The sequence below is a fragment of the Pinus tabuliformis genome, chromosome 7, assembly GCF_031772625.1.
Source record: "Pinus tabuliformis cultivar Carrire ecotype Pingquan chromosome 7, CPIR1, whole genome shotgun sequence".
Taxonomy (NCBI): domain Eukaryota; kingdom Viridiplantae; phylum Streptophyta; class Pinopsida; order Pinales; family Pinaceae; genus Pinus; species Pinus tabuliformis.
This window is the reverse complement of record NC_142293.1, coordinates 325,281,419-325,425,597: the sequence shown is the minus strand read 5'-3', so window position 1 is coordinate 325,425,597 and position 144,179 is coordinate 325,281,419.

Here is a 144,179-nt window from a genome sequence, read left to right as displayed (position 1 = left end):
TTTCGAAGCCATTGTGCAACAAGTAAGCATATATCCTGTTATAGCATGCACGCAGTGCTTGCTTCATCACATAAAGAGCTTTCCTTGTTGATAAATGGCAACAAGAAATTCCAGTTTAATTTGTCCTTGAATTAAACTGAGAATTAAAATCGAATTCTATTCTCATAGAAACTTGTAAATATTTAATTAAGTTTATTTAACTTAATTAGCTTAGGAATTTTGAGTTGGAAGTATTTCTGAAGTCTTGTATATGTTCTCCCTAAGTTTTAGGGGTCCAATGTGAGTTTAATTGTGAGTTGTAATTAGATAACTTAGTTTACTGAGTTAATTTTAGTTAAATTAGTTCCAAACTATTGTTGGAACTAATAGAAAGTTAACAGTCAATTGGTGCACTAAATCATCCACTCGTGTTACTCTAGTTAATTGAAGATTCCCTCATCATAAACTCATGAATGTCGATTCTGAGAAAGACCCAGTTGAGACTAGAGTGCAAGGACAATGTACTATCAATTGTATGATTTACTGAGTTGTATAAATCATGCATGCAATCAAAAATTGAACCTAGTGTGAATTGTATAGTTTTGGATGCACTGGATTCCCATTAATATGGGCTAGTCAACCATAGGAATTACGTAAGGAAATAGGGGCTTGGAGAGCTGCAGAATTGGCTAAGTGTTGGCCAAGAGCTTTCTTGTGAGCTGAGGATTGATTATAATGAGTGCTAGGATTGTTCTTGTGAGAACAAGAATTGTATTATCATCTTGGATTTCTGATATATATGCAATACAAATAATGGGGTTTTGAGCAGTGGCTTTCCCCAGATAAATATTGTGTTGTGCCTTTGATTATCTTCCTCTTGTCAATTATTGTTTTCATCGATCTGTTGGCTTCCGCTAGTTGAAAGTAGAAGATGATTCTTGTATTTTTCTTTAGTACATTGCATGAGATTGTGAATCTATGGGATTTTCTACATGGTATCAGAGCTCAGAAAAATATACTAGAGGAGATTTCGAAGTTTAGAATTTTGGGTTACAGGTGAAAATTGAATTTCCAATACATACTTCAGGAACATTAGATGGTGTTCTACGGTTTGTGGATCTAGTATGCCTTGGAAGGCAACTTGAATTTTATATCCTATAGGGACAGAATGGAGGCTGCGCTAGAGGATAATGGCTTGAAGGAATTCATTGATCAAGAAATTCCTAATCCAGTAGCATTGGATGCACAGAATTTGGCCGAATGGAAGAAGTGTGTGGTGAAGGTGTTACACAGTAATTTGTCACGCTCCTGTCAATCCTCGTTCCTGACCCTGAAGAACCCTAGTAGTGACTATTGTGTTATACTTTCACCATGAAACATATGCTCTTGCATACCTTGAATTTTGAAGAAAATAGTCCCCACTCCCTTCAGGACATTTTCAGAGAATCCTTCTTAAAACCTAGTTTTCAAGATCAACACTCTTTCCCAGTGTCTCACCCATGCCAATTTGCAGAGTTTAACACTGTGACTCACACTAATCAGTGCTACTGCTACCCAATACCCGTGCTGATCTACTTCTGGAATTTTTTTATAAAAGGAAATAAAGTTTCATGTCTAGAAACTAGTAGTAGCGATGTGTTGGATATTCGTTTGGTTGGATAAGGGCCGAGAACTCCATATAAGGTTCTTTCCCCCTTAAAAGTGGACCTTCCCAAGGAGATAAGACCTTCTTCCCCCTTGAGTGGATCTCATTCTTATCCTCCTCTCCCTATATAAACCACTTCCTCTTACCCTTTTTGGTTACACACAATACAACACATAGTGAAGCTGCAAAATTCTGAAATATTTAGCTTTTGATAGAAGAAGATTAGTCTTAGATGACAAAAGACTAGTCTTTGGTAGCTAAAGTATGAGGAAAGAGAGTTAGAGCTTGGAATCCATTTCATGTCAAGCTAGAGGAGGAAAAGAGTGTTGAAAATGCATGTAGCAGGACTTGGATACCGCAAAGGAGATCTCCAATGTCAAGGCTTCGGTTGTATTTCTCTTTGAAGTTTATTTTAATACAACTAATGGTTTATTTCCTATATTGGGTGTAATATTACATTTGATAGGCTAGAACTGCTTGACCTTTTGAGTAGATTGGATTCGGTTTTATGCTATCATGTTTGTTGTTGTTTCTTTCATGTTTGTTTCAGGTACTTGAACGAAAGGAACGAAAGGAAGTTGGAGCAAGGAAGCAAGATCACCATCAAGTGGATTGGTGTCATGAGAGGTAGGCCCTCTTATTCACTTCTAATCTAAGGAAATTTACATTACATTATTTTGTTTATGGCTAGACCCACTCTCTTGGGCTAGAGGAATCATCTCTGTCTGCAGAGAGGATACTCCTACTCAACAAATTGGTGACTTCGTTGGGGAAATACATCTGCTTTTCATCACTCTGTTTTTTCTACTTGTGTGCCTAGTTTGTTTATTTATGGCCTTATGGATCTGTATTGACCTATTTGAAGGCATACAGACACTAGACCACCCTCTGATGTGTTAAGTTTGGCCCTGTGTGAAGTTATTTTTTACTTTTTTCTTTGAATCCCTCGATTAGCTCTATTTTTGGCCAAACATTCACGTTGATCAAGCCAATCAGTGCTAGTTTTAGCTTAAGAGTCGTGTCGGTCATGACGATCAATGCTAGTTTCAGCCCAAAAGTCGTGTCGGTCTCAAAGTTAAGAAAAAATTAGGGTTTTTTCCCATTCCAGTGCCGGCGTGTCTTGACCCTCATACTCTCTTCTTCTACTAGAAGTGACTAGGATGCTTTGTTTCCTAGGTTTGATTGATTGATTGGCTTGAAGTCTCATTGCTTGATTTTTTGAGTTTTTTGGATTGTTTCTATGACCCTAGGACATCTAGGTCAATTTTCGTTCATTTGTTAATTCACTCATTGTTTCAAGTTTCTGATTTGTTGCTTCGTTTAGCCCATCTTTCAGTCCTAGCCTCTGCATTGCTTCAGTTTCGATCGAATGAGTGAAAGAGTCTTGTTTTCTCTCTTGTTTCGAGCGTCCCTTTTCTCTTTCTGAGCATAGATTACATTTCTTGGTTTGTCGATTGAAGCATTTGTGTGTTTGCTTTGTTCGATTCAGGGAAGAAGTTGCTTTTAGTTTCATTTATCATGCTTTGGATTTGACTGATGCTTGTTTGTTCGGAATTGTGAAAATTTTCATTTAAGTGCTTTATGTGAAAGATTAATTCTTCATTTTATGAAAAGAAGAACATCATTCTAGTTTACTTAAGTGAAAACATTGCATTAGTAGCATTATTGAGAAGCTAGAATTTCATCATCATAGGCATGAGAAATGAAATAAACTTTCTGTTGTTAAAGGAAGATTAAGTGCATTTAGGACATGTATTAGTGAACATTTCATTCTTTGATTGTTGCATTGATTGTGTGCTCTCTATCCCTCAAAAAATGTTAAATTTCTTCGAAGAAAGATTTATTTTCTCATACAGCTGCATATAGGAGTTTTCAGATGACAACGGTAGGGCCTTGGAATTGAAACCTAATTCAAGATCAACCATTAAAATTTATTGAATTAACCTAAGGAAACATTGAAACTTAATGCTCACATTTAGTGGTCTAGGCTAGAGACGTGTTTCGGCATCTTTAAACCTAGCAGTTTTCATTCACTTCGGCATTAGACAATGCTAGTATAGACTTGTGATCCTAGTACCATCATGTATATAAAGGGAGACCCCACTAGGTTTGAAATCTTTTATCTGTAGGAAGCCGAGTCTGTCACCTTGTAAATGTGATACACCGAACACAACATTCGGGGAGATTGTCTGCCCGTACTTCTTGGTTTGCTGAGAGGTATTCTGCAGTTCACGGTTATCTGGTAATCCCTTTTGCCTAGATTACCCTGAACAATCATTTTGGTCTTTTTGACTCTTTAAATTTAAAAGATCATCGAGAACTTGTCCTTTCGACTCGTTAAATCCAAAAGTGACTAGAGTCACCTTTCGCTCTTTTCTCGACTCTTAAATTCATGAAAAGGCAAAGTTTTGTTTTAGTGTCTTAAAATTAACTACCCACGAAATATTCCTGGTTAAGTTTATCTTCCTTAGTGATTCTTTAGGGTCGTTTCTAATGGCAACACTTCTAGAGTTTACCAGTCAAGGATTTCCCTCAGATGAGAATCCTAGTCCTTTTCCTTCTTTTGGAAATGTTGGTGCTCCTTATATGGCAACGTTGTCCCTCCTTGGGTTAACCATTGTTTTACTTATCTGGTTATTTTCGACCTCGGTGGTCTCGAGTGTCCCAACTCCTGCCCAACCATCTCCTTCATTTGAACCACATCACATTGATTCTAAGGTTGACCTCTCACCTTCTTCCCCTATTTCTTCACCCCCCTCTTCTACTTCGCTTGGTGAAAGTTTGAAATCCAGTACCCAGGAGGCTAAGAAGAAGAAGAATAAGTTAGATACGCGAGAATTCAACCATGTGGTTGTTACTCCAAATGCACCTCTTGTAGACAAAACTTTCGATCCTCCACGGAAGGTCAGACTCCCTTATAAGCTGTGTAAGGGTGACCATCTCCTTCAAGACTGTCCTGGCATTCCCAGAGTCTTATAGGTATGGTCTCAAGGCCTGAATCGAACATCCCCATCGACCTCTAGAGATCATGTCGATGCTACAACTTTAGATAATGATGGTAAGAAGAAGGGAAATATTAGATTCCCCTGTAGGTTATGTGAATGGAAGCATCATCTTCACCTTTTCCCTCCTATGGATAGAGCTTCCAACATTTTGGAAAACCTTATAGCTCCTCAACCCCAACTTCCTGTTGGTTATCAGAGGCTTTCTTCTAACCCTCTCATAGTTGGTAAAGAGATTGACTTGGATTCATCTCTTTCCCATCCTGCTCTTCCTGAGCATGACTCTCTTGTGTCTATTCCCGACCAACCATTGGTCGAAAAGAGTGTCGACTTGGCTCCGCCTTCAGTTGTTCACTCTGTTCCTGAAGAAAGTAGTGATCATACTACTCATGTTCTTCTCATCTCCTCAGATTCTCATGAATCGAAGAGTGACCCTCCCATCCCGGTTTTCCAGGAGAGTCCTTCTCCTATTCCTGCAGAGCATGGGGGGAATCATATGATACCCCCACCAAGTAGTTATGTTGTTTCTTTTGATTGGAGTCAATTGATTGCTTTCCACCTTCCATCTTATGTGCCTTTCCAGATCACAGTACAAGCCTATAATATGGTAGTACATGGAACTATATTAGATGAAGGCGCATCTGTTAGCATCATGTCTTCTACTACTTAGAAAGCTTTGGGTTCCCCACAACTTGTGCCTATCACCTAGAATCTGTTGGCTTTCAATGAAGGAACCAATCAACCCTTAGGGATCCTTCCGAAGTTCCCTATTACTTTGGGAGGAAAGATCATCTATATAGACGTGATGGTAGTCCAAGGTCCCTTAGATTTCAATCTTCTCCTTGGACGCGACCATGTTTATGTCATGGGAGCTCTTGTTTCTTCATTTTTCCATGTGTTTTGTTTTTCACACGAAGGAAGAATAGTGACCATTGATCAATTGTCCTTCATTGGTCACCAGGGGCCTCCTATGCAACCATCATCCCCTATTGGTTCTTGTTTACAAGAAGTACCCTCCCTGCCACGGGTCAATTATGTGGCTACCCGTTCCATCTCCATATCTATTGATGATCACACATATGGTATAGTGCATTATGTACTGGGGTCATTAGAACCTGATCTCTCATTAGTACCAGTTGACATGTATTCCTCCCAGAGCGTGGTTTTCTCGTCTAGTGAGGACATTTTAGGAGCCATGTTCTTGTATCATCCATGAACAGGGGTCGGAGCCTAGTTCCTTGTCTTGTGTCAAGCTTGTTAAAAAATGAATCAAGGAGTCCGAGGATAGTTTCTTCTTATAACTATCTCATTAAGAAATGAAACAGATGTCCGAGGATAGTTCTTTTACTATGTCAACCTCATTAAAAAATGAAACAACTCCCTTTTCCAAATCGAGTCTTTGATTAAAGATCTCATAAAATCCCAGTCGAGTCTTTCCCGGATCTCGAAAGTGAACCTTCATTCCATCCACCTAGGTGAATGAAATGAATCTTGGGGGGCATGTACCTCAAATTGAGTCGTTATGCTGGGGGCATGTAAACTTAACTCAAGCATAGTTTGTCTTTGTTTCAAGCTTGTAGAAAAATGAAACCAAACTCAAGCATAGTTTTTCATTTCAAGCTTGTGTAAACATGAAACCAAATTCAAGCAAAGTTTCCCATGGTTCAAGCTTGTGTAAAAATGAACCCATGTCCAATTTACATCTCATGATTGCTGGTTTTATCAACTAATTTCTGCTAGATGAGCCTTGGTTGTTTCATTCCATGGCCACCATCTCTTTGGATCATATGCTTTCACTTGGTTGTTTTTCCTTTCCTAAGGAACTACAGCAATGAGTGGCTTTCCTAGCTAGCCTCTTGACCTTTTAGTGTTTTGAGCAGTTTCCCCTTAACTGGAACCTGTTGCTACCCTTTTTACCACTCGTTCCTCTGGGACGAGTCACCTTTAAGCTCTTTTCTGACTCGTAAAAAAAGAAAAGATTGCCGAGTATTTTTCCTTTTTAGATTTGTTAAAGTAAATAAAAATGGGGAGTCTGCTTTAAGCCCTTTTCCAACTCTCAAAACACGAAAATATTGCCAAGCTCTTATCATTTTGAACTCATTAAATGTTGTGAAATGTCGTTTACCCAGTATACGTTTACCCCTTTTCGGGCTGGGATAAAACTATTTACGAAAAAGGTATACCATAGTCAAACATGACTAGGAGGTTCTCTTGAATATTGTTTTCTACCTTTTTGGGTTTGAGAGACAAACTTATGAAAAGGGACCCTTGGAGTTTTCTTTTCCATGTCTTTTTCAAACTCTCTAGACATGAAAAATATTCTGAGTTTCACCTTTGTCAGAATCGTTAAAAGATTAAACGATAAGACTTGTCATTATGATGAGACTAAGCTACTCCTTCTAAGGGCTCTTAAAACTTACTAGGATGGATCCATCCGAAGGATGGACGTATATTACAAGCATATGATATCCTCGTCAAGCTTGAGTAAAAATAATTGGGGTACTCACCAAAAATGGTGGGGGGAAATTGGAAGTATTCATCAGTTGTATTCTTCACTTGAGGCAACATGTTGCTCTTGAAAATTGACACTCATTTGTTGTTTGTGTCAAGTTTTGGGACATCCTCACTCTGTCACATTCCTTCCTGGGTTTGGGTTATCCATTTTAATCTATCATCTGATCTCTGCCACATCACCATCACCTTTGATCCTATGATGTAAAATGTTGCCAAACTCTGGAGTCGTGTCATCCACATGTTCAAGAGAAGTCTTCTTGCCTGTACATTGTCTGATCATCTATCACATTCTTGGATTACTCTCATTCATTGTGTTTCCCGTTTCATGCCGATGATGAAGGATCCATTATGACCTTCCTTCGACGAATTGCTTCCTTTTTACTTTAGCTCATTATCCAAGAAGTTGATCTAGAAACTCCTTTCCAGTACCTTAGAGCTTGCATGCCTCAATGGCAAGTTCTTCACACTCGACGATAGGTTCTCATCATTGGCCCTCGATCGAGTGATTTCATAGGTGTTCGACTTCAGTTCCTTATTCACACTTCGTGAATTGTACTGATAGTACCTTGAGAGCCATTGAAATTATGGGTGGTTTCTCTCACACTTGTTAATGGTTCACATCATTGGCCATTAATCAAGTGATTTTCTAGCATGTTTGACTTCAACACGTCTATTCACATGTTAGAATTTGTATTTTGATCGGGTCGTGTTGGAGTGCAAGACCCTAGGCATAGATCACAAAAGTCCAGGTTGTGAGGAGTGATGAATTCATGATTATATACATGATTCTTTAGATGGATGCCTGTGACCATGCCATGGGTATCATTTTTATCCTGCTCAGTTGGATAGCTGCGCCCATGACGTGGATCTATTTCATATGATCCTTTCAGTCGAATGGCTAAATCCATGCCAAGGATCCATGCACATGATCCTTTTCTTGATGGATAGCTACGTCTATACCATGGATTCATGTACTGTTATATGCCTCTCATGTTTATCAGGCATGACTATCATATTTCATATATGTACATGTATGTTTGCATTGTAGGTCTTTCGATGCTGGTATTCCAAGTCCTCGCTCCGTCTTAAATCATTTCAGCTATCACTCTCAGCTATGACGTCATGCTTTAGGGGGCATCTGTTATACATTAATTTGTCACTCTCTTGTCACTCCCCGTTCTTGATCCCGGAGAACCCTAGTAGTGACTACTGTGTTATACTTTCACCATGAAACCTATGCTCTTTCATCCCTTGAATTTTGAAGAAATTAATCCCCACTCCCTTCAGAACATTTCTAGAGAATCCTTCTTAAAACCCAATTTTAAGGATCAACACTTTTCCCCAGTGTCTCACCCGCGATGATTTGCAGAGTTTAACATTGTGACCCACACTACTGTTAGCCCAATACCTGTACCGGTCTACTTCTGGAAAGTTTTTATAAAAGGAAACAAAGTTTCATGTCTAGAAACTTCTAGTGGTGATGTGTTGGATGTTCGTTTGGTTGGATAAGGGCCGATAACTCCATCTAAGGTTCTCCCCCCCTTAAAAGTGGACCTTCCCAAGGAGATAAGACCTTCTTCCCCCTTGAGTGGTTCTCATTCTTATCCTCCTCTCCATATATAAACCACTTCCACTTACCCTTTTTGGTTAAACATAATATAACACATAGTGAAGCTGCAAAATTATGAAATATTTAGCTTTTGATAGAAGAAGATTAGTCTTAGATGACAAAAGACTAGTCTTTGGTAGCTAAAGTATGAGAAAAGAGAGTTAGAGCTTGGAATCCATTTCATCTCAAGCTAGAGGAGGAAAAGAGTGCTGAAAAGGCATGTAGCAGGACTTGGATACCGCAAAGGATATCTCCAACGTCAAGGCTTCGGTTGTATTTCTCTTTAAAGTTTATTTTAATACAACTAATGGTTTATTTCCTATATCAAGTGTAATATTACATTTGAAAGCTTAGAACTCCTTGACATTTTAAGTGGATTGGGTTTGATTTAATGCTATCATGTTTGTTTTTGTTTCTTACATGTTTGTTTCAAGTACTTGAATGAAAGGAACGAAAGGAAGCTGGAGCAAGGAAGCAAGATCACCATCAAGTGGATTAGCGTTATAAGAGGTAGGTTGTCTTATTCGATTCTAATCTAAGGAAATTTACATTATATTGTTTTGTTCATGGATAGACTAACTCTCTTGGGCTAGAGGGATCGTCTCTATCCATAGAGAGGATACTCCTACTCCACAGAAGGCAAGGCAAATAATTCTTGAGGGAGTTCGATACCACATTGTCTTGAGTCTCCATGGAAAGGAAACTCCATATGCTATGTGGAAAACATTCAAAGACTTGTATCAGAAAAATAGTGACCAAAGAAAATTGGCACTGAAGGAAAAACTTCGAGAATAAAAATGGAGAAAGGTGAGACTATTCCAAAATACTTGACCACGTTCACTCAATGTCATGATGAACTTGGAAATGTTGGAATCATGGTTGTTAAGGATGATATGGTGAGTCTTTCTCTTCTAGGATTCCTAAAGAGTTGGAATAGTTATTGGGACTCTGTCAATGGTTGGGAGAAGCTTCCAGATTGGGAAAGATTGTGGTCAGATCTGATGCAGGAGGAACACTAGGGATGGCTCTTCATCAAAGACTAATGGTGAAGAGAATTGTGCCTTAGCGATTAAGGTTAAGAAGGGGAAAGGGAAAGCTTCTCATTCCAAATTGTATTCTTATCATAGAGGTAAGAAGAAAGACATGACAAAAGTTAAGTGGTTTCATTGTCATGAGTTGGGCCATTTTGCTACAAATTTCCCACTCAAGAAGTCCAAGAAGAAGTCCTTAGGAGGAGTGGCAGGTGAGGCTTTGGCCTCTCAATTAGAATTGGAATTTTCCTTCATTGAATGCATGGTGTCATCAATGATGGGAAGTGTATGGTACTTAGACAATGGAGCTTCATTCCATATGATTAGTGACAAAGAGTTATTCAGTGACCTGGAGGAGAAATATCTCCAGATGCATATCGAGATGGGTGACGATGGGAAGTACAGTGTTACTGGATTGGGTACGATTACTTTTCAGATGGAGCATGGGGCTCCACACACCTTGAAGAATGTTATGTATTTTCCCAGGTTGAAGAAGGACTTGGTATCTTTTTCCATGCTTAAGGATAGAGGATATAATGTGATATTCTCGAAAGGAAAGGCATTCCTTCGACACATAGCCATAGGTTAGGTAAAGAAGATATGGATTCAGGTGAGGAATTTCTATAAGTTGGAGGTAGAGGAATGTGCTTCTTTGAGTACAAAAGAAGAAAGGGTGTAGAGCCAAGATGTTGGTGAGTTGTGGCACAGGTGGTTGGGTCACTTACATCATGGAGTTTTGAAGATATTGCAGAAAATCTCTACCGGTCTTCCCAAAGGTACGCTTGAGCAATTTGATACATGAAAGGTGTTTACTTTGGGAAAATACACCAAGTATTCCTTTCACGATAGAGATAGTCGATTTGGGGTTATTCTAGAGATATTCCATTCAGATGTGTGTGGACAATTCTTGGCAGCATCCACAACCAAACATAGGTATTATGTTATATTTTTTGATGATTATTCTCATAAATGTTTGATATTTTTCATCCAGAAAAAGGATCAACTTTCACAAAGTTTTGTGAGTTTAAATCATTGGTGGAGAAAGAGTCGATCAAGAAGGTTAAATCTCTACAGAGTGATAATAGTGTTTAGTATGTCTCAAATGATTTTAAGAACTTATGTTCAGCAAAAGGGATTAAACAGGAGTTGACATCACCCCATAACCCTCAGCATAATGGGGCAGCTGAGAGGAAGAACATAAGCATAGTAGGGGCAACAAGGGCAATGTTTCATGATCAAGGCTTACCACTACACTTGTGGGTTGAGGCATGCAAAACAATGGTTTATGTTCAGAACCGTAGCCCACATAGAATACTTGAGATGAAGACACCAAAGGAGGCTTATTCTGGTAAGAGACCAAATGATGGTTAGTTCAATATTGTTGGGTCATCGGTATATTTCCATGTGACCAAAGATGCATGGAAGAAGCTTGAGCCGACAACAGAGTTGGGGATATTTTTGGGGTACATTGATACACCTCAAAACTATCAGGTGTACTTTCCGACTAGCAGGATGACTGTGGTTCAAAGGGATGTCAGATTCGATGAGGAGAAGGCCATGCAAGTTTCCCTTCAGAGGTAGCTTGAGTTACATGCGGATGAGGAGATTTTAGCTCCTAAGGTTGAGGAGCTTTAGATTGATGTGGAGAAACCACATGCAGAGGATTTGGGAGTGGAGACATCCACTCAAGTAGAGTCTTCCAAAGAGGGAAGAAAGCGCACCAGAGAGGTTGACGGATTGTTGGATGATGCACAGGAGAATGTGGGAGCCAACGGGGATTCACTCAGTGAACCTCTGACATATCACATGTGTTCGTGGCATATTAAACAATACCCTTAATTTGACTACATATTGGTAAATCCCTCTAAAAATCACAATATTTAAACCCCCTACCAATATGAACCCAATACAACTTCCCAAATTAAAAAATTCCTAATTTCACTAGATATTGTAGGTATCCATTTTTTCATTAACATTTTTTATACCCCTTTATATTTTTCATTAACTTTAAGCTCCATTTTTTATATTTGCCAATATAAAACCCTTTACCCCCTATATATCCTCAAATATATTATGCCATTTTTTCCTCAATATATATCCCCCAATATGAACCCACATGGTATGATATTGCTCCCCTAGTGAAGTCCCCATGGCGGAAGCACCCACTTCTCTGTGAAAATTTCTAAACATAAATTCTATTACTTTAACAACTGATTTATTTCACCTACTTATTATTCGCAATAAGTTATTTATGAAATCCCTTCAATAAATATTAAAATAAATTCTACTACAGATATCACACCATTATACATAAACAAATATATGCACAAGAATCAATCACATCAACACAATTATTTTTGGACAATTGTCCCTGGAAAAACCCGATGCAGGAAAACCGGTGCAGCAGAGGAGGGTTTTACTAATCTTCAGCAACAATTTCTTTTACATAGAAATTTACATAGACACTGGGAGAAAACACCTGAGACTTTTCTCCGAGACTTTCTAACACTGTGGAGAGATTCCTTTCTCTACTGCATCAGGCTTGTATCATTTTTCATGGCTCTACACAACTCTGGTCCCTCTCTGCGTCATCCCTGCGTCTCTCTGATCCGCGTCTCCCTTTGTGTTGTCTCTCTGAGTCCCTACGTCACTTCTTCTGAGCTCTCTGACTGCTGTTAATCCCCTCTCTTCCTCCACCCTGCAACTCTCCCTCTAAAATCAATCTCCTTCTCTTTGAGAATCAATTTTCCTTGAGATATTGAGTATCTGCTGGTATATCCCCAACTGATCCTCAAGCCTCCTCTTATACATTTCCCATTGAGTATTCAATGGCCGAGGTTAAGTCCCTAATCAATGGCTAAGATTATATTTTGCTTGATCCTCATCATTTAGAACCTTCTCACCTAGTTTTATATTAATACCCATTAATATTTTAATTTTCCTAAGTTTAGACTTAGGAACTCCATTAAAAATATTAATTATTTTAATATCTCTCCAACCAGATGAAATTTCCCAAAAATGATTTCTTGGTTTTAGAGATCTCACGTGCCTTAGCTCCTCCACCAATTTTGAATTCTAGAGCACATCTGATGCTACCAAAAGTCAACACTCCCTCTTAGAGAGGAATGTACTCTAGTAATGCTCCATCACTAGAACACCACACTGATCCTTCCACACTGGTACCTGTGTTGATGCTTGGCCTGATGCCTCACTCCATATGCACTAATGCTTTCTGTAATTCTGTCGATAACACTACCACTGCCACTGCTACATCTTGACTGCAACTCCATCTCCATATATTTCCCATGCTTCCCATAGCATGACTAACTATTGCACTGCAACACCTGACACTTATCGATTTCTGCTACTGAAATGAATTCTTTACCATCTCCATCTTCTCCCTGAAATAAACGAAATTTTTTCTTCCTAGGGCCTTGGTGAGGATGTTCGCCACCTGTTCTCCTGTAAGAGTGTAGCTCAACTGTATTTCTCCTCGTTGGACAAAGTCTCTGACAAAGTGACACCTGATATCAATGTGCTTTGACCTATCATGAAATATTGGATTCTCAGAGAGATTGATGCAACTCTAATTATCACACATGATCCTGGTCGCATCCATCCTTCTACTGAATAGGTTCACAAGAAATTTTCTAATCCATATGACTTTGCACGAAGTTGTGCTAGTTGCCATGTATTTTGCTTCAGCTGAGCTTAGAGCTATGGATTTCTATTCCCTACTACACCAAGAAGTCATCCTCGATCCAACGTTGAAGTAGTACTGAGTGGTACTTTTCCGATCTACTGAACTTCCATCCCAATCTACGTCAGTGAACCCACTCAACCTGATGTCATTGCCCTTGGTGTACAATAGTCCATGCTCGATTGTTCCTTATATATACCTGAGAACATGTTTGGTTGCTGCCCAATGTGCCCTCTTAGGTTCCATCATGAACTGGCTGAGGGTGTTGACAACGTAACATAAGTTTGGCCTGGTATTGACCAGATACATCAGGGATCCTATGAGATGTCTGTATAAGGTAGGATCAACATCTTTATCTTTTGATGCATCAATTTTCTTCTAGTTGGTGATCATTGGAGTAGTTATAGGCCTACAGTCCTACATCCTGAATATCTTCAAGATTTATGTATCATATCTCCCATGTCCAAGGAAGATCTCACCCTTCTGCTGCCAAAATTCCAACCCTAGGAAATAATGCATCTATCCCAAATCCTTCATGTTGAATTCTGTGGCTAAATTCTTCTTGCAGTCCTTGATGAGCCTAGATGATCCTGTCAGGAAGACATCATCCACATATAATACTAGGACTAGAGGCTCATTCTCTACAACCAGATAGTAGAGATTAGGATCTGCATCACTCTTGATGGACCCCATCTTCTGCAAGTAGCCATCAATTCGACCATACCATGCTCTAGGTTCCTGTTTGAGCCTATAAAAGGCTTTCTTTAATCTGCATGCATGAGATTTCTTCTCATGTGTCTCAAATCCTTTTGGCTGTTTGATGTATAATTCCTCTTCTATTACCTCGTTCAAGAATGTCATCTTGACATCCATCTGATGAATCTCCCACTCCATCTATGCTGCAAGAGATATCACAGTTCTAATAGATGTAAACCTGGCTACTAGTGTGAAGGTCTCTTCGTAGTCTATTCCTTCCTTCTGAGCTTACCCCTTTGCCACAAACCTAGCTTTTTATTTCTCCACGCTGCCGTCTGCAGCATATTTTATCTTGTAGATCCATCTCGAACCTACCACTGATCTGTCCTGAGGCCTAGGCACCACTTCCCAGACATAATTCACCAATATAGAGTTGTATTTCTCCACCATCGCATCTACCCATGCTTGATGTTGAATGGCCTCCTGAAAACTAGAGGGTTCCCCAACTCGAGCTACTAAGGCCTGGTATCTGTCTAGTTGTCTTCACTCCCTTTTACTGTTCTTGGGTGCACCAATGAATTCTTCGGTATCTTGTAGAATCCGTCGTAGTTCCTGGCTCATTCTTCCTATGGTAATAGGTGCATTTGGTAGTAGGGTAATTTTTGGTACTAGCTTCCACTGGTTGAAGTGGTTTGACCAATGGCTCATCTTTTGATTGCTCCTCGGAAGGCATTTCTCGAGGTTTTATGAAAGCTCTATCCTCCATGAACTTTACATCTCTCCGAACTACTACCTTCCTTCTTCCTAGAATATAGACTCCATATACCTTAGCATTATTGCTATATCCCACAAGATATCCTTTCTCTGTAGTTTGATCTAACTTCTTCCTTTTCTCCTCGGGTGTATGGCAATAAGCGAGACTCCTAAATATCCTGAAATGACTAACTTCAGGTGTCTTCTCAGTGAAGACCTTCTCTGGAGTAATCTTACCCAACTCCCTATGAGGAGGTCTATTCTAGACATAGACTGTCGTGTTGCATGCTTCTGCCCACAGGAATTTTGGCATATCCTGATCATACATCATAGCCCTAGCTGCTTCCACAATAGTCTTGTTCTTCCTTTCTGTTACTCCATTCTGCTCCAGATTATAGGGAGTTGTCCAATCTCTTCTGATGCCCTCCCTAACGCAAAAATCGATGAAGTTCTTGTCAACATACTCTCCACCATTGTCTGAGTGAAACACTTTTATCTTCTTTCCTGTCAGATTCTCCATTAGAGCCTTGAACTCTTTGAATCGACCGAAAACCTTGTCTTTGGTTTTTAGAAATTAGATCGAAGTCTTCGTGGAATGGTCATCGATGAAGGTGACAAAGTATTCGGCACCACTAAGAGCTTTTGTGGACATTGGTCCGCGGATGTATGAGTGTATCAATCCTAGTACACTCTTGGCCATATTGTTACTTCTTGGAAACATTGCTTTGGCATACTTGCCCAGAGAACACCCTCTGCATACATCATCACGTTCAGTACTAAGATCTAGAACTCCTGTTACAGTTTTTCCGAGAATTCTCAGAGCCCCATGGTGAAAATGTTACATACTTCTATGCCATAGTTCATTCAAATCCTTGTCTCCATTACTGCCTATCAATGCCATTGGTGATTCTAGCTGCAATCTGTACAACCTATTACTTCTGATTCTGATCTAGACCTTCTTTTTCCAACTCAGGTGTTTCATGTATACTTTCTCCTTAATGAAGAAAATGTCATAGCCCTTGTTTTGAAGTTGAGATACAAAAGTAAGTCCGTCCCTAGTCCTGGCACATGCAACAAATTGGTAGCTCGGAACTGCTCTCCTCCCAGGTGCAGGCAGAGAAGGACACCTGAGAGGTACACTAGATACATGGCTCTTATGGGTGAATGTGTTGTGACAGAGCCATCTTCCTTTAAGGAAGAAATGCAGTAGCCGGTTTGGGTTGATGCCATGGTGGAGGAGTATGACTCCATAGTTCGTAATAGTGTTTGGAATGTGGTCCTGAGACTGGAGGACAAGTCAATGGTGAGCTCTTGTTGGCTTTACAAGGTAAAAGCAAGCTGTAGATGGTAGTGTGGAGATGCATAAGGCTATATTTGTGGCTCGTGGATTTTCACAAGTAGAGGTGATTGACGATGATGAGACCTTTGCTCCTGTTGTAAGGTACTCGTCAATCAGATCTATATTGGCACTATCAGCACATATGGGTTGGAAGATACATCAGATAGATGTGAAAACATCCTTCCTTAATGGCATGATTGAGGAAGAGGTGTACATAGATCAACCTAAAGGTTTTGAAACCTTTGACCGTGAGTCGCATGTGCATTGGCTCAAGAGAGTGTTGTATGTGCTGAAGCAAGCACCTCGTTCTTGGTACACTAGGATAGATAGCTACTTCACCAGGTTGGGCTTCACAAAGAGTGAAGAGAATGTGAACCTGTACCACATAGTGGTGGAAGGTGAGTTGTTGATCATTGTACTTTATGTTGATGATCTCATATTTACAGGTGATGATCAATTGATCAAATATTGCAAGGAGTACCTTGCAAGAGAGTTTGAGATGAAGGGCATGGGGCTCATGCATTACTTTCTTGGCATGGAGGTATGGTTGGGAGATGGGGATTTGTTTGTGTCTTAAGGAAAGTATACCAATGAGATACTCAGGAGATTCCACATGGAGAGAAGAAAACCCATGGAGGTCACTCCTCTAGCAGGTAACTAGAGGAAGGAGGATGCTACTTTAGGGGAAGTAGCAGAAGCTACTATTTACAGGCATCTTGTGGGTTCACTCATGTACTTGGTGAACACATGATCAGATATGTGCTATGCATTTAACCAACTTAGTCAAGCGATGGTTAGGCCTGTATTGGAAGGCAGAAAATAATGTGTTGAGATACCTCAGGGGCACTTCTCAGTATGGATTATGGTATAGACAGACAGAGGGAGTGAAGCTTCAAGGCTTCACTGATGCAGATTGGGTAGGGAGTCCATCCGAAAGGTAGAGCACATCAAGAGGGATCTTCAATATTGGGTCAACGACAGTTTCTTGGTACAACAGGAAACATAGATCGGTTGCACTTAGTTCGGTAGAGGCAGAGTACATGGTTGTGAGTCATACAACATGTGAGGTTATCTGGATGAGGAAGATCTTGGTTGGTTTGTTTGGTCAGTAGATAGATCCAAATGTGATTTACTATGATAACCAGAGTTGTATCAAACTCTCTAAAAATCCAGTTTTTCATGATCGGTCCAAGCATATTGATATCTGATATCATCATCTCATAGATTGTGTATATAGGCGGATTATGTTGTTAGAGTACATTCCTACAGAGGAGGAAGATGTTGACATTTTGACAAAGGTATTGTCAATATGTAAATTTGAGTTTCACGGAGACAAGATCGAGGTAGCTGATAATCCATTTCTTATTGAGAGGGAGTGTTGAGAAATGGCAACAAGAAATTCCAATTTAATTTGTCCTTGAATTAAAATGAGAATTAAAATCGAATTCTATTCTCATGGCAACCTGTAAATATTTAATTAAGTTTAATTAACTTAATTAGCTTAGGAATTTTGAGTTGGAAGTCTTTCTGAAGTCATGTATATGTTCTCCCTAAGTTTTAAGTGTTGAGTATGACTTTAATTGTGAGTTGTAATTAGATAACTCAATTTACTGAGTTAAGTTTAGTTAAATTAGTTCCAAATTGTTTGTGGAACTAATAGAGAGTTAACAGTCAGTTGGTGCACTAATGCACCCACTAGTGCTACTCCAGTTAATTGAAGATTCCGTCATTAGAAACTCATGCATGTCAATTATGAGAAATACCCATTTGAGACTAGAGTGCAGGGACAATGTACTATTAGTTGTATTATTTATTGAGTTGTATAGATCATGCATGCAATCAGGAACTGAACCTAGTGTGGATTGCGTAGTTTTGGATGCACTGGCTTCCCATTAATATGGGCTATTTAGCCATAGGAATTTCGCAAGGAAATAGGGGCTTGGAGAGCTGCAGAATTGGCTAAGTGTTGGCCAAGAGCTTGTTTGTGAGTTGAGGATTGATTATACTAAGTGCTCAGGTTGTTCTTGTGAGAACAAGCATTGTATTATCATCTTGGATTTCTGATATATGCAATACAGATAGTAGGGTTTTGAGTAGTGGCTTTTGCCAAATAAATATTGTGCTATGTGTCTTTGATTATATTCCTCTTGTCAATTATTATTTTCATTGATCTATTGGCTTCCGCTAGTTGAAAGTAGAAGTAGATTATTGTCATTTTCTTTAGTACATTTCATGAGCTTGTGAATATACATGATTTTCTACATTCTCGACCTATACACCTTGTCTTCTTGGCCCTCTACCTCATAACCAGGTGGTTGCGCAGCATGTACTTCCTCTTTCAACACTCCATTCAAGAACATTGATTTTACGTCCATTTGATACACTTTCCATTTGTGTTGCGCGGCAATCGACACCACTATACACACTGTCTCCATCCTCACAACTGGTGTAAAATTCTCTGCATAATCTATTCCATGTTGCTGCTTGTATCCTTTGACAACTAGCCTTTCTTTATGCCTTCCAAACTTCCCCTCAATGTTGCTCTTGGTCTTATAGACCCACTTGACTCCAATGACATATTTTCCTTGCGGAAGGTCCACTAACTCCCATGTGTCATTCTTTCTTATTGCTTCTATTTCTTCCTCCATTTCTGCAACCCATTTTTCTTCTTTGACTACATCCTCAAAATGGATTGGGTCATCTACATGACAAAACAATGCAAATAAGGAATTCAAACCAGTGCTACTATCAACTTCTTCTTGATCATAAATTTCATTTAAATTTATGAATTTTGGTCTTCTTATTCGTGCGGAAGATGGGCTTGACATGTCACTTGTGTTGCACTTTCTTACTTGCTTGGAGAAGCACTTGCTTGACTGTGCGACGATATCCTATTATTTATTGACGGTGTTACTTGATGCCTTCTTTGTTGTGCTTTGATAGGAGTAGAGGGAGTCACGGTTGAGGAATTGCTTGTTGTTGTCAATTCCTCTTTGTCCTCATGTGGTATAAATGTTTTCACATTGACTGTCTTCTCTAAATTTCCATCCCATGCTTCCTCTTCTATGAACTCCACATCTCTGCTGATTATGACCTTGTTGGTTCATGGATTGTAGACCGTGTATGCCTTCGATTCATCACTATATCTAACAAATATGCATTTCTCCCCCTTGTTGTCCAAATTCTTCCTCAACTCACCTAGGACATGTGCATAAGCCACACATCTAAACACTCTCATGTGAGTGACACCATGCTTTCTTCCACTCCATGCCTCTTCAAGAACCATGTTCTTGACACTTTTGGTTGGACACCTATTCATGATATATGATGCACAAGTGACAGCTTTAGCACAGTAATCATTTGGCAAATGCTTTGCCTTCAACATACTCCTTGCCATTTCCATAATGGTCATATTCTTCCTTTCCACGACACCATTTTGCTGAGGTGTATACCTTGTTGTAAATTGCTTGTGAATTCCATGCTCCCCGCAAAATCGAACAAAGTCATTTGAGATGTATTCGCCACCTCTGTCAGTCCTCAAGAATTTGAGGTAGCAAAAAATCACCCAATTTTGAAAAGTGGTGATTTAGAATACACCTTTTTTTAGCATATTTTTGGCACTTTAAATATGAACATTTTTTTTAAATGTTAGCTATTTTCATACTGATTTTGAAAAGTGTTGACGTCAACCCCTTTTTCTAGAGGTCTTATTTTTGACACTTGAAATTTTCTAATATATTGAGTGTGGATAATTTTTTTAAATGTTTGTGATTTTCATGTGAATTTTGAAAATCATCATTCTTTTTTTAAGGCATGTTTTTTACACTTAAAATTTTCTGATGTCCTAAGTATGCACAATTTTTTTTTTAATGTTGATTATTTAACAATTGTTCAAGTTATCTTATTTATTTTCTTGTTTTTCATTCTAAGATGTTTGTTTTTTTTAAGTGATTTCAAAATATATGTTTTTGGTTTTTTATCGCAATGATTTTTTATAATGAAATTTTTAATTATTTTTGAAAAATTTAAAAACATAATGACATTAATATTTTGAAGTTAAGATTTTTCATAAATTTAGATATAGTTAATAAATACTTTAATACATAAAAATAATAAAAAATTAACTCAAAAAGATAAAAATTCTAGATGATGATGATGGTTAACGTCCACTGAGACCAAAATTTGGTCTATCGGACCTAAAGAAACGAATTATTTAGTTTGATTTAAGATTTTATTCCTATGCTCAAAAAACTTGGAGAGAAGCCTCCCGAGCTCACTGTAATTTTGACAACGTAAAAGACTAGGAAGGTCAGTGCTATCAGGAAAACTAGTGTCTACTCAGAGCTGCTAGTCCCACTAAGACGGGTAGCTATCTTAGAAACAAACAATTTAAAGTCACTTGTGTTTTCCTTTATGAGAGATAGATAAGGGAGAAGCAGAGAGTACCAACCTCAGTCTTTCGCTAGTCTCCTTGCTGGTTTCCTCTCTCTCTTGATAGAGCTTTTGCCACTCCTTTCTCACTTTTCCCACTTCATAGAACACCTATAGAGTCAAAGTAGTAAAATACCATCAAAGCATAGAGATCTATAACCATAAACAATATAGGATCGGATGTATATTAACCATACAAATGCATACACAAATACAAGATTCAGAGATATACAAGTATATGGAGGAAAACTCAAATAGCTTTATTGATAGAAGTAGTAGAAGAGAGGATTACAACCAAGCTGTTTGATCCAGTGCCATCCTCCCAGCATGAAAGCCCTCTTCACCTCTTGAAAAGCTTAGATCACCCAACAATACAATGTTTCACAGAGAAACCAACAACACTTCCTTACAAAATACAAAATTCCAGCCTCTAGATCTCTAAGATGAGGGATCCATATATAGATATTTGCAGGTGGGTGAGTCAGCTTCTGGGATTTTGATTAATGTCATTTCACTGATAGTTCTTGGTTCCACTTGGAGATTTCATGATCTCTTGCTCATTCTTGGGCGAATTCAGAAAGGCAAGTGTCAAATGAGCAGTTTCTAGAAGATTCTCTGGGTTTCCACCTAGCAAACTGCCTCTGCCATTTGTCTGCTCTCGCTCATTGCACCCTAAAGAAGGGCTTTTCAGTATCCATCTCACCTTCTATGTGTAACAGGTGATATGCATCGCACCCTCAACATGGAGTAGTCTGTATGGTCCAGTTTTGACCAGTTCTGAGCAGTTTTTCAGGGAGAACTTCTGGGAAATGATGTAATCATCTGACCTTGTTCCTTTAGGGTATGAAACAAAACTTTTAGGGGTTTAGAAGCCCTTGATTTATGGAAATATATGATTGGGGTTGCAGTGCCCAAATATGTCTATAACAGTTTCCCCCTAAATCATGAGGTCGTAAATCTTCTGATGTTGGGTGAAATGCTTTATCATGAGGATCCGAGGTTTTTCGAATTGGAAGGTGACCTATAATAAGATACAATACAATACATTATCTTCTTAATATTTTCATGATCTAGCTGAGGCAGGAATTCCCATGCTCAACTTTATAAATTCGTTTTCATGTACATAGGATAGACAACTGTCTCTGTGGCAGACTGATGATTCTGGTAGAACCATCATCCCTTAGCTTGGATGATTATTTGTGCAGCTATGATGTACATTTGATGTCTTTATTTTCCTGAATATATCGCAGCCCAGATGGATGAAACTAGATCCGGGGTCTTCAAACTCATTCAATCTTCGACCAAAGTATGAGTCGATCCATGTGAAAAGATGTTTTGATGTCGAACATGGAAAGACATCGCCTGATTACCAGCCAATGATGTAAGCTATTAACAGGCGCGAGAGGAATCATCAATAATGATAATGACCCTCAAGGTATTGTAGTACAATTCATGTGGTGTGAATACATGATTCGATGTCAAACACCACGCAAAATCTTTCGGTCAAAGGCCATTGATGTAAACCTGTCGCCGGAAGTGAGAAACTTGCCATTGAGGCATGCAAGCTTCAAAGTACTAAAAGGGTTGTTCCTAAGTCAACTTCTTGGATAATGAGCTGATGTCGACAAGAAGTGACCCATCATAGGAGGGCCTTAATGAATCCCACATCTACGACACGAAACGGAGAAAATTATTTTGTGGAGGTGAAAACGATCTGATGATATAAGGTTCAGGGTGGTGGTCATGAAAGAATGAAGCGTGAAGGTATTGCAGCAGATGAGATGTTAGCTAGGTTGGTGAATTCTTTGAGCGACTTCTCTTGAACATATCGGTGACATTGAAATGGATTGGTAGCGTTAACCCCAAAAATGGATGGTACGGAGGACCAATGGTGATATGACCGGTGAACGGAATAACCCAACCCGACTCAATCATGGTGATGGAGTGAAAGTGTCATGTACAAGAGCGACCTGCTACCAATGAATTTATTCAAGTTTTCTTCCCAATTTTTCCCCAGTCATTGCTGACCAGTACCTCTTTATTTTTGTCAAGATTGAGGAGGATAACATATGCTTGTTCTATAATTTTCCCTTCGGGAAAACCTGTCGCTATGTTTTAGCGAGCCTAGCGATAGTGAAACTCGCTCTTTTCTGTAATGGACAAGTTTGTCGCTATTGTTTTAACGAGTTTAATTACAAGGACAGCTAGGTCCTTTTCAGTTTTAGAGAGTCTGAAAAGAGACGAAAAGGAAACTCCAATAGTCCTTTTTCGTAGTATAATCCCTTAAGTCCGAAAAACTATAAAATAATACAAAAGGGATGACTTTTCTGATCACTTTAGCGAGCCGAAAAAGACAAGCACTCGATCTTTTCATGTAATGATCCCTCAGGTCCAAAAAGATTAAAATACAAGAGGGATGGCACTTCCAATCACTTTAACGAGCTGGAGAGGCCAATTGCTCGGCAATATTTTTATATTTTACGAGTCTAAAAAGAGCTTAAAAGAGGCTCATTTTTTAGGAATGAGTGATAAATTCGGGTAGCAACTGGTCCCAGGTGAGGTTTGGAACTTTCAATCACCGCAGTGTAAAGAAAGTGGCTAACAGAATCACTCGTCATAGTTGTTCCTCAAAAAGGGGTAAACGATCAAGTGGAGGTAGATGATTGGCTAAAAAGTGGAGGTGATAGTAAGAACACAACCAAGGCTCAAAAGCTGATAGCAATGTGATCACAAAGTTTATTTACCGAAAGGTGGGTTCATTTTTTTAATGAGATTAAACTCTGGGGGAATAGATGCTCATTGCCAGGTTTATTTTTTAATGAGCTTGAAGTTCGTGTAAACCTGCTCGTGATAATAGTCAGAGATGTTCAATTTCACCATTAACACTATGTTCTCTTGACGGTCGTACTACCTGTTTAATTACTCCATCAAACTAATTAGAAATGTAAAAAAATGAGTTAAAAAACTAATACCTTACTTGAATTACGTGAACAATAACATAAAAGTAGTTTTTACCTCTCATTTTTACCATTTCATTCAAATTTGGGATTTTTGGAGCTTTAGAGGTGTTTTCCCCCTCGATTTTCATCAGCTGATTCTAGGAGATTCTGTGGACTATTCTTAGCGTTATTTGGACTAGGTAGGAGCTAACCCTAAGCTCTTTAATTGCATTCTTTCCTTTTCTGATTCTAAGCATGTTTTCCTGTTTTTCTGGGCCTCTCAGGTTTGAACAATTTTTTCTCTCCCAATTGTACCTTGTACACATCGAAAGGTGTGATGCATACTAAGCTGGCCATTGGCCAGTCAGTATGCATCCCACCTAGTACATAGCTAGGGTGCGATGGGTGCAAGGAGGAAAGTTTATGCACTGATTTTTCATGGAAATTTTGCCTTTTTTTTTGCCAAATCAGGATCCTAATTCTTCTCTTGTTTGTTTTTCAGAGATTCATCAGAGCAATATGGTCATTACATGGCGTGAACACAAGCATGAAGAAGAGGATATGATTGCCTTACATGATCTGGGTATGGTGACTGCATTGCGGAACTGTGGCCTGCTCAAATTCTTCCGCATATCCAGCATGAGGCAACAAATCAATTTGTTGCAATATCTTCTTGATGCATGGGATCCTACCAACCAAGTGTTCCAGATTAGAGGTAAATCCATCCCTTTGACTGTTGAGTATATCTACTTCTTGACTGGTTTATCGAGGTGTGGTGCCCCTCTCTCACTATCAGGATCTGCCTGTGGTGGTGAATCCGTGAGGGATTATATTCGCTGATTCTGTAGAGATGGATCTCAACCGAGCAGGGATGGCAAGATCAGTATTCGAGATGTCACTGACTGGTCCTTGAGGACTATCTTATTCACCTTTGCTAGATTGGCTAGTAGCGTGGCTCTTCACTTAGCTAACAGGTCCTATATGCAGTATGCCTTGGAATGCCTTGAACCAAAGGTATTCAACTGGTGTGATGCAGTACTTCCTGTGATAAAATAACAGCTTACCAAGGTGAAGAAAAAAAGATCTAAGAACATTGGTTATGGTTCTATTTTGACCACTTTCGCCTTGGAGAAGATCCCACTGATGCAGCCACAGTACATTTCACTCAGAGTGCCAGCGCCAACAGAACCACGGATGCAGAGATGGGTCGATCTTATGGCCAGACATGTTGGTCAGTCACAGATTTCATTCTCTGATGCCTTCTTTGAGTGGTTCAACCATCATTAGATGGTCTTTGCCGAGTATCCATATGCTGGGATGGATTTTCGGGGTGACCTAGATTTGGTGCTGCCGGTTAGCGAGCAGTGGGGCGTTATAGGTAAAAGATCTGACCATATCTTTGTTTATTGCTTTTATAATGTTCTTGTGTTTTTTAAATGTTATCAAGACTAATCAAACCCATATATTCGTGCAGATATTGGACCAGTGCGACCAACAGTGCGCCCAAGGGTAGTAGCTGTCGTTCCAGCAGGAGAGGCTGTAGGGAGGGCTGTCCTTCGTGACCTGAACGTAGCCGAGACCCTTGCAATATTGCAAGATCAGATTGATGGTCTCACCCTTGGTATTCAAGATGTGAGGACTGAGGAGTTACCTCTGAGATTACAGCGCCATACTACTGGCGTGCCGAGTCGATGGACTAGGCTCTTACGTATGATCGCCCAGGCAGTGACTTGTTATCACTTGCACCATTAGTCTAGGGTGCTTTCCTGCATTTTTGAGTTTTTGGGCCGTATGACCAATTTTGTTCTGGACACAGAACATTTTGAAATAACTATAAACAGTTATATATATTTTTGATTTTCGGAGCTTTATTTTGGTTAAGTTATGTGATCCTGATGTAAACGTTGATTGAAATGCTTCCTTTTATAAATGCTGCAAATGTCTATCTAACACATAATTTTCTAATGAATCAATTAATGTGTTTAAGTTTCTAGAAATGTGTTGATATTGAATAGAATCAAATTGCCTTTCCAAAATCCCGACCCTTAGGAACATACGATAGATAGTTGGATTCTGAACGGAATAGATGCCGGTAAGCTATAGGATAATGAGTTGTGAGTCTAGCCTGACAACAAGTCAGCGTATGCAATGTGCGATGGCATCAGAGAGAAGTTCCATCAACGCGCTATATTCAGCGATGTTGTTCGTTGATCGACCAATACACACCCCTCTGAAACTCACCAACTCATTGCTTGGATCAAAAATGGCCCGGGCTATAAAAGATAGGTTCTGCGTACTATGACTAGCTCCGTTGGCGTATCCAAAAAATGATTTCAATACGTTCGACATCTGCAAAAAATGCAAAAGTGGATTACCTAACCAAAATGATCACTCTTGACGAAAAGAAAAATGTAACAAAAGCATATAAAGAGATTACTACACTTAGTCAAGCATAGTAATTCTTAAGGTACAACCTGTTTTGGGGTTGCGATTGTGGAATCTCATCGTAATCTACTAGCTCATAGGCTCCTTTTGCTAAGACTTGCTTAACAATGTAGGGAGCCATCCACAATTATTGGAACTTACCTGCTCCCAATTTATCGGATTCCTGATGGTAAAGTAAGACTAGGTCGCCTTCTGAGAAGACACGAGGTTTGATATTCTTGTCAAACTACACCTTGACTTGTTTCTTATGAGCTTCGTTAGCCAAGGCGGCATCACGACAGGTTTCATCCAATTAGATTAGTTACAAGAAACGAGCCTCTTCCTCTAAAGTTCCGGGGAGAAGGTCGACTGCGAGCTTGAGAGATGAAATCTCACACTGAATTGGTAAGACCGCTTCCAGGCCATACACTAGCTGAAAGGGTGTAAATCCAGTTGCATTTCTCACCGATGTCCTATATGCCCACAAGGCTGAGTACAGGATTAGGTGCCAACTCCATTTGTGGACTCCAATCATCCTTTGCAGCATGTGCTTCAGGACTTTGTTGATGGCCTCAACTTGTCTGTTAGCTTGCAAATAATACGGAGTAGAACTGTCATGGGACAGTCCTAATTTGGCAGCCAATTCGACCATCATGTGATTGTGGAAATGCGATCCATGATCTATGACTATAGCTTTTGGAACACCGAATCTAGAGACTACATGATTGAAAAAGAAAAGAATAGTCGTTTCGCTGCTGTTGTTTAATGTAGGCATCACCTCAGCCCATTTCGTAAAATAGTCAACTGCGACTATGATATACCCATGGCCCCTGGCCGAGGTGGGGTTACATGTCATGAGATCTATGCCCCATTTAGCGAATGGCGCAACAACAATTACTGGATGTAGAGGTGCAGGTGGTATTCTGGTTTTGCGATTGAAGATTTGACAAGCACAGCAACCTCTGACTGCGGTTATGCAATCTTTGAACATTGTTGGCCAGAAGTAACCTACTCGTAAAATCTTTTGTGCCATACCATAATTCCATATGCACCTGAATGATAATCATTCAGGACTTTTTCGGCCTCCTCATGGATGAGGCACCTTCGCAGAACTTTATCGATACCACGACGGTAAAGTGTATCACTGATGATCATCTAGTCTTTTGCTTGGTATCGAGTACATTGTTGTTCTGAGTGAGAGGTATTAGGCCTATATGCTTGGGTTTCGAGATAGATGATTATATCTCCATACCACGGATTGCTTGATGATATCAGAAACAAAGATTCATCCACGATTGATGCTCTGGATATTGAATCGTTGGACGACAATGGGAAGTCGCATAGTAACTCTGTAAAAACTAGAGATTTCTTTGATTTGGATTTTACGAATTCTAGATCAAACTCTTGCAAAATAGCTATCCGTTTTGAATATTTGCCCCCAAGTAACTGACGCGACAAAATGTAAGTCATAGGGTTGTGTTGTGGTCACCAACAACCCCCCCTCTTTGCTTGATATTAGCAATAACGTCGAGCAAAGGGGGGACCCTGAACAAAAAATCCCAAAAAGTATTTTGTTAAATTTTTGTATTTTTCTCCCTAAGGCTTAAATCGCATCGCAAAGAAAGGTCGAAGAATTGCTTAAAGCGCGAAAAGTAAAAATGCGAGAGAGCGACGCGAAGTTCATCGCGTCGCATACATCTCAAACGCGCTCTAAAAGGAGGACCTCCAAGAAGCACCGATCGCCGATATGCGACATCGCACATCGCAAACGTCACGCTATGGCACCATGAACCATTGAATAAAATCCACGATCTGCGATCACTGCGATCTGCGATATCTGCGATCTGCGATATCAGTAAACTGCGAACTGCGATCTGCGATCTGAAAAGACTCATCACACGATAAACCCAAAGACCAAGCGCGCGCCTTAAAGGAAATTAATGACCGCATGCTTGAGTATCAAGGAATGATTGCATTGCATTTATCGAAGAGTCAAGTCATGATGCATGTCAGGATTATGCATTCATTAGAGTTTAATGCTTTTATGTCAATCTTTTCATTTCCCTTCTTCTTTGCGTAGACTGCAAGACACGCAAATGATATAAATCTATATGCAAGAAACATCTGAGAGAAAGGGGAAAGTGCCAATCAAATAGCAGAGAGAAGATGCCTCCGCAAACGAACGCCGCATTCAGCAGGACCGCGGATTTCAGACTATCAGACAACCGGCACTGATGAAATTAGACTATCTAGGACTCAGAGTCAAAGGCGCACAAAAGCAGCGTGTTCACAAAAGATCTTAAAGCTTAGACTGGGTAAAGCAAAAAGAGAAACGTAAGAGAAGGAGGACGCTCCAGAAAAGCCTGGAACAAAGAGTGGAAACAATTCTCGAAACAGGGGATTGTCCATACAGCGCGACTCCTAACCCACTCAGTCATTCGCACGACCGGAAACCAAAACAGCAACAACAAAATCAGTTCGAGAAGAACCTGGGTTGTGCTAAGTGTACACGCGGCGAATACACCCAGCTAGAGAAAGGTTTTCGAAAATATCTTCTGGTCTATCAGAAGGAGGTGCCAGCTCTTGTCATTTCCACTTTTATCTCCCGAGTAAAAGAAGAAGGCAGCCAGCCGACTCTTCCCAGGAAAGCGTTGCGCAGTTGACAGCACTAAAGAGAATATACAGAAATGGTCAGAAATTAGATTTAAAGTTTTAGAAATAAATTTGCTTTTAGTGAAGGGCGGTCATTTGAAGCCGATTCCCTAGATTCGTGTAATTAATATCAATTAGCTAGTAGTATTTAACCCTTCTCATGGCATTTGGAGAGGGGTTCAGAAATCTGTCAAAAAACTTATCCTCAGAACATGCACTTCTGCACCCTCAGAGGAGGTTTTTGATGAATGGATGGATCGAGATTTATTTATGTTTGCATTTTAATGTCTGTTATTGATGTTGCACTTCTGTACTCTTAGCAGATATTAGAAACAAGTAGAAGTAAATCATTATTGCTTGAAGTTTATTAGTGAAATCAGTCATAAATGGTACTTTTATCTCTTGACTAAATTCTGCTAGTATCCCCAAAGTGATATACAACTGAGTTCTTTATATGTTACTGTATGAATGTCTGTATTACCATTTGGCACTTTTGTACGGTGGAGTCATTTATTTATGCTTGACATATAGAAAACTGATTATGCGATATGTTGTTCACAACTACTCTGCCTAACTTCTTATGCAGAATGGTTTATCTTTATCGATTTATATTTTGATAACAGTTGAATGATCTTTATTACCAGCTGTTGTTAGAAATCTTTCTAGATCGCATAACAAAAAAGAACACCCCGGGTTAGCGTAGATTAGATGTATTGTTTTCTCTTTCATTAGATCACATTAGTATAGAAGTAGTTTAGCTGTTAGAATTAAGACTAGTTCAGAGAAACCTTTTAGATTAATATCATCAAACTCTACACACACACGCACACCCTTCACATTGGGAAACTGGTCCCATTATCCCCAGTCAGACCCGCTACTCCAAACGGGCAAGGAGCCGCCAACCAGGTTCCGGACCGGGTGGGTATCCCCCTTGTTGTTGACCCGACTTTGGGGCCCTCAACATTTCTGGCGCTAGAAGGAGGGCACGAGCTATGAATGGCGCATAATTCAAAATCCAAATACCATTCTGAGAGCAAATCACCCTCACCAACTTCCCCGACTTCTCCAGTACGACTAAACTCGGAACTAGAAGTTGCTCGGACATCCACCGCTGCTATACACCCCGATACATCAGACCGTCCTATTATCGATCCCCCTGAAGTTCAAACTTTGATCCGTAAACTCCAGGGATTCTCTATCTTCACCCACAAGTCTGATAAATCTAAAGGCAGCTTGACTTCGCAATACAACCCTGCTCATCCCCTGACCCGATTGAAGAGTGAAAAGTTTGGCATCCAGCCAACTGAAACCCCTCTCCCTACTAGGAAAAGAGCAAGGAAAACACTTCCAGAGTTTGACAGAGAGACTCTTTCATCCACTTCGTCCATCTCAACTCCCTCTCTGCGAAGTCTACCACCCACGTCGTCACCTCAAAACACTCATCCATCTCCTACAACCCTTCCTCTGCAATCGTCGAAGGTCGTAACATCTCCATCTTCTCAACATCAAAGATCATCTTCTGCACTTTTGTTAACTAGTCACTCAGCGATGGCCCAATATCCATGGAACAATCCTGGGGCGGTTTTAATGCCTCCACCCCTAAGTCCAATACCTGCCCATCCTAAGAAATGGCTGTCGAAATTCAATCCGGAAACAGGAATGCTAGCTGAAGAACATATCAATAATTTCATGCTTTCTGTTAATCTCAACGGAGTTACCAACGAAGATGCCGTGGTCCGACTTTTCCCCTATACAATGCAAGGGACAGCCGGGTCATGGTACTTTTCGCTGCCCTCCGGATTTATCACCAGCTGGGACATTTTTCAAAATCAATTTCTCACCAAATTCAGCGATGATAGATCGACAGCGACACTAATCAACGATTTATCCAATCTCAAAGCTGAGGCTAGAGAACCCATTAAAGATTTTAACTTACGGTTCAACAAGATCCTCAACAAAATCCCCGCTGCTTCTCAACCCAGCGAGGAAGTAAGATGCAAATGGTACATCACGGCCTTACCTTCAAACTTGGCCATCTTCGTAGATAGGGCGAGCAAGACAACCTTAGTCAAAAATTTGGCTGAGGCGTTGGCAGTTGAAAGACGCGTAGTAGCCCTAGAAAAGAGATCTACAATCGAAGAGCGTAAATCTAAGAAAATCTCTTTCAAAGAAGACACCAAGAAGAAGCAAACGAAAGATCCTTTCGACATGGAAGGATTACAAAAGGTATTAAAGGCCATGTCCAATGAGATGATTGATATAAGGAAACAAGTAGCAGAATCGTCCCCAAGAAAGCCTTTTAGGAGTTTTAAGAGAAATCCTCCTATGAGGACGAAGCCACCCAACGTGGTCTCAAACGTGGAATCTGAAGAAGAAGAAGAAGAAGAGAGCACCATCGAAACGCAAACCGACGATGAAGAAGTGGTGGAACTGCAAGGAATGTGGGATTTCATCCTCCCACAAGAGGAAGATCAAGAAGCACTTCCGGTCAGCACACGAAGCAGTAATCAGCTTGATCCTCCCCAGAATATCCCAAAACAGAAGGGCGCAAGCCCTGCAGCAAAAGAAAGGGTCGCACCAAAGAAAACAACTGCTAAAGCGACCTCTTTTAGCCTAGTCCAATCAGAGCAAACGCCTCCATCAAAGACACTAATAGTGTTGGATGAAATGGAGTATAACATCATCGATGACATGAAAAAGACTAGGGCTAATATCACCCTGTACGAGTTGAGCAAATTGAAACACCAACAGAAAATCATGATGAAAGAGTTACACGCCGTACTTACTACGCCTTTACCTACGGCCGTAGCTTCCCATAATATAGGAAGACCTCCAATCAACACGATCAATAAAATCGATCCAAATGACATTGCTTTGATTGGAGGGAGATCTAGATCTCATACTCCTCCTTTCCTCCTCACTTATGAAATCTTTAACAGAAAGGTGCACAACTGCTTGGTTAATTCTGGTGCTTCAACCAATATTCTACCCAAGTCAATATGTGCCAAACTCAACGTTCAACCGCAAAAATCCGCAGTGCGCATAGTTCAACTTGATCGATCACAAGTCGAAGTGATAGGCGAACTGAATCAAGTGACCATAAGACTGTCGTCTAACCCCAAGGTATGCCAAGTTATCGACATCCTAGTGGCTGACATCCCTGAATTTTATGGCCTGATTCTTAGCAGGGACTGGTCCGAGAAACTCCATGGATACTTTTCGACCGACTGGTCGCACATGTGGTTACCCTTCAACGGGAAACCAAATCAAATAAAGGTTGAACGAGAATTGCACCAAAAATACATAGTGACGGATTTGGAAGGAGAGAATGAAGCCATAGCATACAACAGCAGCATCATAGGCAACTACTCGGTAGACTCTTTCCTCGGAAACTTCAATGCTCACATATCACCATATTTAGAAAATTCAGTTTTGTCCCAAGTAGAAAACTTTTCCCAGATTGATGATTCAAAATGTGTTAGTTTCTTAGATAACCCTGTAAATACTTCTTTATTTTGGAAATTATATTTTGATGGCTCTAAATCCAACGAGGGAGCGGGAGCAGGATGCGTTTTGATTAGCCCGGACAAAAATAAGACCATGCTCACATGCAGACTGGAGTTCGATTGCACGAACAACACAGCGGAATACGAAGCCTTGGTGCAAGGCCTATACAAAGCAATCGGCTGCAACGTCAAATATCTTCAAGTCTTTGGAGATTCCAAGATCGTCGTCAAACAGGTACGTAACACCATACACTTCCTGTCTAGTCATTTAAAGCACTATCAATCTTTAGTAAAAGATCTCACTGCACATTTTACAGCATTCAATATTTCGTCAATCCCGAGACTTCACAACGCAAGCGCAGACTTGTTAGCTAACGTAGCCTCCAGACTCATTCCCTCCGAAGACTTTAGTCCAGATAGGTTTTCGATAGAATTGATTTTTAAACTGTCTATCCCTGACAACATCACTAACTGGAGAGTATTCAACGACAACCCAGACATCGTAAGTTTCCTCACCTCCGAAGGATCCTACTCAAACCAGATAATCGACGAAGACTGTCATGACCACCAGATACAACAGAATAGCACTGATAATGCTATACCCAAATTGGTGGTCAAACTAGAAGATTTATACGACTTGAAAAGTCGGTTCAAAAGGTCAGCTAATGCCAAACTTTACAGTTCGACTCTGAACTATGAATCAGTGAACCTAGGAACCGATGAGAAGCCGCAAAACGTTAATCTAGGCCAAGGCCTGGCTCCTGAAGAAAAATCAGCATATATCCGTCTTCTACGACAGTACAAAAACGTCTTTGCCTGGAATTACGATGAGCTAAAGACCTACAACACTTCTATCATTCAACACACTATCCCCATGATTGACAACGAGAAACCTGTCCAGCAGAAGCTCAGGAAAATCCACCCCAACTTGGAAAGTCAGATAAAAACTAAGCTGAATAAATTGTTGAGAGCCAGAATAATCTTCCCGGTCAGACATTCCAAATGGGTATCTAATATGGTACCCGTTAGGAAGAAAAACGGAGATATTAGAATCTGCATCGACTTCCGGAACCTCAACAAAGCCTGTCAGAAAGACAATTTTCCCCTCCCACCGATGGAGCAAATATTACAGGCAGTCGCAGGCTCAGAGTTAATGTCTTTCCTAGACGGATTTTCAGGATATAACCAAGTGTTGGTACACCCAGATGATCAGTTAAAAACCACCTTCCGAACTAAATGGGGTACCTACGCGTATCGGAAAATGCCGTTCGGTCTGATCAACGCCGGCGCTACTTTTCAAAGGGCTATGGACATCGCTTTTAAAGGTTTAGTCAAAAAATCGGTAGTAATTTACCTGGATGATATAACTGTGTACTCCAAGAACCGAAACGACCACCTCAAAGATTTGAAGCAAATCTTTCAAAGATGTTTAAGGTATGGGATCTCGCTTAACCCGAAGAAATCTTTTTTCGCGTTGAGTGAAGGAAAATTGCTAGGATTCATAGTGTCCAAATCTGGCATTCACATTGAACCTGACAGAATCAAAGAAATTTCCGAGATATCCATGCCCCATAACAAAAAGACCATGCAATCTTTCCTAGGACAGATCAATTTTGTCAAAAGATTTGTCCCAGATTTTTCACGTATTATTTCTCCTTTACAAAAAATGATAAAAAAGAATTCAAACTTTAAATGGGGTCTAGACGAGCACGAAGCGTTTAACTTAATCAAACAAGCCATCATCAACGCTCCATCTCTAGCAACCCCAAACTTTTCAGAGCCTTTCGTCTTATACACGTTTGCCTCAGAGAATTCTTATGCTGCAATCTTGACTCAAGCGAATCAAGAAAAGGTAGAAGCTCCGATCGCATTCTTTAGCTCAAACTTACAAGGTGCTGAGCTGAAATATTCGGACGTAGAAAAACAGGCATATGCCGTTTTTAAAGCGATTAAATATTTCAGACCATTCTTGCTAAAGGCCCACACCAAGGTCATAGTACCGTTCCCAGCGGTAAGAAATCTCCTGATACAGAAGGATGTGGGCGAAAAAAGAGCGAATTGGATCACCGCCTTGCAAGAATACGACCTGGAGATCAAGCCGGCACACATCGTTCAGGGCCAAGGCTTCTGCAAGATGTTAGCTGGAGCATCGAAAATCCCCGAAAAATCGTCTGAAGAGGTACACGCGTATGAGGTAAGCCTAAACGACGCAGAATCATTATATGCTGACATCATTTATTTCCTGAAGAACGGGCATGCTCCATTTCACCTGGATCACATCAAGAAGAGAGCCCTGAGATTCAAAGCCAAACAATACCAACTCGTGAATGATGTCCTGTTTAAAAGAAATTATGATTCTGTGCTTCTTAGATGTCTTGAGAAAACTGAAGCCGAAAAGGTTTTGCAGGAACTCCACGATGGACCAGCAGGGGGACACTATGCTAGAGAAGCCACCGCACACAAAATCTTACGTGCAGGATACTACTGGCCCACGTTGTTCAAAGACTTGTACAATCACGTAAAAAAATGCCAAGTCTTCCAGACTGCTACAGGAAAACAAAAGAAGTCATCCATGCCACTGCAGCCGGTTAACATCGAACAACCATTCAGCCAATGGGGCCTGGACATAATAGGTGAGATCGTTCCTCACTCCTCTAAACAGCATAGGTATATCCTCACGGAAACTGACTATTTTACTAAATGGGTAGAGGCGGTTCCTCTCAAGACAGCTAATTCTGAAAATATTATTGAATTCATAGATCAGTTTATCATTACTAGGTTTGGATTGCCAACGGCCTTAATATTCGATAATGCTTCATATTTTTCTGGAAATACCATGACTGAGTTCGCGCTCAAAAGAGGGTTCAAACTGAAGTATTCTGCCAACTACTATCCGCAAGGTAATGGGTTGGATGAATCAACGAACAAGAACCTAATCAGGATTATCAAAAAGACAGTCGACCAAAGCCAAAAGAATTGGCATAAAGCGCTAGTAAACGCCCTATGGGCAGACAGAATTACAAAGAAAGCCTCTATCGGCACTTCTCCCTTTAATTTAGTTTATGGGAGAGAAGCAGTTCTTCCTAGTCACTTAGTCATTCCCTCCTTGTCCTTGGTACAATACATTGATGAAGTATCCACTTCTCCCTTACAACTAAGGCAAACGTAAATAATCAAGCTAGAAGAACAACGAGAACAGGCCAAGAAAACCCATGCTCACCACCAAGCGCTGATAAAATCCTCTTTTGATTCGAACATAATGACCAGAAAAAACTTTCAGATGGGAGATTTAGTTTTGAAGTGGGATAAGGCACATGAAGAAAAGGGCAAGCATACGAAATTCCAAAAGCTATGGCTTGGTCCTTTTCAGATTGTAGAGGTCATAGGCTCGTCGACTTTTGTGTTGCAGGACTTGACAGGCAGAAGAGATTCTCTGCCTGTAAATGGACAAATCCTCAAAATGTATTTTCCATAGAAGGTTATCCTTCTAATTTTTGTAGGATAATTTTAGTTTTATTTTAGTTTTATTTTTCATAAATAAGGTTGGTTGTGAGTGATCATAAATTGTATTTATGAAGAATATGCCATTTCTCTATCAGATTTTGATTTCACTTGTATAAATAGTAAAACTTTTCGAAAAATCTGACTTTTATTATTGACAGATAGAGTTAACTTTAGCCTGAATATGATGTTAGTTTCAACTTCACAAAGAAATCTGGGATGAAAGTAGCTTTTGGCAAAAAATTGTTTTATGCCAACGCAATGAAAAGTATCATCAATAGCAAAATAAATATTCTCTGCAAAACTGCTGTTCTTAAACTCTATTATTGTCGTCCAGAGCTTTCTTAAGGAAAAACAATGACTTCCTCCCTGTTAAGGAAAATCGCAGCATCCAGAGAAACAATCCAAGAAAACACTATATCTCAAAGAATAAGAGGTCTCATCACGAGCCGGCTTATCATGATCACAGATATTATAACTTGCTGACTTTGCCACTACTGTCTATCAAAACAGGGCAACGACTCAAGATTGTTGCAATCAAAAGACAAGGGGTCTCATCGCGAGCCAGCTTGTTCAGCAAAAGTGTAAATCAAGTGAATGACTGTGTCATAATTTGGCCACCAAACCAAGACATTGTTCTTTAGAGAATAAAAAAAAAAAAATCAAAAAAGAAAGAAAAGTGTCGAAAGGATTTTTCTCTGGAATGTTGTAGATAACCTCAAGCAGGAAAAAGGATCATTGCTGGATAATATGGTAACCCTGTCGAGGCTATGGACGCTTGCGGGCAGCAGAGGCTCTACCTACGACAAATGAGCATACTTTACAAAGTCAGTACGCAGAGAAGACCTTATTTTGTCTTTGAAAAAACTGAGTAATGTCTAGGTGTGAATACAAGAAATAACCCAGAGGAAGCAAACGATCGGAATGAAATAAAAAGTTGTGAACGAAACATCATTGACAGGATAAGGGGTAATACTCTATCCGTCCATAACAAAATTTAGACATAAGAAATTTTTTTCTGTTTTGGAAGTGAAAATGCAATAGAACAAGCAGAGATAATTGGTTCTTCACAGTGAATCGCCATTGTTGTGGTCACCAACAACCCCCCCTCTTTGCTTGATATTAGCAATAACGTCGAGCAAAGGGGGGACCCTGAACAAAAAATCCCAAAAAGTATTTTGTTAAATTTTTGTATTTTTCTCCCTAAGGCTTAAATCGCATCGCAAAGAAAGGTCGAAGCATTGCTTAAAGCGCGAAAAGTAAAACTGCGAGAGAGCGACGCGAAGTTCATCGCGTCGCATACATCTCAAACGCGCTCTAAAAGGAGGACCTCCAAGAAGCGCCGATCGCCGATATGCGACATCGCACATCGCAAACGTCACGCTATGGCACCATGAACCATTGAATAAAATCCGCGATCTGCGATCACTGCGATCTGCGATATCTGCGATCTGCGATATTAGTAAACTGCGAACTGCGATCTGCGATCTGCGATCTGAAAAGACTCATCACACGATAAACCCAAAGACTGAGCGCACGCCTTAAAGGAAATTAATGACCGCATGCTTGAGTATCAAGGAATGATTGCATCGCATTTATCGAAGAGTCAAGTCATGATGCATGTTAGGATTATGCATTCATTAGAGTTTAATGCTTTTATGTCAATCTTTTCATTTCCCTTCTTCTTTGTGTAGACTGCAAGACACGCAACTGATATAAATCTATATGCAGGAAACATCTGAGAGAAAGGGGAAAGCGCCAATCAAATAGCAGAGAGAAGATGCCTCCGCAAACGAACGCCGCATGCAGCAGGACCGCGGATTCCAGACTATCAGACAACCGGCACTGATGAAATTAGACTATCTAGGACTCAGAGTCAAAGGCGCACAAAAACAGCGTGTTCACAAAAGATCTTAAAGCTCAGACTGGGTAAAGCAAAAAGAGAAACGCAAGAGAAGGAGGACGCTCCAGAAAAGCCTCGAACAAAGAGTGGAAACAATTCTCGAAACAGGGGATTGTCCATACAGCGTGACACCTAACCCACTCAGTCATTCGCACGACCGGAAACCAAAACAGCAATAGCAAAATCAGTTCGAGAAGAACCTGGGTTGTGCTAAGTGTACACGCGGCGAATACACCCAGCTAGAGAAAGGTTTTTGAAAATATCTTCTGGTCTGTCAGAAGGAGGTGCCAGCTCTTGTCATTTCCACTTTTATCTCCCGAGTAAAAGAAGAAGGCAGCCAGCTGACTCTTCCCAGGAAAGCGTTGCGCAGTTGACAGCACTAAAGAGAATATATAGAAACGGTCAGAAATTAGATTTAAAGTTTTAGAAATAAATTTGCTTTTAGTGAAGGGCGATCATTTGAAGCCGATTCCCTAGATTCGTGTAATTAATATCAATTAGCTAGTAGTATTTAACCCTTCTCATGGCATTTGGAGAGGGGTCCGGAAATCTGTCAAAAAACTTATCCTCAGAACATGCACTTCTGCACCCTCAGAGGAGGTTTTTGATGAATGGATGGATCGAGATTTATTTATGTTTGCATTTTAATGTCTGTTACTGATGTTGCACTTCTGTACTCTTAGCAGATATTAGAAACAAGTAGAAGTAAATCATTATTGCTTGAAGTTTATTAGTGAAATCAGTCATAAATGGTACTTTTATCTCTTGACTAAATTCTGCTAGTATCCCCAAAGTGATATACAGCTGAGTTCTTTATATGTTACTGTATGAATGTCTGTGTTACCATTTGGCACTTCTGTATGGTGGAGTCATTTATTTATGCTTGACATATAGAAAACTGATTATGCGATATGCTGTTCACAACTACTCTACCTAACTTCTTATGCAGAATGGTTTATCTTTATCGATTTATATTCTGATAACAGTTGAATGATCTTTATTACCAGCTGTTGTTAGAAATCTTTCTAGATCGCATAACAAAAAAGAACACCCCGGGTTAGCGTAGATTAGATGTATTGTTTTCTCTTTCATTAGATCACATTAGTATAGAAGTAGTTTAACTGTTAGAATTAAGACTAGTTCAGAGAAACCTTTTAGATTAATATCATCAAACTCTACACACACGCGCACACCCTTCACATTGGGAAACTGGTCCCATTATCCCCAGTCGGACCCGCTACTCCAAACGGGCAAGGAGCCGCCAACCAGGTTCCGGACCGGGTGGGTATCCCCCTTGTTGTTGACCCGACTTCGGGGCCCTCAACAGGTTGCAATCTGAAAAAATGGTAGTTTTGCAAAAGAGGATATAGTGTCGAAATCTTTGTACTACTTAAACAGCTGCAAGAGCCAACTTTTCAACATAAGAGTACTTGATTTCTGTATCATTTAATTTTTGACTTAAATAATAGACAAGATGTTTGATTCCGTTGTCTTCTTGAACTAAAACCATTACCATGGTCGTATCTGCTGTAGCTAGATATAGTTTAAAGTCTTTTTGATAGTCAAGAGCGTACATTAATGATGCTTTTATTAGGGATTCCTTTAGAGCATTAAAGGAATCTTGCGCAACCTGATCCCAATTGAAGGGCACTTCTTTTTTCAAAAGACGTGTATAACCTTTAGCAAGTTCGGCGTAATTTGGAATGAACCTCCTTAGAAAGTTTGCTTTCCCTTCGAGTCTCTGAATCTGAAGCAAATTTGAAGGTGGAGGCATATCGATGATTGCCTGAACCTTACATGGGTTGAGAAGAATCCCATCCTTAGAAACCACGAAACCAAGTAAGCGGCTAGAACCGACACAAAACACACACTTGTGCGGATTGAGTTGTATCTTGTAGTGTCAGCAATGTAGAAATATAGCTCTCAAATGTTGCGGATGATCAGTCCACTTTTGCAAATGAGCCGGTAAATCATTGAGATATGGTTGAACGATGTTCTTGATGTCATGGAAGGCATAATTCATAGCCCTCTAAAAAGTTGCCCCTGCGTTCTTTAAACCTAAAGGTAACTTGCGGTACACGAATGTGCCCCACGAACATATAAATGCAGTCTTTGACTGGTCTTGTGGGCAGATATTAATTTGATTGTACCTTGGAAATCCATCCATGAATGAAAATATTTCGCATCTGGTGCATTCATCAATTATCTAGTCGATGAAGCGTGTAGGGTAGTTGTCCTTTGGACAAGCTCGATTTACATCCCTATAATCAACACACACTCTAATCATTCCTTGTTTTTTCATCACAGAAACAATATTCGATACCCAATTAGTTAGAGGAACTGGGTAAATGAAACTAGCATGTAAAATTTTTTCAACTTCTGCCTTGATGGCAGCGGCTTTCTTTGGGTGCACCTGCCGAAGCCATTGTCGTACCGGTTTGACATTTAGATACATCTTGATTTCGTGTTCAACTATGCTCGAGTCAATGCCTGGAATTTCTTCATATGACCATGCAAAGACATCTCTGAACTCACGAAAGAGAGTGCAATATATTTCCAGTTCTAAAGAAGAGCAAGATTTGCCGACATGAATATTCTCTACAACTTATGGTTTGGTCGAGATATTTATGGAGATAGTTTCTTCAATATTGGATAGATTTCACTTGGAATCCACCATATTTACAGTATTTGATAGAAAATCAAAAGCTGAAGGATGATTAAGGTCGCTAGAACAATCTTCGTGGTAATCCGGAAGATGGGAAAGATGGTGGTAATCTTCCCATGGTGCCTCTCCTATCATCATTGACTGAAAAATTCCTTCATCTGTAGAATGTACATGAGACCAAGGATCTGAAGAGGTACCATATTCTTTAGACCTATCCAAACACTCAATGAGCGTTGATTTTGGTTTGTCGCCCAGGCCAAGAAAATTGATTGCTACAATATTTCTATTAGGCTTGGAGGCAATACCTGGCGATGATCCATGCTAACATCATGTTCAGAAATCTTTTGAATCTTTTTAGATATAGAAGATACCATATTGCAGGTTTCCACCATGGCTACTTCTGCCAGATTACTCGGAGGCGGTAGAGCAAAATTACCCATCAAGGTAGGGTCTTTTAGGAGGCCTACTCTGATATTTTGAAGCGATTGAGAGCTTCCATGGATCATCGGGATGCTTCCCATAACTTGTGAACTATTGGGGAGGAAAGTTTGTTGGTCAACGATTGTAATTCCTCCTTGAAAAGGAATTGCTATCTTTCTAAAGTATGTTGACACAACAGTGGCCATAGAATAAATCCAGGGCCTTCCCAGTAGGATGTTGTAGTCGAGGTTTCCATTGATAACTTCGACATCAATTTCTATTGTTTTGCCCCCCAGTTCAACTTGCAAGTTACTTAAAATCCCGTATGGGGTGTATGTTCATCCATTGAATGCTTTTAATGTCATTGATGATTGCAACAAGGGTGGTGAGCCTCAAGTTTTCCAGCAACTCATTGACATGATGCATGTAGATGCCCCCTCATCAATAATTGTTCGATGAACAGTTTTGTTGAGGGCTTTCAATTGTATGAGGAAAGCGAGTTGAGCCAGTAACTAAGGTTCATATCCTTTATGATTAAAGGCCACAAGATTGGAATCCTCTGGGTCAATCCCACCTATTGCTCATAATAGAGCCTGCTTTTGGGAGGGGGAATTTTACAGTACTTCAAGTGTCGACATAGCGGACAACGATTGGGCCAGATCCTCTACTATATTATAATTCTGTGCTACTCGAGCACGAGGATTAAATGTCAATTTGTGTACTACTCCCTTTGGCGGCTTTATCATTAGCTCAGGAATGATGGGTGGCACAACTTCGGTTGAAGTTGTTGTCGAACTACTAGGTTGATCTGCAGCCTTGTTGTTCGACAGCTGTGGATTCCCGTAATCTTTATTCCTTGTCGATATCAAGGAATCATTTTTCTGCTTCGAAATGGACAACATAAGCACTTGGGATGGGGAAGAATTTTTGCTAGCAACCAGATTGGTTTCTAGGTTTGGAAATGGATCAGTCAATACCACTGAGGTTTTTGAACTTTTAAAGAACTTCTTAATCTAAGCTTTATGTGGACAATCTCTCGTCCAATGGTCGTCATCGCATATAAAACATGGATGACTAGGTTTCTTTTGCCTAGAAGGGTTTTCAGAAGATTTCTCAGTAGACAAATCATCCCGTTTCTTCTTTTTTCTTTTCCCTTTCTTCTTGCCCCCCGGTTGCTTCGGTTCTTTGCCTTTGCTAGTTGACACGACATTAACCTTTGAAGCAGGAAGTTTTTCATTTTCCTTTTTACTAGAAACTACAAGGGCTCCAAAAGGGGCCTTCGCGGTTTGTGTACTTGAGGTGCCAATCACACCATCGCCGGCATGAGAGTCCCTGTTCGATTTAGGAGGAGGAGGAACGGAAAACTCAGGTCTAGGAGCATCAGGAATTTTGTCATAGAGCGTGCTAGACTGAGTATAGATCAAGTCTAGATATTGCGCATGAGCAATGACTTGCTCTTCAGTGACAACTCCTCCCTTGGCCACATGTTCTGTGATAGAAGGTAACAATGACTTAATAAACTAGTCAGCTAAAAGTTGATCAGGAACATATGTCTTTACCATTCGACGATGATGCTGCCACTCATGAATATGATCAGATATTTGAGTGGCTTTCGTCTGCTTAAAATTGGTGAGAAGATCCATTCCTATTTCGTACTTTATGGGTAACTGAAAATGGGTTAAAAAGGTGGTGGCAAGGGCGCTGAAGTTATCAAATGAATCTCTAGGCAATTCGATGTACCATTTTGCTGCCGGACCAGTTAACGTTTGCTGAAAAAGGCGAAGCCTAATCGAATCATCATTGAGGGTGTTGGACGAACACCAGAGATGAAATGTCATCACATGATTCGATGGATCTTCACCTGGATTTCCATTGAATTTAGGAATATCTAACGAAAGTTTATGAGGAATTGTTGGCCACAAAGGGGCATAGGCAATTGGATCATTTGTTAGCTGATTCAGATTTGGTAATTATAAAGTTGCTACGAAAGGCAACTGTTGATTCAGGTTTGATGAAGCATACCCAGGATAAGATGGGATCGCCTGAGCCATGGGTCTTTGCATACCAAAATAATGTATTTAATGCTGACAACTTTGATAAGGTTGATGGGCGTAACCATTATAATATGATTATTGGTAGCCGTTTTGAATAGTGCAAAGCTTTGTTACTCATGTCCTTGGTAAGCTTTCTAGAATTGCGGTTGTTGATATTGCACCAACCATGGTTGTGAGACCATTTGCTGTTGCCCAATACTGGATGTTTGACCAAGATGAGGGGTTATAGTACTCATTTGAGCCTAAGTCGCTTCAGTTAAGGAGCCACTAATCGACGGTTGTGATTGAGTCGCGGAGACAAGAGGCTGTTGTATTACGACTTGAGAGACTGGACGTTGACATACAACAGGCAACGCTTGTACTTGCGACGCCATCACAATAGCTGGTGTAGTGGGAATGTTCGACACAGGTTGATTTTGTTGCATTGAATATACAACTCTCGGCTGTTGAGGTAGTATTGGTACCCAACCACTGGATGTGATTCCAGCTTGACCCGAATTCTGTTGTGAACTCTCATATGGTTGTTCTCCCGGAGGGAACAATAAAAAGGCATACTTCCCCCCATATGGCGGCAATCTAGTGTTCAAAGGGAAAATTGGTCATTGGAGGCTGGACTGCCCAAATTGATACTGTTACGAAGGATCAATTTGCTGAGACTCAACATAAGAAATTCCAGATAAGGTTCCGGACGAACAAATAGGAACGGACCATACTGTCGAAACAGTCCTTGGGTAGACTCCATCTAGCTATTGAGAGCAAGTTGGGATAGACAGTACACCAATGAACATTGTCGGAGTAGCAGCAAGAGGTTCTGCTGCTACTTTATTAGATGACACAGTCCTAGATGTCGATGGTTGTTCAGACATATCGAGTCTATCCAAAAGACTTCCTAGCGATTCTATAAGGACTTGCGATGAAGGATAACTAACTTCTGTAGTAGAAGGATATAGGTGGATTCCAGTTCCAAAATGCAATGGGGTACTGGATGGAATATCCTCCACAATCTCTTATATAGCAATTAGTCAAGGTGGAAGAGGTAGACCGTTAGGTCCGTAAAATGTTTATGGTGCCGAAGAAGGTACAAAATCTACAACGAAAAATATTGGAGGGGTGACACCTTCCGAATCAGCCCTATATGGAGGTGGTTCAGGAATGGAAGTGTTTACCATTACACTAGGATTAGTTCTAATGTCCTCTTGTAACTGCGGAACTTCTTCTGTAGAGGCAGGGATACCAGAAATAGTTGGAGTAACTAGAGTCTCCGAGGATGTTAAAACACAAGTTTCAAATAAACCAGGAGACTTTGACCCAGTTAAATGAGGTCGCTTGGCCCGGAATGGTTTCATTTCCGGAGTCAAAGACGGTTGACTCGTTAGTCTCCACGAATGACAAGGTTTTGATTGACTTTCTTCCACGATTGCGGATTACTTGATCAACTCAAAATAAGAAGGGGAAAATGTTATTCCAAATTAAATGAATTTTATGACGATTTGACACAACTTGCTTTTTCAATTTTAAAGAGTCGAGAAAAAGCTAAAGATGACTCTAGTCGCCTTCGATTTTTAATGAGCCTGAAGTGACAAGTGCTTAGATGGACCTTTTATTTTAAGGAGTCTGAAAAGGAATGAAAATGACTAATCTGGAAATCTATATAGAGGGATTACCAAGCCAATTGCAAAACTGCAGAATACTTTTTACGTATGGAAATCAATCTTCCCGAATGTTGTGTTCATTGCATTACGATCAATAGGGCGGCAGACTCAGCTTCCTAAGGATAAAGGATATAGCCTATCGTGGTCTCCCAATATATACTCGACAGTACGTGGGAGCACAAGTACGTACTGGCACTTGTCGTATCAAAGAGGAGGAATCTCCCAACCTACGATGAAAACTATAGTTACCAGGCTTTACGACGTCGGAATACGTCTCTAGCCTAGACTTCTATATGTTGTGCGTTAGGTTCCAAAGCATTTTTATGTTCATTGAGGTTTATTTTATAGTTGATATTTCTTAAGAAGTTTGCCTTTAAGGTTCACCATGTGATGTAGATATACAATTCCTAAATATGCAATATAAGATGATAAATAGTCATTTACTTTCTTTTAGCAATGAAAATCCTAGCTACTAAGGAAAGAGAAGTAAAATTCTTTCAACATAGAGTAGAGAGCACACACTAAGATGCACTGTCCTAAATCAATTTCCACATGTAGTCTAAATGCAAATGCACATGCATGTATTTGTTTTTTAGTTTCCTTAATGTGTGAATGACAAAAAAGAAAACTAAGTACAAATCTGAGTTACTTTTCTTCAAAGCGATACTCTAGCAATTTCTTTTCAAAAACAAAAGGAAGATTAAGACGACACTTTCAATTTCGACTTGAAAACTGCTTTCGACACTTCAAAGAATTGATGATTCAAATAAAATACAATGGCAAAAGTGTAATCGACTATCTAAAAGAGGAAGACTTTGTGACATTCTATTCTTTGACTGAAAACGACAATTGCGACACTTTCAAATCAAAAGACGACAGTTCGATTAAGCTACTTTTTGCAAAGGAAGACTATAAGTGATGAAGAATACATAAAAAAATCACAATTCCTTATTAATGGAGGATGAATAATGGAAAGGAAGAGAGTTTCAACAGTGATATACTGATCATAGACAGCAAAACTACTGAATAGAGCTGAAAACAATGAAGGAAAAACCAAAATCTAGAGGCAGAAATAGTCTCACTCAATCATCGCACCTGTAGCACAGGGAAACAGGGATGCATCTCACCTACAACACACAGGAGGTGTGATGCAACCAGGTTGCCAATGAGAGATAGTGCAATTGTCTAGGGACGAGGCTGAGCTTGGTTTTCACTCATAGTTTGTAGCTAACTTCAGGGATTTAAGCTGAGCTAATGATAGATACTAAACACACAGTATAGGGGCTGATCTAATGAGGTTATTCGAGCTACCACCAGGGCACTTAGGATGTTTGCAAGTCAGTTGTTCAGTTCATAAACAAACCTGTAGATTGACTGAAGCAGGGTTGATCTACTTTTCACTTGCATAACAAATGCAGTTCGAAGGCTAGCTAGCTTAACTTCAGGCTCCGTCTATAGTTTATAAATCAAACAAATAGAAACAAACAAACAAACTATTCAGTCCCCAGTGGAGTTGCCATTTTGTTATCAGGAAAACTAGTGTCTACTCAGAGCTGCTAGTCCCACTAAGACGGGTAGCTATCTTAGAAACAAACAATTTAAAGTCACTTGTGTTTTCCTTTATGAGAGATAGATGAGAGAGAAGCAGAGAGTACCAACCTCAGTCTTTCACTAGTCTCCTTGCTTGTTTCCTCTCTCTCTTGATAGAGCTTTCGCCACTCCTTTCTCACTTGTCCTACTTCAAAGAACACCTATAGAGTCAAAGTAGAAAAATACCATCAAAGCATAGAGATATATAACCATAAACAATATAGGATCAGATGTATCTTAACCATACAAATGCGTACACAAATACAAGATTCAGAGATATACAAGTAAATGAAGGAAAACTCAAATAGCTTTATTGATAGAAGTAGTAGAAGAGAGGATTAGAACCAAATTGTCTGATCCAACACCATCCTTTCAGCATGAAAGCCCTCTTCACCTCTTGAAAAGCTTAGGTCACCCAACAATACAATGTTTCACAGAGAAACCAGCAACACTTCCTTACAAAATACAAAATTCCAGCCTCTGGATCTCTAGGATGAGGGATCCATATATAGATATTTGTAGGTGGGTGAGTTAGCTTCTGGGATTTTGATTAGTGTCATTTCATTGATAGTTCTTGGTTCCACTTGGAGATTTCATGATCTCTTACTCATCCCTAGGCGAATTCAGAGAGGCAAGTGTCAAATGAGTAGTTTCTAGAAGATTCTCTGGGTTTCCACCTAGAAAACTGCCTCTGCCATTTGTCTGCTCTTGCTCATCGCACCCTATAGAAGGGCTTTTCAATATGCATCGCACCTTCTATGTGTAACAAGTGATATGCATCGCACCCTCAGAATGGAGCAGTCTATATGGTCCAGTTTTGATCAGTTCTGAGCAGTTTTTTAGGGAGAAATTATGGGAAATGATGTAATCAGCGGACCTTGTTCCTTTAGGGTATGAAACAACACTTTTAGGGGTTTAGAAGCCTTTGGTTTATGGACATATATGATTGGGGTTGCAATGACCAAATATGTCTATAACAGTCAGTATTGCAACAAAGATTTTGAAACTGAGATCTAATGTGGTTGTACGTGAGGCACTCTAAGAGGAATTGATTTTCATCCTCGACGTTCGTATTCTCACAGAGATGGAAGAACCTTTCCATCGATGGTCTTTTAGGAACTTCCCAACGACCAATTTCACTATGGAGCTCATGAGAGTTCGTTCTAATCTTGGCTATATTAATTTTCTTCATTGAGCTAGTTAAAACAGAGAGATACTTTTGATCTTCTAGGGTGGGGTTGATGACCTCCTTATAATATCTTAATTTTCTTTTAGTTGCTAAATCTTTCTCACACCACATTTTTTCTTTGAACTTAGAAGTAACAATATTTTTAATGTTATTAATGTTTTGCAATGCAACATTCTCGTCGATCTCCTAATGGTTTAACCAGGCCCCGGTGTCTTTATACCAACCTCGTTTGAGCCTTATGTGGTTTTGGCTGGAATTTAAAGCTTGCTTAGGAAGTCTATGGTCTCCTGTGTTATTAAGTTTGTGCTTGTACAACAGAAGCCCAGTCATAGCTAGGCTCTTGATAGGGGAATACCCACTTCTACAAGGAGAAAAAGATAGGGTGTGTTGCTTTTAATTTTGAGGTTATATGTTATAAAATGCTTCTGGATTTGCTCAATCTTTCTCCAAGATTCTCTAGAGATGCTACAACCCCAAACCTCACATCCATATAAGATAACCGGAGTGACTAAAGTTTCAAATAAGAACTTATTTCTATCCCACATTACAAGGTTTTTCGTTTTACAATTATTTTCAAGACCAAAATAAGCTTTCCATCCCCCATTAATCATTTTCTCAATGCTATAGTTCCAGTTGAGCTTGTGATGAATATCAATTCCTAGGTACTTGTAGGAAGACACTTCCTCCAAGTTACTATTGTCATCCATAAAATTAGCGTAAGTTTCCTTCTTGGATTTGATAATCATAACTTTTGTTTTGTCAGTGTTAAAAATCATACCCATGGTAGAGCAGAAATCCTTAAGAAGTATAAGTTGCTTATCAAGATCAGATGGGCACCTTGGGAGAAGAACAATATCGTCACCGTAGAGAAGAAGGATGATGACTATCCCAGGTAAGATCGTGCCAACACATCACGCTTCCTCTAAACAATCTTCTAGCTTATCGATGTAAATGCCAAATAGGGTAGGGGAGAGGGGGCAACCTTGTTTAACTCCGATACTACACTTAATATCTTTCAACCACCCCTCATTGCTCTTTAACTTGGCAATTACATTCTTGTATAACCTTATAGCGGCAGCTCTCAACTTAAAAGGAAACTTTAGCTCTTCTAATTTGTTCTGAAGGTTGTTTCTAGGAACCGTATCGAAAGCCTTTCTGAAGTCCATAAAGCAACAAGGAGATTGGATTTATCATTGCAACATTCCTCCACAATGATCCTAAGCGTAACAAGGTGTTATGTTGTTAAGTGTTGCTTTCTAAAATCCGCTTGGCCTTTAGCCCGCTTACCTTCACTTTCAAGCCATATGCTCAAATTCCTTTCCAAAATTAATACCATATAACTTGGCTAGGAGAGGGCTAATCATAATTGTTCAATAATTAGAAGGGTTATTTGTATCCCCACTTTTAAAAATAGGGATAATGAGGCTTTGAGTCCATTGTTTAGGGAACCCTTTCTTGACCACTTGATTGAAAAGCTTGTGAATGTGGAAGATGAGGATAGGACCTCCAATTTTTAAGATTTCTGCCTGGTAACCTTCAATGTCCTTAGCTTTCCCATTAGCCAAGCGATTAACCCCAAAATCAATGTCTTCTAGTGAGAAAATTTCTCTTTTTGTGAGCAGGGTTTCAAAGTTATCCATGACATTTGGAGATTCATAAAGCTTTTTAAGATGGGAATTCCAGTCATGTAAAGCAATTTTATTATTATCTTTAGTTTTCCTAGTTAGGATCAGCCTCCATAATTTCTTAGAAGCTACCTTAGAGAGGTGTAAGAGATTCTCTTGTCTTTTACAAATATACTGCCTTCTTTTCCTTTTAGTTAGGGCTTTGTATATTTTTATCTTGCCAATTTTAAGAGATTCATCAACAACTTCCTTAATTGCTCTCCTCGCACTTTTACAATCTTTTTCGTACCATGGGTTGGTTTTGCTATTTCTTTTATTACTTGAAACTTCAATTGAGAACTTGTTAATAGAATATGAGAGGGTTGTAGTAAAATTATGATAGAGATCTTCTATGTTGTCTATACTAGATAAAGGAAGCAAATTAGTTTTTAATTCATTTAGAAAGAGAACTTTTTTATTTCTATCAAAGATTAACTTCTTTTGGCTATAAGGATTATCTTCTATGGGATACATGACAAAATTGAGAGTTATAAGTAAAGGCCTATGATTAGAGTCAGGCTCGTGGTCGTTTAAGATGTAAAAATTTGTTATTTCGTTGTATAGAGAGAGATCGGAGATAACATAGTCTACCATGCTGTTACCAAACCCATGGATGCAAGTCATCTGGCTAAAATTGGGCCACTTCTTTAGACTGTTGCAAATTATGAGATCCTGAGCACTACAGAGCTTGACTAGCTCTGACCCAAACAAATTCTCCCCGAGGTCTTTAGAGCTCCTTTTGTACCAGCTAGCCAATGGAAACTCTTTGTCTAACCAAAGAGGATTAGGGTTGGAATGACTTCTTAGAAGAATAGCTTGGTTGCTTGAAGTTCGAGCATTAAGGTCACCCAAATATATATATATATATATATATATGAAAAAATTTAAAAATTTAATTAAAAAAAATAATTAAAAGGGAATTAAATAATTAAAAAATAAGTGAATAAAAAAAATTAAATACAAACTATTTTTTTAAATAAATAAATAAAAATTAAAAAATATATTAAAAAAACATTTAAAAGATCAAAAATTCAAAACAATTAAAAAACTAAAACTTGAAAAAAAACTAGTTTAAAAAAATAAAAATTAAAAACATTGTAAAAAATATAAATAAATTAAAACTAATAAATTAATAAAAAAAATTTAAACCGTTCAAATATTTAAATAAAATAAAATTGAAAATAAAATATTTAAGATTAAAATTTTCAAATAAATGAAACAAATTAAAAATTTTAAATAAATTAATTAACATTTTATTATCTAAAATTATTTTTAAAAATATTAAAAAAATAAAAATAAAAAATGTATATTTTGTAATTTATAATTTATAATTTAGAATTAAAAATTTATATTGTTGAATTGAGGCTTCTGTGATCCATATCAAGTTTATGAGAGATTTTTCGACGTAAGTCACATGATATTTCATTTGTCGACGCGTTTCGAACCAACCAATGTGGTTCATCGTGAGGACAAGTTGAATGAACAGATCACGCTTTGCATGTTAAATAGATAGAGCAGAACCTCCAACGGCTAGATTTGACCGGTTAGTTAGGACAGGATTATAACCAATATTTAATTAAATAAGTTACCCCGATTAGTTGTATTCTTATTAAAATAAAAGTAAATGGACCCTTTTTATACACTTACAATTATAAATATATATTAAAAATTAAAATTATAACTTAAATTAATTTAAGTTAATAGCTAGTTATCAAAGTTAGTTATAAAAGTTATTAATAGCTACTTGATGATGATGATGATGATGATGGTTAACGTCCGCTGAGACCAAACATTGGTCTATCGGACCTAAAGAAACAAATTATTTATTTTGATTTAAGATTTTATTCCTATGCTCAAAAAGCTTGGAGAGAAGCCTCCCAAGCTCACTATAATTTTGACATTGTAAAAGGCTAGGAAGGTCAGTATTGCAACAAAGATTGTGAAACTAAGATCTAATGTGGTTGTACGTGGGGCACTCTAAGAGGAAGTGGTTTTCATCCTTAATGTTTCTATTCTCACATATATTGCAGATCCTTTCCATCCATGGCGTTTTAGGAACTACCCAACGACTTGTTTCACTATGGAGCTCTTGAGAATTCGTTCTAATCTTTGCTATATTAAATTTCTTCTTTGAGCTAGTTAAAATAGAGAGATACTTTTTATCTTCTAGGGTGGGGTTGTTGACCTTCTTATAATAACTTAATTTTCTTTTAGCCGCTAAATCTTTCTCACACCATATTTTTTCTTTGAACTTAGAAGTAATAATATCTTTAATGTTATTTATGTTTTGCAATGCATCATTCTCGTTGATCTCCCAATAGTTTAACCAGGCCCTTGTGTCTTTATGCCACCCCCAATTGAGCCTTAGGTGGTTTTGGCTGGAATTTAAAGCTCGCTTAGGAAGTATATGATCGTCTATGTTATTGAGTTTGTGCTTGTACAGCAAAAATCTAATCATAGCTAGGCTCTCAATATGGGAAATACCTGCTTCTATAAGGAGAATAGGATAGGGTGTATTACTTTTAATTTTCAGGTTATAAGTTATAAAACGCTTCTGGCTTTGCTCAATCTTTCTCCATGATTCTTTGGAGATGCTGCAGCCCCAAACCTCACAGCCATATAAGATAACAGGAGTGACTAAAGTTTCAAATAGGAACTTCTTTTTATCCCACATCACGAGGTTTGCTGTTTTACAATTATTTTCAAGACCAAAATAAGTTTTCCAGCCCCCATTAATCCTTTTCTCAATGCTATGGTTCTAGTTGAGCTTGTGATGAATATCAATTCCTAGGTACTTGTAAGAATACACTTCCTCCAAGTTATTATTGTCATACATAAAATTAGCGTAAGTGTCCTTCTTGGATTTGATAATCATAACTTTTGTTTTGTCAATGTTAATAGTCATACCCATGGTAGAGCAGAAATCCTTAAGAAGCTTTAGTTTCTTATCAAGATCAGATGGGCACCTTGCCAAAAGAACAATATCGTCAGCATAGAGAAGAAGGATCCCGACTATCCCAGCTAGGATCGTGACATCACATCCTGCTTCCTCTAAATAGCCTTCGAGCTTATCGATGTAGATGCCAAATAGCGTAGGGGAGAGGGGGCAACCTTTTTTAACTCCGATGTTACACTTAATATCTTTCGACCACCCCTCATTGCTCTTTAGCTTGGCAATTACATTCTTGTATAACCTTATAGCGGCAAATCTCAACTCGAGAGGAACCTTTAGCTCTTCTAATCTATTCCAAAGGTTGTATCTAGGAACCGTATCGAAAGCCTTTCTAAAGTCCACAAAGCAACAAAATAAATTGGATTTATCATTACGACATTCCTTCTCAATGATCCTAAGCGTAACGAGGTGGTCTATTGTTGAGTGATGCGTTCTGAAACCTGCTTGGCCTTTAGCCTGCTTACCGTCACTTTCAAGCCATATGCTTAACTTCTTTTCCAAAATACTACCATATAACTTGGCTAAGAGAGGGCTGATCATAATTGTCCAATAATTAGAGGGGTTATTTGTATCCCCACTTTTAAAAATAGGGATAATGAGGCTCTCAGTCCAAGGTTTAGGGAACCCTTGCTTGACTGCTTGATTGAAAAGCTTGTGGATGTGGGGGATGAGGACAGGACCTCCAATTTTTAAGATTTCTGCTTGGTAACCTTCAATGTCCTTAGCTTTCCCATTAGCTAGGCGATTAACCCCAATCTTAATGTCTTCTAAAGAGAAAACTTCTTTCGTTGTGAGCAGGGTTTCCAAATTATCCATGACATTTGGAGATTCATAAAGCTTTTTAAGATAGGAATTCCAATCGTGAAGAGCAATTTTATTATTATCTTTAGTCTTCCTAGTCAGAATCTGCCTCCAAAATTTCATAGAAGCTACCTTAGAGAGGTGTAAGAGATTCTACTGTCTTCGACGAATGTACTATCTCTTTTTCCTTTTAGTTAGGGCTTTGTATATTTTTATCTTGTCCATTTTATGAGATTCATCAACAGCTTCCTTAATTGCTCTCCTCGCACTTTTACAATCTTTGTCATACCATGGATTGGTTTTGCTATTTCTTTTATTATTTGAAACTTCAATTGAGAACTTGTTAATAGAATATGAGAGGGTTGTAGTAAAATTATGATAGAGGTCTTCTATGTTGTCTATATTAGATAAAGGAAGCAAATTAGTTTTTAATTCATTTAGAAAGAGATCATTTTTATTTCTATCAAATATTAAGTTCTTTTGGCTTTAAGTATTATTTTCTGTGGGAACTCTATGTATGACAAAATTGAGAGTTATAAGTAAAGGCCTATGATCAAAGTCAGGTTCGTGGTCGTTTAAGATGTCAAAATTTATTATTTCGTTGTATAATGGGAGATCGGAAATAACGTAGTTTACCACGTTGCTACCAAGTCCATGTATGCAAGTCATCTTGCTGGAATTGGGCCACTTCTGTAGACTGTTGCAAATTATGAGATCCTGAACACTACAGAGCTTGACTAGCTCCTACCCAAACAAATTTTCCCCAAGGTCTTTAGAGCTCCTTTTGTACCTACTAGCCAGAGTAGGGTCTTCGTCTAACCAAAGAGGATTAGGGTTGGAATGATTGCTTAGAATAATAGCTTGGTTGTTTGAAGTTCGAGCATTAAATTCACCTATTAAAAGGATATTACCGTCATTCCTTGGGCTAGAAATATCATTCTCTAAACCATTATAAGGGTTAGTTTTATCTAGATTCTTCTTCTTATAGAAGTTAGAATTGATGGGGGGAAAATAACATATTGCTATGTAGGACTTTTTATTATTAATGTCTTTGATCTCTATCCAACTATATTGGTTATGAGGGTCGTTTTTATAAATCCTAGCATGTGGGGAGATGTTCTTCTTAATGTAACAAGCTATTCCCCCAATGCCTCTACGGGAGGATCGCTTGTTCCAGGAAGACCATAACATAAAGCCATATATGTTAGGGACCTTAGATTCTTCGTGCCCCCAAGTTTCAACAAGCAAAATAATATCAACATCATTTGAAATCCAACTTAGCTTGGGGCCTTTGTTCCATGGGAAGCATCGACAGTTCCAAGAAAGGCTTTTCTCGAATAAAGGCTTTTCTATTTCTGATTATTGCCCATTTTCCTTCCTTTCTAGCTTCTTTTACCTTTTGAACCTCCTTTCTTAATTCTGCTTGATCTTCTGGAATGAGATCTTCATTTATGAATATTCCCGTTCCTTTTAGACTTGAGGTTTTACTAAGTATGTCATACTTATGATCAGTGGAGGTCACCTTTATGCAGATTAGTCTTCCTTTATTCTCAGTTAGTTTCCCCAACCTTATTTCTTCTGTGAGACACACTGTTTCACTTTGTAATCTATTATGTAATTCTGTCTGGGCTAAGGCTAAAGTATCCTCATCTACTTCCTCTTTTAAACCGAAGATTATAAGGTTCAAGGCCCTTTTGTTACGTTCGTGGTCTAATTCTATTAATTTTTTCATTTCATCTTTAATTGGTTTGATATATAACTTATCTGACTTATATTCTTATTAAAATATAAGTCAAAGGACCGTTTCATACACTTATTTATAAATAAATATTAAAATAAATCAATTATAAACTAGATTAATTTTAAATTAATAGTTATTTATAAAAGTTAAATAAATATTGAGTAATTTAAGGGTATGATATTAGAGTAATTTAAATTATAATAAAAATAAATTAATTTAAATTAATGGTAAGTGATCCAAGTTATTATATCTAAATATTAGAGTAGTTAGTTATAAAAATTAAAAATATTAGAGTAAAATATAAATATTTAGTTATATTTTTATTGAATTAAATATATAAATATTAAAGTAATTTAAGGGAAGAATATTTTAATATTTACAATTTAAAATTAATGGTTAATTTAAGGGTTAAAATTATCATAGATTAATTTCAAGATTATTTTCTTTATTAGCATAAATATCGCCAACTAAATCAATCTTAAAGAACAAAGGCCACAAGAAACAGTAAACCAGGGGAATTTTTTTTTAAAAACAACAAGAAAAAGCTATACAAAGGGAGGGGAAGATAGGAAGACAACGACTAGGAGGAGAGGGCTGGGACCCAACAACTACTGATCTTCCAGCCATCCTCTCTATTGAGATTTTTCGGTCTTTTTTCAATCTCAAGCGCTTCGCTAAATTTCCGATGATGGAATTGGGACACTCTAGCAATAACACTAGCCTCCTCGATATAGACATGATGATTGGTTTTCTCCACATGCTTTGCTAAAGCAGAAGACTTGGCTCTCCTAAATTTTATTATCTAAAATTATTTTAAGAAAATATTCAAAAATTTGTTAAAAAAAATATTAAAAAAATATTTAAAAATTTAAATGATTTTAAAAATGTTTTAAAAAAATAACCATTTAAAAATAAAAAAAATTAATTAATTAAAAAAATTGTTAAATTAAAAAAAATTATAAATTAAAAAAATTAATTTGAATTTATGAGAGATTTTTCGGTGTAAATCACATGATATTTCATTTGTCGACGCATTTCAAACCAACCAGTGTGGTTCATCATCAGGACAACGATGAACCACACTGGTTGGTTCAAAATGCATCGACAAATGAAATATCATGTGATTTATGCCGAAAAATCTCTCATAAACTTGATATGGATCATAGAAGCCTCAATTCAATAAATTAATTTGAAACTTTTAAAATGTTATATCTATCTATCTATATATATATATATATATATATATATATATATATATATATATATATATATATATATATATATTAAAAATTATTATTTTTTATTAAAATTAAAAAAATAAAAAATAAATAAATAAATTTGATCCCCTGCCTATGTTGTAAGAATTTCATGAGTTGTGGTTTTGTTTCATTTTAATTGAAATAGGTAACTAGATGCATGTTTTAGAAAGGGTTTCAGGATATGTTGTCAAGTGTTTGGAAAAATCCCTGAATGAGTAATATTATCAATTTATATATTTATGCATGGATAAGTGCTAACTTGTAGCTTACAAGAGAAGTAATAAAATAGACATGTACCCAAAATAATTCTGGAGGAATTACAAAATCAACCCTTTAAAGAAAATACAAAAAGAATGGTAGCTAAATATGGTTTGCAGGATCAAAGGCTTGAGGTATGTTTGAGGTAATTTTTAGTTACGGCTTATGTCTCAATCTTATTAATAATTCAATGTTTTGTGATTCAATTTTTTTGTATAGTATTGTTAGAATTTTGATAGAAAGCCTTGATGGATGTAGCACTCAGGGTTGCCATGTGTTTGTCAAATTGTAATAGTGGTTGCAATAAGCATGTCAAAGGAAGTAGATTGCGGGACTGTAAAATGTTTCAAGAACTCATATGGTTGATTTAGAAATGTGTAAATTCAATGAAAAACTCTTAGTAGCATAATTATTGGTTGTCTTTCCTCATGTATACCTGTAGGTGAAAGTTTGCATTCCATGTGTTTGGAAAAAGTGGTAAATGAAATATTATGGATACATCTTTTTTGTTGTTTTAAAGAATTTCATCCTTGGGTATATTGGATGTGATTCAACCCAAAATCAGGGGGTATCTGTGTCACTTGGACCTGTAACCCTGTTAGGTCCCCATATTACTAGTGTAACCTCTTATTGTTATTAGTACAACCCCCTTATTCTATTGTTGTGCCCATATAGTCCCCATATTGTTATTATTGTGCCCCATAGAAGCCCACTATTGTTTTTATTGTGCCCTTACATTATTACTGTTATGTCGGCTCTGATTATATTATGACCCCTTAGACTCCTATATATAGAAAGGAGTTCTTGTCATTTGTATCATCTAAGAATTGTTTATTTGTGTAATGTAAAGGAGGTTTCCCCCTCAAAGAGGCTTATATCTAAGGTGTCCATCTATCTTTTCTATATTTCTGTGAGTTGGTTTCATAACATTTGGTATCAGAGCTGTGGATTCTAGGGTTTCGTTGCTCCAAATAGATCATCGTGTAATTTTTGCTATAACTTTCTCGCTACAAAGTTTCAGAAGCTAAAAAAAACCCATTTGAGACGAAATTGGTCTAAACCTCGTGTCTGAATTTCAAATCTTATCTCACTATATTTTCGGAGATATGATCTGATGAAGTGAGGGTTTTTGTAAGCTCCAGAATTTCATCTAAAACATGTCATCGTGGAATTTTCGCTATAACTTTTTTTTTGCGATGTTTCAGAAGCTAAAAAAGAAACCCATTTGAGCCGAAATCGTTCTAAACTTCAGGTCCAAATTTCAGATCTTGTCTCGCTATATTTTTGGAGATATGATCTGAGGAAGTTAGGTTGTTTGCAGACTCCCGAATTACATTCCAAACAGGTGACCTGGGGAAAATCGTCATAAGTTTGGTTCTAAGCATCAAATTTAAATTTCGTAAGAAGTTTCAAAATTAGGACAGACTGTAGTTTTCTATATATCAGTTTTAGATACTAAGGTCAAAACAATCACACGTGGCACTTTTTACAAGTTTGCTTTAATGAACTAGTCGATAATCAGGTCACCATGGGAGATTTGGCATAACTCTTCCTTGGAGAATCCAATTGGGATCAGACTTGCAGAGTTGGAAAGAGAACTTAGAGGGCTATTACAGGCTAAAATTGCAGAACCTAAAGATTCGAAATTATATATTTACAGTCATTTCAAGATCGAGCTCCTAAAATCAAGAAAAAGCAAGATGAGGAAGCTTTATGGCAAGGATCCAGTAAATTGGATACTACAGATGGAGAAATATTTTGATCTACATGGTGTACCACTATTAAAAAGGTAGGTATTGCATCTTCATATTTAGAAACAGATCAATTTTTATGGTATAAAGGAATTTTTTCTCATAAACCACTTGTTACGTGGTCAATTTTCATGGAGGAAAGGTAGCACATTATGAGGATACAAAGAGAAACACCTTCTTTAGCCAATTGATAAATCTAAGGAAAAAGTTTTCAATGGAAGAGCACATTGAGGACTTTCAAAAATTGAATATGAGGGAAAATGATATTCCAAAGAAGCAGAGGATTGATGTCTCCATAGGGACTTTAAAGGATAACATTCAACATGAGGTTCATCTTTGGGAACTTGATTCAGTGGAGAGGGCATTCAGGTTGGCAAGAAAAGTGGAAAGCAAAGTTATGGCAACAAAGAAGTATACCCCTCACAACTATAAATATGGAAGTGTTGTTTCTCCTAGCCTTCCACAACCTACAAGGTTGACACCACAACAATTGGAAGAAAAAAAAAAGCAAAAGGGCTTTGTTACAATTGTGATAACAAATACACTAAAGGTCATAAGTGTGCTGAGAAGAAATTATTTTACATAGATTATGAAGAGGAGGAAGAAAAGGATCAAGAAACATCAAAAGAAGAGGATATACACCAGGAACCAACCCCAAAGAAAGAAGAAATGAATCCGACCATATCTTGTAAAGCATTGGAAAGAATTACCACTCCTCAAACTCTCAAGATAGAAGGACATATTAGAAGAAAAAGGTTCAAGAAGTGAAAGATCACATCAAGAAAGAAGAAATGAATCTGACCATATCTTGTAATGCATTGGCTGGAATTACCACTCCTCAAACTATCAATATAGAAGGACATATCAAGAAGAAAAATGTTCAAGAATTGAAAGATCACATCGAGCATCAAGAAATGAATCCGACCATATCTTGTAATGCTTTGGAAGAAATTACCACTCCTCAAACTATCAAGATAGAAGGACATATCAAGAAGAAAAAGGTAATAGTGTTGATTGATTCGGGCAGTACCCATAATTTTATTCATTGTAAGATAGCCAAGGAATTGAATTGCTTCCTATATCCAGCACCGGAGTGTCAAGTGATGGTTGCAAGTGGAGGAACCATAAATTGCTCTGGAAAGTGCCATAATATCAAGCTATCCATGGGAGAATATGTATTGAATAGCCCAATGCTTTCCATTCCAATGGGTGGTGCTGATGTTTTACTAGAAGTCTAATGGCTACAGCCTTCGGTATGATAGCTTTTAATTTTCAAGAACTTTTCTTGAAATTTTTTTGGGAAGGAAAGGAATTTGAATTGAGGGGTATCGAAGGGAAACCTGGAAAGATAATAAACTCTAACAGCATGAAAAATCTTCTAAATAAAGAACAACGGGGCGTAATTGCACAATTATGTTCACTAGATGATCCCGCATTGGAATCATGTATTTCTCCAGATCTCCAAAAAGTTTTGGACAATCATTCGAAGGTATTTGAGACTCCCAAAGGCCTCCCACCTATTCATGATCATGATCATGCTATTCATTTGATTCTAGGAAGTGTTCCTCCAAACATCAGGCCTTACACATATCCATATGCCCAAAGCAGTGGGAACTCATTCAAAAGTTGCAGAAGATCCCAGTTCAAATAGTATTGCGAGAACTTGACAAGGAAGGAAAAATTATATTGGAACCTGAAGCAATCACAGAACCAAGAAATCGACAACTACAAAATAGATCAGTTTCAGAGTATCTAATCAAGTGGAAGAACTTACCCGCTGAAGATTCCACATGGGAGAACAAGAATTTATACATAAGAATCAAGAACTACTCAAGCGTTGAGGACAACACTTTTTGAAGGAAGGTCCCTATACTACTAGTGTAACCCCTTATTATTATTAGTACAACCCCCTTATTATATTGTTGTGCCCATGTAGTCCCTGTATTGTTATTATTGTGCCCCATAGAAGCCCACTATTGTTATTACTATGCCCTTACATTATTATTGTTATGTCAGCTCTGATTATATTATGACCCCTTAGACTCCTATATATAGAAAGGAGGTCTTGTCATTTGTATCATCTAAGAATTGTTCATTTGTGTAACGTAAAGGAGGTTGCCCCCTCAAAGAGGCTTATTTCTAAGGGATCCATCTATCTTTTCTTTCTTTTTGTGAGCTGGTTTCATAACAAACCCTGCATTTGATTCCAAAAAAACACTTTTCAATTACCAGATCGTAAATCTGGGCGAGTTTGCAGATTGTTGTTACCAACTTTGTGTCTCTATTGTGAAATTTTTGGTGAAAGATTAAGATGAATTAATCCATGTTTTAATATGCCAACAATTGAAGTATTAATTTATTAATGAGTTAAATAGGTTGAGTAAGAATCTTAGATTGCATGCTTGCAAAGTGTTTGTCAAAAGGCCTCAATGATTATAGATTGCAAAGTGTTTGTCAAAAGGCCTCAATGGTTGTAGCTTTTGTGCATATAAATTGTTAGAGTAAATTTCTTACTTACTGTAGCTTTTATGTACTAGAAATTTATGAATAATTTTTTTTTTTTAATAGATGTAGCTTCTTATGTTTGCAATTTTTTTAATATGAAAATTAATTTAGTAATTTTTTAAAGTGTGAATAGCAAATAGGAAAATTTGTTACTTTTATTATCTAAAGTTATCCTTAAAAAAAGGGGATTGTTGTTGGAAACAATTTTACAGTGACTAATTCTGTAGGATTTTGTGCAAGTGAGCATAATAAGTTTCGTCTAAGTTGCATGTATTCATGGGTGCATTCTTGTGCTTTAATGACTATAGCAAACAACTATTGTGCCCAATTTTGGCAAGTCCATTGTTTTATTTGGCACTTTTTGAAGAATAATATGCTTCTGAATTTGTAATAGTGGTTTCTCTTGCTGCAACATTCATTATATGAGTCTCATGATTGAAGAAATGGCATTGGGAATTTTTTATTGATGAGACAATAAACATACCATATTTATTAGATTTAATGATGAAGAGAGGCATATTCCTCTTTCAAGTAACTTGTTACAAGTTAATATTCATACCCTTTTATGTTATTTTTGTGATAGAAGTGTAATATTTTAGGTTCTTGTGGCGTGTTTTTGTGGTTATGATGTCAAGAGCCAATAAGTGGAACTTATTTAGCATAGCCTAGGAGATCAAATAGGTTGATCTAGCTCATGGCAGTATGGTGGCACTTATTTCCAGTCTTATTTAGAGCTCACGTATAATCATGAAAAGAGCACATGCTTCTCTTGAACTTGAGGAGAAATGAGTTTTGGAATTAGTTTTAAGGGAAAGTTATCCCCGACTTCTTATGTTATATCCTTATATTGAAATAGATGAAGGAACATGATCACATGATAACTAGGTTAGTCATATTATGAGTAAAAAAAAGAGTAATAATGTTCAATGTGACCTTTACTTCTCTATGTTATTGATGGTTGGTAAGGTGGGACCTTACATATGGTGTTAGAGCCCGCTACAACATTAGGGCCTAATGGACCAACATACTTTTTTGTAGGTTGATGATGTATGAATGTTGATTTTACATGCATGTTGAAATGTTGTGTATGTTGACTTGGAAGCATATTGGTTACATAGGGGATATTATTATTATTGTCATTTAGAAACTCATGAAATAAAAAGAATGTTTTCTTATATTCCTTTATATTTTTCTTAAGGTAAATTATTAGAAATGTGTTAAAGGACTTAAAGACATGTTGGGAAAGGATGTGCTTGAGAAGTTGGGGTTAAACCTAAGCATGTGAATGGCTTGATTTTCAATGGGTGAGTGAGATATATGGAGTGCATGCATGGTTGCATATATGTTTAATGCATCATTATCAATGTGATATGGGCTTACTAGCCATCTTTACTAGCTGAAATTGTATCTACTAAGAAAAATATTGGCCTAATATTAACCTTCGTGTGAATGCTTTGGGAATGTGTAACAAGTGTATGGTTGGGATTCAATTAACATGATGATTGAATTCATCATGCTAATTTTGACTCTTTTATTATATACACTAATGGAAACTTAACAAAAGTTACCTTGAAGGATGTCACTTTTAACTGTGAATGTAGATTCGCCAGTAAGGTATGTGCATTAATTTGATCTGTTGAAATATGATTTGGGAATACATTATTAACAAGTAATAATAAAATTTCTATGATTTTTTTACATGATTTTGTGTAGTTTGGGTTGACATTATGCATCAAATAACTTTAAATTACTCAAATACTAGGTTGTGGTATGACCTTCCTAATAAATAAGAGGCTTAAATGACTTATGCATGAATGGTTGTGGAAGCCATTTTAAGAAGGTTATGTTTTCCTTAAGTTATGTATGGGTGTGGAATCCATACTATCATATATCTTTGAGCTATGTAATGAGGTGAGGTATGGGTGTGGAATCCATACTAACATATATCTATGAGATAAGTAATTCTTCTTGTTAGAATGAACAAATTATTTTGATGGAATCTCATAGACATGATTAAGTGGGATTTATTATGCGTAATTAAATTTAAATGGATAGAGATTTGTAACATGAATTTGCTTGAGATTTAAATCCATTATTTTTTTTAATTACAAATAAAGATACTAAGATTGGTATAGTGAACACCATTAGGTGGTTTAGAATGTTTGGAATAACTGATTTTGATATATGGAGTCAAGTGTAAACTAAGTATCTATCCTCTAGTATTGTAATTCTTTTGTATGTGTTGGAATTAAGTAGAATTAAATTGATTTTCAAATTCTTGAAATGTAGAAAATGATTATTGTGATAATTTGATGAAATATCTTTTCTATTGGCTTAAGACATATTAAGTCTAGGAAATCCATAATAGTCTTCTTAATGATTTTATCAATTGCATACTGGTTGAATTTTATTTAACTAAATTAATTAGAGAAATTATGACGATTGAACTCATGAAATTATTTAAACTATCGTTATTTAGGCGATTAAGTCAAAATTAATATTGTTTATGAACTTGATGAACTGCTTTCTCAAAATTTGATTAACTTGTAAATTTTAAGAGAATAACATGTTTAGAAGATAAGCATGTTCTGTGGTGAGAACTTTGTTTTCTTTGAACTTAAAGGAAGAAAGGTTTGTAATTAATGAAAAGCTTGTTTGATTTCTTGTTTTACAAGAATGTATGCTTGTGATATTTTTTTGAGGGAGAAATTGAAGGAGAGTGAGATCACATTTTGATGCATTGGAATTGTTGCATGATTTAGATACCTAAGATTATTGTATTGTATGTGGAATGGAAGAGATTGTTGGATTTAGGAATTTTGTGCTTGGATTTATAGTTGTATGAGAAGTCCTACAATAATTTTTAGCCTTTTGAGATGGTGGTAATTCTCCTTTAGGAAAAGCAAAAACAAAAAACAAAAAAAACTTAACATTAGGCTAGAAATGCCCTTGTGATAGTCTAAATCTTATTCTTCATCTTTTGAGAAGTGTAATGTTTCCATAGTTTGTTTTTGTGTATGCATTAATAGTAATGAATAAGACCTTAAACCAAATGAATTGATTAATTATTGAATAAAAATCATGACCAATTTTATAGTTGGAAAACAGGTTGACTTGCAGTTATCAAGATAGATTCAATAATATAGATATTGTATTTGCATAATTATGAAAGTTATTCTTGATTACAATCTTCTTTCGAAAATATATCATTAATTTTCTTTTGGAATGAATATCTTCTAACAAAGTCATTCATAATTGATTCTCAAGTAAGAGAACTGAATAATAATGAAGATTATGGGAATTCAAGGAATGGTCTATAATACAAAATTGGGTCAATGAGGACTATATGGAACCTTAGATTGTTAGTTTAAAAAAAAAATGGTGTCTTGAACCTCAAATTGTGATTTTTCCTAAAGAGTAAACATTTAGTAAAATCTGTAGGTAGATCTCAAAGATTTTGATTGTAGGGATGTTTTATGGAATGAATAGGGGAAACTCGGATTGAGAAGACATAAATCAAATGGGATGTAAGATTGGGTTTTATAGATGACACCATGTTTTGTTGCGTAGTTTCCTTGGAAATTGTATGTGGAGGATTTGATGTTTCTTGTATGCAAATTTGAATGTGAGATGGGATGGACCATCATTGTTGTTTATACAACCAATGTGTGAGCTATTTATAGCTTGGCAAGCTCAACATACTATAGAACCAAGAAGATGACACATGTAGGATTCATGCAGACTATGAGAAAGAAAAACATGTAGAATATCAATTTATTATAGATAACTTAAGTAGATGTCATATCAATTACATAAAATAGTATTTTGATATGGTACTATAAATTGTATGGTTGGTTTTGATATAGAAATATTTGGCATTTTATATCAAAACATGTCTAATATGGCATGGATATATTTTCTACTTGATTAAGAATGGTATGTTTTGGTTTTCATGGAGTTTCTTCCAATTTAGAAAACATTAAACTATGAATTGGCATGAAGAAAAAGATATCAAATACATATACATAAGGTTAACACCTTATTGATAGGAGAATTAAAAAGAACTAAGTATCTTATGACTATAGGAAAACTTCGGGCCAAGTTTAGCCCAAGAGGGGGAGTATGTAGTGTCCCTTCTTGGTGAGATAGCTTTGATGACACTTGGAGAGGGTGATTTTGATGTAGTGATATAAATATTATGCATGTCAAACTTATGTATATGCTTGTATACTATAGACTTGATTTAGGTCACATGGTTGCTACATGCTTATGATAAAGACTGATTTTGGTAAGATTGATTTTGGATAAGTGCATATTATCGATGTTTTCTCTTTTGGTATCTTAGTTTGGATATAGGCGTATGACATGGATGTTGATCCAGGATTGAAACACATATATCCATGGATGATCATGGTTATGTGGAACATACGGTTAATTATGATTTATGGATGATACATGATTTGTATGATTATACATGTTTAATCTTCTATTGAGTAAGATGTGGCAAGGGGCCCGGTTATTTGCAAACAAGGATTATCAAATTATAAATGACTATGGAAGTTATGTGGAAGTCATGATACATGATTTGTATGATTATATATGCTTAATATTGTACTGAGCAGGATATGGCAGGGGACGTGGTTATTGGCAAACAAGGATGTTCAAATTATAAATGATTGTGGAAGTCATTTCTTTAAAACCAAAATGACTGCGGAAGTCATTCACAATTCTTGGTCTTGGAACAATAACTTACAAACAAACCATCATATGGGTATGAGCTAACAATCAATACCTTAAGGTGAAGCGTGGAGTTTCAAAGAAGAGTAGATGAGAAGTCTTGGAAATTATGGCATGAAATCCTAAATCCACAAAAGATAAATATGTGGAGTCTTGAATATATAATACAAGCATTAGCGCATGGATTCCCGAATATTTGAAAGATCAATATGTGGAATCTTGGATCCTTGGAGTAGATCAGGATGCAGAGTCCTCAATCTACTAAGGCATAGAGATGCAGGTGATAGGGATGTGGAATCCCTATTCACTGGAAGAAAAATACCACTCATGGGTAGCTCATGGATGAATTTACTTAATAAAATCTCATTTATGACAATTCTGGAGTGACATTCTAAAAATAGAAATTCATGTCTAGCATCTCAAGTATAAATTTCCAAAAATAGTAAATCACATTGCATCGATTGGTAATCAGGTAACTTATCACTAATCAATCCTAATAGTTCAATCTTGATGTAATCATAAACACTATTATTATTATTATTATTATTATTATTATTATTATTATTATTATTGTATCTCTTATGAGACTATGATATTATTATTAAAAGGAATTACAAGTCACCTTCATCACCTCATTCACTTTGCACCTCTCTCCTTGACGACTCTCATGCCTCTAAATAAATCTCTCACTTAATGATACATTGCACTCTTTCTTACATACTAGTCAAAGACATGGCATATTCCTCTTACACTCATTAAAATCATGTCATAAAATATTCCTCTTACACTCTCTTTGATGCATATGTTACACTCTCCTTAAATAAGACATGCATGCCTCCCCTTAATGGCATGAGTTACACTCCTCTAAATGGAATATGTTATTTTTTCTCAAGGCATGCATATTGCTCCCCCTTTATGATAACAATTTGTTGTTCCTCCTATATATGTGTCTGATGTCTTCTCACTAGGGGGAGAGAGTTGCATTGTGATACCAAGAGTTGAAGATATTTGAAGAATATTGTGAGAGGGAGAGACCTTGAGAGTATCCAAAAGCTAATCTAAATTACTAAGTAGCTCTACCCAATGGAGTTGAACATGAGTGGTATTTATAGGAAGTGAAACTCATCTTCCTCAACTTACCTTGTATATATCTCTACTGTTATATTTTGGTATTGTTTGTGAGTTTATACGGTGTGGGGGTTCCAGGGGGAGAAGTTCTTCCTGGATATATTTGGGAGGAAAACTAGATGATTCAAATGAGTTGGTTAAGGAATCAGAGATGGATCATATTCTAGTGATTGGAGTTGAATATATCATCAGGTATAATTTTGGTTTAAGCATCTAATTTTGGTTGAAGCTTATGTTATCTAGAATGTTATTGGCTAGTTGAAAATGAAGACTAAGAGAGGTCTATATGTATGGATGTTTAAATCTCGGGATTGGAATTATTATTGGTGTAGTTTATGGTACTAACCTTGGTATTGTTGCATTTGATAAAGGAATGCCAAATATTTTTGAAGGTAATTGCAATAAATAATTTCCAAAGGACTTGGGTAAGAGTTTCATAAGTTATGGTTTTGTTTCATTTTAATTGAAATAGGTAATTAGAGGCATGCTTTAGAAATGGTTTCAGGATATGTTGTTTGGAAAATTCCCTGAATGAGTAATTTTGTGTGTGTGTGTGAATTAGTGCTAACTTTCAGCTTACAATAGAAGTAAGAAAATAGACATGTACCTAAGATATACCTGGAGGTATTATAGAATCATCCCTTAAATAAAAATGCAAAAATAACGGCAGTTAAAATATGGTTTGCAAGATCCAAGTCTTGAGGTATGTTTGAGGTAATTTATAGTTATGGCTTATGTCTCTTTCTTATTAGTAATTCAATGTTTTTTTATTCAAGTTTTTGGTATATTATTGTTAAATTTTGACAGAAATCCTTAATGGTTGTAGCAGTCAAGGTTGCCATGTGTTTATCAAATTGTAGTAGTGATTGCAATAATCTTGTCAAATTATGTCAAGGGAAGTAGTTTGCGGATTGTAAATTGTTTCAAGAACTCATATGGTGGATTTAGAAATGTGTAAATTCATTGGAAAGATCTTATTAGCATAATTATGGGTTATATTTCCTCATGTAGACCTGTAGATACAATTTTGCATTCCATGTGTTTGGAAAAAGTGGTAAATGAGATATTATGGATTAAATTTTTTGTTGTTTTAAAGAATTGAATCCCTGGATATATTGGATGTGATTCATGTTAATTTTTCATAGGGATACATTGTTCTTTTCTTTGATAATTTCATTTCTTCATTAATACATCAAGTTCACCCCATATCATCATTACATTTTTCAGCTCTACACCATTATTCATCAGCATATGCAATTATATAGAAATAACATCCTCATCATCATCAATGCAGCAGAACATAAAGGAACAATAGAAGAAAATCATGCACACATATAAAGACACCAGGATTGGTCCGAGATAAGGGGAAACCCCACTATAGGGAAAACCCTTGCAAATCTTCTTCTTCTTAGATCGTCATCAAATGATTTATAAAATTAGAGTACAATGGTCCACATCTTTATCTATGCAAAAAAACAACTATGATATCCATGAAAAAGATCTAATCATGCTTATAATCACAACCCTGATTCAGAGGACTGTAGTGTGTTGTCATTGACTATATTCAACTATTGGATATTGTTATCACTGTGTTGAACATTGCTGACACTGAGCGGAATATTCAGAATATTGAAATCTCATCTTTGAGTCCCAGATGCAGGGAGGAGGGGTTGTGTGAATGTCTATAACAATTTTGGACGCTCTCTGCAAAATTGGAAGACTGCATTTGGAATAGATCTTGACACTCCCAGGTGAACTGGATGAGGATGTCTAGGGTCAAACATATTCCTCTCTACTTCAAACCCTGGACACTCTCATAACGCTTTTGTGCAAGTGTCTATGGCATCCCAAACGCTCTCAGGACCATATGTATGTGCATCCGTGGACCAAACTAAGCAACAGAAACCCTAGGCTCCCAGACGCTCCCATAAACATTTTGTGCCAGCGTCGAAGGCTCCTCGACACCATCAGGACCATAATGTGCTAGCGTCCAAGGACAAAAATACTCAGTTATATACCAGCATCTGAGGTCTAGAAAACCCCAGATCAGTGTGAGCTTCAACCTTGTAGATTCAAACCCTTTGCGTGATCTTTCCTCCGTCGGACCTATGCGAACCAAGATAATAAGATAAGAGAAGGTGGCTTGATAAAATATGTCCAAATGGGCTCGAGGTATCTTCTATTTATAGGCTTTCATGAGGGTCCATTTGGGGTTGAGTCTGACCTGTCCAATTTAACATGTGCTTAGGGTCGACCTGACCCAATATACATGAGTGAATAAATAAATTCGAAAACCAACTTTTGCTTGTCCAAATAAGGTGATATTTAGGTCAATTTTGGTCCAATCGAAAAGAGGAATATAATGCAATCATCATCTCAGTCATCTAAGTTGTCTAAGGTGGAATTTGACCACAATTGCAAAAATTAACACTCCCTCTCAACTAAGGAGAATTCCATCTGCTAATGTTTGTCCATTGATCAATATACCATTCTTATGTATTCAAGTGTCATAATGTATCATACCTAATCATCTCTATCATTTAGTCATCATGCCATGACCACCTCAAGTATCTTATCATCACAAATCATCAATGTACATCTCGATCTATCCCTTACTTATTCCAGCTTATCTTTTTATTGTTCTTGTTCGTATGTTGAGAATTCTTGAATATAGAATAAGAATAATTTGTTGTCAGATGGGAGCTTAAGATAACCCTCAGAGGGGCTACTACATGGAATATCATCATCAGAGAGCATATCATCAAGGAGCACATCTCAGCCTGGAACCACATCGGAGAACACATCTCGACTCGGAATCTCATGTGGGAGCTATACATCTACAACCCCACATCAAGAAATAGCATATCAAAATACACAGGGGAACACATCTCGACCCTAGGATCTCATCAGGGATCTCAATCTCAACCTAGCATCACATAGGGTTATCTCAACCCATCCTATTGCCTACATATATTCCCATCGATGACCCTAAATAGTCATGTGGTAGAACACCTACATCATAATCGACTTGGGTTGTACACCCAAAGTACACTCTCAACTCATTGGCCAAATGAGGAGCGATATTTCCGACAAGCCTAGCCTGTGGGTATGATGCCAACTGGGGTATAGTCTACAAAGACCAGACAGGGGAGCAGCATTCTCTGACCCTATGAAGATAGGGGAGAATCATATTCAACCCTATGGGTAACAAATAGTGGTCATACCCTATTTTCTAGAGTTCCCTCAATCCCAGGAGCCCTCTATCTCAATTCCTAACCCTGCGAGCTTAGACAAGGAGGAAGAGTTTACTTAATGTCCTCGATCAGTGTTGCTCTCATTATACTCAAATCTGGTATCAGCTTGTCTCAATAGCAATTGTTTCCTTTTCATACAAGACATCAAATCATATATCATGTTAGAACATAAATAATCATGTAAATCTCAAAAGGATACCATAATCATCCTCCCTCTCAAGGAGGTGCCAACCACAAGCCTGAGCTTGTTTCAAATAGCTCCACTGTCTCAATATATGAGAGTATATCGGTCCCAAATATAAATATGGGACTTTCTTCTAATCGGATATCACTCTCTATCATCGCAATGTATCTATGTCATATCCAAATCATGCTCAAACATCTCTCTAAGTAACTTCTTCATCCTACTCACAGCTAACCATTCTAGCAACATCGTACTCATCCTCAATCATACTATGGACCTCTCATCCAAGATATCATGCTAGATCTCATGCTAAAGCAACATCCAAATGTGTTTAACAATAATCTCTATCAATAACAATACATCCATGCAGTCACATATCATAGGAGAAATATCTCAGCCTCAAAAATAGAATATCTCATGCACATATTTCAAAGGATGCTTGGTGGAAACTCTATGTGAATGAAGCGGCTCACTTATGAATTTATTCAATTTCTATGCACATCATATCTATATATATGTGTATATATATATATGTGTGTGTGTGTGTGTGTGTGTGTGTGTGTGTGTGTGTTCAAAAAGGAACATCAATGCTTCAATCAATAGTCAGATTCCATGTCAATTTCAACAACATCTTTGAACTTCAAATCGGAGTATCCAAGGATTTCCATTTTCATTATTCAAAAAAAAAAATTCAATAGCTTTGCAGTATATAATTTATTTTCCATATTCCAGAAATAGATTCATCATGCCATGATACAACATTTCGAGCTTCAGAAGTTATATCCCTCTAATTTAGATCATCGGAGGCTCATCAGTATGTAAAACCAAAAACATAATCAAAATCAAAGTCATACCTTGGATCTCATCATCCTAACTTCATCAGATAATTGTCAAATATAGACACATTTGGATCGGGGAGCTTGCTTCATGCAATGCTCTAAGAATAATTCCTTGCTAAGCCATCATAATTAGCCTCATCAAAGTTTAGAAGCCAAATCACAACCATTATGATATTCATTATTATCACAGTATCAATACTTTCAACCAGGTGACAGGGAGAGCTCATATCAAGTCGTGAATTCATTTATTATTATGCCAACAAGTTATCATTAACCATGAATTATCAATCTGAACTTTATCAAGTCATTCTCATAATCATAATACAAGTCATTTTTGTCACTAGGTGCAAATGCACACACCAAGGATGAGTCATGCAGGTTCCATGTTCATGCTGAATCACAATTATCAATACTTCAACCATTATGCTAGGAACAAGGAATCCAATTTTTGAATACCCACATAGCATTGACATCAGGGAAAATCAACAATGATCAAATCAAATCATTAGACATCAAGTACAGTCAAAATTTGTTATCATAGATAGATATATAGTCAAATCATATCTCAATCATCAATTCAAAGTTATTCTCAAGCATCATGACAACACACTATTCATCTATATCAATCTGCCAAATCATGCCAACCTCTTGTAGCACAAACATAGTTACATATCTATATGTATGTCCCGGTCACCTGCAAACACAAGTTCAGTCTACATCTTCATGTTATGGAAAACATTCAAGTTTTTCCTACTTCTAGATATTTTTCTCTTCAACATATTTGTGGAACTGGCATCTTCCAGGTGACCATCTAATTTCATGCATAATACTTCATTTTTATGTGATTATCAATTTAACCCAACAACTTCAGAAATCATATTACAATGGCAGAATATGTAGAGACACCTTGGTTAGGAGTTCAGACAACTTCATAAAGCTTCAGATGATGGTCAACTGTAGTCATATCCCTGGACGCTCCCTTTAGGTTACCATGGTAGCATCTTTAGTTTCCTAGATGCTACGTGGGCATTAGCATCTATGCATCTAGGGATGAGATTTCCTAGTTCTATGATTGCATCCGGAACAGAAATCCTAGTTTATGTACAAACTTCATATATAAGAATTTTCTGTAGTTCAATAATGTCAGATATGTTATACTTCAATAATACATAAAGCAGGCAGTAATGTGAGTAAGAATATTGAGAAGAGATTCTGCCTCTGACTGGAAATCTACTTCATTCATCTTCATTCATGTCATCAACTTGTCTCTACTAGAGTTAAGCAACAACAGATCTCTTAGTTCATAAACATATATCTATCATCACTATGAAATCAATCTTTCATCAAAGGCTAGACTCAAAGCATATAAATGAAACATCATATCTCAAATATTATGAGCACTTTCTATCAAGTCACTTCTTCAAGTTAGGACATTCAGTTTAACCATATGCCATTAAGACAAAAACATAGGTAGTAAGAGATATAGAATATCAATCTCATAGTTAAACCTCTAACATCAAGGTTACCATGCTTATCATGATCAATGAGATCAAGTTAGGTCATTCAATAAAACTACCAAAAACAAAAAGTGTCAATCTCTCTTTCCATATGATTTCATCAGGCTTATCACAAGCATTACTAGTAGTACCATGTATAAGAGTCAATGAGATATCCTTCTATATGAAATCCATCATCACATGTATCAAGAGTATAATGTACTAGATTCAAGGTGCTACCCTTCATTATAGGATCAAGATGTCCAATGAATGGACGTTAGAGAAACATCAAGTGTATCAATCTATCAATATTAGATAGCCTCATAGAATTCAAGAAGATCAAAATGTTCAACACAAGGTGCATCATTTCATCATAGGAAACATAGATCTAAGTCGCTTACATATGCATGTATGAGCCATCAAAGAAAGAGACATTCTCATCATGTCTTAGGTCTTACCTAGCCATCAATGTTAATTTTGAAATAAAACATACCATGCATACCTTGTGGTATTCAAATACTTGTGCACCTTCTCATAGGAAAATTGTAGTGTTTGTCAATTTTCATCAAGTACCTCTTTACCTCTTTCCAAATCTAGCTTTTCTTTCCTGCATATCAAATGATCCTCAAGAAGGATCTACTCATCACATCTCATCAAGGAGGTTAGAAACATCCATATATTCAAATGCATATGGAGGAAGTATAAGCATTAAACATAATCATCAAATTCATAGGTCTAAACAAAAGTAAGAGTCATCATAAGTCAAGAAATACTTATCTTCAATGAGAGGTGATCCTCTCCCTCTTGAACTATTCTTCAAGAGCTATCAATGTCCATGGTCTATATACCAATTTTTCCTTTAATTATCCAACCAGGTCTGCAAGGGTTTATCCCATCTAGGGCTTCATCAAATATTTGTCAAGTGCTTGAGCATCTTCACCTTGACTAGCTAGGTTTCATATCTCATATTGTTTCCATAAAGCAAGGTTTTCTCTCCAACCCTAACTTCATAGAATCCATCAAACCTGATAATCAAGCTGACTAGGGTTTTCTTCAAACCATAGAATTCTTTTAGGTCTCCACCATCCTTTTCTTGCTTCCATCAAAGGTGTCATCATTGGGGTGATCTCCATGGATTTTCTTCAGTCTAGCTCTGATTCCATGTTAATTTTTCATAGAGCTACATTGTTCTTTTCTTTGATAATTGTATTTATTCATTAATACATTAAGTTCACCCCATATCATCCTTACATTATTCAAATCTACACCATTATTCATCAACATATGCAATTATATAGAAATAACAACATCATCTTCATTAATGCAGTGGAACATAAAGGAACAATAGAAGAAAAGCATGCACACACATAAAGACACTAGGATTGGTCTGAGACCAGGGAAAAACCCAATATGGGGAAAATCCCTGCAAATGTTCTTATTCTTAGATCGTCATCAAAAGATAGTACAACGATCCATAACTTTATCTATGCAACAAAACAACTATGCTATCCATGAAACAAATATAATCATGTTTATTATCACAACCCTGATACTGAGGACTGTAGTATGCTATCATTGACAGTAGTCAATTACTGGATACTACTGTCACTGTGCTGAACATTGTTTTCACTGAGAGAAATCTTCGAAATACTGAAATCTCATCTTTGAGTCCCAGACGCAAGGAGGAGGGGTTTTGAGAGCGTCTATAGCAATTTTGGATTCTCTCTGTAAAACTAGAAGACTGCGCCTGGAACAAATCTAGATGCTCCCAGGTGAACTAGATGAGGGCGTATGGAGTCAAACATACTCAGATCTCCCTCAAACCCTGTGTTAGGGTCATAGGATTTTTTACGTAAAATGTATTTTCCTTATTCATTCATTTTTTGTTTGTTTTTTTAGCAACAGTTTAGCCTATGACTACTAATGTTGTAATAGCCTCAAAGTCATTGTCCGACATAATTGGAGTTGTGAAAAGTCTCTGTAAGTGGGAGTTATGAGGTCACATGTTTATAAATTAAATCAAGGTTAAATGGTAATATATGTTAATCTTCATTGATCAGAACCATTCGAAATGAATTTGTGTCAATTTAAGGTTCCGTTAGTTATGAGGTCTGGTCATTAAAATATTCCGCCAATTATGATCTATAATTTTATTCTTATTTTATTTACCCCCTTACTTTCCCATCCCATACCCTATTTCCCTTCCCTTCATACATACACCCCTTCATTCCCATCCCATATACATTTACATACCCCTCCCCCCTTTCATTCCAAACCTATCCTCTAAACATTACTATCCACATTCTCATATTCACTCTTACCATCACTACGCACCCTCATGCCTAATCATTATTTATGTATCATACCCCTAAACTTAATCATTTCCCATAACCCCTACATTCATGAAAAGTCAAGCAAGAGCCAAAGTTAAATCAATCAAGTGACAAGGTGACCAGATTAATGATTACACAAAAAGACATAATTCAAAGGCGCAATTCAAATTTTCCTACCGCCCTCATCTCATCTCACTATTCACTCATGCAAATTGTGCTTATTCAGAGAACACAACATCAATACACAAGTTCAAGGATCAAACCTAGTAAGCACACTGTTAACAAATTGAGTGGATCATCATTGTAGAAGGTCGTTGTGCAAGCGCTACCCAGTCTGGAAATCGCACAGTGTTGCACAACAGCTGTGCAGCATTCCCCGGCACCCTGTAGAGCATACACGCAGTCAAAAATTGGTTCTCATCAAGGTCTGAGGTAGGATACATTACCCTTAATCATAGTCTATTTTTAAAATCTTAACCTGGGTCAATTAAATTTTGGTGAGTTCACTGCTACCTAATTGCTACATAAGCCCCTATTTCATTCTGGTTCAAACTTAAGGATCGAACCATAGACCTAGGGTTTGTGTAAGTGTTGAAGAAGTTGAGTGGGTTAGGTGAAAAGTATGTAAAGATATTTTAATGAAATAGTCCTTACACCTACCTCAATATGCCCTTTCCATGTTATTGCGCAGCGTGTTGTAAACAAGACTGTTGAGTCCTAGTTATTTTCATTTTTGTTGTCCACATAGGTATAGTATTGTCCTAACATCATCCAACCAGCATGCCATGAGTTCCACTAAGATATTTTTAGGGACACATGACTACCATTGTTGGCAAAAAAAAAGCCACGGGAGGGGATCCAATGCGCTTTGAGCTTAGAAACCTAGACCTTGTGAATTTTGACCCAGCTATTAAAGTGGCCTTTGAAAACACTGGTTGCATTTATTTCCATAAGAAGATACAGTCTCATGAACAAAATGCATAGATTGCAAGAATGTTTTATTTAAATTTCAAGGAGGACGGAGTCAACTTGTGTAATTTGGAGTTTTTTATAACAGAGAAGATTGTTTCAGATGCTATAGACATTCCTTTGCAAGGGGAAAACTGGTTTAAGGGGCATTGATTTAGGGTAGCATCGGATGTCCTCTAGCCACGAATATTGGTGGAGAGGCTAAAGAACATGAGATCTCCAATACCTAGAAATGGTTTTGGTAGAATCTAACCATTTTGTGAGATATAAAAATAATTAATATTTTTAATGGAGTCCCTAAGTCTAAACTTAGGGAAAATAAAATATTACTGTGAATTAATATAAAACTGAGTTAGAATGGTCCAAAAGTCATGGATCAAGCCAGATCTAATCTTAGCCATTGATTAGGTACTTAATCTCAGTTGTTTAATTTTTAATGAGAAAAGTATAAAAGGAGAATTGATGGTCACTTGGAGAACACACTGAGTTGATCAAGAATTCGATTTTCTGGGGCAGGGCTTGTTGAGGAAATCGAAGGAGTGATCAGAGTTGTAGCTGAGGGGCAGTGACTGCAGTAATAGAGAGGTAGAGATAGTACTGGGATAAGAAGTCGGGATAGGGTTGACGCAGATCTACCTAGAGGCCATGCAGAAGCTGTCAGAGGCCACGCAAAGGTAGCCAGGAGCTGCGTAGAGCATCCAGAGGCTGACGTAGAGCCCCGAGAGGCTCAAACTAGGATAGAAAGGTTGATGCTAGGATAGAGAGGCTGATGCAGACCCTAGAGGCTAACACTGGGAGATTTCGTGGGGCAGATTGGGGCTGACATCTGTCTCCAACTTAGAGGTACTACTGTCGAGGGAATTCTTTGTTGGGTGAGCCATTTTTGGAACCCATACTGTATTCTGAAACTACTTGATAATTAAACCATTAGATAGTTGCATCGGTTTCCCGCATTGGGTTTTTCCGGGGACATTAGTCCAAAAATAATGGTGTCACTTGTGTGTTTATTTTTCCTTCAGTTGATGATTTGTATGTGTTGAGCATGTACTTGTATTTATTTTCAGTATTTACATGGATAACTTGTTAAGTAATAGAACAAGTAGGAAGAAATAATTCAGAAAGTACATGATGTATTTCTAACGGATATACTTAGAAATTCCAACATGGTTTCAGAGTGTGGTTGCAGATCATAGGAAAACTGAGGGCATCAGCCAAGAAGGGTAGTAGCAGCAGAAACAACTGTCTCGAGTGACAAAAGATGTTCCTAGTGGAAAAGCAGCAAGGAAGGGGTGACACAGTGCCTGCATCATCAAGTTTGAGCTGGGAGAAGGATTAGTGCAGTGGAAGAAATGAGAAGACCTAACCTACGCACTGCTCGATTATCTTTCTTAGTCAAGAATGATTGACGCTTGTGGCCAAGAGGTGCATATTTTGTTGGTGTCAGGTTTGTGTAGAGTCTAAAGGCTCTAATCTTCAGTTGGCTGGGGCATAGGAGGTTGTGGAGAAGATGCGGAGTGAAGCTGGTGGGGTACTGCGGTTAGAATAGTACCTAACAGGGCAAGACCAAGGAGGAGGGAGTTGCTACCAAGGATTTTTGGCCAAGAAATCCGAATGAGAGGTGTAGTTGCATTAATGATCAGAGTGGGGGAATCTCGACATTGGTAGAGGGGTTTCCAGGTGGGAAATCGAGCCTCAGAGGGAGTCACACTGAGAACTTCCAGGAGGGAAGTAGAGATACTCGAAAGAGTCGAAAGAGGAGTAGCGAGATGGCAGTGAATAGGGTACGAGATCAGGACAGATTGGATGAAACCTCAAAGTTCATAGTCTGGAAGGCTAGGATCATGTCTGTTCTAGACAAGAATCATCTCAAGGACTTTGCCTTGAAAACGATAGCGATCCCAGTTGACCCGACTGAGAACGATAAGTACGAGGAGGCAATGGCGAGGTCCAAGAGCATCATTCTTGACGAGGTCAGGGACCATGTAGTACCACATATTTCCGAACAGGACATGGCAAATGCGATGTGGGAGGCCCTGACGAAATTGCATTAGCATACTTTCGTGCAGAGGAAGATGCTACTATAAAATCAGCTGCAGTCATATCAAATGCAAAAAGGAGAATAGATCGAAATATTCCTCGATCGATTGAAGGAGATCCGAGATCATATGACTTCCATAGGGGCCATGTTGGATCAAGAATTAATGGTGAGGATTGCATTGAACACAGTCTTAGAGGGCTGGGAGGTATTTGTCTAGAGCATACTAGGCAGATCGACCCATCTAGATTGGGAAGAAATGTGGGTGGCTCTTTGTCAAGAAGAGATCATAAGGCTAACCATGGCAGGAAGCGGCGGAAAGGGGGTTAGAATCAAGAAGGAGGAAGAGGAGGATTTTGCCCTAGCATCTGAGGGAAAGCAGGAGAAATGAAAGAAGAAAGACCTCTCCAAGGTCAAATGCTTCCACTGTGGGGAACTAGGTCGTTATGTGAGCCAGTGTCCGAGGAAGAAGAGCAAGGGAGAGACTTCTGGGACCAAGGCTATGCCAGAAGGGTGGAGAAAGAAGTGGAGACAGATGATGATTGTGCCATGAGTGCTCATGCACCTCGTGAGAGGAAGTGGGGAGACATCGAGCTATAGTCATATGGACTACAGGCAATGAGCGGCAGGATCCTCGAGGTACCCAACATATTGGATTATACCTTGCTACGAGAGCCCTGAAGAGGAGTAGCAGAAACTGACAGTGATGTTAGAGTTGGGATATCAGTTACTTACTTCTCAGTAATTGAGTTGTAGTGCAGTAGTTAGAAGTGGCAATGTTATGGGAAGAACAATGCAACATGATGAGAGGGATTATTGTGCAGATACAACAGTGGCAGTGGTAGGGCCATATACAATAGCACGGATGTAGAGGGAGCTGTTGTACAGATGCAACAGTGGTAGTGACAGGACCATGGGTAGCAGTACATGATGGAGTAGTGCAGAGGATGTTGGGTAGCAGGCCTAGCATCAGCACAAGGACCAATACTAGCTGATCAGGGTGATGCTTAGTGAGGAGTATTACTAAAGCACAGTCCTCGCTAAGAGGGGTGTTGATTTTGGGTAGCATCGGATGTGCTCTAGCTACGAAAATTGGTGGAGAGGCTAAAGCGCATGAGATCTCCAATACCCAGAAATGGTTTGGGCAGAATCTAACCAATTTGGGAGATATTAAAATAATTAATATTTTTAATAGAGTCCCTAAGTCTAAACTTTGCGAAAATAAAATATGAATGTGAATTAATATAAAACTAAGTTAGAATGGTCCAAAAGTCATGGATCAAGCCAGATCTAATCTTAGTCATTGATTAGGGACTTAATCTTGGTTGTTGAATTGTCAACGAGAAAAGTATAAAAGGAGGCTTGAGGGTCACTTGGAGAACACACCGAGTTGATCAAGAATTTGATTTTCTGGGGCAGGGCCTGCTGAGGAAATCGAAGGAGTGATAAGAGTTGCAGCTGAGGGGTAGTGAATGCAGTGGCATAGAGGTAGAGATAATACTGGGATAATCAGTGCAGAAGTTGGGAGAGGGTTGACGCAGATCCATCTAGAGGCCACGCAGAGCTTGAGGAGGGCCAGCGTGGGAGATGCAAAGCCTCCAGAGGCTGACGTAGAGCCATGAGAGGCTGACATTGGGCTAGAAAGGTTGACGCTAGGCCAGAGAAGCTGATGCTGGGCCAGAGAGGCTAACGTAGACCCTAGAGGTTGACACTGGGAGATTTCATGGGGTAGATTGGGGCTGATATATGTCTCCGACTGAGAGGTACTACTGCCGAGGGAATTCTTTGTTGAGTGAGCCACTTTTGGCACCCAGATTGTATTCTGAAACTGCTTAATAATAAAACCCTCAGATAATTGCATCGGTTTTCCTACATTGGGTTTTTCCAGGGACATTAGTCCAAAAATAATGGTGTCACTTGTGTGCTTGTTTTTCCTTCAGTTGATGATCTGTATGTGTTGAGCATGTACTTGTATTTATTTTCAGTATTTACATGGTAAATAACTTATTAATTAACAGAACAAGCAGGAAGTAATAAATCAGAAAGTACATGAAGGATTTCTAACAGATAGACTTAGAAATTCCAACAAGGGGCAGGAGTTAGATGCAACCTATTTCAAGGAGTTTGTTAAGCCTCAATTTAAAGATAAATATGATACAACATTTCCTAGAACTTACCTACTAAACCATTACAGTCAACTGCTCAAAGTCATCCAGAGGTATTTTACTTGTGAGGGTAGGTTTAGTAAGGTATACCAATATCATATCAGAATTCTCATGCACTTTACTGCCAAGAAGAGTCTTAATTTTCCATATTATTTGTTTAAAAGTTTGGGTAAAATGGCTGAGAGAGTGCAGGCAAAGAGAGACAGACATATGCCCAGTTTGTTTCATTTTTCCTTAATTAAGTTGTTAGTGTTGCATGAACTAGAGAAGAGGAAGATTCTTGTCAAGTGTGGGTCTTCTACCTCATGTAGGCATCTCCTCAATGGATACCTAAAGAAGAAGAATAACCCAAGAATGAAGCAACAATGAAAGAGATAATGAAAACATTGATTACGGATATGAAGGCAACGAGAGAAGGGAAAGAAAAGGTGTCAGCAATAGAGGAAACACAATTTGGGTTTAGACCAAGAACTAGATTAGAAACCAAATAAGTCATTAAGGAGCCAACTCCTCAACAAATTGTTACTATTCTAGAAGACAGGTTAGAGAAAGACACAGGTGAGGCATAGAATGTTCAAATGGAATAAAACAAAGACAATGAGGTTACCAAATTACAAGATGATCTTACCAAGGCATACATCAAAATTACCTACTTGCATAGGGATAATAGGGAACTCAAGAATACAACCTCATAGGTAGCTCAGAAAGTAGAGGGTGACACATCTAAAGGGCCTTCTAAACCTACTTCACAAGAGAAAGGAAAGCCGCTGATAAATGATGAAGACATGAAAGAAACTAAAATAAAACCAAGAAAACCTGTGACTAGAGCAGAAAAGGCTACAGTTGTGTGGAAAGAACAGATGAAGGAGGTATCTCAATCAACAGAGAAACCTGAGTTTGACCAATGGAGAGAATACCATAGAATATTATGGGATATTGAAGAATGTCAGCTACAAGATATGCAGATAGCCCAGGATAATGAAGATTTCAAAAAATACGTTAAATCATTTAGTTTTGGAAGATGATAAAGGTATAATAGAAGCTACTAAGGCACTTCACAGAGAATAAGTGCTGCTAAAGTGGGCCCTCCCTACAAGAAGACAACTAAAACAATATTACATTAGAAATTTGATCATGAGGAGGAGATTGAGACTCATGAAACAAAAACTGTCAAAAGTTAGGAGACTGTTGAAAAAGTATAAACAAGCATCTAGAGCATATGGAAGTGTGTCAAATCCACAGTCAAAGACACAACCCCAGTTACAATTAATCAAAGAAACTGAGACCCCTTGCAAGGATACCAAAGCACATCTAGTAAGCCCTTAGCTAGTAAGAAAAGAAGGAGGTGATGTTTTTGAAACATATCTTGTTAGCTACGAGAGGTTTCCTTTTGTTTTTGCAGGAGTTTCTTTATCATTGCACAACAAGACTCTTTTTGCAATTTTGTGGAGACGTCATAGACACATTTTGAAATTTTGTATTTTGTTTGGTTAACATAGAGGTTTAGGTGATTGGTTGTTGATTTTGGTTTGTTTGGAGGAGGAAAACATGGCTCAACCACAGGTTTAAATCTTGCTGTGCATGTGCTGCACAAAAGTGGAATTGAGCGGTTTGGAGCCTACACGTGCAAAGAGACACAATGGATTGGTCCTTCTCCACCTCAGCCACCTAATCATCATAGTTCATCATCCAGCTATCCCTCAGTGATACAGGTGTGCGTGCTAAGATGGAGTTGCTATGCAACTCAAGTTGTTTGTTGTTTCTATTTTTTGTTTTGGATCTGAACTATGATGTCATGATCAAGGTCGGGGATAACTTTGAAACTGAATGGATAAATTCATTAGATGGATAGGATAAAGTGATTAATGTTTTTTATGTTGTAGTTTTTATGGTTAGCTTTTTTTAGTCTTTTTGATTCAAAAAACAACATGTTATTAAACTTATTTTGATTTAATCCACTTAATGGATAAGACAAGAAATGTATCTGATCAATGGGCATGTTATGTAAAAAAATGTATTTAAGGCGATAAGAACTATGAATAAAGGGTTGGTTGGAATCAATAAATAGACCCTGTGTGTGTGAACTTCTAATATTGAATAAAGCCTTAAGTGTCAATTTTGTCACTAGTTGCAGAGATTCATGTGGTATGTCCCTTTCAAGTGATTGTGTTTCTTTTGTGTAAATTTTTAATTTAAATGTATTATTGATACCTCATAATAATGTTATTTTTGTCTCATTCGAAAGTGTATTGCTGAAGTAGTTTCAAAATTCACCTTTCAGTGCTCTGGTTGACTATTGGTCCTCATACATGATGGAATTCAGTCTCGCTCTTTTAACCTTGTTCTTCTAAATATTTGATCAAAAAGTATGTGATAGAATCCAGAGTTTTATTGGTTACATTTGATTGGATGTTGTTATGTGATTCTTTATCCTTTTCATTTTACTACAATTGAAGTCTAATTGAAGCGCGTACCTACCTTGCCTCTGTCTTCACAAGTGACTCATGTATCAACTCATGTTATAGGTTTGAGAATTTGAAATATGCTAATGGTCTCATTCCTCCACGGCCTTTTCTTAAATATCCTAATAATTTTCAACAATTCTAAGATTCTTCCAGATCTAGTCTTTGTAGTCATTGAGCTTCATGGTAATTATATTTAGATATGTACTAGTGAGGGATCCCCCTCCAATTAGAAAGGAATAGTTTCTAACCCAAAGAGGTTTGTGGTTACCCATGTAAATCTTTCTAAGCCTACAGGTAATCATAGGGTGCTAACATAGTGGCATCGTTGCTAGGGACCGAAAGTCAATTTTTCCCTGGAAAGATGTATTGTTTTGAGAGCTATATCCTAGCCCTGTGGGTGACAGATTGTTAGGAATTCATAGGCTAAAAATCACCTTTTCATGTGTTGGAATCAGTTGTATGTAAAGTTGTGTGATAAAATTTGGCTTCCAAGAGGCATATCAGGAAAAATCCTGATCCAAATCCATCCAATATCATAAACAATCTTGAAAGGAGAGTCAACGAAAAAAACAGCATCCAAGGAGAGTCAAGGGAGTATTATCCCTCTTGAAAGTTCATGCTCTTTGTTATGAAACCAGCTCACAAAAAGATAGAAAAGAGAGATCCACGCCTTAGAATTCAGCCTCTTCGAGGGGGCAACCTCCTTTGCATTACATAAATGAGCAATTCTTAGATGATTCAAATGACAAAACCTCCTTTCTATATATAGGAGTCTAAGGAGTCACAATATAACCTAGCCGACCTAACAATAATAATATAAAGCCACAAAAATAACAATAGAGGGATTCTATGGGGCACAGTAATAACAATATGGGGGCAATAGGGGCAGAATAATATTAATAAGGGATACGACTACAATATTAATGGGGTAATCACTAGTATTATAGGGACCCAACATGCTCCTCTCCTTAAAAAAAGTGTTTTCCTCAACACTTCAATAATTCTGGATGCTTTTGTATAAAATTCTCATCCTCCCATGTGGAATATTCAATGGATAAGTTCTTCCACTTGATAAGATACTCTGAAATTGATCGATTTTGTAACTGTCGAGTTCTTGTTTCTGTGACTGCTTCTAGTTCCAATATAATTTTTCCTTCCTCGTCAAGTTCTGGAAATATTGTTTGAACTGGGAGCTTGTCGCCTATAACCTTCTTTAAACATGAAACATGGAAAACTGGGTGCAATCGAGAAGCTGCAGGAAGCTCCAATTTGTATGCCATAGTACCAATATTTTGCAACACCTTGTATGAACCATAATACTTTGGTGATAGTTTATTATCCTTCTTAGCTTGATTGAGGGACATTTGCTTATATGGTTGTAGCCGTAGGAATACCCAATCACCTACATCAAAACTTCTTTCACTGCGATGTTGATCTGCCTGTTGTTTCATTCTATTTTGTGCCAACACGAGGTTATCCTTTAAGAGTTGGAGGACATGTTGTTGATGTTCGATGTGATGTTCCACTGCTTGAACCTTAGAATTTTCTCTTAAATATGATGTGATGGATGGTGCCTAATATCCATAAAGTGCCATAAATGGGGTCATTTTTGTTGCTATATGGAAGAAAGTGTTATACCACCATTCAGCCAAAGGCAACCATTTGACCCATTGTTTCTGTTTATCAGATACAAAGCAACGAAGATATCCTTCCAAACATTTGTTTACTATCTCAGTTTGCCCATCAGATTGAGGATGATAAGATGAGCTATGAGCTAACTGAGTACCAAGACAAGAAAATAATTCTGTCCAAAATTTTCCAGTGAAAATGGGATCTCTATCACTTACAATAATCTTTGGGTTTCCATGTAGCTTTTGAATTGTTTCCATAAATGCAGTAGAAACTGTACTGGCTTTAAATGGATGTGATAATGCACAAAAGTGTGCATACTTGGTAAGTCTATCAACTATCACCAGGATGACACTCTTTCCCTCAGACTTGGGTAAACCTGTGATAAAATCCATTGAAACCTCCTCCCAACATTGGCTTGGAATGGATAAAGGTTGTAATAGACTCGGTGTCTTAATTTTTTCAACTATATTTTGTTGGCAAACCAAACATTCCGCCACAAACTTTTGAATATCTGATTTAAGGCCCTCCCAAAAAAATTCCTTCTTAACCCTGTGGTAAGATTTTAAAAATCCTGAGTGCCCTCTTGAGGGAGAAGTGTGCAATTCCATAAGAATCTTTTGTTTTAGTTGGGAATTCTTACAGAGGTATAAGCAATCTTTGTACCATAACGAATCATTTTGCTAGCTAAATGTATCAGACATATTGGAGTCTTGTTGTAACTTTTGAATAAGTGCCCACACTTCTTCGTCATTCTTCCATTCCTCCCTTGCTTCATTTATCCAATCTGGTTGGATAATAGAAATGGCGCACAACAATGCTTCCACATCCTCATCCTTTCTTGAGAGTGCATCTGCCACCACATTTTGCTTCCCTTTTCTGTAGATGATTTCAAAGTCATAACCCAACATCTTTGTGACCCACTTTTGTTGCTCTTTAGAGGATAATCTTTGTTCTAAAAAGTATTTAAGGCTATCATGATCCATTTTTACCTTGAAGTGTCTTCCCATTAGGTAGGGTCGCCATTTCTTAAGTGCATGGAGTATTGCCAACATTTCCTTCTCATAAATAGCTTTGTGTAAAAACTTTCCCTTGATTGGACGACTTTCGAAAGCAATGGGTCTTTCATCTTGCATTAAAACAGCACCAATTCCATTTCCTGAAGCATCACATTCCACAATAAAGGTTTTTGTGAAGTCTGGTGTAGCTAATACCAGTGCTTGGCACATTGCCTCTTTAAGATGCTCGAAGGCCTTTGTTGCTTCTAGAGTCCATGAAAATGCATCTTTCTTCAATAATGTTGTTAGAGGTGCTACTATTCTCCCATAATTCTTAACAAACTTGCGATAATACTCTGTCAACCCGAGAAATCCTCGTAGATGCTTTATGGATGTGGGGATTTTCCATTCTTTAATGGCTTTAATTTTGGTAGGTTCTACCTTAACTCCTTCATGAGATACAATATGACCCAGATATTCCACCTCTTGTACTGCAAAGAAACATTTGGATCTTTTTGCATATCATCGTTTCTCCTCCAATAATTGTAGCACCCTCTCAACATGTTCAACATGATCCTTCCAAGACTTTCTATAGATTAGTATATCATCAAAAAAATACTAACACAAATTTTCTAAGGAATGGTTTGAAAATGGAATTCATCAAACCTTGAAATGTTGAAGGTGCATTGCTAAGGCCAAAAGGCATGACCAAAAATTCATAATGACCCTCATGAGTTCTAAATGTTGTTTTCGGAATGTCTTTAGTCTTCATTCTGATTTGATGATATCCTGAACGAAGATCCAACTTGGTGAAGTAAATTGATCCATGCAATTCATCCAGTAATTCATTAATGACTGGAATGGGAAACTTATCATTAATAGTGAGCTTGTTGAGCTCCCTATAATCCAGACACATGTGCCATGATCCATCCTTCTTGTGCACCAATACTACTGGAGCAGAGAAAGAACTTTGACTCGGTTGAATTATACCAGTCTCTAGCATTTCTGCAACAATACGTTCAATTTCACTCTTTTGGGCATAGGGATATCTGTACGGCCTGATGTTTGGAGGAACACTTCCTAGAATCAGATGAATAGCATGATCATGATCACGAATAGGTGGGAGACCTTTGGGAGTCTCAAATACCTTGGAATGATTGTCCAAGACTTTTTGGAGAGCTAGAGAAATAGATGATTCCAATGTGGAAACATCTAGCGAACATAATTGTGCAATTACACCTCTTTGTTCCTTTTTTAGAAGCTTTATCATACCGTTAGAGCTGATTATCTTTCCCGGTTTCCCTGCAATACCCCTTAATTCAACTTCCTTTCCTTACACAGAAAATTTCATGAAAAGTTCTTGAAAATTAAAAGCTATTGTACCCAAGGATTGTAGCCATTGGACTCCTAGTACAACATCAGCACCTCCCATTGGAATGAAAAGCATTGGGCTAGTCAATACATATTCTCCCATGGATATCTTGATATTATGGCATTTTCCAGAGCAATTTATTGTTCCTCCATTTGCAACCATCACTTGACACTCTGGTGCTGGATACAAGAAGCAATTCAATTCTTTTTCTACCTTACAATGAATAAAATTGTGGGTACTTCCTGAATCAATCAACACTATTACCTTTTTCTTCTTGATTTGTCCTTCTATCTTGATGGTTTGAGGAGTGGTAATTCCTGCCAATGCATTACAAGATATGGTCGGATTCATTTCTTCTTTATCTGGGCTTTGTTCCTAGAGTATATCCTCTTCTTTTGACCTTTCTTGCTCCTTTTATTCTTCCTCTTCACAATCTATGTAGAATAATTTCTTCTCAACACACTTATGACCTTTAGTGTATTTGCTATCACAACTGTAACAAAGCCCTTTTGCTCTTTTTTCTTCCAATTTTTGTGGTGTCAAACTTATAGGTTGTGGAAGACTAGGGGTAACAACACTTCCATCTTTATAGTTGTGAGTGGTATGCTTCCCGGTTGCCATAATTTTTCTTTCCCTTTTTCTTGCTAACCTGAATGCCTTCTCTAATAAATCAGGTTCCCAAAGGCGAACATCATGTTGGATATTATCCTTTAAAGTCCCTATGAACACATCAATCCTATGCTCCTATGGAATCTTTTTTACCCTTATGTTCAATTTTTGGAACTCCTCAATGTGATCCATTATTGAACCCTTTTGTTTGACACTTATCAATTGGCTAAAAAAAGTGTTGCTTTTTGTATCCTCATAATGTGCTGTCAATTCTTCTGTAAAAATTGCCCAAGTGATAATTTGTTTACGAGAGCAAAGCCATTGATACCATACAAGCTTATTTGGTTCCAAATATAAAGTTTCAATACGTACCTTTTGTGTGTTTTGCACATTATTGAGATCGAAAAATTGCTCCATCTGTAATATCCATGTTGCGGGATCCTTGCCATCAAACTTCCTCATATCGATTTTTGGAATATGGTGGGTCTTCGATCCAACATTAGAGTCTATGGAATCATGAATAGAATTTCTTTTGTTCTCATCATGAGTTTCCTTTACTACCCTTTCACCATTAGTGACCATTTCTTGTAGCAACTTATTCATATTTATCTTCAATTCTTTCATCTTATCATCCATGCCATCAATTTTAGCGTCCATGCCATTCATCTTAGCTTCCATGCGATCCATCTTAGCTTCTACACCTTTCTTTAAACAATCCATCTTAGCTTCTACACCTTTCTTTAAACCATCCATCTTAGCTTCTACATCTTTCCTTAAACCATCCATCTTAGATTCTGTTACTTTTTGCGCAAGTGACACTTGTTGCACTTGGTCTCGTAACTTTGATATATCATGTTGCATTTCTTCCTCTTCTTCATAAGTCATGCTAGAGCTTTTAGGTTGCTTACTAGGTGTTTGCATTTTCTTTCCTCAGGGCATCAATTACCGATTCAAACTAATTTTTCAAACCAAGATTATGCAAAAATTTAAAAAAACTACACACCTTTTTTCACTTTGTAGAAGCTTGATATTGAATCTGATGTATCTTTGTAATTTCAGATCATCTAGTTCTGAAATTGCGATCTGTAGTAGCCCTCTCTGTCCTCTTTCCAATGCCACCAGTCTGATCCAAGTTGGATTCTCCAAGGAAGAGTTATGCACAATCTCCCAAGATGACCTAATTATAGACTAGTTCAGTAGAGCGAACTTGTACGACGTGCCACGAGTCACCGTGTCGACCTTTGGATCTAAATAATATGTGCAAGAAACTACAGTCTGTCCTCTTTCTATACCTTCTTACGAAATTTCAATTTGATGCTCAGAGAGAAAGTTATGATGATTTTCCCCAGGTCACCTGTTTGGAATGTAATTCAGGAGTCTACAAAAAAGACCAAATTCCTCAGATCATATCTATGCAAATATAGAGCAAAAATCTTTGAAATTCGGATCTGAGATTTAGCGTGATTTCTTCTCAAATGGGTTTTTTTTTAGCTTCTGAAACGACGCAGAAAAAAAGTTATAGTGAAAATTTCACGATGACCTGTTTGGAGCAGCAAAACCCTAGAATCCAAAGCTCTGATACCAAATGTTATGAAACCAGCTTACAAAAAGATAGAAAAGAGAGATCCACGCCTTAGAATTCAGCCTCTTCGAGGGGGCAACCTCCTTTGCATTACATAAATGAGCAATTCTTGGATGATTCAAATGTCAAAACCTCCTTTCTATATATAGGAGTCTAAGGAGTCACAATATAACCCAGCCGACCTAACAATAATAATATAAAGCCACAAAATAACAATAGAGGGATTCTATCGGGCACAGTAATAATAATATGGGGGCAATAGGGGCAGAAAAATATTAATAAGGGATACAACTAAAATAGTAATGGGGTAATCACTAGTATTATAGGGACCCAACACTCTTTGCTTGAAATTTCGAGCATAGTTGATAAATCCCATTTATCTTTTGAGCACCCTCTGTCCAGAACTAGATCCGAGTCTTCCATTTTTGGAGTTGTTGTGGATCAATCCACTAGTAGTCCTTACATCCCACTTCCAAAGACCGAGTTTTGAAGAAATATATTACAACAGTTCAGAAAACTTAGAGGTCTACTTAGTAAAGTACAACAGACTACTAAGAAAGTAGTTCTTCTCCAAAAAAAAAAACATTTCATTCACCAACTGCATCTCCTACTTCATTTCTTTTCCCTACATCTATTGTTTCTTATTTTATAGTTCCTCCAAGTCTATCTTTCAATGCAGTCCCTACATTGTCTATTGTTCCTGCATCATCTACGATAGCCACCACTCAACAAATTGTTTTTCTTCCTTCCTTTTCATCCACACCAATTTCCACCACAAAAATATCATCAATTATTCAAATAGTAGCCATGGAAATAGGGCATGCCCCTTTGGCTTTACCTTCTCAGTTACATGATTTACCATAAAATTATGGCCAAAGACTCCCTCAGTATGATGGCACTGGTGAAACTACTACCAAACAACATGTAGATAAATTCAATGACTTTGTGGACCTTGAAGAAGTAGATCATGAGGATGTAAAGATGATATTGTTTGCATAGAGCTTCTCCGGAGAGGTTAAAAAGTGGTTTAGAAGTGTTAGAGTCAAAACTTTTGCTACCTATCAAGAACTAGAGGATGCCTTCATTGCAAGATGGGGTGAGAAAAAGAACCCTTTATAGATCCTTGCTGAATATGATAACTTGAAAAGACAACCTAGTGAAACAATGCAATATTTTTCAACACGGTTCAACAAAGTGTACAACTCCATCCCAACAGATATAAAACCCCCTCTCGGACTAGATTTACTTCATTACCCCAATGGTTTTGATCCTGAGATGGCATACCAACTCAGGGAAAGAAATCTGACAACACTTGAAGATATGCAGAGTAATGCAGTCAACGTGGAGGAAAATTTGTTGGTGAAGAAATCTAAAATGAAATCAAAAAGAAGAGTAACCATAAAAGAAGAACCTGCCACTTCCTCTAATGCAAAGTTAGATACCCTGATCAAGACTATGGAGAAAATGGTGGAGAAAATGGCATTGATTGATCAGGTTACTCCTAGAGAACCTCAAACAGGTCCACAGATCCAAAACACCAATTTTAGAAGGCAGCCACAAGTCCAAATTAAACAAAGAGAGAAGAAAGGTCCAGAACAACCACAACAACAAGTGAGACCACCATTCTAGTAGAATTATGCACAAGACCAAGATGAGGAAGATGAGCAGGCGCCTGAGGATAAAATTCACTTTTTCGATGATAGGCAGCAAATTGTGTATTTGACCAAAGAAGACCAAGAGCAAGAACAGTTCAAAATTTTTGTGATAGAGGAAGAAGATTTGTTGTTTTCTCAGTCCCAATATGATATCTTAATGGCTGAGTCTGAAGAGTACAAAAAGGGTTATCAAAATGATATCATGTAGGTCCAAAGGTAGTATAATTTAAGGAGGAGAAATGTGGGAAACAATTCAGAAAAGAATGCAGCAGCTAGCAATGCAAAGAAAGATGTGCCAGGTAGTAGCGGTCAAAATAAATATCCACCAATTAGTGTTTTGAAGAGGAAAAATGATTCCTCTAATGATACTGCAGATAAGGAAGATTCAATCCCTAAGGAGGCAGATAGGACATAAAATCCTTTTAATTTCGACACTGAACTTGCTAAGCTCAAAATTTCTATTCCTCTAGGTGAATTGCTCAAGAATGATCAGTATAGGACTCAAATTTTAAAGGCTCATCCTACTATCAGTTTCAGGCCAAAAATTGATGACAGGGGTCAAGATGGTGAAGTGCCCCCTTTCTATGTGAGTTTAAATGTGCATGATCAAATTCTTCACAATGTTATGCTAGATTTTGGGGCTTCCCATAACCTGATGCCAAAGGTAATCATGGAGAGGCTTGGGCTTGATATCACCAGACCATACAAGGACTTGTACTCATTCAATTCTAGCAAGGTGAAGTGCTTGGGGTTGATAAAGGATCTAGTAGTCTCCTTAACCCATATTCCCTCCAAGAGCATGTCCATGGATATTTTTGTAGCAAACATACCTCCCAAGTTTGAAATGCTTCTATCCAATCATGGATAGAAAAATTTCAAGGTGTAATGCAGACCGACATGTCTTACATCATTGTTTCAGTTTTTGGTGGCCAAACTAGGAGGTTGTATCAGGAACCATTAATGCAATACATGATCAGCAACAAGGAAAAGCCCACAAATCATCCTGTGTATGTAGTTCACTATGATATAAAATCCTTTTTTTTATTTAATGTTGGTTGTCTCGAAGAAGAAAAAACAAGTTCAGTACTTATAACAGAATTAAAGGAAGGAGAAAATACAAAAAAGGTAGCAAGGAAAGTGAGGAACAGGATAGAAAAATAGTCAATGAGAAATCTGAAAATTTGAAGGCTAAAGCGGGTGAAGAAGAAGGGGAAAAACAACACCTTTGGATTATGCATTTTGATAGTGCGGCAAGTAAACAATTTGTTGGTGCAGGTCTATGGATAATCAGTTCTGAAGTCAGAAAGACCAAACTATGCTCATATAAACTAGCTTTTGATTGCACCAACAATGTGGCGGAGTATGAGGCACTCCTCTTGGGTTTGCAAGTTTTGAAGAAGTCGGGAGCTAAAAGGATAGTTGTCTATGGAGACTCAGAATTATTCATCAAACAGATTAAAGGTGAGTACCAAACAAAACATCCCTGGATGTGTGCTTACCAGAATGTTGTCCTAGATTGTTTGTAGAATTTTTCCGAGTATAATTTTTCAGTGGTTCCTAGAAGACAAAATGTTGTTGTTGATGCCTTAGCTACATCAGCTTGTGATTTTGAAATTCCTAGCAGCACTAAAGGAAAATACACAGTTGAGGTCAAATATAGGCCCGTTGTCCTAGATAACATGAAGTATTGGCAGGTTTTTGAAAATGACAAGCAGTTGGAAAATTTTCTGTTGATGAAAGAAGAATTTGCCAAGATGAGGTTTGAGAATGATTGCAGATGGGAAGAAGATGAAAAGGAGAACTTTATAAATTAGATCAAAGAAGAATTGGATAGGCATGGGACATAATTGAAGGTGTTGCAATTGAAAGATAATGTCATTCCGAGAGGGTTGGTACCATTGGAGGAATTGTTTGATCAAAATGACGTGGCTAAAAGGCCAAAGTTGATGCCTACTGAGGTCGGGGTAGAGGAGTGTAATATAGGTACAACAAATAAGCCCAAGATGGTCAAACTGTCCAAGACCCTAAGTCTGGAAATGAAGCAGAAGTATTTATATTTTCTGAAGGAATTTTTTGATATTTTTTCCTGGGGATACGAGGATCTAAAGGTATATGACAAGAGCATCATTTAACACACGATACCGATCAAAGAGGGCCAAAAGTCATTCAAACAAAAGCTAAGGAGGACAAATCATTTTTTGTTTCCTTTGATCAAAAAGGAGGTAAGGAAATTATTTGATGTTGGCATCATAGTACCTCTTAGATTTTCTAAATGGTTATCTAACTTAGTTCCAGTTAGGAAGAAGACAAGAGAAATCAGATTATGTGTGGATTTCAGGAATTTGAATAGGGTGTCTCTCAAGGACAACTACCCATTGCCCAAAATGGATCATATCCTTCAGAAAGTGGTGGGTGCAAGGAGAATGTCATTCCTAGATGGATTTTTGGGATATAACTAGATTTTGGTTCACTCGGAAGAATAGGACAACACTGCATTTACTACATCATGGGGTACCTTCAAGTATGGTAAAATGCCTTTTGGTTTGATCATTGCGGGTGATGAGCCCCAAAAATGGGTAACTTATTCGGCTCATTTTGCCTATTATTCTCGATTAATCCACCATTCTTCATAGTTTTATGCATGTTTTTGAATATATTTATGTTAATTGAATGAATGAGAATAGTCACTTGACCACAAAGTATAATACGTGCTTATTGCATATTTTTGGACATCTTTTGGACCAAGTTCAAGCATTTATGAGCAATTTGACAGCCAAATACGAAGGAAAAAGGCTGAGGATTTGTAGGAAGGGTGTCTCCTGCACTAAATGACCCCTTCCTCAATTTCTCCACCATTATCTCGGAGTTCAACAACCCACCAAAGATGATTTCCAGGGGCAGCTGAGCAGGTTTTGTGAAGTGGCTGATTAACTGCAGTTTTGAACAGCCAAACTCCTAAAGATAAGGAGGACTGTTGGGAGTCCTCATGTTGCATAAGTAGAAAGGCTTCAAACCTTGGTATTTAGCTATTGAACAATTATTTTTCGCACTTTGGTGCAGCTCTGCAATTCAGCTCATTTTCGAGCTCTTGCTGTAAACAGTTTTGTGACATGATTATTTTTTGAGTAATGGAGATAAATTTCACTTTGCACCAGCTTTGAGCTTTCTTGGGAAGCTGTAGCTCTTGGGGTTGGGCCCAACCCAAGTGCCAATACCTCCTTTGTGTACTTTTATGTGTTTTTCTTACATTCTTAGAATAATTTCTGTTATTTAAGTTGAAATCTTGCTTTGTTACTTAGGTTGTTTTTTATGATTAAAATAGCTTTTCCTGATTCAGGTTGATTTTATAGTTTGGTAACAGAGAAGATATGCAAAAAGGCCATCAAGCAATCCTTGATCTCATCTCTCCCTCCTTGGGACCATGAGCTGAGACCAAGGCATACTTGCTGCCACAAAAACATTGTTTTTGCCTTCCATGCAATTGCTAGTGTTAGGTTTTTAGTTGGAAAAGTTGACACCAGTTGTACTTGCATGTTTAGATATTTTCTTGCTTAGTTTTCATAGTTCTATTACATGATTTCCTGACTATAAAATTTTATTCATCATGTTTCTGGTTTTTAGGTCAAATTAGATCAAAACAGATAGATCTCTGGTTTTTCTAGTCTTTATTCGATCAGATTTGGAAAATAGTGTGCAAAGCACCTATGATACATCCCTACCTATCCTTCCTCCATCATAAAACTTGCTCCAACCCCTAATCCAAGATTCCTTCCCTTCATTTGCCACACTTTTCTAATTTGCCCTAATTTCTCCATTCTTGTGCAACATTGCTCCCTCCATCCTCAAACAAATCCAACCACCTTCATCACTCCTTAGCTTCATTTACCAGGTCCTATACCCCTTAACATCCTTATCCATCCTTCATTTCCACTTTCCCATTGTTTTTCCACCATCAACCCTCTGAAATCCTCTTTCGACTCTTCCTGTAGAACATCTTGTAGAACCCCTACAAACTTCCTGTAGAAGTTCACATGAGCAGTTTTTCGAGATCTGATCACTGTGAAACTCTCTGGAAGGGTGTTAGGGACCCCTTAGGCCCTCTTCTCACCTTCCCAGCCTCCTGTAAGCACCCATTCCATTTCCTTTCTCCAATCAACCTCTGCACAATCAAAAATCATTAAAGCACATGCATAATAATTCTGTAAGATTACTCAAAAATACAAAAAGATGCTTTTTCCAGATTTTACTTTAGAAGTAGCTTAGTCACATGCATTTTACCTTTCCAAGAGTCAATGGCATCCATTTTAGCAACTTTCGTCTCTTTTCTTGCACCAATAGGGTTAGTCAGTGAAACTAGGGTTTGCTAGGGTTTGTATTGCCTTCAACTTTTCGCTTATTTCTGCAAGTTGACTAGCCTCTTTTGAGTTAGCTTTCCTCCATCATAGTTAAAAGCTTCTTCTAAGAGCTCATAGAAGCTGGCTTAAGCTCCTAGCGAACTTGTGCCAGCTGACCAAGTGACAGCCTGCAGCAAGAGCTAGTACTTGTGCATACAGCACCGTCGCTTCCAAGTTTGTTACAAACCACTGGGTTGATAAAAGTAAAGAAGGGAGTCCCAGGATTTGCAGCATCATTGCTGCAATACTGGAGCCCACCATATTTTTGGTGCCGTTGCCGGGGAAGTGTCAGAGTATTTGATTGCTGATTTTCTTCTATTTTCTACTGCAACATTATGCTAAGTAGTTCATTTCAGCAAAAGTAGAGTAGTTGTTTCGTTTCCATTCTGCAATTTTATTTCCGCAAAAGTAGATTAGACATTTCCTGCTTTCCTAGACTAGCATTTCAATTCTGCAAGCGTAGATTAGCATTTCAATTCCTCAATCTGAATTCTGCAAGCGTAGATTAGCATTTCAATTCCGCAATTTCAATTCTGCATGCGTAGCTTAGCATTTCATTTCTTCAATTTCATTTCGGCAGCATAGATTAGTCATTTCCTGCTTTCAATTCAATTCTGCAATTTTCATTCTAGCAAGGTTTACTTTAGTTAGTTGCAACTTGTTGTTCAATCAATTTCAATTTTGCAGGTACAAGCAGAGAAAAACACAAAAATCAACCAAAAATATTTCATTTCATGCCTCGTAGGAACAGAGACAATTCAGGAAAATTCTTACCCAACACCCCCACCACATCACTGAGTCACCCTTCTCTCTTCTTCGGTGGCAATGATCCAGAATAACCTATAAGTGAACCTCCAGAGATATACAAAGATCCTATAACAGAAGAAGAGCAAGAAAACATTCCTCCTGAGACTATGGTTGAACACATAAACGGTATAGGACATGAGAAGAGAATAGAAGGTGCCTTTCCCATCCGAGAGACCAATGGGGACACAAAAATGAAAAACATAAGTCCCTCAACCTTACCTCACTTCCATGGATTGACCACTGAAGACCCTGATACCTTCTTGTTTGAGTTTGTTGTCCTTTGTCAAACTTATGACTATGCAGAAGACGAGCAAAAGTTAAAACTCTTTCCCTCTACCCTCAAGGATGTAGCTCTACGCTGGTTCATGGGGTTACTTGGAAATAGTATCACAACTTGGGCTCAGATGTAGCAAGCCTTTAACAACAAATACCGAGATTACTGTAGGTCAAAGGAAATGAAGGGAGAAATCTTTCGGATGACCATGGGAAGTGATGAATCTTTAGAAGACTATGAAGAAAGGTTCCAACTCAGTTATAAAAGGGTCAGGTGCACACTTGACCCCGAATCTCTGAAGCTGGTTCTGCTCCGAGGAATCCCTGAAGACCTTCTAGATACCCTCCATTTGCTGGCTAGAGGAGACATCTACCAACTACCTTATGATGACATAAAGACTGTGTTTAGAAACCATTCTATGGCAGCCCGGAAAAGAGGTAGGGGGAGTCAACTTTCAGCTAGTGCCACATTCTCCAAACATGAGTTTGCAAATCAGATGGAAGACCTTAAAAGTGAGATGAGACAGACCATTTCCATGCAACTGGATACTTTCTGAATCCAACAGAAGAAAGAGGAAGCTAAGAGGGCTTTGGCCATCTTTTGTCACAGATGTACAAGGAAGCATCCTCGGGACGAGTGTCCATTGCACTCAGTAGAGATATGTTTTGTTTGTGAGGCAGACCACCCTACAAACCAATGCCCAACCTTACCTGGACTTAAAGCTATGTACCAAGGGGTTGAAGGAGCCACTGAACCACTCTACTTCCTAAACCAAAGGAGGCCACATGGATCCAGACCTTACTAGAAGGGGATGCAAGGGACATCCCAGACTTATTACAACCCCAACCAATCCACTAAAATACCTTCTTAGGGTTCCCCTGCTCATCCTTCTTGGTCCGCACCCCCTCTTTGGTCATATCCATCTCAATACTAGACTCAACCTGCTGCTCATTCATTTCATTCTCATGTTCAGCCACAACCTCAGTGGAATGCACCTCAACAGGGGTGGAGGCCCCAGTACAACTCTCCTCCCACTATTTTGCCTCCACCACCTGCTCAACACAACCATTACCTCCTACTCCTCCGAGACAACCCCAGATGCCTACTCAACCGAACCCGAACCCTAATAACAGACAGGCCTTGCATGTATATACTGGAGAGACAACATGCCCTACCTATGCTGTGGAGATTTAGGAGATCAATCTACGATCTGGGAAGGTCCTCCCAGATAGCCAACCTCCTCCTAAGGAGGATGAGGAAGAGAAACAGGAAAGTGAACCCAAAGCTATTCCACCCTTTCTTGAGAGACTAACTGGAACCACGCAACCAAACCCAGAAGAGACTGAACTTCTGGGAGAGCTTAAACAGCTATGTGTGAAAATACCACTTCTCCAGGCCATCAAAGATGTACCAATATAAAGCAAATTGATCAAAGAGAAGTATTTCAGGCACCCAGGCAGGCGCAAGAGAGATGCCCCAACTATCAATGTCGTAGGACAACTGTCTGACCTGATGTTGGGACAAGTAATCTGTCCAAAATATCTGGACACTAGGAGTCCTGTAGTCGATGTCCACATCAATGGCACCATAATCCCCCACACCCTGATCGATCTAGGGGCTGCCATTAATGTGATGACCAAGGACAATACGCTCAAACTCAACCTTCAGAGTTCCCTAAGGAAGACCTCGATAGTACTGCAATTAGTAGACCGCTCCACTGTGACCCCCGAAGGGATTGTGGAAGATGTCATGGTCTTCGTTGATTCTTGGGAGTACCCTGCGGACTTCTTGGTCCTTCAACTAAAGGCAAAACTCATTGGATACCCCCTCATTTTGGGAAGGCCTTGGTTAGCTACTGCAGATGCTTACATCAGTTGTTGAGCTGGGAGCATGACCATTAAGAATGGGCTAATGTCCAAACAACTAGTCCTATATCCTCCTGCCCAACCTCTGCTAGAACATGACTTACCTCTCTGGTTGGAGGAGGAAGATGAGGATGAAGTCTACTCTGCACCATTGTGCACAGTGGAAGCTATTAGCACCTAAATCTGCCCTAGGCTGAAGGAAGGAAAAAATTAGGGTAACCACAAACCACGCTCAGTCTCGTAGCTAGCCCTACGAGAGTAGGAGAGGGCTATCTCCGAGTCACACTCAGCAAATGGATATGCAAAATGGTCTGAGATGACTTACAATACTATGTTTACCTTAGGATAGTAAGTGAAAAAGGATTTTGGAAAAGATTTTTGAAAGTGACTGAACTTCTGAGATGTATATGGGACTGGCACTTAGCAAAGAACAGAGAATTGAGAATGAAGGCACAGATTATTCCGTGAGGCAAGGTAGGCGGGAATTGCAGCAATTTTAACTTAAGGTGGCGCGGAATGGAAAGATCATCGAAGATAGTGAAAGGGGCATGGTCGTGTGAATCCTTTTCAACAGAAGAATAACACTGCACATCAAATTTTCCCACAGGCATAGCAATATAAATTGAATTCTACCTAATCTCAATTAGAAAATTTCACTAAAATGAAACATGAAATGAATTATGAAACATAACAAGATACATATGGAACATAAGAACACATTTTCTACACTCACAACCAAAAGAATCTCATGAAACAGAGCCGTTGCCTTTCATTAAACTCTCTGTCAAAAATACACAGTGCAGAAACAGAGTTTCTTTCCCATAGTCTCTTAGAAGTTACAAGCTAGCCAACCCTTTGCAAATAAAATGCATACAATATATAGAATGTGTGGAGAAGACATGGAACGCCCAGGGGTTGGGAAGTTACTCAAATCATTTTGAAATGGAAATGGAGAGCCAACCATCAGCTACAGGTGCAGCGCTCTCAAGCATGACATTTGGCATGTGGTGACCCTTTGCATTCTTTGCCACTTGGATAGATGCCCACATGGAGAGGAAACTCTTTAAAAGCCACCTTTGTTGCCAAAAAAACTGAAGAGTGGATGACCGGGCCCACTTGGAGAAGTCGCGACCTGAAATTTCGTGAAACAGGAGCAAACTGGGCAAAATTTCCTCTGTGCGCCGCGTGCTTTTCTCTGTGCGTCGCGCTACTTTGGGGCCTGTTTTGGGGTGCTTGCAGGTGTCCAAAATGCGGCCAAGTGGGTTTGTTGGAAATATTGGCCTGTCTACTTTCTAACCCCACTGGCATTTCTCAATTTGGTGCTCATTTGCCCCTTCAAATCTTCATTCTCCCAAGACTACTTTCTGTGTGTCCAAAAAGTGGTAGAGAGGCCATTTTTGGATGTTTTTTGACCTTTAGGAGACACAAAACTTGCCAAAATTTCTTGCCCAGACACGAGTAGATGTATTTTTTGATGTTGAATCCAAATATGCAAACCTTTTCTCGATTGGAGTGCTAGAATTTTAGCGTCGCGCAGGGTGCGCAGCGCACAGGGAGAAAATCCATGTTTTTCGCCCAAAAAATTTCCCTGTGACCAAAATTTTCCCAAACTTTTTGAGATTTGGGCTGGAAGTTCTCTATGGGGTGCCTTTCTAAGCCAAGGAAGCCTCAACCAAGATTCTGAGCCTATCTTGCTCTTTTTCCCTTTTTTCCTTTTTTGTGGCTTTCCTTAGTTTTGCTTTCAAACTCCTTATTCAGGCTCTCAAACTCAAGTTATGTGCCTTGTAATGATGAGGCATGTGTCTCAGCAGTGTGTTGTCTTCATCGGCCTTGTTCAACATGTTGTCCAGGTGCATGTTGACCCTCTCAAGAACAGACTCACGATCATCCATAACCTGTCGCTCTAATGAAGTGAATTCAATCCTCCTCTGTTGGGCAGTTAGGCGATCCTCTCGGATGTTCTGCAGCTCCATGATCACATGCTGGTCTTCTAGTTGTTTGTTCCTCTGCTCCAAACACCTGATGTTCCACTTGGCCATCTCCAACTTGAGTGTCAAGGAGTGAATCTCTGGCTCTTGCTCCTGGAAGATCTCTTTCATCTGTGCATTTTGTGGACGTGTATCTGTATCATCATCATCACGAAGGAGAATGAGTTCGGTCTTTTGTTCACCTGGTGGCACACCTGAAGGCCCCTCCTCATGCTTGGGCTTCTTGCCCTTGTCCCGTACCTGTATTGCCGATGTAGGAAGCGATCCCCCTTCCACCACGGGTGGAGATAACACTCGCTTTGCTGCTGCAAACAAAGGCCTGGTGCCTTTCGCATACCCTCTCTGATATGTGATGGAAAATGGTACCACAATGGTCTCATGGCCCTCATGCTGATGAGAAGGACCACCTACCTCATGCTTGACCTCCAATACTACCTGTGGAGCGCTGAAGAAGTCACGGGAGATGAAGTCCTCCCAAGCAATGCCCTGCAATCCCAACTGATTATCCACCAAAATCTGGATGAGAGCAAAGTGATATACACTGTTGAGCTGCTGCTGAGGGGTCTTGTGCTGCATGAAAATTCTCATCCTCTCTATGTTTCCACAAATGAAAAATGGGAGGTTCATCATACACACCCTGGTGAAGTGCATGAGTAACCTGGTGTGATAGGCATAAAGACGAGAAAACCTCCCCTCACAACTGAAGTATTTCATGATCAATCTCATGAGCGGAGCATAATCATCTCTCAGGAATCTGAATGGGAAAACTCTTGTGAGCTGACTCAAACAACTAGCCTTTATGTAAGGCCCATAAAGTTCCCTCTCCACCTTCATCTTCTCGTGCCACTGTTCTCCAACATCGGGTATGCCGGTTTCCACTGATATGGTTTCGGGTGTCAATGTGAAAGTGACCCCTTCTAAGATAGACTGTCCTCCATGTAGGTGAAGTGAAAAAAGGCGGGCCAACTCATGATGAATTCTAACATTTTCCACCCTCTGACAAAATTCAAAACATGCCAAGTGCTGGAAACAAGACATAGCGAGAGGGCATGCCTGCAACTCAGTGAGGGTGTTTGGTTCATCCCTGACATGTTTTCCACTCCTAGGTCTCCAGGGAGCCTGTTCTCCTGAGGTTGTGTCATTGTGAGTTTCCCCCTCATAATCTGATGAAACCTCTAATGCCATTTCTGTCGCTTGTACCCTGAATTTCTTCGCTGCCCTCTAAATCCAATGACACTGATGAGTGCTCTGAAAATCTGTTACCAAGGGGACAATAAAACAGGGGAGTGTTAGGAGGGGAATGATGAAAAGGGGAATAGGGGTTTAAAGGGGAAATTTATCAAGGATTTGGGAGTGTTTGGGGTGTGATTTTGATGGGGTAGCGTTAAGGAAATTTTGAGCTATATGAGTAAAGGGGACAAAGGGATCGGACCGCACTGTAGCTAGGGTAGCTATTAGGAAAACTTGCTCCAGGAGAATTTGGCAGATAGAGATAGGATAGGAGTATGTCAAGCCATTATGTTACTGTAGCAAAACCCTAGCTCCTTGTCCCTCTTTGTGTCATTTTGTGTTTGCTAAAAAAAAAATTGCTTTTCGATTTCATGGCCAACATAACATGTTTCTCTTTGAATTAAATGCCAATGATGAAGGTATTAGGGCCACTTCTCCAAATATGAGGGCCATACATAAGAATTTGGGCGATTTGGTGGTTTTTTAGGCTCACAGGCCTGTGCACCGCGCGCTTTGCCCAGTGCGCCATGCACCGGGTATGCGCCGCGCCAGTGTAAAGTTAACACTGTGGCCGGGCTCCCAGTGCGCCGCACGCCCTGAGTGCGTCGCGCCACCTTGTGTGTGCGCCGCGTGCGGTCAAACAACACAATCTGCTTGGAAAAACAGGGGATGGGTCTTAGTGGAGGTTTTTAAGGGGTTTTCTTAGGAGATATGGGGGATATGGAGGTGAAAACGATGAGGAGTGAGAGGAAAAGGAGAGGGGAAACAAAACCTTGGTGGATTCTTCAAATTTACAAACCCCCATTATCATTTTTGCTTTGAGGATGATTGGAATGGATGGCCAATATGTTTTGGATCTCATTCAACCTCTTCACAAATAGCATATTCTTGACAAAAATTTGATGGGCAGGGATGTCACAAGGCCTACCTGTCGATTTGGTCGCTTTTCCCAACTGTTGAAGTGTTTTGGCACCATTTTTGGGCCTTTGGACTATGTACGCTGCGCGCTCTTCCCAGTGCAACACGCGCCTTATATGCGTCGCGCCTTTACAAATTTTCCACTGCAGGTTGGCTGCCAGTGTGCCGCGCGCTATGTGTGCGCCGCACGACCTGGTGTATATGCCACGCTCACTAAAACCGGCTCTCCCTCACTCAAATTCTCCCAATATCAACTTTGCCTTTGCAAATGTAATTCTCCAAGTCATGCAAGAGCTCAATGCCATTTTATTTGGGAAAAAACAAGTATATATAGGCTTGGAGGAGATGGATTTGATTTTTTCTTCCTTGTAAACCCATTTTCTAATGTTTTGTGTTCTGCGCTTTTTCATTGACCTTTAAACACACTAATTTTCACTTTTTCCTTTAAATTTTGGCTCAAATGATGAAATATTTGGCACATCTTTGCGGGGACTGTATGACGGAGCATCTGGCTTTGAAATCCCTGACTACATCTGAAAATGTCAACTGTCGAGTTTTGGAAAATTTTGTCATAGTTGACCTTGTTTGACTTTTCTTCAAAACAGAGTTTTGAAGAAGAGTCGATGTCTCTTGCGGTGATGATGAAGCTTTCTGCACTGTAGGTGTATAAGGTCTCCCTCTGGCCTACATGGCTTGTTCTGGACATGTTTCCAGAGACCAAACTGATGAGTTTCTAGACCCAAACCATAAAAAATGACTCTGTCCTGTAACAGGACCAGACCTTGACTATCATGACTTTGATTGATTTTGGACCAAGACCTGAACCAGCAGAGGCCAGACATGAGGGAAAATGAGTAGCATGACTTCCTCCGTCAGATCATGACATGTCCCTAGTGAAATGCAGCTGAGTGGATGAAGCGGGACACCTAAAATTGAAATGCACAAAGATCTTTGATCTCTGACGGAGGGCTGACCAGACCGACTCTAACATTGGGTCCAATGGGGGATGGTATCTCCTTGGAGGTGCCAAGAATAGCAGATCTCTCGAGGAGCTAGATAGTGCCTCTTGGTCCTTTGGGCTATGGAGTCATCATTTTGATAAACTGCACAAGACTCTGACTTATTTACAAAACAGGAGTAACCAAAAAATTGACTCAAACTTGACAATTGGAATAACAAAAACTGACTGTACATACTGAAACCAAACTGAAATAGAAATGGTATTTACAATGACAATGGAAGCAGCGTTAATAGATCAACAATGATACTGCTTGAGCAGCCGACCATTGATCGGCCCTCCAGGACAATCTTCCCCGTTCATTTCCTTCAGAAGAAAGGCATTTTGACCTCTATATGCTGCGATTTTGAAAGGACCTTTCCACAAGTTTTCGAACTTTCCGTGCTTGCCTTTCTCTTCATTCCTTGCATCCCACTTCAGCACCACATCATCCAACTGAAATTTTTCCACTTTAGCTTTTCTATCATAGATTTTCTTTATCTTCTCCTGCAACTTGGATGTGTTTTGGAAAACTTCTTCTCTTGTTTGTTGCAAGTGGATCATTTGATTCGGCCTTCTCTGCATGGGATCTTCCTCATTGCCGGCCTCCTAAAGAATTTTGACCACCGGGGCAGCAAGGGAAGCGGGAAATACTGTGTCCACACCATAAACCAGCTCAAACGGTGACATGCCAATAGACTTTTTCTGACTGATTCGATCTGCCCAAAGTGCATGAACCAGCCTCTTGTTCCAGCTCTTCTTATTAATTTCCAGCAGCTTCTTGATGATGTTAACCAAAGATTTATTTGAAGATTCACCAATCCATTGCCTTGGGGATGATAGGCAATTGAATGACCCAAAATTATATGATATCTATGACAAAATTCTACCATCCTTTTTTATTTGAAAGTTGTTGCATTATCAGTGATTGTTTTGTTTGGACAACCAAATTGAGACAAGATGTTATTTTCGAGAAATGAGATGATTACCGTGTTCGTCGCTTGTCTGGTAGGTGCTGCCTCAATCCATTTTTTGAAGTAGTCCGTGGTTGTAAGGATCCATCTATGCTGTCCGGAAGATGTGGGATGAATTTACCCAATGAAATCCAACCCCCACTGCTGGAATGGAGCGCTCACTTCGATAGGCTTGAGTGGCAAAGGATGTAATTTCTGTTTTCCTTCGAAAATTTGACACTTATGACAATGCTTCACCATCTTATGCACATCAGCAAACAAAGTAGGCCAGTAGTACCCTGCTCTTAAAATTTTGTTAGCTGTTGATTTCCAAAAAAGATGACCACCACACTCTCCTCCGTGGAAATCTTCCATGGCTTTCTTTGCCTCCTCTTCCACCAGACAGTTTAACAAAATGCCACCTAGATCTTTCCAATACAATGCAGAATTCAAAATACAAAACTTGGCAGCTTTCAATTTAAGTGTTCTCGCTTTGTTCCTAGCCATGTCGGGAGGTGGTGATAGATTTTTCAGCACATATATTATATCAGAATACCATGGGGACAAAGCAAACATTTCGAATACCTGAACTGAAGTTCCTTCCTCATTCTCATCGGACATGGCAGCGATCAGATTTATGTCCAATGCATGCAAATTTGATTCAGCCATTAGTTTTGCCAACCCCTGTCCTTTGACCAGCTTTGTAGGCTTTATCTCCACATCGTATTCTAGCAAGGCTGCGATCCATTTGCCTCTTCTCCCTTCCAGATCAGTCTGCACCAAAACATCTTTTACAACAGTATTAGGAACATAGGCCAGAATGTGAGAGTGTAGAATGTATACCCAGAAATCCTTCAATGCTTTCACCAATGCTAGAGCTTGCTTCTCAATGATGTTGTACTTTAACGCTGCATCTCTTATAGCTCTGCTGAAGAATGCAATGGGTCTTTCATGATCATCTCTTTTCTGCAATAATAATGCTGCCATAGTGTGTTCAGAAGCGAATGAAAACAAGATGAAATCTTGAGTGTAATCCGGGCTGACTAGAAATGGAGCTGAAGAAAGGGCCAATTTGACCAAGTTGAAAGATTTTACAGCCTCATCCGTCCATTTCACCTGGCTGTCCTTCTTAAGCATGTTGGTCATTTCTTTCAAGTGTTCTGCAAGATTAGGTACAAAGCGACGCAGAAAATTCATCTTACCGTTGAATGACTGTATCTCCTTTTTGTTCCTAGGCAGATCGATTTGCTGAATTGCTTGGACAAGTGCTGGATCTATGCGGATGCCATCTTTTGAAATGATATGCCCAAGTAATTTGCCTTCCTCCATGGCAAACAAGCTCTTCTTTGGATTCACCAATAAACCATATTTCCGGCATTTTTGAAAGACAATTTTTAGGTGATGCATGTGCTCTTCATCTGATTTTGAAAACACCGTCAAGTCATCCAAGTACACCACCAAAAATACATCCTTCTCATTTGCAAACGCCAAGTCCATTGCACGCTGAAATGTGGCACCTGCATTCTTCAAACTGAATGGCATTTTGGCATAGTGAAATGTTCCCCATGGAGTTGTGAACATTGTCTTATCTCTATCATCTTCATGGACAGAAATTTGGTTATATCCGGAATAACCATCAAGCAGCGACATACGAGATGCCCCCACTACTCGCTGAAGTATATGGTCCATCTTGGGCAGCGGATAGTTGTCCTTCAATGAGACCTTGTTTAGATTTTTGAAATCAATGCATAGTCGGATCTCACCGGTCTTCTTTCTTATGGGTACCAAATTAGAAATCCAATCTGAAAATCTGATGGGCACAATGATACCTGATTTGTACAACCTATTTACCTCTTTTTCAATGGATGGTAGCAACTTTGGATTGATCCTTCTCAGATTTTGTCTAAATGGTTTTTGATTGGGCTTGATAGATATGGTGTGCTGAATGATATTTGTATCATAGGTCTTCAAATCAGAATAATCCCAAGCAAATACATCTGCAAATGAAGCCATCAAACTAATATATTTGTCCTTGATTTTTGGCGGCAATGCTTTGGACAATTTCACCAATTTTGGATTTGTAGCTGTACCAATGTTGACTTCTTCCACTCGTTTCTCTGTCGGCTGCAACGTTGGCTTGCGGGCTACATCATCCTGATCAAAAAGTTCCTCTAGGGGTATCAAGCCTTTAGGAATGATGCTATTCTTCAGCTATAATACGTCCATTTGATTGATTTGTACTTCTTCTGTACCATTCCCTTTTCTTTCATCGTTTTCCACATCGATTAAGGTTTCTTTGAACTTGCCTTGGTTGAGCAGAAAGTCCTTAATCTCTTCATCATCTTGGAACACTTGCCAATGTCGTTGATTGTCGGGAATGGTTGGATGGTTCTTGACATGGATTTCAAATTTGTTGCTGGAGTTCATGGGGATCTTCAAGCTGCTCGATGCCTTGGCAAGAGCATCATCAATACTATTTTGGATTCTTGGCACACATGTCAAGGTGTATTCGGAAAATAGTTTCAAGATGTCCAAAACTACATTTCGATAGGCTCGCATCCTAGGATGTTTTGCTTGATATTCACCTCTGACCTGTTTTATTACCAACTCGGAGTCGCCATATATTGAAATCCTCTTTGCATTCAGCGTTCTAAGAATTTTCAGGCCAGCAATCAGAGCTTCATATTCAGCCTCATTATTGGAACATTTGAAGGCTAGCTTGTAGGATCAAACTCTCACACTGCTAGGTACTTTGTTTGGGGCAGAGAAAGGACTGTGTACCCAAATGCCAATACCAGCTCCATCATTCCCTACTGCTCCATCAAAATCCATGGTCCATAAGCCTTCTTCTTCTTCTTGCAAGTGTTGAAAATCCTTTTGTTATCCATTGTTTGTTTGTTGTCCATTGTTTTCAACTGATTGTCCAATCTCTTGTTGCTTTTCTTGTCTTTCTTTCTTTAAAATCTCTCTAAAATTTTCTGTTATCTCTGGAATTTCATCTGCTTCTACTATCTGACTATCTATTTCATTTAAACTATCTGAAAAAAAAACAAAAGATTCTAAATCTATATGTACATAGTTTACAGGATGATTGATCGGTTTCTCCTTGCTTGTGATCATATACTTCATCTTTTGTTCCTGATATAGCTTCCTCATTTTTCCGAACACCAGGATTGTCGCATAGGAGAAATCTAGCTGTAGTGTCCCCCTTAATTTTGCCACCCAAGACCTGGAAAGAAGCATGCCAGACCTTGGAGGAATGTCTGCTACCACTACATCCATCAGAACATTTTTCATATGAAGCTGATCTAAACTGACAACTAAGTCTTTGATGAGCCCTATACACCTTACTCTGCTAGAATCAAATGAATAGAGATCATGATATTAGCGGGTGATGTCCAGACCAAGCTTATCCATGATAGACTTGGGCATGAGATTGTGAGAGGCTCCCGAATCGAACATGGCGTTGTGTAGCACAAAGTCATGTAATCGTAAACTGATGTAGAAGGGTGGCACCTCGCTCTCGGGAGACTCGCCATTCGTTGCTGGCCCAAAAATCATTTCATGCTGATCATCTTCCACATTTACCATGTCGGACGTTGGGTACAAGTTCAACATTTTGGAAATCTATCCTCTATAACTATTGTTTTTCATGATTTCAGTCAAAGGGATGGATACCTTTAGCTTAGAAATCTCATTCTCTAGGCTGAAAGCGGGAGTTTTTTCTACCTCTTTGATCGGGATCTCTTTTCTTTCCTTCTCTTTTGATGTGGATGATGGCTGTGATTGTTCTGCTGATTTCGATTTGTTGCTCTCCGGGACCACTGCCTCCTTTCCCTTTCTTTGTGTAGCTGATGGATCCTTCTTTGTTGTTTCATCCTCCTTTTTCTAAATTGTTTTGACCGACACATCTCTATTCCTCAGTGAATATCACTGTTATTGGGTGGATAGAGCATTCATATAGCCTCTTTGGTATTCTTCTGACTCTTCTTCCAACATGGTTTCATTAGCTAGAACAAAATCAATGTCTCGGTGTGTAGCTGAATTTGCTGCACATTCTTCTTCTTCGGTGATGTAAGTAGGCAGCTCATCTGGAGTGAAGAGGTGATTTTCCTCACCTATTACATTCCCTTCCTCATCTGATTCTGGTCCATGCACAAAATTCTGCTGCAAAGGTGTCTGTATGGGCTGCTGCGCTGCCTGCTCTTGGTTTCGATGATCTCTTTGTCTTATCCTATATTGTGGCTACTGCTGCTGGCCGCGAAAGTTAGGATTCCTAACTTGTGGCTCAGGCTTGTCAATTTTCACTCTTTCAAGCATTTGTTCTACCTTCTTGAGTAGTTGATCCATGGAAGAAGATTCTTCTTTCACCGTGGTTTTCTTCTCTGCTTTCGCTCTTGCTCTTTTGGACAGCAGGTTAGCCTCAACGCTGACTGCAATTTTCTGCATATCTTCCATTGTAGCCGGTTCTCTCTCTCTCAATTGGTACGCCATGTCAGCATCGAAACCATCCGGAAACTTCATCATTTCTAGTCCCACAGGTGGCTTTAGATGATCTGGGATGTCGTTGTAGACTGCATTAAATCTAACACAATAATCTTGGACCGACTCACCTGCATTCCTTTTGATTTTCTCATACTCGGCCAGAATTTGAAGGGGATTCTTTTTCACTTCCCATCTGTTCAAAAATTGTCTTTGTAGCTCAGCTAAGGTGGTGATACTTGCAGCTGTCAAACCTCTGAACCATTTCCTCACATCACCTGCAAATGTTTGTACAAAGAGCCTCATTGCCACGTTCTCCGCATCGATCTCATGAAGTTCATAGAAGTCTGCCATTTTGTCTACATGTTGTTGAGCTGTAACACCGTTAGGAGTGCCATCAAAAAACGGAATCTTACTTTGATAATCATTTGGCATGTCATCTAGGACTTGGGGGAGAACAAGAGGAGCGAAATGGGCAGCCATCATTCTGGGTGGATTTGGCCTTGGAGGTGTTGGAGGAGTGTGCACAATCTACAAGGGGCTTGCACTTGGAGTTTGGGGCTGTGTGGCAATGTAATTATCAATTAATCTATTAGCTCTTTCTGTCTCAAGGTCTACAAGAAATTTAGGATCGGGGACGATGTAATCAACAGCCCTTTCGGATTTAGATTCAAACAAAGATATCTCAAATCGTTCGTCAAACTCAAACTCTTCAAGGTATTCAAAAATGTCAAGACATGAAGGGGATTTGAATACGAGAGTGAAGGTGCTTTCTTGACGAAGGAGTTTTGGGATCAAATTGGGATTTTCATAAATGTGAGGAGGATCTGGATCCAGATTCGCTCTGGTATATCGTCTTGAAGCCAGCGTGCTATTGAGAAGAATTACGGGACACAACCAACTTATTCAGCCTTTCCAATCCTAAGCCCATCATCCGGGAGCCTAGAATTCTTATGAAACAAGGGGATTTGATTTTCAACCTGTAGTCCCCAGTGGAGTTGCCACTATGTTAGCACCTAAATCTTCCCTAGGCTGAGGGAAGGCAAAAATTAGGGTAACCACAAACCACGCTCAGTCTCATAGCTAGCCCTACGAGAGCAGGAGAGGGCTCTCTCCGAGTCACACTCAGCAAATGGATATGCAAAATGGTCTGAGATGACTTAGAATACTATGTTTACATTATGCTAGTAAGTGAAAAAGGATTTTGGAAAATATTTTTGAAAGTGACTGAACTTCTGAGATGTATATGGGACTGGCGCTTAGCAAAGAACAGAGAATTGAGAATGAAGGCACAGATTATTCCGTGACGCAAGGTAGGCGGGAAGCACATCAATTTTAACTTAAGGTGGCACGGAATGGAAATATCACCAAAGATAGTGAAAAGGGCATGGTCACATGAATCCTTTTCAACAGAAGAATAACACTGCACATCAAATTTTCCCACAGGCAGAGCATAATAAATTGAATTCTACCTAATCTCACTTAGAAAATTTCACTGAAATGAAACATGAAATGAATTATGAAACATAACAAGATACATATGGAACATAAGAACACATTTTCTATACTCACAACCACAAGAATCTCATGAAACAGAGCCGCTGCCTTTCATTAAACTCTCTGTCAAAAATACACAGTGCAGAAACAAAGTTTCTTTCCCACAGTCTCTCAGAAGTTACAAGCCAGCCAACCCTTTGCAAATAAAATGCGTACAATATATAGAATATGTGGAGAAGAGATGGAATGCCCAGGGGTTGGGAAGTTACTCAAATTATTTCGAAATGGAAATGGAGAACCAACCATCAGCTACAGGTGCAGTGCTCTCAAGCATGACATTTGGCGTGTGGTGACCCTTTGCATTCTTTGCCACTTGGATAGATGCCCACCTGGAGAGGAAACTCTTTAAAAGCCGCCTTTGGTGCCAAAAAACCAAAGAGTGGATGGCCGGGCCCACTTGGAGAAGTCACGACCCGAAATTTCGCGAAACAGGAGCAAACTGGGAAAAATTTCCTCTGTGCGCCGCGCGCTTTTCTCTGTGCGTCGCGCTACTTTGGGGCCTGTTTTGGGGCACTTTCAGGTGTCCAAAATGTGCCCAAGAGGGCTTGTTGGAAATATTGGCCTGTCTAATTTCTAACCCCACTAGAATTTCTCAATTTGGTGCTCATTTTCCCCTTCAAATCTTCATTCTCCCAAGATTGCTTTCTGTGTGTCCAAAAAGTGGCAAAGAGGCCATTTTTGGATGTTTTTTGACCTTTAGGAGACCCAAAACTTGTCCAAATTTCTTTCCCGGACACTAATAGACGTATTTTTCTATGCTGAATCCAAATATACAAACCTTTTCTCAATTGGAGTGCTATAATTTTAGCGTCGCGCAGGGTGCACGGCGCACAGGGAGAAAATCCCTGTTTTTTGCCCAAAAAATTTCCCTGTGACCAAAATTTGCCCAAACTTTTTGAGATTTGGGCTAGAAGTTCTCTATGGGGTGCCTTTCTGAGCCAAGGAAGCCTTAGCCAAGATTCTGAGCCTATCTTGCTCTTTTGCCCTTTTTTCCCTTTTTGTGGCTTTCCTCAGTTTTTCTTTGAAACTCCTTATTCGGGCTCTCAAACTCAAGTTCCGTGCCCTGTAATGACGAGCCCTGTGTCTCAGTAGTGTGTTATCTTCGTCGGCCTTGTTCAACATGTTGTCCAGGTGCATTTTGACCCTCTCGAGAATAGACTCACGATCATCCATAACCTGTCGCTCTAATGAAGTGAATTCAATACTCCTCTGTTGGGCAGTTAGGCAGTCCTCTCGGATGTTCTGTAGCTCCATGATCACATGATGGTCTTCCAGCTATTTGTTCCTCTGCTCCAAATACCTGATGTTCCACTTGGCCATCTCCAACTTGAGTGTCAAGGAGTGATTCTCTGTCTCTTTCTCCTAGAAGATCTCTTTCAGTTGTGTATTTTGTGGACGTGTATCTGTATCATCATCATCACGAAGGAGAATGAGTCCTGTATTTCGTTCACCTGATGGCACACCTGAAGGCCCCTCCTCATGCTTGGGCTTCTTGCCCTTGTCCCGTACCTGTATTGCCGATGTAGGAAGCGAGGCCCCTTCCACCCCGGGTGGAGATAACACTCGCTTTGCTGCTGCAAACAAAGGCCTGGTGCCTTTCGGATAGCCTCTCTGATATGTGATGGAAAATGGCACCACAATGGTCTCATGGCCCTCATGCTGATGAGAAGGACCACCTACCTCATGCTTGACCTCCGATACTACCTGTGGAGCGCTGAAGAAGTCACGGGAGATGAAGTCCTCCCAAGCAATGCCCTGCAATCCCAACTGATGATCCACCAAAATCTGGATGAGAGCAAAGTGATATACACTGTTGAGCTGCTGCCGAGGGGTCTTGTGCTGCATGAAATTTCTCATCCTCTCTATGTTTCCACAAATGAAAAATGGGAGGTTCATCATACGCACCCTGGTGAAGTGCATGAGTAACCTGATGTGATAGGCATAAAGGCGAGAAAACCTCCCCTCACAACTGAAGTATTTCATGATCAATCTCATGAGCGGAGCATAATCATCTCTCAGAAATCTGAATGGGAAAACTCTCGTGAGCTGACTCAAACAACTGGCCTTTATGTAAGGCTCATAAAGTTCCCTCTCCACCTTCATCTTCTTGTGCCACTGTTCTCCAACATTTGGTATGCCTGTTGCCACTGATATGGTTTCGGGTGTCAATGTGAAAGTGACCCCTGCCAAGATAGACTGTCCTCCATGTAGGTGAAGTGCAAAAAGGCGGGCCAACTCATGATGAATTCTGACATTTGCCACCCTCTGACAAAATTCGAAACATGCCAAGTGCTGGAAACAAGACATAGCGAGAGGGCATGCCTGCAACTCAGTGAGGGTGTTTGGTTCATCCCTGACATGTTTACCACTCCTAGGTCTCCAGGGAGCCTGTTCTCCTGAGGCTGTGTCACTTTGAGTTTCCCCCTCATAATCTGATGAAACTTCTGATGCCATTTCTGCCGCTTGTACCCTGAATTTCTTCGTTGCCCTCTGAATCCAATGACACTGATGAGTGCTCTGAAAATCTGTTACCAAGGGGACAATAAAACAGGGGAGTGTTAGGAGGGGAATGATGAAAAGGGGAATAGGGGTTTAAAGGGGAAATTTATCAAGGATTTGGGAGTGTTTGGGGTGTGATTTTGATGGGGTAGGGTTAAGGAACTTTTGAGCTATATGAGTAAAGGGGACAAAGGGATAGGACTGCACTGTAGCTAGGGTAGCTATTAGGGAAACTTTCTCCAGGAGAATTTGGAAGATAGATATAGGATAGGAGTATGTCAAGCCATTATGTTACTGTAGCAAAACCCTAGCTCCTTGTCCCTCTTTGTGTCATTTTGTGTTTGCTAAAAAAAAAAAATTTCTTTTCGATTTCATGGCCAACATAACATGTTTCTCTTTGAATTAAATTCCAATTATGGAAGGTATTAGGGCCACTTCTCCAAATATGAGGGCCATACATAAGAATTTGGGCGATTTGGTGGTTTTTTAGGCTCACAGACATGTGCGTCGCGCAATTTTCCCAGTGCGCCGCGCGCTGGGTATGCGCCACGCCAGTGTAAAGTTAACACTGTGGCCGGGCTCCCAGTGTGCCACGCGCCCTGAGTGTGTCGCGCTACCTTGTGTGTGCGCGCGCACGGTCAAACAACGCAATCTGCTTGGGAAAACAGGGGATGGGTCTTAGTGGAGGTTTTTAAGGGGTTTTCCTAAGAGATATGGGGGATATGGAGGTGAAAACGATGAGGAGTGAGAGGAAAAGGAGAGGGGAAACAAAACCTTGGTGGATTCTTCAAATTTACAAACTCCCATTATCATTTTTGCTTTGAGGATGATTGGCATGGATGGCCAATATGTTTTGGATCTCATTCAACCTCTTCACAAATAGCATATTCTTGACAAAAATTTGATGGGCGGGGATCTCACAAGGCCTACCTGTCTATTTGGTCGCTTTTCCCAACTGTTGAAGTGTTTTGGCACTGTTTTTGGGCCGCTAGACTGTGTGCGCCACGCGCTCTTCCCAGTGCGATGCGCACCTTATATGCGTCACGCCCTTGCAAATTTTCCACTGCAGGCTGGCTGCCAGTGCGCCGCGCGCTGTGTGTGTGCCGCGCGACCTGGAATATGCACCGCGCTCACTGAAACCGCCTCTTCCTAACTCAAATTCTCCCAATATCAACTTCGCCTTTGCAAATGTAATTCTCCTAGTCATGCAAGAGCTCAATGCCATTTGATTTGGGCAAAAACAAGTATATATAGGCTTGGAGGAGATGGATTTGATTTTTTCTTCCTTGTAAACCCATTTTCGAATGTTTTGTGTTCTGCACTTTTTCATTGACCTTTAAACACACTGATTTTCACTTTTTCCTTGAAATTTTGGCTCAAATGATGAAATCTTTGGCACATCTTTGTGGGGACTATATGACAGAGCATCTGGCTTTGAAATCCTTGACTGCATCTGAAAATGTCAACTGTCAATTTTTGGAAAATTTTGTCATAGTTGACCTTGTTTGACTTTTCTTCAAAACAAAGTTTTGAAGAAGAGTCTATGTCTCTTGCGGTGATGATGAAGCTTTATGCACTGTAGGTGTATAAGGTCTCCCTCTGGCCTACATAGCTTGTTCTGGACATGTTTCCAGAGACCAAACTGATGAGTTTCTAGACCCAAACCATTAAAAAATGACTTTGTCCTGTAACAGGACCAGACCTTGACTATCATGACTTTGATTGATTTTGGACCAAGACCTGAACCAGTAGAGGCCAGACATGAGGGAAAATGAGTAGCATGACTTCCTCCGTCAGATCATGACATGTCCCTAGCGAAATGCAGCTGAGTGGATGAAGTGGGACACCTAAAATTGAAATGCACAAAGAGCTTTGATCTCTGACGGAGGGCTGACCAGACTGACTCTAATAGAAGCCACCAGGGGAGGTCCTCATACCGAGGATGACCTTATTGAGAATTTTATTCAAAATTCACCTCCCACTGTGCTGCCATTAGAAGAGTTGGTAGAAGACACCCAAGCTAGTGCTTTAGTGGACCTCTGTGAGGCTGATCCTACCTCTCCCCGAGTTAAGAATGTGGAATTTGGCCCTGAAAGAACCTTGAAGATCAACTCGTCCCTATCCCCCTCTTAGGAGAAGGAGTTGTGTAGCTTATTGAACCGCCATTTGGATGCTTTTGCTTGGAGCTATAAGGAGATGAAAGGAGTCCACCCTTTAGTCTGTACCCATCACATTTACATCAAAGAGGATTGTAAACTAGTCAGGTAGCCTTAGAGGAGAATGAATCCAGCCCTTAAGGACATTGTCAAAGAAGAACTGCAAAAGTTGTTGGATGCAAGATTCATGTACCCCATCTCTGACAGCGAGTGGGTTTCTCCTCTAGTGCTTGTGCCCAAGAAAAACAGGAAGTGGAGAATCTGTGTAGATTATCGAGAACTTAACAAAGCTACCAAGAAGGACCATTCCCCTTTGTCTTTCATAGATCAAGTGTTAGATGGCCTAGCAAGGAAGAAGTTATTTTCCTTCCTAGATGGGTTTAGCGGGTATAATCAAATCCAAATCATTCTGGAAGACCAAGATAAAACCACTTTCACTTGTCCATGGGGTACCTTTGCCTACCGGGTCCTTCCCTTTGGGTTATGCAACGCTCTTGCCACTTTCCAAAGAGCAGTACTGAGCATATTTACTGAGTTGGTTCATGATTCGGTGGAAATCTATATGGATGACTTCACTCCTTATGGGTCCAACTTCCAAGAAGCATTGACTAACCTGGGAAAAGTTTTAACCAAGTTTATTGAAACGAACCTATCCCTCAATCCTGAAAAATGTGAATTCCTGATGACTGAAGGGACTGTGCTAGGTCATACAATTTCTTAGCAAGGATTACAAGTGGATCCCAACAAAATTTCTATCATCCAAAGGGTTCCACCTCCTCAAAAGGTAAGAGATGTTCGGAGTTTTCTAAGCTTAGCAGGATATTGTAGAAGATTCATTAAAGATTTTAGTAAGCTAGCCTCTCCATTGTTTGGTGTTTTGGGGAAGGATGTTGAGTTTATATGGACTGACAACTGTCAAGAGGCTCTAGATGCGTTGAAAGGTAAGCTGGTAACTGCCCCAATCTTGAGAGGTCCAAACTGGGCCCTACCTTTCCACATTCACACAGATGCCTTGAACAAAGCCATAGGAGCAGCCTTGGGACAAGTTGAAGAGAAGCTACTGCATGCCATATATTTTGTCAGTAAAAACATATCCAAGGCAGAATTAAACTATACCGTAACTGAGAAAGAGCTCCTAGTTGTAGTCCATTCCCTAAACAAGTTCAGACATTACATCACTGGATATCAAACATTTATACACACTGATCATGCTGCAATTAGGTACTTGATGAATAAACCTGATGTAAATTCTTGTATCATTAGATGGTTACTTTTATTACAACAATTTGATTTGACCATTTTTGATAAGCCAAGTAAGGAAAATGTTTTTGCTGATTTTCTGTCTAGACTAGATTTGCCTGCAGGTGAAGAAGGGATGGTGGATGATCAAATGCCAAATGAACACCTGTTTTCTATTTCAGTACTCTCTCCATGGTTTGTTGATATAGCAAATTACTTAGTTTCAGCACAGTTCCCGCCACACCTATCCTCAAAAGAGAAGAGAAATATCGTGAGGAAAAGTGCCCCATTCACTTGGATTGAGGGCAACCTGTTTAAACTTGGCCCGGATCAGATTTTGAGGCGTTGTGTCAGAGAGGAGGAATTTTTTGACATCCTCCAAACCTATCATGATGGGCCCTGTGGAGGCCACTTTGCAGCAAAAAGAACCACCTTCAAAATTCTAAAGGCAGGCTACTATTATCCCACTCTTCATCAAGATGTCAGGAGATACATCAGCCAATGTGACCGATGTCAAAGGATGGGGAAACCAACTCCAAGGGATGAAATGCCCCTCCAACCTCAAGTGACTTTCGAGCCATTTGAGAAGTGGGGCATGGACTTTGTGGGTCCTATCAACCCTCCTTCAAAACAAAAGTCTTACATCATTGTGTGCACGGGCTACTTGACAAAGTGGGCAGAAACAAAGGCAATCAAGGCAGCAACAGAAGAAAAAGTGGCTTAATTTTTGAGGGAAAATATCTTCTACAAGTTTGGCTACCCAAGATAATTAGTCACAGATCAAGGAAGTCATTTTACCTCTAACCTGATTGAAGACCTGCTCGCTCATCACAAGATTAAGCACAGAACTTCCACCCCTTATCATCTGCAAGCAAATGGACAGGTGGAAGTCACTAACAGAGCTTTGGAAGAGATTTTGGCTAAAGTGCTGAGCAACAGCAGAAAAGATTTGGCAGATCGCTTGGTTGAGGCCACTTGGGCTTACAACACTACTTGGAAAACTACAACAGGTTTCACACCTTATGAGCTGGTCTACGGGAAGAAGGCTTTGTTGTCCATAGAATCTGAATATAACAATTGAGGTTGGAAGCTCAGTTGAACCTAGATCTCAGCCATGCACATCAAGAAAGATTACTTCAGCTGAATGGACTAGATGAACAGAGAATGCAGGCCCTTCTCCACTCAGAGGTGGTCCAACTTCAAAGAAAGATATGGCATGACCGGCACCTTAAAGAAAAGCAATTTCAGCCAGGATATTGGGTGCTATTATATGATTCAAGATACAAGGATTTCAAAGGAAAGCTGAGGACAAGATGGTTGGGACCATATACAGTGGAGAAATGCAACGACAATGGTTCAGTCCTTATTAGGACCATTGATGAAGAAGCCATCCCCATGCTCGTCAATGGGCATCGATTGAAAATCTACAGGAAGCCCCTTTCTAAGTAGGAGTTCATTGAAACTCTGGATAAATCAGTGTTGGTAGTGGAGCAGGCCCTTGCCTCCACTCCACCCACACCTTGAACAAAAAAAAAGAGAAAAAACACAAAAAAGAAAAGAATAAAAGATCATTGGGTGAAAACCTCTTGGAGGCACCCAAGGAAGACAGTGAGGGTGAAAACCTCCTAGAGGTGCCCCTGCTGTCTCAAACTAAGAAAAAAAAAAAACCTAATTTCTGTTGAATAAATTGCAAGTTGCAGGAAGGACATTGCAGGTTAGGAGGATCGTACAAGACAAAGACAAAGGTCAACACCAGGCTGCAATCATCCCTTGCAATCCATTCCTCCATGACCACTACCCTTTCCTAAGATTTGGTCTTAGGTCTAAGATTTCACCTTCTACAGGAAGTTCTGTGTCTTCTACAGGAAGATCCTGTAGAACCTACAGACAACCCAAAATCGATCTCAAAAGAGGACCCGAAGGTTGGGAATCTGCCTATGAAGCCTGTAAACCTCCCTATTTCCATCCATCACCATATGTCACCCTTTTTCCATCTCTTTACACCTCCATTACACTCATTTTTTTTTTATGTTCCTGCACAGTCACACATAAAAATCCTGTTTTCTTCATACTGCCAACAAAAACTTTTAATGACAAATCAGGCAACAGTTTTTCACTCACCATACCTGTTACCCTCCATCTATACTCCTCATCAGCTGAGACCCTCGTCAGCAGTATAGCCCTGCTCATTCTAGCTTGCATTCCAGGAGGAGAAGCAACTACAGGACATCCTGCAGGAAACCTGTAGCAACTGATCCCTCTGAAAGACATACTCCAGAGACAGGGACAACAAAGTATGGCAGAAGAGACATGCATGGAGCTCTACCTGAATGTATGAACATCAGCAATAGTCGAGGCCAAGCATGCAATATGCATGCAGCAACAACAAACAAAGGAATGGGTTCCAAAACCCAAAATCTGCATAACACGACCGTGACCACGCAGGTAAGTGCCTAAACTCGTTCTTCAATTGCATAAACCATATTTTAAAACTGCATGACTATGGGAATGGTTCAGATTGAGTGGAATCGATGGTTATTCAATTGGCCACCCTCGGCCAGTTACATATCCTTGTGGGATCCAAACGAGCCCCGTTACATTCAAAACTGCCGATTAGATGTGCAGCCAGCAAGTGTGGAGTGTCCATTCAGGGAGAAATCGTCGGGACTGGTAGTGGTGGCGGTAGACAATGGCAGAATGGAGGTGATGGCGGTCAGGAACATGTAGAAACATTATGGCTATGACGTCGGATCAACGGTCCGGTCCGGCCACCTCATCCCCTTACCACGAATCACACCGTAGTTAAAACATGCTCAGTTGAAACATGCACCACCCTATGTTCATTCTGCACTCATGATGTTCTCGATTGGAGTATGCATCCACCACTTCCAGAATAGTTAACCATTCATCCTCCACCAGTTTTTATGCCTGCTTTCAAAAATCTCCCGCCTATCGAGCTCTACTGGAAGCACAACTTCATTCTACACGAACCGGGAGCCTTCTACAGGAAGGGTTCTACAGGAAAGGCAGAGGACAGCTCCGCAGAGAGAAAACCCGAAATTTTCATCAAATTTCAAGCTCCAAACGAGGTAGGCTTGGGAAAACTCCTCTGTGCATGATTTCTTTATGCAAGGTGGTGAATTGAATGGCATTAGATTGAGACATGAGAGTAAAAGTATGCCTGCATATTTCACTAAGTTTACCCAATTCTTTCTCTGCATTCTGAAATCTCCTCATCACTTTTAAATTCTCCTATAAGGAAGATACATGCAGCAGTAGAGGTCAGCCTGTGTGTGTGGAAAAAACCTGAAATTACATATCTATCTATGTGTTGAGGAAAGAACCTGTGTCCTTATGCTCTATTCTGTAAAAAAAAAAAATTTCTTTTCATAAACAGACAGTCAAAGTCTGGGTGACAGCAGTATTAAAACATGAGAATTATTGCTATTTGATATTGTAAGGAACACATGAGAAATTCCTCTTGGGTTCAGAAGAAATTGAATTCAGTTATCTTCTGTTTCAGTGATTGACTGTTTGTTTTCCTGAGCATTTTCTTTTCTGGTTAAAACATAAAAAGAGCACTCAACACCATGTCAGGAGGATTCATAAGGAAAGAACCCTCAGACTCTAGCAAGTTGCACGAGCACCCTGAGGTGGTGGACCTTTTCACTTGGGCAAATTGGATATCCTTCTTTGACAAAATTCAAGGTTATGATGAGGAGATAACTGAAGAGTTTTTAATGTCCCTGAGACCACATTCAAAGACACATGCCACAGTTAGTTTTATGGGTTTGACCCTAGAACTTACCCCTGAGCTCATCAGTAGAGTTACTGGTCTACCATTGGGGCTATCTTGGAGCAAAAAAGAGAGATCATTAGGCCAAGTTGCTAAGAAAACATTTTTTCTACCCGAGGAGCATCCTGTAGAAGACAAAAACGGGGTAAGAAGGGCAAGCTTGCCTCCTCTATGGAGTGAAGTTAGTTATCAGATTATGAAGTATATCACATGTGAAGGGAGGTTTAGCATCATCTATGGATATCATTTCAAGTTGCTACATGAATTGAGGCATGGGATTGACTTGCCTCCAGCCAAGAAACTAAGCATCCCATATTTCCTTCTTCAATCCTTAATTGAATGTGGTATAAAGCTAAATGGAGGGATCCCAGATCAGTTGGCCCATCATGGGCTCATCAAACTGTTGGTGGAAGATGCTTTACACACCTATACTATCCCCATATCTTGGGAAACCTTCAGAAATATGTCCAGGGATGATAACATTAGAACTTTGGCTGAGAACATCACCCCATCCAGCAGTGAGGAGGGGGAGCAAACTGAAGAAATTGAGAAGAAAAATGATGAGGGAGCATAGGACATTCAAGCAAAGGGAAAAATATAGGAAGAACAGAAAGAAAAAGAAGAATTTGGCAAGACTGCTGAGCCTAAAACAGAGGAAGAAACAACAGAAAAAACAGCAAGGGAAAAGAGGATACAGAGTAGAAAGGAAAGGGTCGAGAAAGCCCAAATGAAGGTTGCCACAACTAAAGAAAGCACCCAGAAAGAAAAGGGAAAGGCACACCTGGAGATATCAGTCATACAGACAGAAATAGTGGACACAGAGATTTCTACAGGAAGCGAAGAAAAAGAATAGCCGGAAGAGAAATCCGCTGAGACGTTGGCAAGGGAGGCAAAATTTGTGCTTGCTGCATTAAGCACACCTACAAAACAAAAAGGGAAGAGAAAGAGGCAAACCTCCATGTACCTTAAAGCCAGGAGAAGCACAAGGATCAAAATGGGCAAACCCCAGCCACAATCAAAGGAACCAATTTTCACTGAGGACACAACCACTAAACTGAAAGAAGAGTCTCCTTCAAAGATATCTATCACTTATGAAAGAGGAATCCCAAAAACCTCCACTTGGAGAGAGAGAATTAGGATGATGGACTCAAAGGCAGCTCTACAAGAAGCTGAAACATCTCTACAGGAAACTCTAGCTAAGTTAAAAGAGACTAAGAAATTGGAGGAGAAGGCAGCCAAACAATCACAGGGAGAGGAAAAGACCGAGGAGATACTGGAACCAAGCCCTCAGCCTAGCTTGGGCTCATATTACAACCTGTTAGAAGGTGGGAAGATCATCCCACAGAAGTTTCTTGTACCACTTTTCTTTGCATTGGAACAAGAACGGGTTATGACTCACACTTGGATGAGGATTGTCAAATCCAAGGGTGTTGTAGACATAGACCACCTGGAAGAACAGTTAAAAGAATCAAGAAAAGATTTGGCCATGGTGAGGCACATGGAAAGCATTCAAAGAGCCAACTTACAGGAAGAGAATGAGCTACTGAAAAAGCAGCTACAGGAAGGTCATAAGGAAGATAGGCTGTCCATTTTGGGAGAACAACAGTAGTAAGAAGGACCTCCAGCAGACAAGGCAACAACTAAGGAACAGCAGAGAGGGTAAAAGCTGCAAGTTGATGTTGAGATGTTGAAAAGACCGCTACAGGAAAAGGAGTCATAGGAAGCATAAGAAATACAGGTTTTAAAATGACAGGTGCAAGAGAAAGAAGCCCAAATGGCCTGCATGGCCAGCTGAGTAGTAGAAGCCTTACAATGTAGGCAACCTGCTAAGTCATATGCATTATATCTTAAATATCAATGATTGCAATTTCAAATTAACACATTGGCCCAAAGGGGAACCATTCCATTCTAGAATTACAATCAGTTCATGTTTGTGTGACAGTAGCTCAGCTGAAGATAAGGCCAAGTTAGCAGAATTCTATTTACACAACTTGGCACTTCCAAACATGAATCTATGGGACCCCAATGCTACATTGGGAGATGTGCAACTCATGGCCATGGCCTCTTGGTTAAACCATGAGGAAAAGAGGGCAACAGAAATTCGAAAAGTTATGGACAGGGAGCTAATTGAGCCACTCATGATCAGAGCAGAACCAAAAGATCCCTCAGCTTTAGTGTATGCCCATCAGCACCTGGCCAACAACCCTTAGGTTCTCCCAGACTATGTTGAGAGGCAAGCTCAGGTCATTTCTCACTTTGAAGACATGGAAATACTTCTTGGTGATAACTGCATTCATGCTTGCACAAGGAGATGGAACACATTGTCACACAGTCTGAAAATAAGAGACTACCACTCCCCAACAAGGATGAGGGAGGCCTTGGCAAGAGTACCACTTTATAAACAGTCAATACAAAATTTGCAAGCCAACTGGATTGGCCTAAAGTTCAGTCCTCAATTGCTTTTAGGTCTGCTGGAAGGGGTCAAAGAAGAAGAAGAACACAGGCAATGGGAGGAAGTAGAGAGAAAGGTAGGGTTTCATGACCGAGAAGAGGACATCACCTCGGAAGCCTGGGATGTCAAAGAGGCAGTCAAAGCAATCAAAGATGATGAGCTGGATTAGTTGCTCAGAGGATGAGTAACACATTTAGCAAGGGGTGATGACGAGCCCCAAAAATGGGTAACTTATTGGGCTCATTTTGCCTATTATTCTCAATTAATCCACCATTCTTCATAGTTTTATGCATTCTTTTGAATATATTTATGTTAATTGAATGAATGAGAATAGTCACTTGACCACAAAGTCTAATACGTGCTTATTGCAGATTTTTGGACATCTTTTGGACCAAGGTCAAGCTTTTATGAGAAAGTTGACAGCCAAATATGAAGGAACAAGGCTAAGGATTTGTAGAAAGGGTGTCTCCTGCACTAAATGACCCCTTCCTCGAGTTCGTCACCATCAGCTCGGAGTTCAACAACCCACCAAAGATGATTTCCAGGGGCAGCCGAGCAGGTTTTGTGAAGTGGCTGATTAACTGCAGTTTTGAATAGCCAAGCTCTTAAAGTTAAGGAGGACTGTTGGGAGTCCTTGTGTTGCATAAGTAGGAAGGCTTCAAGCCTTGATAGTTTAGCTATTGAACAATTGTTTTTTGCACTTTGGTGCAGCTCTGCATTTCAGCTCATTTTCGAGCTCTTGTTGTAAACAGTTTTGTGACATGATTATTTTTTGAGTAATGGAGATAAATTTCGCTTTGCACCAGCTCTGAGCTTCCTCAGGACGCTGTAGCTCTTGGGGTTGGGCCCAACCCAAGTGCCAGTACCTCCTTTGTGTACTTTTATGTGTTTTTCTTGCATTCCTAGAATAATTTCTGTTATTTAGGTTGAAATCTTGCTTTGTTACTTAGGTTGTTTTTTATGATTAAAATAGCTTTTCCTGCTTCAGGTTGATTTGACAGTTTGGTAACAGAGAATATCTGCAAAAAGGCCATCAATAAATCCTTGATCTCATCTCTCCCTCCTTGGGACCATGAGCTGAGACCAAGGCATACTTGCTGCCACAAAAACACTGTTTTTGCCTTCCATGCAATTGCTAGTGTTAGGTTTTTAGTTGGAAAAGTTGATACCAGTTGTAATTGCATGTTTAGATATGTTATTGCTTAGTTTTCATAGTTATCTTGCATGATTTCTTGTCTATAAACTTCTGTTCATCATATTTCTAGTTTTTAGGTCAGATTACGTCAAAATAGATAGATCTCTGGTTTTTCTAGTCTTTGTTCGATCAGATTTGAAAAATAGTGTGCAAAGAACCTGTGATACATCCCTACCTATCCTTCCTCCATCATAAAACCTGCTCCAACCCCTAATCCAAGATTCCTTCCCTTCATTTGCCACACTTTTCTAATTTGCCCTAATTTCTCCATTCTTGTGCAACATTTCTCCCTCCATCCTCGAACAAATCCAACCATCTTCATCACTCTTTAGCTTTATTTACTAGGTCCTAGACCCCTTAACATCCTTATCCATCCTTCATTTCCACTTTCCCACTGTTTTTCCACCATCAACACTCTGAAATCCTCTTTCGGCTCTTCTTATAGAACTTCCTGTAGAACCCTTGCAGACTTCCTGTAGAAGTTCACGTGAGCAGTTTTTCAAGATGTGATCGCTGTGAAACTCTCTGGAAGGGTGTTAGGGACCCCTTAGGCCCTCTTCTCACCTTCCCAGTGTCCTGCAAGCACCCATTCCATTTCCTTTCGCCAATCAACCTCTGCACAGTCAAAAATCGTTAAAGCACATGCATAATAATTCTGCAAGATTACTCAAAAATACAAAAAGATGCTTTTTCCATATTTTACTTCAGAAGTAGCCTAGTCACATGCATTTTTACCTTTCCAAGAGTCAATGGCATCCATTTTAGCAACTTTCATCTCTTTTCTTACACCAGTAGGGTTAGTCGGTGAAACTAAGGTTTGCTAGGGTTTGTATTGTCTTTCAGCTTTCTGCTTCTTTCTGCAAGTATACTAGCCTCTTTTGAGTTATCTTTCGTCTATCACAGTTAAAAGATTCTTCTAAGAGCTCATAGAAGTTGTCTTAAGCTCCTAGCAAACTTGTGCCAGCTGATCAAGTGACAGCCTGTGGCAAGAGCTAGTACTTGTGCATACAGCACCGTCACTTCCAAGTTTGTTACGAATCACTGGGTTGATAAAAGTAAAGAAGGGAGTCCCAGGAGTTGCAGCATCATTGCTGCAATACTGGAGCCTACCAGCAGGAGAAAATTTTCAGTGAGCTATGGATATATCTTTTGCAAATGAAAAGGACAAATTTTTAGTGATATATCTTGATGATATCACTGTCTATTCATAGTCGGACGAAGATCATTTACAACACTTGAGGGAAGTTTTTGAAAAGTGCAGAAAATATGGCATCTCGTTGAATCCCAAGAAGTCTTTGTTTGGGTTGGAAGAAGGAAAACTGTTAGGACATATAATTTCCAAAGGTATTAGAATTGATCCTAGCAGAATAGAGGAAATTCAGAAAATGGACTTTCCAAGAAATAAAAAAGAAATTCAATCTTTTATTGGTAGGATAAACTTCTTAAGGAGATTTATTCCCAACTTGGCAAAAATTTTAAGGGAAATTATAGACATGCTGAAAAAAGACAACGAGGTTAAATGGAATGAAGAAACTAGAAAATCCTTCAATGAGGTAAAATCTGCACTATCTCATGCCCCTGTACTTGTCAGTCTGAATTACACCTGAGATTTTATCATCTTTTCTTTCACTTCAGAGCATAGTATAGCAGTTGTTTTAATGCAGAAAAATCAGCAAGGTGTAGAGCAGCCGATAGCATTTTTTAGTAGGACTCTCAAAGATGTTGCCCTCAAATACAACATCATGGAAAAACAGGCCTTTTCTCTAGTAAAATCTTTGAAGGATTTTCAGGTGTATATTTTGCATTTACATATTGTTGCTTATGTACCGAGTGTTGTTGTCAAGGATATTCTTACTCAAAATGATCTGGAAGGTAGGAGAGGTAAATGGATTGCCTCCATACTTGAGTATGACATAGAGATTAAGCCTGTGAAGCTAATTAAACGACAAGGACCACACGAGAATGTGGTAGAATCAAATTTGCATGCTCTTGAGATTAATTTCTTTGTTTCCCTGTCAAAAGAGGATGATTTAAGGTCAATTCAATAGGTTGCGGAAAAATTTGTTATTTCTCCATGGTATGCAGACATTTTGTATGTATTGCAACACTTACAAGCACCTCCAAGTTTGACCAAAACCAAATCTCATTTCCTTAAGTTGAAAGCAGTAAATTTTTGTATTATAGATCAGTTTCTATATTGGAAGGATCCTAGTGGTATGTTGTTAAACTGTCTGCTAGAAGATGAAGCACAGAAGACCATAGAGGAGTTTCATAAAGGGGACTGTGGTGGACATTTGTTTTGGAAGACCACTGCAAACAAAATTCTACGAGTTGGATTTTATTGGTCAACTTTGTTTGCTGATGTGTATAAGAAAGTTGCTAGTTGTCATGAATGTCAAATTTTCAAAGGAAGAAATTGCTCTCGCTACCCCTGAAACCCATAGCGGTTGAGTCACCATTTCAATAGTGGGGACTTGATTTCATCGGTGAAATTCATCCTGCTTCATCTGGACAACACAAATGGATATTGACAGCAATCGATTATTTTACCAAGTGGATTGAGGCAGTCCCAACCAGACAGGCTATAGACACAGTTATCATTCAGTTTTTGGAAGGAAATATTTTGTCCAGATTTGGTTTCCCATAGAAAATTATCATAGATAACGTTGCTGCTTTTAGATCAAAGAAAATGGTGGATTTATGTCATAAATATAACATTATTCTTGGACACTCAATGACCTATTACCCTTAGGGTAATGGCTTGGTTGAATCTTCCAACAAGAGCTTGGTCAACATCATTAAGAAATTGTTACAAGAAAATAAAAGGAATTGGCATAAGAAGCTGGTGAATGCACTGTGGGTTGACCGGGTAAGCACCAAAAAGTCAATAGGCATGTCTCCTTTTCAATTAGTTTATGGAACAAATGTAATTTTTCCTTCTTCATTAGGAGTTCCAGTGATGAAGTTGTTACAGGAGGCTGAAGTGGAACCCAATGATATACAAAGAAGAATCAATCAGATGATCCAACTACAACAGTCTAGAGAAGAGGTGTTCAGGAATACTCAATTGATACAAGACCAGATCAAAAAGATTTATGACAGGAGGACTAAGGTAGTTGATTTTCAAATTGAGTATTTGGTGTTGAAATGGTATGTCAGGAATGAGGAGGAAGGGAAGCATAATAATTTTGAAATTTTGTGGAAAGGGCCTTTCAAAATTGTTGCTTTCCGCGGAAAAATGCTTATTTGCATGAAGATTTGTCAAGAGAACTACTTAGAGGAGGGCCTATCAATGACATGAAGCTAAAACATTTTCTTACTTGAGTTGCAGTTGATCCAACACTCCATTTTATATACCAGTTTATTTTCAATACCGCAAGTGTGGGTAGTTATCATTGGAATTTGAAGCCCAGGGAGAAGGCCCTAAGGTTCTAATGATCTGCTGCCATATGTAAGTCCAGTCAGTCAATTAGTTACATTTTTAAGTTTTTATTTTTTACTTCATTTCTCAATGGTCTAATTAGGCTACTAGTTTGTGTTAATGTTCATGGCACCTCATGGGAAGGATTAGGATTTTTGACATAAAATATATTTTCCTTATTCATTTTGTTTTTTTTAGCAACAGATTAGCCTATGACTACTGTTGTTTTCATAGCCTCAAAGTCATTTTCCAACATCATTGTAGTTGTGAAAAGTCTCAATCAGTGGGAGTTATGAGGTCACATGTTTACAAAGTAAATCAAGGTTAAAGGGGAATTTGTGTTAATCTTCATTGATCAGAACCATTCTGAATGAATTTGTGTCAATCTAAGGTTATGTTGGTTATGAGGTCTGGTCATTAAAATATTCTTCCAATTATGATTTATATTTTTATTCTTATTTTATTTACCCCCTTACTTTCCCATCCCATACCCTATTTACCTCCCCTTCATACATACACCCCTTCATTCCATTCCCATATACATTAACATACCCCTCACCCCCTTTCATTCCAAACCTATCCTCTAAACATTAGTATCCACATTCTCATGTTCACTCTTACCATCACTACGCACCCACATTCATAATCATTATTTATGTATCATACCCCTAAATTTAATCATTTCCCATAACCCCTACATTCATGACAATTCAAGCAAGAGCTAAAGTTAAATCAATCAAGTGACAATGTGATCGATTAATGATTACAAAAAAGGACAGAATTCAAAGGCACAATTCAAATTTTCCTACTACCCTCATCTCATCTCACTGTTCATTCATACACATCGCTTTTATTCAGAGAAAACAACATCAGTACAAAAGTTCAATTAGGATAAAACCCAACAAGAACACTGTTAACAAATTGAGTGGATCATCACTGTAGAAGGTCGTTGTGCAAGCGCTACCAATCTGGAAATCGCACACTGATGTGAAAAAGTTGCACAACATTCCTCAACACCTTGCAGAGCATACACACAATCAAAAATTGGTTCTCATCAAGGTCTGAGGTAGGATACATTACCCTTAATCACAATTTTTTTTTAAAGCTTAACCTGAGTCAATTAAAGTTTCACAAGTTCGTTGCTACCTAATTGTTGTGTAAGCCCCTATTTTATTCTGGTTCAAAGTTAAGCATCGAACCATAGACCTAGGGTTTGAGTAAGTGATGACGAAGCTGAGTGGGTTGGGTGAAAAGTATGTAAAGGTATTTTAATGGAATATTCCTTACACCTACCTTAGTATGCCCTTTCCATGCTATTGTGCAGTGTGTTGTAAACAAGACTATTGAGTCTTAGTTATTTTAGGTTGTGTTGTCCACATAGGTATAGTATTGTCCTACCACCGTCCAACCAGCATACCACGATTTCCACTAAGACGTTTTTAAATACACATGGCTACCACTACTAGCAAAAACAAAACCACAGGAGGGGATGCATTGCGCTTTGAGCCCAGAAACCTAGATCTTGTGAATTCTGAGTCGACTATTAAAGTGGCCTTTGAAAACACTAGTTGCATTTATTTCCGTAAGAATATATGTCTCATGGCCACAGTGTACAGATTACAAGCATGTTTGCTTTAAATTTCAAGGAGGACAAAATCAAGTTGGGTAATTTGGAGTTTGTGATTATAAAGAAGATTGTTTTAGATGCTACAAACATTACTTTGCAAGGGAAAAATTGGTTTAAGGGGCAAGAGTTAGATGTAGCCTATTTCAAGGAGTTTGTTAAGCCTCAGTGTTGTAGGGAAAAGTATCCGACTCGGATGACCCTATCCCACTCTAAGGATGATAGTACCTCAGCAACAACTGTAAAGAAAACTACTTAAGGTTTACTTCTTTATGAAAGCAAAAGAGAGTGGATAAATGCACTAACCGTTGCCTTGCGCTTAATGTCGAATCCGAACTCTTCTCTATGACCGCTTGCTCCCAGCTCTTTGCTCTTTTGCCGGCCCAGCTACAATGAGATCCTGCAAAATGACAAAGAAGGAGACTACAAGAGGCATGCAATCATAACTGATTCACGGATTAGCATAAACCAAATATACAATTATCACAAAACATCATTGGAACAAATGCATATAGAAGAACCTCAATAGCTTTTATTAATGAAGAAGTAAAGGTTCTGAGAGTGTTACAACCATTGAAGGTCCTAATCCAACAACACCTCCCAGCAGAAAGAATTTCTCCTCTTCACCTCCCTCAAGCAATCACCCAATAGCTCTATAGTGAAACCAACAGCATATCATTACTTTGCACAAAATTCCAGCCTCTTGAGCTCATAGGAGAGAGCTCAATATATAGATGAATTGAGAAAGGATGAGTCAGCTTGCAACTGATGTGTAGCTGCCTTGTGTCCTCTCTCTCTTCAGTTGATCTTTAGTTGATCTTCAGTTCTTGAGTCCACTTGGAGAACCTTGCTTCCACTTGGAGAAACAGAGCCTCTGACTCATCACAAGGCGAAATCCCTGATCCAAGTGTCATTTTTGGAAGATTCCAGAGCAATGACTCAGTGTGCCACTTGTCCAATCTCGCTCAACGCAGGTGGCCTTTGTTCTACCTGCTTTGCAACGCAGGTACACCATGGAGGAGTTGTGTTTCAGCGCAGAAGCCTAGTGGAGCACCTGCTTTGATTTCAGGATTGCTTGTTTTTGAGTGTTTTCAGGTGGAGAACTGATCTGAGAGCTGTTGGTTTGCTGACCTTGTTCCTCTAGGGGTAGGAACATCATGTTTAGGGAACTTTGGATCCCTTGGATTATTGACAATTCATGCCTGTTGCTGTAAGGCACAAAATTGTCTATAACAGATGCCCCCTAAAGTATGAGGTCGTTTATCGGGTGAAATGCTTTATTGAGAGGATCCGAAGTTCATTCAATCTGCTGAGAAGTGTCCTGTAATAAGATACAATACAATACATTATTTTTCATACATTTTCATGATCTAGCTGAGGCGGGCATTCCCATGCTCAGCTTTATAAATACATTTTGGTACATAGAACAGACGATCGTCTGATTGTAGACTGATAATTCTCTGCTGAAATTATCATCCTTTGAGAAGGATGATCATCTGCTGTAATGATGTACATATCAAATGTCTTTATGTCCTGAATATATATCGCAGCCCGGATGGATGAAACTAGATCCGGGGTCTTCAATCTCTTCCGATCTTCACTCGATGTACAAGTCGATCCATGTGAGAATTTCTTGAAGTCGAACATGGAAAGACATCGCTTGATTACCGGTCAATGATGTAAACCGTTAACAAGCGCGAGAGGAATCACCGATAAGGATGATGACCCTCAAGGTACGGCAGTACAATCCACATGGTGGGAGTAAAGGACTTGGCGTCGACCACCATGCAAAATCTTCTGGTCGAAGGTCATTGATGTATACCTGTCGCCGGAAGTGAGAAACTTGCCATTGAGGCATGCAAGCTTCAAAGTACTGAAGGGGGTGTTCCTAGATCAACTCCTTGGATAATGAGCTGATGTCGACAAGGAGCGATCCGTCAAGGGAGGGCCTTAATGAATCCCACATCAGTGACACGGAACGGAGCTAGTGATTGTGATGAGGTGAAAACAAACTGTGATGTATGATTCAGGGTGGCGGTCATGAAGTGGATGAAGGATAATGTATGGCAGTGGATGGGACACGGTTGACTCTTTGCAGAACCACATCTCTTGAACATATAACGACATTGATGTGATGGATTGGTAGCATTACCCCAATTGTGGATGGTGTGGCGAGGACCATGGTTATGAGACCGGTGAATGAAACAACCCAACCCGATGTGATACGGAGGACAAAGTTTCATGTTCAAGAGCGACTTGCTACCATTAATGCTGTGAGGTTCTCCCAATTTTTCCCCAGTCATTGCTGACCAGTACCTCTTTATTTTTGTCAAGCTTGAGGAGGATAACATATGCTTGTTCTATAACCTGCCCTTCGGGCAAGCCCATCGCTATGTTTTAACGAGCCTAGCGATAGGGAAACTCGTTCTCGTCTAAAGACAAGTTTGTCGCTATTTAATCATTTTAACGAGTCTAACGACAAGGAAAACTCGGTCCTTTTCATTTTTTAGAGAGTCTGAAAAGGTACGAAAAGTTAACTCCAAAATTCCTTTTTCGTCTTCTAATCCCTTAAGTCCGAAAAAGTATAAAACCATACAGAAGGGATGAATTTTCGATTTCTTTAACGAGCCGAACAAAACAAGCACTCGATCTTTTTGTGCAATAATCCCTCAGGTCCAAAAAGATTAAAATCTAGAGGAGGGATAGCTCTTCCGGTCCTTTTAACGAGCTGGAAGGCCAAAACTCGGCAAACTTTTCATATTTTACGAGTCAGTGAAAAGAGCTCAAAGAAGACTCGTCTTTTGAGGAACGAGTGATAAACAGGGATAGCAGCAGATTCCAGGTACAGGTTGGAATTTTCCAATCACGGCAGTGTCACAAGGATGGCTAAGTGAAATCACTCTTCGCAGCTGTTCCTCAAAATGGGTAAACACACATATGGAGATGAACGATTGGCCAAAATGAACGGATGGAGGTGATGGCATATAAACACGACCAAGGGCTTTTAATATGGCTTTCAAAGGTTACTTTTCTCAATGGTTATTTACCGGTTCATTTTTTCTGAGTGAGCTTGAACTGCTAGGGAAAGATTGCTCACAATTTATGTTTATTTTTTAACGAGCATGAACTCTGCACAAAAACTGCTTGATTCTTGCGTTTATTTTTTAACGAGCATGAACATTGCTAAAACTGCTCAATTTATACCAGTCTTAATACAAGGAATGCCTTAGGTGAGGTAATCTTATTTAAGGAGCGATACCTCACTAATTACTCCAATTTGGCAGGTTTTAACTTTTGCCTTTCATCCTTTCTTTATGCAAGCTGGAAACGGCTAATCCTACGAGTTTAACGGGTTAGACCTATGGGTTTAAAGGGAGGACCTGAAAATTTAAAAAATAAATAGTCGTCCCGTGCTTGCACTCCAAAAGGTTTGCATGCCCCCAGGTATAAAGTATAATTTCGAGATTCTGTCCTCTTACTTATTATCCGAAAAATGGTTTTGTTCGCTGCCGCAAACTAAACTCTCTTTTCGGCGATGTCTATCATTAGGTTGCTAAGGATGGTGACTACTTGTTTCAGCAATTTCATCTCTTTCTTTGGAGACTGCCCCTACTCTCTTTCAAAACATATTGTTTTAATGGGTGAGGCTTGACATTCAAAGATGGTGGCTACTTGCTGCCACAAGTGGATCTCCTCCTTAGGAGAGCCTACTTTTTTAGACAAAGGGAGCGATTCTTCCGCTTCACATAACTTTGACAAAAGAATTTTATCCTAGAACAACCCTCTCTTCCTTTTTCGGACGGGGTACGGACTAGTCCATTCTTTTGCGGAAATTAACTTTATACCCAAGGTTTTCTCTGCCCAAGGCAGGCCAGGGTGCATGCCCCCTGGGTCCCAGTTCTTTCTTTCCGAATTACTCGCATTCATCGGGAAGTAGAACCGGGGGTGGTGGCATTCCTTGAGTGAATAAACCGTTAAGGGATGGTATTTGACTATTTGCGATGCGTGATCCTGGAAATGAAAGTTGGTCTACGAGCTTGACCATTCTTCCTTCGTGCGGAAAACACATGACTCTAAAGAGCGAGGACACTATTGCCTCCATGCAATATATATAGTCTCGTCCAAGGAGTAAGTTATAAACCAAGGGTCCTTGGATGACCATGATGTTCATATGAACTGTCTTCCCTTTCAATGTAACAGGAACATTGGGAAGAATCCCTAACGGGTGACTGGTTCCTTTATCAAAACCTGATAGATTTCTCATCTCAGGTAAAAGCGCCGGGCAACCCAGTGCTTTCCAAGCAATAGAGGAAAGGATACTCACAGATGCCCCCTCATCAATGATAGTTCCAGCCATCACCATTCTGTAGATTTGGACTATGATTCTGAATGGGATACTGGCTGGTAACCGGGGTCTGCCTAGTTGATTCCAATCAAAGGATACAACTAGGTTGCTTGGTGGTGGGACCGAATATACGGCCGAATACGACCCTGACGATGTTCCTTCCTGCGATAAAGGAATGGGCGCATTGCCCTGATGCTCATCAGAGTCTGTGTTGATGAAAAGAATATGGACGGTGTCATCCTTATCCTCTTCAGTGAGAGTGTCATTTGAAGATGAATCTTCAATGACGGTGTCATTTGAGGATGAAACCTCTGAAGGAAGAACCGGGTCAACTGCCGTTTCGACCTTTAGACTTTCGTCTGGTCTGGATTCAGCAGGTTCATTCTCAATGACCGACACTTCAGCTGACCACTTGAGCGGGCCAGCTGGATTTTCAACTATCGAGGGATTAGGCACGAGTTTTTGGTATCCAGGAGGAAGTCGTAACGGTGATACCGGACGATCTTCCAAAACTCTCTTCGCCTCATCTAAGAATGGACATCGGTGGATGGCATGATCGCCTTCACACAACATACAGGGTGATCTTGGTCTCCCTCTTCGTCCTTCACTCTCGCTAGTTGACGGACTGTAATCAACATGACTACCAGAGGTTGATGCTACCGGATTGTGCAACCTTGGGGACCAGTCCCTTAGTATCTGGGGAATACAAGGACAATCACGATGGAAGTGGGCCCCTTTGCAAATTACACATGGCGATTTAGGCCCGGTCGGTGCAGTGTGTGGGTTTTTGTCAGCTGTCTTTTGCTTGCCCCCAGTCGCCTTCGCCATAGGCCCCTTCTGCTTCTTTTCTCTCTTCTTCTTTTCCTTCTTCTCCATGGGAGGCTGACTTTTGCCGGCTCTACCTTGTGAAGATGAAGGATCAGAGGGAGAATTATAAGAAGTGGAAGGCTGGTGGGTAGTTCTAGACTGGTCTGACTGTTGATTCGACTGCTCAGGATTAGTGGCGATCTGAACTACATTAGTTGAAAAGAGCCATACAGGTAGGCCAATTGTCAATCCTGGAAGTGACAATGTGGCCATATGAGGCGCACCAACATCTCCCCAAGAGGAGAAGGGATTTGGACTTCCACCAAGGTTACTTCCTTGGTTGGTGGGCTCCATACTTTTCAACTGAAAGATCAACGTGGGAATAACAGGTGATTATGTTCCGTTTAAAATAAGTTTTATTAACGACGCTTTTAGACACAAACTTGCTTTTTCATGTTTTAAGAGTCGAGAAAAAGCTAAAGATGACTCTAGTCGCCTTCGATGTTTTAATGAGCCCGAAGTGACAAATGCTCGGATGGACTTTTTCAGTTATAGAGTTTGAAAAAGGCCAAAAGAAACTTCTCTGGAGTTCTAGGCAGAGAGTGTGCCAAACTTTTCGCGAAACCACAGAATACGTTTTACGGTACGGGTGGTCGATCTTCGTGAATGCTGTGTTCACTGCATCGCGATCAGTAGGGCGACCGACACGGCTTCCTATGGATAAAGGATAATTGCCTATAGGGGTCTCCCAATATATACTCGACGGTACGTGGGAGCACAAGTCCGTATTAGTGCCACCGACTCTCAGGAGGAATCACCCACCTTCGTAGAGATCGACAGTCACTATGTTTAACGACGTCGGAACACGTCTCTACCTAGACCTCTATGTGTTTGCGTTATGTTACAAAGCGTTGTTATGTAAATTGAATTTATTTTAATGTTGATCTCGCTTAGCAGTTTGCCTTTAAGGATCACCACGAGATGTATGTAACAAATTCTTGAATGCAATCTAAGATGAGAAGCAAACTTTTCAATCTTTCAACTTTGAAAACCTTAACTACTGAGGGAAAAGAAAGGCAAATCTTTTCACACAGATCATAGAGCACACACTAAATGCAAATTTTTCCTAAATCGTCAAGCAAACAGTCAAATGCAAAATGCACAATGCATGTATTTTCTTTTCCCTTTCTTAATGTAGATGGGTTACAAAAAGAAAGTTGTTATATAACTTTGATTTCGATTTAAAGTGAAAACAAACAAGCTTGTCCAAAATCAAAAGACTCCTTAAGATTTACTTGTTTAATCACTGGAAATACATGAAATCAAACCATAATGACGAAAGTAAAAAGACTAATCAGCTATGGACAGCAAACAAGCTAACTCTTTAGACCAGCAAAATGCCTAACACAGGTTCAGATCTAAGAGGCCAAAAGCAAGACTAGTTTACTCTTCGTTATGGGAAATTGTAAATGATTAAGAAATACAAAAGAACAAGTACAATTTCATTATATAACAGAGGCAGAATGATGGCAAGTAATATTGGTTTCAGAACAGGTGCAAGACTGGTAACTGGCAGCCAAATCAATAGTGAAAACAGGCAAGAGAAAAGGAGGAAACCCCAACAGCACTAGGCAAAATTGGGCCAACGCAGGTGCTGCACAGCCAGTCTGGCTCTCAGCGCAGGTAGCCCCTTCGGGACCTGCGTTGCAAAGCAGGTAGCCTGTGTACTACCTGCTTTGGAAAACGAGAATTGCGTTTTCACAGTTTCCGGGTCATAATTTTCTCAAAAATGCACAGTTTTTGCTCAAATCAGAAACAATCAGTCAAGCACACTCAAAGGGATGATTAGGAGTATGAAAAGCTATCACTAAGAGCTTACAAGGATCCTTGTAGATCAGCTCTTCAAATCATGAACATGCTCAGAAATGAGCTAGAGTAGCTGCCCTCTACTTCGCTTTTGATATAGTCAAAAGCTTTTCGATTTGGTACTCTTTTGTTCAGGAAATGAATAGCAAAATACTACAAACAATCAAACAGATACGATCCCCAGCGGAGTCGCCAGTTTTTTGTAGGGAAAAGTATCCGACTCGGATGACCCTATCCCACTCTAAGGGTGATAGTACCTCAGCAACAACTGTAAAGAAAACTACTTAAGGTTTACTTCTTTATGAAAGCAAAAGAGAGTGGATAAATGCACTAACCGTTGCCTTGTGCTTAATGTCGAATCCAAACTCTTCTCTATGGCCGCTTGCTCCCAGCTCTTTGCTCTTTTGCCGGCCCAGCTACAATGAGATCCTGCAAAATGACAAAGAAGGAGACTACAAGAGGCATGCAATCATAACTGATTCACGGATTAGCATAAACCAAATATACAATTATCACAAAACATCATTGGAACAAATGCATATAGAAGAACCTCAATAGCTTTTATTAATGAAGAAGTAAAGGTTCTGAGAGTGTTACAACCATTGAAGGTCCTAATCCAGCAACACCTCCCAGCAGAAAGAATTTCTCCTCTTCACCTCCCTCAAGCAATCACCCAATAGCTCTATAGTGAAACCAACAGCATATCATTACTTTGCACAAAATTCTAGCCTCTTGAGCTCATAGGAGAGAGCTCAATATATAGATGAATTGAGAAAGGATGAGTCAGCTTGCAACTGATGTGTAGCTGCCTTGTGTCCTCTCTCTCTTCAGTTGATCTTTAGTTGATCTTCAGTTCTTGAGTCCACTTGGAGAACCTTGCTTCCACTTGGAGAAACAGAGCCTCTGACTCATCACAAGGCGAAATCCCTGATCCAAGTGTCATTTTTGGAAGATTCCAGAGCAATGACTCAGTGTGCCACTTGTCCAATCTCGCTCAACGCAGGTGGCCTTTGTTCTACCTGCTTTGCAACGCAGGTACACCATGGAGGAGTTGTGTTTCAGCGCAGAAGCCTAGTGGAGCACCTGCTTTGATTTCAGGATTGCTTGTTTTTGAGTGTTTTCAGGTGGAGAACTGATCTGAGAGCTGTTGGTTTGCTGACCTTGTTCCTCTAGGGGTAGGAACATCATGTTTAGGGAACTTTGGATCCCTTGGATTATTGACAATTCATGCCTGTTGCTGTAAGGCACAAAATTGTCTATAACACTCAGTTTAAAGATAAATATGATACAACATTTCCCATAACTTACCTACTAAACCATTACAGACAACTACTCAAAGTCATCCAAAGGTATTTTACTTGTGAGGGTAGGTTTAGTAAGGTATACCAATATCATATCAGACTTCTCATGCACTTTACTGCCAAGAAGAGTCTTAATTTTCCATACTATTTGTTTAAAATTTTGGGTAAAATGGCTGAGAGAGTGCAAGTAAGGAGAGAGGGGCATATGCCCATTTTGTTCCATTTTTCCTTGATTAAGTTGTTAGTGTTGCATGAACTGGAGAAGAGGAAGATATCATGGGAAAGCTTCTTGTCAAGTGTGGGTCTGCTACCTCATGCAGACATCTCCCCAATGGAGATACCTGAAGAATAAGAAGAACCCAAGAATGAAGCAACAATGAAAGAGATAATGAAAAAATTGATTAGGGATAAGAAGGCAACTAGAAAAGGGAAAGAAAAGGTGCTAGTAGCAGAGGAAACACAATTTGTGTTCAGACCAAGAACCATATTGGGAACCAAGCAAGTCATTGAGGAGCCAACTCCTCAACAAACTATTACTATTCCAGAAGACAGGCTAGAGAAAGACATAGGTGAAGCAATAATGTTGAAATGGAAGAAGACAAAGATAGTGAGATTTCCAAATTACAAGATGATCTTGCCAAGGCACACATCAAAATTTCCTACTTGCAGAGGGAGAATAGGGAACTCAAGCATATAGCCTCATAGGTAGTTCAACAAGTATAGGGTGACACATCTAAAGGGCCTTCTAAACCTACTACACAAGAGAAAGGCAAGCAGGTGATAAATGTTGAAGACATGGAAGAACCTAAAATGAAACCAAGGAAACCTATGACTAGAGCAGCAAAAGCCATAGCTATGTGGAAAGAATAGATGAAGGAGGTATTTCAATCAACAGAAAAAAATAAAAATAAATAAATAAATAAATAAAAAATAAAAATAAAAATATAAAATATAAAATATAAAATAAAAATAAATAAATAAAATAAATAAAATAAAATAAAATAAAATAAAATAAAAAATAAAAAATAAAAAATAAAATAAATAAATAAATAAATAAAAAATAAAAAAAAAATAAAAAAAATTAGTTTGACCCATGGAGGGAATACCAAAGACTGTTAGGGGAGATTGAAGAATGTCAGCTACAAGCTATACAGATAGCCCAAGAAATGAAAGCTACAAGATTTTTAGTTGTGGAAGTTGATAAAGGTATAATCAAAGATATTGAGGCACTTCGCAAAGCACAAGTGCTGCTAAAGTGGGCCCTCCCTACAAGAAGATAGTTGAAATAATTTTACATCAGAAATTTGATCATGAGGAGGAGATTGAGACTCATGAAACAAAAATTATCAAAAGCTAAGTGATTGTTGAAAAATTATAAAGAACCATCTAAAGCATCTGGAGCATCTCGAAGTGTGCCAAAGCCACAGTCAAAGCCACAACCTCAGTTATAGTTAATCAAAGAAACTGAGACCCATTGCAAGGATACCAAAGCATCATATGGTAAGCCCTCATCTAGTAAGAAAAGAAGGACATGATGTATTTAAAACATATCTTGTTAGCTACTAGAGGTTTCTTTTTGTGTTTACTGGATTTTTTGCATCATTGCATAGCAAGACTCTTTTTGCAGTTTTGTGGAGACATCATAGATACATTTTTCAATTTTGGATGTTGTTGGGTTAACACAGAGGTTCAAGTGATTGGTTGTTGATTTTGGTTTGTTTGGAGTGGGAAAACATGGCTCAACCATAGGTTTAAATATCGTTGTGCATTAGTTGCGCAAGTGTTGCACAAAAGTGGAATTGAGAAGTTTGGAGCTTGCATGTGCAAAGAGACACATTGAATGGGTCCTTCTCCACCTCAGCCACCTAATCATCATTTTTCATTAGCCAATTGTCCCTCAATGTTACAAGTGTACATGCCAAGCTGGAGTTGTTGCGCAACTCAAGTTATTTGTTGTTTCTATTTTTTTTTTTGGATCTGAACTATGTTTTCATGATCAGGGACGCGGATAACTTTGAAATTGAATGGATAAAGTCATTATATGGATAGAATAAAGTGCTTTATGTTTTCTTAAAGATAAATGTTGTAGTTTATATGGTTAGATTTGTTTATTCTTTTTGGTTCAAAAAACAACATGTTATTAAACTTAGTCTAATACGATCCACTTAGTGGATAAGACATGCAATGTATCTAGCCAATGGGCTTGTTATGTAAAAAATTGTATTTAAGGCCACAAGAACTATGAAGAAAGGGTCGGTTGGAATCAATAAATAGGCCCTGTGTATGTGAGCTTCTAATATTGAATAAAGTTTTTAGTGTAGATTTTGCCACTAGTTGCAGAGATTCATGTGGTATGTCCCTTTCAAGTGATTGTGTTTCTTCTGTGAAATTTTTTAATTTAAATGTCTTATTTCTATCTCATTCTAATGTTATTATTGTCTCGTTCTAAAGTGTATTGCTGAAGTATTTTCCAGAATTCATCTTTCAGTGCTTTGGTTGACTACTGATCCTCATACATCATGGAATTTAGTCTTTCTCTTTTAACCTTGTTCTTTAAAATATTTGATCAAAAAGTATGTGACAAAATTCAAAGTTTTATCTGTTACATTTGATTGAATGTTGTTATGTGATTCTTTATCCTTTTCATTATACTACAATTGTTATCTACTTGAATCATGTACCTAGATTGCCTTTGTCTTTACAGGTGACTCATGTATGCACTGATGTTATAGGTTTGAGAATTTGAAATATGATAATGGTTTCATTCCTCTGCAGCCTTTTCTTAAATCTCCCAACAATTATCATAAATTCTAAGATTCTTCCAGATGTGGTCTCTATAGTCATTGAGCTTCAGGGTAAATATCTTTAGATATTTACTAATGAGGGAGCCCCCTCTAGTTAGAAATGACCAGTTTCTAACCCAAAGAGGTTTTTGGTTACCCTTGTAAAGCTTTCTCAGCCTAGAGGTAATTATAGGGTGCTCACAGCATGGCCACTCTCATAAGGCTTCTATACGAGTGTCTATGGAAGCCCAAATGCTCTCAGGACCATATTACGTGTGCGTCCGAGGACCAAACGTAGCAACGAAAACCATAGCCTCCCAGACGCTCCCATAAACACTCTATGCCAATGTCCAAGGCTCCCTGTAAGTTATCAAGACCATAATGTGCCAGCATCTAGGGACAAAAATACTTAGTTACATGCCAGTGTCCGGGATCCAGAAAACCCTAGATCAGTGTGAGTTGTGACCTTGTAGATTCAGACCCTTTGTGCGAGCTTTCCTCTGTTAGACTTGTGTGAACCAAGACAATAAGAGAAGAGAATATGGCTTGATCAAATGTGTCCAAATGAGCTTGAGGTATATTCTATTTACAAGATTTCATGAGGTTCCACTTGGGGTTGAGGCCGACCTGTCCAATGTTGGGTTGTGTTATATTCTTTCCACGACTAGCCCATGTAGTTAACCGAGGGGTTAGAGGGGGGGCAGATCCCCCCTTAATTGCGTCGATTGCATAGCGAGGGGGTCAAAGGGGGTTTGAGGGGTGCAGGTAACCCCACTCTATGGGGTCCGGGGCTACAACCCGGAAAATTTTGGTTTTGGAACCTATATTTGGTTGGGCAGACCCACCTATGGTTTTGTGCATGGTTTTCAAACATGTTTTTGGACGTGATGGTTTTCGGTCCATGGTTTTGGATGTGATGATTTTCGGTCCATGGTATTGGATGCTTCGGCATGTATAAATATGTATTGTAACATTGAAAGGAATATAATGAAAAATCATGTTGGTAGTCCTGGTTTTGAGATCCAGGGGAAATCTCTATGTATATGTGTTTTATGTGTTATGCTCTCGCATTGTTTATTTTCTGTGTTTTAGAATTCGTATGCAGGTAATTTCCATATGGGGTTAAAACCTAAATTTTGTATCAGAGTTGTTTTGGCTTCAAGGGGATACCTTTGTTGCTGAGGGGTTTCGCTCGGGCCTGTGGTAGACCCTATTCTGCGAGATCGATTCTGGTGGTGAAAGAAATGGCGAGCAATGGAAAGATAGAGATCGAGAAATTTAATGGTTAGAGTTTTGAGTTATGGAAACTCAAGATGGAGGATATGTTGGTGGATAAAGATTAGTGGGTCACGGTAGATCTAGGTACTAAACCAACGGGAGTGTCCGATGAAGAATGGAAGAAGCTGGATCGAAAGGCTAAGAGCACAATATGATTGTGTGTCTCAGATTCAGTATTGCTGAATGTATCAGGGGAAGCTACGATGAAGGCTTTGTGGGATAATTTAGGACTTTGTACTAATCTAAGTCTCTGGTGAATAAACTGTTCCTACGGAAAAAGCTATATAACCTGAGGATGAAAGATGGAGCAGTGATAGAACATCTGAACGCATTTAATACTATGGTAAGTCAGTTATTATTTATTGATATTAAAATTTCAAATGAAGATAAGTGCATCATTTTGTTGTGTTCTCTACCAGATTCGTGGGATAGTCTGGTTATTGCAATAGGTAGCAATGCAACTGCCTTGCAGTTTGACGAAATAGTCTCATCCTTGCTAACGGAGGATATGAGACAGAAAAATATGGAGATTCAGAACGGTGATTCCTTGTCTGTACGAGGACGGTCCCAGAACAGAAACAAAAATAAGTCATCGAGTGGGAGATCTAAATCTAGAGGGAGATCTAAATCTCCAGGAAACCCTGTAAAGGTGGTGTGCTAGAAATGCAGAAAGGAAGGGCACTACAAAAGGGACTGTGAATCTAAAGCTCCTGATAAAGGAAAGGGATCTGATTATTCTCCTTCTGCAAAGGTGAAAACCACCTCAGATGAAGGTGGGGATGTGTACTTGGCTTCTTCAGGTACACATGTAGATCATGAGGCATGGTTGATTGACTCAGGTGCATCCTTTCACTTCACTCTCCATAGAAAGTGGTTCTGCGAGTATGAGAAATACGATGGTGGTGATGTCTTCTTAGGGGATGATAGGAAGGCTAGAATCATTGGTCGTGGAAAAGTAAAGTTGAAGTTGCAAGGTGGAAGGGTTAGAACAATTTCGGGTGTTCTGCATATTCCTGCATTGGCCAGAAATCTGATTTCTGCAAGCAAGTTGGATGATGCAGGTATAAAAATAGTGTTCGATAAGGATACCTGCAAAATGGTTCAAGGAGCACTGGTATTGATGTAGGGAGTTCGGATTGGAACTCTGTACAAGCTACAAGGTAGCACTATTGTTGATGGGTGCAACAACTCTGTGGTTCTTGAAAGTGGAGCAGAAAATCTAGTGGTCTCTAGAGAGAAGACCATGTTGTGAAATCAAAGGCTTTGACATATTGGAGAGAAGGGCCTTCGAATACTTCATGTTAAAGGTATGGTAGAAGGTATGAGTAATAGCTCTCTGGGCAGAATCAGGTGAGTTTCCCCTCTGGTGATAAGACGGCGAAATACATATTAGATCTTATGCACAGTGATGTGTTTGGACCTATGAAGGTTCCATCATTGGGTAAGTCTAGGAATCTGAAGTTTTTGACAGGTTTAAAGAATTTAAGGCTCTGGTGGAAAACCAGAAAGAGAAGAAGGTAAATATGCTGAGGACAGATAACGGTGGAGAGTTTTGTAGTAAGGAATTTGAAGAATTCTATAAGAAGTGTGGTATAGCACAACAAAAGACTACTCCATATACACCTCAGCAAAATGGAGTTGCAGAAAGAATGAACAAGATGTTGATGGAAAGGGCAAGAAGCATGCTCAGTGGTGTCAGGTTAGGACAAGAATTCTGGGCAGAGGCGGTGGAGACTGCATGTTACCTAGTCAACAGATCACCTTCATCAGCATTAGAAGAGAAGACTCCACAAGAGGTATGGACTGGTAAGAAACCTTCTCTTTCACATCTGAGGGTATTTGGATGTGATGCATATGTACATGTTCCAAGGGAGAAAAGAACCAAGTTGGATAGTAAATCTAAAAAGTGCATCTTTATTGGGTATAAGGATGGTTTAAAGGGTTATAAGCTTTGGAACCTAGTAACAAGGAAGGTTGTGTACAGCCGAGATGTGGTGTTTAGAGAGGTGAAAGATGTTATTAAACATAAATTCCAACCAAAGGAACCTGAGAAGATAGAGTTTGAGCTAAAGGAGGAAGAATCAGACTCTACAGCAGAGGAGGAATCAGAAGATGAAGAGCCACAAACTCCGGGTGTGAGAAGATCAGTTCAAGAAAGAAGGCAGCCAGAAAGGTATAGTCCATCTGCTTTCTGCTCAAATTTTGCTTTATCTATTACTGATGATGATCCCAGAACTGTGAAGGAAGTAGTAGATTCAGAGGATGGAAAACTATGGAAAGAGGCCATGGTTGATGAAATGGAATCTTTGCACAAAAATGAGGCTTCGGATCTGGTGGAGTTGCCGGCTGGAAGGAAACCCATCGGTAGCAAATGGGTGTTTAAGAAAAAGACTAATGCAGAAGGAATGGTGGAGAAATACAAAGCTTGGTTGGTAGAAAAAGGTTATTCCCAGGTGTCGGGAATTGATTTTTGTGATATTTTTTCTCCTGTTTCCAAGGTAAATTCTATTAGATTACTTTTATCTGTTGTTGTTGCTTTTGATTTTGAGGTAGAACAGATGGATGTGAAGACAAAATTTCTTCATGGGGATCTGGAAGAGGAAATCTACATGAAGCAACTTGAAGGCTTTGCGGTGAAGGGTAAGAAAGAACTGGTATGCAAGTTAAAGAAGTCTTTGTATGGGTTAAAACAGTCATCAAGGATGTGGTATCAGAAATTTGATACATTTATACGAGAACTTGGCTTCACTAGAAGAAAAGCAGATCACTGTGTGTATTTTAAATTAATTGGTGACCGTGTTAATTGGTCTTGTATCTGAATGATATGTTGCTGGTTGGAAATGACAAAGAAATTATCCAGGATTTGAAGACCCAATTGTCCTCCAAATTCGACATGAAAGATCTTGGTGCTGCAAACTATATTTTGGGCATGGAAATTAAAAGAGATTGAGCAAAGAGGAAGCTCTGGTTAAACCAAAGGAAGTATGTCAAGACAATATTGCAAAGATTTAATATGCAGGATAGTAAACCAGTGAAGGTTCCTATTCCTGTAGGTGTAAAGTTATCTGCTGAACAGTGTCCCAAGACACAAGAAGAGGAAGAGGACATGTCCCGTGTTCCATATGCAAGTGCAGTCGGTAGCCTGATGTATGAAATGGTCTATACTAGACCAAGCATTGCACATGTAGTGGGAGTATTGAGCAGGTTTATGTCAAAACCAGGAAAGGAGCATTGGACAGTAGTGAAGCGGGTTTTCAGGTATTTGCGTGGCACTAGTGATTATGGTTTGTGCTACCAAGGAAGACCAGGATTGGAAAGAGTGTTATATAATCGTGGCTTTGTTGATGCAAACTGGGATGGATATCAGGATCAAAGAAGATCTACAAGTGGGTATGTGTTTAACCTATTTGGAGGTTCAGTCAGTTGGATGAGTAAGAAACAATCTGTAGTGGCACTATTAACTACAGAGGCAGAATACATGGCAGCCACTCATGCACGCAAGGAAGTAGTTTGGTTGCAGAGATTGTGTTCAAGTATGGGGTTAGTACAGGGAGCTATAAGGATAGACTGTGACAGCCAAAGTGCAATTTTCATATCAAAGAACCCTGCATATCATTCAAAGACAAAGCACATTGATTTTCAATATCACTTTGTGAGGGATATGATAGAAGACAAAAAGGTGTTGCTAGTAAAGGTGGACACTTTGAAGAATACTGCAGATGCATTGACAAAATCTGTGAGCCCTGAGAAGTTCTCTTGGTGTAGAGAAACAATGGGCATTGCAGGGCTAGATAAATGACTAAGCTCTCTTGTGGCCCCGAGTGGGAGAATGTTGGGTTGTGTTATATTCTTTCCACGACTAGCCCATGTAGTTAACTAGGGGGTTAGATGGGGGTGGAGCCCAACCTTCATTGTGCTGATTGTGTATCGGTGGGGTCATAGGGGGTTTGACGGGTGCAGGTAACCCCACTCTATGGGGCCCGGGGTAGTGCCCTAGAAAATTTTGGTTTTGGAAACTATGTTAGGTTGGGCAGACCGACCTATGGTTTTGTGCATGATTTTCACACATGTTTTTGGATGCGATGGTTTTCGGTCCATGGTTTTGGATGTGATGGTTTTTGGTCCATGGTATTGGATGCTTCCGCATGTATAAATATGTATTGTAACATTGAAAGGAACATAATGAAAAATCAAGTTGGTAGTCGCGTTTTTGGGATCTAGGGGGAAATCTCTATGTATATGTATTTTATGTGTTATGCTCTCGCATTGTTTATTTTCTGAGTTTTAGAATTTGTATGCAGGTAATTTCTGTACGGGGTTAAAACCTACATCCAATTTAATATGTGCTTAGGGCCGACCTAACCCAATATACATGA